The sequence below is a fragment of the Triturus cristatus genome, chromosome 5_1, assembly GCF_964204655.1.
Source record: "Triturus cristatus chromosome 5_1, aTriCri1.1, whole genome shotgun sequence".
Classification (NCBI taxonomy): Eukaryota; Metazoa; Chordata; class Amphibia; order Caudata; family Salamandridae; genus Triturus; species Triturus cristatus.
The window spans coordinates 7,551,934-7,680,084 of NC_140587.1; the positions used below are offsets into that span (position 1 = coordinate 7,551,934).

General features: G+C 49.6%; 1 protein-coding gene across 3 annotated transcripts; it reads left to right on the top strand.

Moving 5' to 3' along the window:
* The first annotated feature begins 56,454 nt into the window (after nucleotides 1–56,454).
* LOC146829939 (uncharacterized) lies at nucleotides 56,455–115,014 on the top strand. Of its 3 annotated transcripts, none has more exons than XM_085604199.1 (4): nucleotides 56,455–56,664; nucleotides 68,838–68,908; nucleotides 111,068–111,092; nucleotides 113,552–115,014. In XM_085604199.1, the coding sequence occupies exons 2-4, from the start codon at nucleotides 68,851–68,853 to the stop codon at nucleotides 114,543–114,545; spliced, it is 1,077 nt and encodes a 358-aa protein (XP_085460325.1). In that variant the 5' UTR covers nucleotides 56,455–56,664; nucleotides 68,838–68,850; the 3' UTR covers nucleotides 114,546–115,014. The 3 variants fall into 3 exon arrangements, with proteins under 3 accessions (XP_085460325.1, XP_085460324.1, XP_085460326.1); XM_085604198.1 differs by lacking the exon at nucleotides 56,455–56,664 and adding an exon at nucleotides 56,913–57,103; XM_085604200.1 differs by lacking the exon at nucleotides 56,455–56,664 and adding an exon at nucleotides 58,682–58,739.
* Nucleotides 115,015–128,151: the final 13,137 nt, after the last annotated feature.

Genomic DNA, 128,151 nt, shown 5'->3' on the forward strand with positions numbered 1-128,151 from the left:
AGACCTACATTGACCAGTTGCTCCCAGCACTGAAAGAGGTATTTCTCGAAGCCTGGAAGGCACGAATCCTGCCTGCCTCGATGAGAGAAGCACTAATCACATCATTATTAAAACCAGGTAAACCCGCAGACCGCTGTGAGTCCTACAGGCCTCTCTCTCTTATAAACATTGATGCAAAATTACTTGCGAAATTAATAGCGAACCGCCTTAGCCTCCTGATGGATGAATTGGTCCTCCCGGACCAAGCGGGGTTTATTCCCGGAAGGGCGACATCACACAACCTCAGGACACTGTTTTCCATCTTTCAAGCGGTAGATCCTAAGCTCGCGCTGGGAGCTGTATTTCTGGGTGCCTCTAAGGCGTTTGATTCGGTGAAGCGGGACTATCTGTTCACTATTTTACAAAATACGGGGCTCCCTGCAAGCTTTTTATTCTGGATCAGACTCCTTTACACTTCACCAACGGCCAAAGTCTTGATCAATGGACACACGTCACCCCCTATCCCTCTCTCTCGCGGCACTCGCCAGAGCTGTCCGCTCTCCCCTATCCTCTTCGCCTTGGTAATGGAACCACTAGCAGCCAAAATTAGGCAGCACTATAGCCACGTAGGCCTACATTGTCTCCTTCATCTATTCTAATTTCTCTTCAAGCGGATGATGTCACCCTCTACATCAAAGACCCCCACCAGAATCTGAGCCCACTATTGCGCAAATTTGTTAAATTTGGCGGTCAATCAGGTATTCATATCAACTGGTCGAAATCACATATTTTCCCGCTGACCGGCTCTGCCACTCCTTTCGAGCTTGACTTTCCTATTGTGTGGTGTGATGAAGATGTTAGCTATTTGGGGATCCGCATAACAGCGGACCGAGACGAGCTGATGCGACTCAATTATGGGTGAGCAATGGAACATGTCACAGGCTGCATCAATCGTTGGATCACACTCCCCCTAACCATGGCTGGTTCTTATATGCCTTATCAAAATGGTTATACTTCCCAAATTCTTATACTTATTCTTCAAAATTTCCTATGACCCCGGAAGGCATTTTTGTGCTACCCTCCGATCAGAGCTGATCAGATTAATGTGGGGCGGAAAGCAGCCGCGTATCCAGTGGGACACGCTTGTGCGGCCTTATGCGCACGGTGGCTTTGACGTGCCTAACTTTGAATTATATTACATAAGCGTTCAGGCACACTTCGCTCTTTCTGGTTTAACGCACCCCGCTATACTTCACACATTGACACTGAACAGTGGCTTGCAGATCCAAACCCACTGGATGGTATCCTTCTCTCTAGAGTTGTACTCCGTGATCGATGCCCCACTTCTGTAGACTGCACGATCAGGGCCTGGTCCCGCATCTTGGCTCGCACGCCTGAGTCCTCCCTCTATTCTCCTCTTCTACCACTCACCTACCATCCGGAGGTGTCGTTGCTACAAGAAGGTATTTTTAAGAAAGATGCGGGTGCACAAAACATTCGCTGCTGGGGAGACCTGTGTGTAGGTGGCAAGTTCCGCACTCTCCAACAACTATGTCATGACCCTCCCACCTTCTACCTTGGAAAACTTTTTATATGCCTGCCTTCATCACGGCATCCAAGCGAGTCACTCCACATACCCTTCTGAGCCAGCAACACTTGCTCCACTGCATCAGACCTTGCGCGCATCCTCTGCCTCGCAGTTAGCATCCACACTCTATCAAACGTTATATACGGACGATGTCTACCCCCCAAGCGCAGTCCGTGCTAAATGGGCAGTGGAACTCGGTCAAGACCTCACTGACGAGCAGTGGTTGTTCTGCTGCAAACAGATGGAACATGTCTCCTTCAATAGCAGATTTCGCATTAATCATTATCGATTCCTGCACCGCAGCTATTACACTCTGTCAGTCAGGCTCCACAATATTGGTTTACGGGACACACACAGATGCAATAAATGCAAAGCAGAACATGCAGATTTCCTACACCTTGCTTGGGGTTGTCCTGAGGTACTTACCTATTGGCGACAGGTCTTCACGGCCCTCGACTCTATGACGTCTGCACCTATCTCCCGGTCACCGCTCATAACTCTCCTTGGGTGCAATGAACATATCCCTGTCAAACATCGGAAGTTTGTCTCCTTTTGCCTTATGCTAGCTAAGCAGTGAGTGGCCTGCAGATGGGGCCGGGGCCAGGCACCTAAATTTAAGGACTGGTTGGGAGACCTGATTCTCTGGCTGTACCAACGCTGTACATATGCTGAATTACTCCCTCACTCCTCACGTCCCCGCGACATCTGGGGCCTGCTACAGACAAACCTGCTAGAAAACCCACTTCATGCTATGGACGGGTCCTGAGACCTGCTCACACTGCCCCCAGACCTATTCACATTTGTGCACACTCTGACCCTTGCTTGTGCCGGCCTCGTTGGCTACGCACTCTCTTCCCCAACCCCCCCCAGGTAACTTGTGCTCGATCCCCCCTGACATCCCGCATATACTGGCACTTGTCCTGGTGACTTTATGAACTGCTTCCTTCCTCTTCCATATGCCTCCTTACTGGCCTCTGGCAATGTGTATCTGTTTCCATTGATTGCTGTCACTTGTTCCTCTTATTCCTGGTGTCTTTTGATTTGTGATATTGTATTACTATCCGTGATATGGCTGCATATCTGCTGCACCTGCTGAGACCTTGATTGTATGTCATTGTTGAACATGTCAATATTTGGAAGTGGGAGTTGAGGTTCTGGGGGTACACTCAGGGATCCCCCAGGGTCAAGGATGCACTCTTGTTACACCCTCAGGGCACTAGGGCGGGTGCAGAGTGCTGAGGCCCAATGTTATCCAATGGGGGATAGGGGGAGTCCGGTTGGTGGCTGCTGACGAGCAGGCCACAAGGTTGTGAAGCAAAGCTCCTGGACTTTAGCTCAGGGCAAATGGGGGTTCAAAATAGCACCAAAGGTGCACCCTCAGCGGCACTAGGGCAGCCGGGTGCAGGGTGTTGGTTTGTGGTCGGGTGCCCTGTTACTTTCAATGGGGAGTCTCCGGTTTGAAAACAGACTAAAGGCTCGGGGACGAAGGTCTTCTGGGTGCGACCACTCCTTGGAGAGGTAAGTTGTGATGCTGGGGGTTTGATTGGACACCATTGCTTGGGACATCCACAGCTGTGGGGCGTCGGGTGTAGGGGTGTCTTTTAGGGTTGGATATTCTTACCAGCTCCTGTTCGCGGTTGGGGGGACCTTCTGGATTGAGGCAGCAAGCGTCGGCTGGAGGCTTGAGGGAAGTCAGGGATCACAGTATCTTGGGTCAGGATCGCCGCAGAGACCTCCTCGTGGTGTTGGGCTACTCGAACTCAGGCCATGGGCGTCGGGTGCAGAGTGGTGCAGACTCGCGGATTTCACCAGAGCTGGAGTCTGTGGGTGAACAAATCCGGTGTTCAAGGGAGACAAAGTCTTTTCCTTGGAAGGCAGGGCAGGTCCTTAGGTTTCTTGAGGTTGCTGGCTGCAGGACACACCGGAGTTTCACTTCTGCAGGTTCGAGGTGGGGAGAGGCCGGTAGGGCTGGGGCCAAGTCAGTGGGCGCCGTCCTCTTCTTAGATTCGGCATGGCTGTTCGGTCCTTTTCTTCTTCTTGGGGTTTCTTGTCTGAGAAGGCAAGGTTCAGAGGTGCCCCTAAATACTAGATTTAGGGGCGTTTACAGGTAAGTAAAAGGTTGAGACAAATGGGTCCCTTCCTTGGGGTGGGTACACCACTAATATGCCACCCTATAGTGGGAGGGGGGCATATGCCTCACGCTGGTTGGCTGGTCTCCCCATCTGCAAGATGGCGGGGACTGAGAGTTGTGCTTCACCTCGCCTTCCCCACCTGATGTGTGGGGTAGGTAAAGGTGGGCACACCCCTCTTCCTCACTTGTTTTTCCCAACGATTATCCTGCCCAAAGTGGGGGTCAGAACCGGTGGGCGCCAGTTCCTGAAAGCAGCAACAGGCCTGGGGAAGCTCACAAAGGCGGCAAGCCTTTAACGTTTCCACTTTGTAGACCCTGCCCATCCTGGTGTAGGAGGTTTGGCACCTTGTCCCAGGATGTGCATTGTTTCAGACCCCGATTGCCGGGGGTCCTGAAACATATCTGGTGGTGGCAGCTGGCGAGCAGCCACCCAGCATGGACACTAGTGATAAGTCGTTTTTCAGGGGGCATCTCTAAGATGCCCTGTGTGTGCATTTTTCATTAAATCCCACACTGGCATCAGTGTGGTTTTAATGTGCTGAGAAGTTTGATACCAAACTTCAGTCTTAAGTGTAGCCATTATGGTGCAGTGGAGTTTGTAATGACAACCTCCCAGCACCATATACTCTTAATGGCAGCACTGCACTTACAATGTCTAAGAAGTGGCTTAGACACTGTGGGGGTACAGGGCTCATGCACCTGTACCCTCACCACTGGTATAGTGCACCCAGCTAGAGGGGTGGCTGATCTATGCAGGGCAGTGGGTTGTAGGCATGGCACACAGGGATGTGTGCCATGTCGACCATAACAGGCAGCCTGCAAAGGCAGTGTGTGAGTGTAAAGATACAGGGCCTCTAAGAGTGGCACATTAAGTGTTGCTGCCCTTAGAGGGCTTTCCTGGTCAGAGTGCCCTGGGTACCTGTGGTACCATTTACCAGGGACTGACCTACATTGTGGTCTACAATGCAGTTTTGGGGAAAGAACATAGGCCCTGGGTACCTGAATGGCAGGAGCCCAGGGCACACTCAGTCAAAGTACATCAGCAGTTCAGCAACAAGTGGGGGCAACCATGCAGAAAGATGGCACTTTCTCAAACTACTGTCTGTCAGTGTGACTGCATCCACGGAATGTGTGTTGAGGCCCCTCACCTCCTTCACAGGTTCTACTGTCTCTGTCATTGTGACTGTATCCATGGAATGTGTTGCGGTCCTCACCCCCTTCTGTTGGGTTCTACTTTCTCTGTCATTGTGACTGTATCCATGGAATGTGTGTTGCGGTCCTCACCCCCTTCTGTCGTGTTCTACTGTCTCTTGTCATTGTGACTGTATCCATGGAATGTGTTGTGGTCCCTCACCCCCTTCTGTCGGGTTCTACTGTCTGTCAGTATGGCTGTATCCATGGAATGTGTGTTGAGGTCCCACACGTTCTGTCGGGTTCTACTGTCTCCATCACTGAGACTGCATCCATGGAATGTGTGCCGAGGTCCCTCACCTCCTTCTGTCCAGCTCTACTGCCTATGTGACTGCAGCCGTGGAATGTGTGTTGATGTCCCTCCCCCTTCTGTTGGGTTCTACTGCCTATGTGACTGCAGCCGTGGAATGTGTGTTGATGTCCCTCCCCCCTTCTGTTGGGTTCTACTGTCTCTGTGACTGCAGCCATGGAATGTGTGTTGATGTCCCTCCCCCTTCTGTCGGGTTCTACTGCCTCTGTCACTGTGCGGTGCTTACCACACAGTGGTATCTACACAGGAGCACCTCACGGCTATCACACCATGACAGTGCTCTGCCACGTTCTAAAAGAGGAGGTTGCACCTAGCGCACTCTACTGCTTTCCAACCAGTGGAAGGTAAAACAAGTGCAGTCCATCACTGAGAGACATTCCCCTTGAGATGAACCTGCCAATGTCAGGTCCATGACCTGCAATATCCTATGTCACTTAACACACCCAACTGTCCAATGCAGAGTCAATGGAGATGAAGGCAGAACATCCCTTACTTTCAGGGGTTGGCCTGCCTGACATCAAGTGAGGGGGTTGGAGGGACGAACTTCACCTGAAGAGATTCTCTCCCAAATGTTAAGGCAATGGAACGGGAGGCAGCACCCATTGACATGTCAACTTGCCGGTATTAGGTCAATGGAATGTGAGGCAGAAGTATGATAGGTGAATGGAAGAGGCTGCCACACACCACTTGGAGATGTTAAACATGACTTACGTCTGATGAAAGGAGCCAGCTGGTAGCGGAAGACTCTGACCTTCATGTTTCTGTACATCACCAATCTGGGGCAGTACCTCCTGGGCATCACCCTCCTATGTACTGAGGGCCTTAGCATGATGTTATCTCTCTGAACCAGGAAGTAGGACTCCTGGTTACCCCTGAGGGACACTGGATTATACAACCTGGTACTATTATTGCATCACCGGATGATGGTCTCTGGTTGTCATAATCCACCTCAGTGGGTCATCGCTGCTCAGCTGCAGGCCCCTTAGGGCGACACTGAATATGTTGCAGACTGGGCTAGTTTATGGATCACTTCCTGTGTACAAGAGGAGGCAGCGCTGGGCTAGTTTATGGATCACTTCCTGTGTACAAGAGGAGGCAGCGCTGGGCTAGTTTATGGATCACTTTCTGTGTACAAGAGGAGGCAGTGCTGGGCTAGTTTATGGATCACTTCCTGTGTACAAGAGGAGGGCAGTGCTGGGCTAGTTTATGGATCACTTCCTGTGTACAAGAGGAGGCAGTGCTGGGCTAGTTTATGGATCACTTCCTGTGTACAAGAGGAGGCAGCGCTGGGCTAGTTTATGGATCACTTCCTGTGTACAAGAGGAGGCAGCGCTGGGCTAGTTTATGGATCACTTCCTGTGTACAAGAGGAGGCAGTGCTGGGCTAGTTTATGGATCACTTCCTGTGTACAAGAGGAGGCAGCGCTGGGCTAGTTTATGGATCACTTCCTGTGTACAAGAGGAGGCAGCGCTGGGCTAGTTTATGGATCACTTCCTGTGTACAAGAGGAGGCAGCGCTGGGCTAGTTTATAATAATAATAAAGGGGTTTGTAGAGCGCATGGTGACGCCTACCGGCGTATCCCCGCGCTGAGGAATAGAGTCAGAGATCAGAGGAGGGGAAGAGCCTAAAGGGCAAATAGGTGTGTTTTTAGAAGTTTCCTGAAGGTGGCTTCATTTTTTGCTAACCTAATATTGATGGGAAGGGTGTTCCATTTGGCTGCTGCCAGGGAACGAAAAGACCGACCTCCCATTCTGGATTTTTTTATACGGGGGATCATGAGGAGGCCCTTTCCCATCGAGCGAAGTGCTCTGTTAGGCTCGTATGGGACAGCTAGGTCAGACAAGTAGGACGGTGCACTGTGAGAGATAATTCTAAAGCATAAAAGAAGGGCTTTAAAAATAATTCTCTTCCTGATGGGAAGCCAATGAAGGGTTGCCAAGGTGGATTTAGAAGCAACTCTTCTGGGTAATCTCAGTACTAACCGTGCTGCCGAGTTTTGTAGTACCTGCAGTCTCCTGATGTTCTTTTCCGAAGTACCAAGAAGAAGTACATTGCCATAGTCCATGCGAGAGGTTACTAGGGCCTGAGTCAAGGTACGCCTGGCCTCCAAAGGGAGAAGGTCCAGGGTACGGTTGAGAGTTTTCATGACCCCAAAGCACTTCCCTACAATTTTATTTACATGGCTGTCAAAGGAGAGTTTGGTATCCACCCAGACACCTAAATTCTTTGCTTCTCTGCCGGGAGTAGGCAGAGGCCCCAGACAGGATGGCCACCACTCCTTGGTCCAGCTAGTGTCCTTGCCTCCAATTATCAACACCTCAGTCTTCGAGCCGTTAAGTTTGAGGCAGCGTTGGGTCATCCAATCTGCAAGATTGCTCATGCAGGTTTTAAAATTTTCAGCAGCCAAGGAGGGAACTTGGGACAGGGAGATCAGCAGTTGAGTATCGTCGGCGTAAGAGACTAGCTCCACGCCGTACGATTGGACCACCCCTGCCAGTGGGGCCATATACAGGTTGAACAGGGTGGGACTCAGGGCAGAGCCCTGAGGTACCCCCTGTTCTAACGCTATGCTGTCCGAGAGAAAATTGCCTCTCTGAACCTGAAAGCTCCGGTTGGTTAGGAAAGCTTTCAGCCAGCCCAGTGCCTTCCCGGTGACCCCAGCTTTGTTTAGACACTGTAGCAAGATGAAGTGTGCTACAGTGTCAAACGCAGCACTGAGGTCCAGCATAATGAGTGCCATGGTCTTACCCTCATCTGCGCCTTCCCGTAAAGTTTCAGTCGCTCTCAGGAGCGCTGTCTCTGTTGAATAGCCTGATCTAAAACCAGACTGAGAGCTGTGTAAAGCATTTTGGGATTCGAGATAGGACATGAGTTGAATATTTGCTATTTTCTCTGCGACTTTGGCTAGGTAAGGTAGCAGAGATATAGGTCTTAAATTGTCTAGGGTATCCTGACTCACATTGGGCTTTTTCTTTATTGGAAGTACGATTGCTTTTTTCCAGTCTTCAGGCAGACAGGCTGTAGAAAAGGAGATTTGTAGCACGTGCCTAAGGTGGGGCTCCAAAACAGCCAGACTAGCAGCTATTATTTTGGGAGGAGCCGGATCCCGAGGGGAACCAGATTTAATACTTTGGCAGATTTTTACAAAGATTTCCAGGGAAGGGACCGTGAAATTACGCAGGCATAAATCTGTGGGAGCGGCATCATCACTCTCAGCAAAGTCATGTCCTGGTTTTATGTTGCCCGAAAAGTTGGCATAGATGTCAGTGATCTTGCCGGAAAAATACTTAGCAATCTTATTGCAAGTGTCAACTGAATCATTAAGGGAAGTATTGTTAGAGGCGGTTGCAGAGATTTCTTTAAAGATCTTAAAAAGCTCCTTCGAGGAATTCTCTGCTTCTATAATGCGAATGTTATAGTGGGATGCTTTGGAGGCTCGGATCATTCTATAATAGTTTTTTTGCGCTTCTTTGTAAAGGGTTTTAGTTTTTGGGCAAAAATTGATACGCCATGTCCGCTCAAGTTTTTTACAAGCGGATTTGGCTAGACGTAGTTCGTGAGTGAACCACGGATTAGCTTTATTGGCTCTCTTGATGTTAGTCAGCATACGAATCGGGGCAGTGCTGTCTAAAGCAGTTGTGATGCATTTTTGTAGCTGACTATAAGCTGTTTCACAATCAAACCCTCCAGGAGGTCCAGCGTTATCAAATTTCTTAATAAAAGAGTCAAGGGAGAAATTTTTCCATTTTCTACATTGATAACGATAAACAGTATCAGAGCTGAGTTCGGTAGCAGGGATCTGTATTTGCATCGGAATCACGAAATGGTCAGACCAAGGTATCGGTAGAGGGGCCAGAGGGAGTACTCCAGTCCAGTTCCCAAAAATGGGGTCCAGCAAATGTCCTAATTGGTGAGTTGGGTCCTGGTTTTTAAGCTCTAGCTGTAAAGAGAGCAGATCAGACTTAATGTCAGCTGCCTCATTGTCAAGGGGGTTGTCAAAGTGGACATTCATGTCTCCCAACACTAGCAGTCTGGATTTTCTCAGTGCTAGGTGAGTTGTAGCCTCCATAAGGCTAGATGTAAAGTCATAGAGTCTTCCTGGGGGTCGGTATATAAGGATACCCGAGAGGGAATATTTCGGCCCTATTAAGATGGTGAAGGAGCCTGCTTCACTATGATCTATCGAAAGAGGAGATAGGGAGCATTCTAAAGGTGCCCTAGTTGCTATAGCGATACCCCCACCTCTACCATCCTTCCTATCAAGTCTGGAGAGGGAGTATCCCGGTGGCAAGGCCTCAATTATGACAGGGTCAGAATGCTCATCTAACCAGGTCTCAGTGAGAAACAAGATATTGAGTTCTTCATCCTCAAGGAGATGATAGATTTGATTACAATGCTTCCTAAGGGATCTGCAATTCAATAATGCCGCTTTTAGCAGCCCTTTCGTGTTAGAGGTGGTGAGGCAATTATTATCAGGAGTGAAGGGACATATGTTGCAACCATGTAGCGATATGGCCTCCATAGAGTGTTTGCAGGGGAGTGCAGTATTAGGGCATAGATCCAGCAATACCTGTCTATCATACCGCCTCTCTTGGGACTTGAAGGTGACAGGGTCCGAAGCCCCGCGCCCCGTCCGGCCGCGGACGGGCGCAGACGGGCTTGCCTTAGGCGCGCCGTCGGCGCACAAACGGCGCTCCCGCTGCGCTCTTCCGCTGCGCTTACGTGGGACGCACATTTATGGAAAGAGGATATGGGCGTGGCCTAGCGAGTGGGCGTGGCCTCGCGTTACCAGCGATGGCGTCCGATGTTTACCCTTTCTACAGCGCTAGGATCCGCTGTTAGTAGGTGCCTACTGGCGGGAAATGTCTACAACTAGCTCAGGTAGGTGCAGAGAATTAAAATACAAATAATCACAGTTTCACACAAAGTATTTTTTAAAAAACGAGCAAATTACACCTCCGGCTTCCGCCTCAGAGGTCTATCTATTCCAGTGTGTCGCGCTCTCCAATCAGCGCTTTCATAGGGTAGGAGGGGGCGTGGCCTAGCGAGTGGGCGTGGCCTCGCGTTACCAGCGATGGCGTCCGATGTTTACCCTTTCTACAGCGCTAGGATCCGCTGTTAGTAGGTGCCTACTGGCGGGAAATGTCTACAACTAGCTCAGGTAGGTGCAGAGAATTAAAATACAAATAATCACAGTTTCACACAAAGTATTTTTTTAAAAACGAGCAAATTACACCTCCGGCTTCCGCCTCAGAGGTCTATCTATTCCAGTGTGTCGCGCTCTCCAATCAGCGCTTTCATAGGGTAGGAGGGGGCGTGGCCTAGCGAGTGGGCGTGGCCTCGCGTTACCAGCGATGGCGTCCGATGTTTACCCTTTCTACAGCGCTAGGATCCGCTGTTAGTAGGTGCCTACGGGCGGGAAATGTCTACAACTAGCTCAGGTAGGTGCAGAGAATTAAAATACAAATAATCACAGTTTCACACAAAGTATTTTTTAAAAAACGAGCAAATTACACCTCCGGCTTCCGCCTCAGAGGTCTATCTATTCCAGTGTGTCGCGCTCTCCAATCAGCGCTTTCATAGGGTAGGAGGGGGCGTGGCCTAGCGAGTGGGCGTGGCCTCGCGTTACCAGCGATGGCGTCCGATGTTTACCCTTTCTACAGCGCTAGGATCCGCTGTTAGTAGGTGCCTACTGGCGGGAAATGTCTACAACTAGCTCAGGTAGGTGCAGAGAATTAAAATACAAATAATCACAGTTTCACACAAAGTATTTTTTAAAAAACGAGCAAATTACACCTCCGGCTTCCGCCTCAGAGGTCTATCTATTCCAGTGTGTCGCGCTCTCCAATCAGCGCTTTCATAGGGTAGGAGGGGGCGTGGCCTAGCGAGTGGGCGTGGCCTCGCGTTACCAGCGATGGCGTCCGATGTTTACCCTTTCTACAGCGCTAGGATCCGCTGTTAGTAGGTGCCTGTGGTAAATAAATTCTTTACCGGACTGAATTTCATACTGGATCTTTAAACAAAATAGCTCAGAATAATAAGAGGCAGAAGCAGGAAATTGCTTTTATAGAACATACATTACAATGAAACGAATGTAGAAGGCGTAACAATTGATAAGAGGAATGACACAGTAAATACGTAATCGAAACTAGGCGTAATAAGGAGTGAAAAGAAACATGATTGGCTATGATTATCATACATAGGTGGATCTATAAGATAATATTTGGCATAGATGCGCGCGCAGCAGCATGACGTGTAATTGACGTGCAACTAGGGGGTGAAGGGGACTTGACATTTAGCTCTACATGTGGAGACGAAAAGTCTGGGGGGTCAAGTCAACCTAATCCCAAATCATATCTAACATCCTATGTTTAAAGAACTATGTTATCCACAAGGAAGAACTCTCGGACAGAATCTATTCTATACTGACTGGGTGTGCGTGCACAAGCGCCTAAGTGTCTATATGAGATGCGAGAGGCAGAAAACTTTCCATGGCAACTGGGCTATGAATTACTTGTATGGGGACAGAGAGGCAAAGCCCTTTGCTCGAGAGCTAAAGGAAATGTTTACCTAAATCACTAGACAGGAATGCATCGGCTGAAAAGCAAAGTAGATAATTCGAAGGTGAAATACAGCTTCTTGGCAGGCAGGCGAAACTGGCCGAGGCAGGCACCGTTAGCTGCACAGGAAATAGGACAAAGTTCATGGATACAGATGCGAGCTCAAGCTGACGCTTGTCAGAGACAGAGAGCAGAAAAAGACTTTAGGGACAGAATCGGGCCTACTTCGTCTGAACTGTAAAAATGGAGTAACTTAGCCATATAAAGTCGGTGGCCTTTCATACTTAAGAATCAAATATCCAGCCTATGAATGGCGGATCTGACAGAGGACATGTTGACGGTGGACGCACATGTGTTTGCGTCTTCGAAACTGGAACTGGAGGGAACATACATGTACTTGTAACATGCATATAGAACCGTTGGGGTCCAAGATAGGGGACATAACTGGTCAGGAAAATCCACATTTCCACATTCCCTCCTTGTCCCCTACTTGCCCGTCAAGAAACATCAATCTTCATTAATCCATCGATTTGCTCATGGAGCATCATTACTTCTTCTTTCTTCTTCCGGGATCTTGAGCGAAAACCTTGATGTGGAATACACGATGTGGCACACAAACCACAAATCGCTGGTCCACATTGCAGGCATAAGCAGCAACTGAAGAGTATAAGAAGGCCAATACCTAGGAAGGATAGAACTCTCCATCCCCAGGCTGATATCACACTCCAAAACCACCCGGACCAAGTCCAAGTGCCTGGATTCTCGTGTATCTGGCTCACAATCTTATGAAGGCGTGTTATAGCTTTATATACAGATGGCGAATTTTCTGGTATGAATACGCAGCAGCTTGATCCGATGACCCTACAAGCTCCGCCCCTATCGGCCAAGATGACGTCAAGGACAAGCCGATTTTGAAGAACAACAATTCTCATCACTGATTGTTCCTCTGTCAGATTGCCTAGGGCGGCTATAGTCTCATTCACTACGGCTTCAAGAGTCTTAGTTAATCTACGTATCAGCTTACTATTGGAAATTGTACCTATATATGGAAAAATACCTTTATTGAAATCTACATACTTGTCCCATGCTGTCTCAGTATAATCGACAACTGGGAGATCTCTTCGCTCTCTATTGTGTACTAAATGAACATTTCGATAATAATCAGGAGGAGCTAGGAAAACAGGTGGCAAAAGGAATGCTATGTAACAGGTACCATCCCAGTCTGGTGGTAGACCCATATAGGCAGTCTGACCACATATGAAGTAGGAGTGGCGTGAAGCTCTAAATGAAGATTTGCCTTCATCACTAAATTCTACTGTAATGGTGCATTTGCTATGGCCCATATGTATGGAACCAACTTTTCGTATACATAATTCACCTTTAACTGGAAATACTGACATGGTGGGTAAAATTAGCTCAACTTCGGATTCGACATTCAGAATCATGAGATTAGGTGTAAAATTACCTAATCTGTATACTTCGTTTTCTAGATCCGTTCCTGTCCTACTGGGGTGACCCTCCTTGTCAGGGTGACAGACTTTGTATAACACTATATTCAGATTTCCCCATATCCAATGGTGTTGATAAACTGCTGTGTCTGAATCTATGGAAATCAATAAACTAAACCATGCTCCACAGGTGCCATTATGTGTGAACGGATGTGGAAAGAAAGGCAGAACTCCTTTGTTGTTCTGATAGGGAGGGAGTCGGCCACACACCCAACAATTAGTGGCATTACTAGTCTGATGGGAATGATGTAACATACTAATGAAAGTATTATTACGCAGCGCAAGTCTATAGGACAACTCATGTGGGGGTAGGTCACTAAAAGAATGTTCATCAGTTATATTGAAAGCACGTTTAGAAACAGGATAATACATATGCAACAATATACTTGCAGTAATTATTATAAAACTCAAGAAAAACAAAATTAATAAAGTCACAATACAGTGGCTACGCAATAATTTACGGTAAGCGTGTCGTTTCAATATGGCTCTGGATTGTTCATGATTCAGACCTAAGGGATACATGTCGGAGACAGATTCAACCGCTTCACCTTGGAGAGGACTTAAACAATCAAATCGTCCGACAGCTTGGTTCCGGATCTGAGTTTCAGTTTATATAGTTCGGTGCTACTGGCCTCAGCCAAAGGTAGCTTTGAGTCAATGGGGGAAGACACACGGGGAGGACTGTTTCTGTCCGAGGGAAGTCCATGAAATTTCTTGATGTGGCTGGAATGGACCCAGCCTTTCCTGCCCTCGATCTTCACAGCTGTCCTTGTCGTCAGCAGGACCAACTTAGGAGTCTTCCACCTGGGCTCCAACTGAGTCTTCCGGTCGAAATTCCTGACAAGGACGAAATCGCCGGGGATTACGTCATGGGGTTTCACCTCAGTGTTGTCAGGAAAAGCTGCGACTACCTGTGAACGACAAGATTGTAGTGCAGACATCAAGGAAGCCAGGTAATCTGTCAGCATATTACAGTCAACATCAGTTATTTTACGGGGTATAGGCGTCCCCCACATATTCGGTGGTCTGCCAAAGATCACCTCATAAGGGGATAGCCCTGTTCGAGAGTGTGCTACCATTCTCATGTAAAACAGTGCAACTGGTAAGGCTACTATCCAGTCAACACCTTTTTCCTGACATATTTTAGACAATCTGATTTTCAAAAGTTGATTATGTCGTTCCACAAGGCCTGCTGCCTCGGGGTGTCGGACACAGTGAAATTTCCACTGATATCCTAGCAAGAGTGAAACATGTTTCATTAATTCGGATGAGAAAGGCTGGCCGTTATCTGAATATACAACACGTGGTAAACCGTACCGTGGGAAGAATTCTCGAACTAGCTGCTTGGCAGTAGTCGGGGCAGTGTAATCTGATACTGGGTATGCTTCAGTCCACCGGGAAAGAGCACAGACAACTACGAGAACATATTTGAATCCTCGACATCGTTCCATCTGGATATAATCCATCTGGAGGACTTCAAAAGGATGGTCAGGAGGCTGAAATCCACCCTGCTCTACGGGAACACTCTTTCCTGGATTAAACTGACAACATATCATACAGGTACGAACTTTTTGTTTAGCTGCTGCTCGTAAATGTTTGTTGAACCAAATGTGCTGAATGCTGTCTAACATAGCTTTTTCTCCTAAATGTGCTGGACTGTGAATTGTAGCTATAACTGCTTGGACCATGGAATCAGGAAGAAACCACACAGATTTCTCCTTCGTCATCCATCCTTGATCTGTCTGGATCCCTCCTAGTTCAGTCCACTTCTTTATTTCTTCTGCTGTGGCATGTGTCTGTATGTCAATTACGTCAAGTGCGGGATCCTTAATCGTCATACACTGTGTTGGTGTCAGAACTATTGGCTTTGTCGTGTCGGATGTATGAGTCTGAGCAGTCTGTTTAGCTGTTCTGTCAGCTAAATCATTGCCTTGAGAAATGATATCAGTCACCTTCGTGTGTGCTTTACATTTCATAATCGATATTGCAGTCGGTAAATGAATTGCATCTAACAAAGCATGAATGAGGGACCCGTGCTGAATATGGGTTCCATGAGAAGTTAAATAACCCCTCTCTCGCCAAAGCACCCCGAAGTCATGTACAACTCCAAATGCATAACGTGAATCAGTATATATGTTGACTTTCTTGTCTGTGGCTTGAATACAGGCTTGTGTTAGAGCAATAAGCTCCGCTGCTTGGGCTGACAAAGTATCTATACAGTTTGTTTCAATAACTTCAGTGTCTGTTGTGACTGCATACGCGGCAACTAAATTCCCTGTACTTGTTCTCATACATGAACCGTCTACATACAACGTCAGGTCTGGATCTAACAATGGAACGTCTGTTAAGTCTTGTCTGGGTTTCGTCTTTATCTCAATAACTTCAACACAATCATGAGCTAGTGGGTCTGTTCCAATTACGGGTAAAAGTGTAGCAGGATTCAATGTATTACAACGTCTGATTTCTATGTGTGGCTGAAACAATGTCAGTTCATAACCAGTAAGTCTTGCTATGGTCAAGTGTTGTGTTTGCGTTCGATTCACAAGAACCTCTACTGCATGTGGTACTTGTACTGTCAATGGATGTCCTAACACTGTAGAAGCCATCTTTCTTGTATGATACCAAATGCTGTAAGCTTCTAGGCCCTGCTAAGTTGACATGAAAAGCAGTGCACAAAATGCCCGTACTTTACCATTCGCTTCAGAGACACAGCTTTTGTAACACAAGGTTCGATCAAGAATAATACGTGACAGGGAGAGATGCTCATGTAGACACAGACGTTTCAGCATAGCACATTTTGTAATATGTCTGGTCCTTTCTATTATGTTGCAACTATTAACTGGAAAAGCACCAGACCTATATCTTACATTACAGTGGAAAGTCCCAGAAGCAGACCTCGGTCACGCAGTCTGCAACAGTACTTTTCGGACCTTAAATGGTATATAACTATCTAGGCCCTTGCAAATTGGTCAAATGAACTATGCTTAATTTGTGCTACGTATGTGATGATGCCGTATCCTTTGTGGTTTTGGCTTATAAAAGCTATCACCAATGTCACATCTTTGGGCACTCAGTATCTAGGCTGGTACCCCCGTGCTGCACGTTATTCTGTTGTTGGTTTCTCCAATAAACGCTCTTGTTTCACCCTTGACTGAGAACTGTTTGTGTGGATTCATCTCTTGCATTTATTTCAGATTCCACACACTATGGCATCGCTTTGTCTGATTGCTAAAGCTGTTGCTGCTACTGATTTCAGACACGCAGGCAAAGCCTGAGCTACGGGATCTAATGTACTGGAGAAATAAGCACATGGCTTACATGATCCTGCTTGTTCCTGAGTGAGTACTGACAAAGCAGTGCCTGCACGTTCTGTAACAAAAAGTGTAAAATGTTTGCTGTAACATGGTGTCGCTAAAACAGGTACTTGACATAGAGCTTTCTTTAAGCTTTCAAAAGCTAGTGTGTGTTCCTGAGTCCAAGGGAGGACAGTCGATGTGGCTGCCTCCTGTGTTGTCAACTGAATGAGTGGTTTTGCTAGGAATGCATATTGAGGGATCCACTGCCTACAGTACGAAGTGAGGCCTATGAAAGCCCGCACCTCCTTTTGTGTCCTGGGTATTGGCATGTTCGCAATTAACTGAATACGATCAGGTGTAAGCTGCCTTCCCTCCTTGGACAGCGAGTGACCAAGATAAATAACTCGCTGGGCACAGAATTGCAGCTTAGAAGGAGATACCTTGTGCCCCTTGTCGGCTAGAAAATGTAAAACTGTCAGTGAAGCTTTTTCACATTCGGGTTCGCTTCGTGCGGTGATCAGCAGGTCATCGACGTATTGAAGCAGTGCAGTGTTAACTGGCATGTGTATACTGTCAAGTTCTCGTTTCAGGGCTTGGCTATAGATGCTGGGACTTTCTGTAAATCCTTGAGGAGCGCGTGTGAATTTAAAGCTTCGTCCATTCAAACTAAAACCGAACAGATATTGGCTTTCCGGATCTATTGGGACACTAAAAAAGGCATTCTTGAGATCAATTACAGTAAAGAATGTGGCTTGAGAATCAATAGCTGTCAACAATGATGAGATATCGGGCACCACCGGAAATTGTGGCACAATGCACTTGTTTAATTCGCGCAAATCAATAACTAATCGATATACTGGCGGGGCCATAGGATCAGTTCGTTTAAGAATCGGAATGATCGGTGAATTACATACATTGGAGTCTGTTTCCACAACCACTCCTTGGGCAACAAGCTCATCAATGATTTTCAGTAAAGCCGCTACAGCATCTTGTGGTAACTTGTATTGTCGCATTCGTGGCAATACCACTCCTGCCTTTAATGTAACTCGATATGGTGTAATGTTCATACAACCAACATCAGTAGGGCCTTGTGCCCATAGATGCGCTGGTAAAGTCTGTAGTCGGGGATCCATGTCTCTGGATACATAATGACCTTTAAAATCACGTAAAAACAATCTTACTCCTTCCGGAGAACAACAGATAATAGCCCCTAGGGCTTTCAATGTCTTTATTCCTAACAAGTTTTCTGGGCATGATTTGGTAAGCAATAAATCAGTAGTTCGTGTCAAGGGACCAATCGTAAGCGGAAGTGGCTGTGATACTTCATTAACAATAGGCTTTCCTGAAAAACCAAGGGAAACATTTTGAGAGCCTGAGAGGGGTGCCCCTGGAACTTCACTACGTTTTATGGTTGTTCGACTTGCCCCTGTATCGAGTAAAAATTTTCTGTCTTGACCTAATAATTCACTATGTACATAAGGTCCTTCTTGATCTACTGGAATCTCAATAAGGGGTAAGTCGACTTCCCTCCCTAGGCTGGTTCATGCGTAACGTTGGTACTCAGGGTATTCATACTGTGCGGTCTGATACATTTGTCGTGTTGTTGTTTGTGTGGCAGCAACAGGCAACGGTGGTGCAGCTGGCACAAATTGTATGGGCTGTTGTGAAACTGGCATAGCCTGTTGCTGAGCTGGCATGGACTGTTGCTGAACTGGCATGGACTGCCCATGCTGCATAGCTCCTTGTTCATTCTGATCCTGTCTGACTAATCGTGGTCTTTCTTTTGCAATACCTATGGCTATATTACGTTTCAGGACTTGACAATCGTGTACATAATGGCCTGGTTGTTTACAGTAATTGCAGGTTCTTTTTACTGGAACTGCAGAATCTCCAGAATGTGTCACACCCTTTTTGTGACCATCCGCTGGTACTGTCTGGGAAACTAGCATTTTCATTTTAGTATCCTTCATGCGTCTTTGCTCGTGTTCTTGTTCATCCCTAATTCTATTGTGATGATACTGTAACATTTGTAGCATTTGTGACGGAGTGTTACTTTGCCAGGTACTCTCGAATTTCAATATTCTATTCTTCACTGGAGGCAATGCATTTTCCACCAATTTTGTCACAAATAAATGTGGATATGAGTCACTACTTGCTTTTATACCACTGTTTATACCAAAACATTTTTCAAATCGAGCATAATAATCACTTGTGTCTTCATCTTGCTTTTGTTTACAGGCTGAGATTGCACCCCAATCTTCCTTTTTCGTAGTCAACAAACGTGGCAGTACCTGTACTAGTAAACCTGGTAACAGTTTAACTTTATCCCCGAGCCCTGAACCTGCAGTTCGGGCCCTTTCTTCTGCTTCTAATGCTGTCCAGTCTATCTTTTGGTCTCCCACTTCCCACTCTTTTTCTTTCAGCTTTTCATAAATGCCAGCAGGCAAGAGCACCTTTAATATCGTCATAATGTCAGGATAGGTATACTCTCCCATCAGTAGCATATCTTTAATTTCTCGGTGGAAACCCGCTGGGTCTTTGTCATGACTGGGTACTACTTTCTTCATTTCTAACAATTCGATTTTTGTTATGGGTGTGTAAACAAATACACGATGAAACTCATTGTCCTCGCCTTTTATTGGGTGCACTTCTCGTAAGGGATTTTGTTTATCCATGTAGTACGGTGTTCCTTCTTGGTTGGGGATCGAGAAAGGATCTGGACTTACAAAAAGAACGTACTGTTTACGTGACATTAGTATTTCTTTAATTAGCTTGTTACTAGAACCTCTCCATCTATTCGCAAGTAGTTCGGTTAATATATCAGGTAAGGGACCAGGATCAGCACGTTGGCTCTTATATAATATAAGAAGTTGCTGAATCATATAGATCCCAGCTAAACGTTGTTCATCTGGACTGAAGTTCAAAAACGTGTGTGCGACTGTCACATCACCATATTTTCCGGGACTGTCCATCCAATGAACAGCTGACCTTGCTAATTCTTGTTCGTCCATAGAATCGAGGAGGTGGTAACCGCTTCGTTCTCGAAGTATTTGATCTGCGGCTTGAAACAAACGTTCGGGAGACTTCATATTTATTATAGGTGTCGGATAGGTTCTGCTATTGTTTGGACATACAGAATGTATCGGATCAGAAAAACATCTGGTATTAGTACAGGACCTTCCTTTGCCTACATAGGCTATGGTGTCTGACTGTCTCACTGAATCTCCTGATTCCGACGCTTCATCTTCCTCGAACTCGTCTGTTTCCAATCTTTCTTCATGTATGCGTTCTACTTCTTTCCTAATTTTTCGGCACATGGCTACTATACTTCCTTGTTTATCGTGTTTTCCCTCTGATATATTCTGGCTCCATTTAATAAGAGTTTGCATTACTTCTGGGTCTACCCCCGGTCGGTCTTGATTTCTGATCACACAATTTACAAGAAAACGTAATAATTCTCCCTGTATCTCCACTTTCTGATATTCCATAGCTCTATTAATGCATTCAGGATCTTTCCCTGTTTGGACAAAATGATATATGCTATCCAAATGCATAGCCATTCCTGGTAACTTTCCTAGAAACAATGCAGCTCGTCTAACACGTAATGATGCTAGAACCATTTTGTCCTCTTTACCGGGCACCGCATCATATCTACAATCTATCATAAGATCCTTAAGCATACGGGTATTTATAAGTTTGGGCGTACGTGGGTGTACTGATTCTTGGAAAGAAAATTTACTCACGCGGGGTGGCGTGAAATGAAGGCTAGTAGCACCTCCAGTAGCCCCCTCTAAGGTGCCAGACGTGAAAGGATTCGTTGAACGTGCTACAGCCACTACAGGTGTAGACACGGCTGTAGAGTCGATTGCGGGGACAGACGCGGAAGCAGATGTGCTTGCCGAAGCTTGTGTCGTGACTTGTGTCGCAGCTTGCTGTGGCACAGAGACAGATACCTGATCTTGACGTTGAACCCCCCCAGCAGACGGTCTATGTGGTGCGGGGTTAGCATATTCGGGAACTGCGTCATCTAAATATGAGGAAAGAAAAATATCTTCTGCGGTTCTGGGATGTCCTTTAGGATGTACCTTTATTGGAAACAATGGGTGTGGCAAGTCTTTTGGTATGGCCGCAGTGGCTTTAGGCAATCCTTCGGCCAGAAGGGGATACATTCCTTTTATAAGGGCATTTCTTTGTCTCTCTGTTTGTTCTGCTTGTACTCGTGTACCTTCTTCAATCAACTGCTTCTCTCGAACCTTATTTGCACTTTCTTTACTTCCACTCTTCCTGTCTTAGTGCTTTTTCGGTGCGCCTATGCGATTCTTTACGCCATAATTCAACAGCGTCTTTCTGTGACTGTCTAGCTTTCCTCTTCCACAACTCTTCTTCTACTTTCATGATACATTCTGCGTCCCAGGTCCCAGCTACGGGCCATCTCTGACTTTCTGGTAACTCTTTGGTGTAGTCCACCCATAGATCAAGGAATAATATGGCATCTAAGCCATGCTTGTGATACATGAAGTGCCCTGGAGTGTCCCTAGAAGGAATAGGAACTGCCTCTTCAAGCACCCCTTTCCTAGTAGTGATCTGTCTCAATTTCGAAAAGAGCGGCATATTGACAACTGATCTGGTACTTAATCCCGAACACAGCTGATCTGATACTTAATCTTGAACACACTTAGTACGAAAAACACAATAATGAACAATGCACAATGGACAATCATTCATACCACAATATGCAGGACATTTTAACACGTTAGAAATTAAACACTAAACATTTTGACCCTTAAAATTGACCAACAATGATGATAGTCTGCATAACTAATCACCAAGCAGAATTCTTGACAATAACTAGATACTTCGGAATACTTGATATACGGCTAAACCGTACATATACACTGCTAAACAGTGCAGACCGGATTTGTGTACCCAAATCCGTCTTGATCGGCACAACCTATGTGCGCGTCAACACGCCTCCCCGGCGATGGTACTCACCGAGTAGCTCAAAACGAAAGGCCTCGGAGAATGGACTGGACTCGATTATGGACATCGGACCCTCTGGACATCGGGACTTCGAAAACCTGGTGGGCCTCTGTATACCTCGGATCTTGCTCTCTCAGCTAGGCTCTGGTCGGGATACTTCGCGCTTCTCACCGCCTCGTCTGGGTTGATCGCAGCCTCAGTCGCCCCCGCTTGACCGGAGGGAGCTACAGGAAATCCTGCTGGTACGCGTTATGGTCCGTCCAGCTGTGGCAGGAGACCGGGCCTGCAACGCAGCGCCGGCGCGTGAGATGAGAAAGTGTCCCTGTTCGGGCGCCATTATGTGGTAAATAAATTCTTTACCGGACTGAATTTCATACTGGATCTTTAAACAAAATAGCTCAGAATAATAAGAGGCAGAATCCGTGGTATAAGAGGTTTCTGAATGGGCTTTATTCCAAAATGGCCGACTCGAGTGGCGGCCTTCAGGTTCCGTCACCCAGAAGGCTCAGGAAGTGAAGTACGATACTTTATTGACAGGAAATTGCTTTTATAGAACATACATTACAATGAAACGAATGTAGAAGGCGTAACAATTGATAAGAGGAATGACACAGTAAATACGTAATCGAAACTAGGCGTAATAAGGAGTGAAAAGAAACATGATTGGCTATGATTATCATACATAGGTGGATCTATAAGATAATATTTGGCATAGATGCGCGCGCAGCAGCATGACGTGTAATTGACGTGCAACTAGGGGGTGAAGGGGACTTGACATTTAGCTCTACATGTGGAGACGAAAAGTCTGGGGGGTCAAGTCAACCTAATCCCAAATCATATCTAACATCCTATGTTTAAAGAACTATGTTATCCACAAGGAAGAACTCTCGGACAGAATCTATTCTATACTGACTGGGTGTGCGTGCACAAGCGCCTAAGTGTCTATATGAGATGCGAGAGGCAGAAAACTTTCCATGGCAACTGGGCTATGAATTACTTGTATGGGGACAGAGAGGCAAAGCCCTTTGCTCGAGAGCTAAAGGAAATGTTTACCTAAATCACTAGACAGGAATGCATCGGCTGAAAAGCAAAGTAGATAATTCGAAGGTGAAATACAGCTTCTTGGCAGGCAGGCGAAACTGGCCGAGGCAGGCACCGTTAGCTGCACAGGAAATAGGACAAAGTTCATGGATACAGATGCGAGCTCAAGCTGACGCTTGTCAGAGACAGAGAGCAGAAAAAGACTTTAGGGACAGAATCGGGCCTACTTCGTCTGAACTGTAAAAATGGAGTAACTTAGCCATATAAAGTCGGTGGCCTTTCATACTTAAGAATCAAATATCCAGCCTATGAATGGCGGATCTGACAGAGGACATGTTGACGGTGGACGCACATGTGTTTGCGTCTTCGAAACTGGAACTGGAGGGAACATACATGTACTTGTAACATGCATATAGAACCGTTGGGGTCCAAGATAGGGGACATAACTGGTCAGGAAAATCCACATTTCCACATGCCTACTGGCGGGAAATGTCTACAACTAGCTCAGGTAGGTGCAGAGAATTAAAATACAAATAATCACAGTTTCACACAAAGTATTTTTTAAAAAACTAGCAAATTACACCTCCGGCTTCCGCCTCAGAGGTCTATCTATTCCAGGATCACTTCCTGTGTACAAGAGGAGGCAGCGCTGGGCTAGTTTATGGATCACTTCCTGTGTACAAGAGGAGGCAGTGCTGGGCTAGTTTATGGATCACTTCCTGTGTACAAGAGGAGGCAGTGCTGGGCTAGTTTATGGATCACTTCCTGTGTACAAGAGGAGGCAGCGCTGGGCTAGTTTATGGATCACTTCCTGTGTACAAGAGGAGGCAGTGCTGGGCTAGTTTATGGATCACTTCCTGTGTACAAGAGGAGGCAGCGCTGGGCTAGTTTATGGATCACTTCCTGTGTACAAGAGGAGGCAGTGCTGGGCTAGTTTATGGATCACTTCCTGTGTACAAGAGGAGGCAGCGCTGGGCTAGTTTATGGATCACTTCCTGTGTACAAGAGGAGGCAGCGCTGGGCTAGTTTATGGATCACTTCCTGTGTACAAGAGGAGGCAGCGCTGGGCTAGTTTATGGATCACTTCCTGTGTACAAGAGGAGGCAGCGCTGGGCTAGTTTATGGATCACTTCCTGTGTACAAGAGGAGGCAGTGCTGGGCTAGTTTATGGATCACTTCCTGTGTACAAGAGGAGGCAGTGCTGGGCTAGTTTATGGATCACTTCCTGTGTACAAGAGGAGGCAGCGCTGGGCTAGTTTATGGATCACTTCCTGTGTACAAGAGGAGGCAGTGCTGGGCTAGTTTATGGATCACTTCCTGTGTACAAGAGGAGGCAGTGTTGGGCTAGTTTATGGATCACTTCCTGTGTACAAGAGGAGGCAGTGCTGGGCTAGTTTATGGATCACTTCCTGTGTACAAGAGGAGGCAGTGCTGGGCTAGTTTATGGATCACTTCCTGTGTACAAGAGGAGGCAGCGCTGGGCTAGTTTATGGATCACTTCCTGTGTACAAGAGGAGGCAGCGCTGGGCTAGTTTATGGATCACTTCCTGTGTACAAGAGGAGGCAGCGCTGGGCTAGTTTATGGATCACTTCCTGTGTACAAGAGGAGGCAGTGCTGGGCTAGTTTATGGATCACTTCCTGTGTACAAGAGGAGGCAGCGCTGGGCTAGTTTATGGATCACTTCCTGTGTACAAGAGGAGGCAGCGCTGGGCTAGTTTATGGATCACTTCCTGTGTACAAGAGGAGGCAGTGTTGGGCTAGTTTATGGATCACTTCCTGTGTACAAGAGGAGGCAGTGCTGGGCTAGTTTATCAAGTTTCAAGTTTATTTATTATGATTTGGGACTCTGAAGAATTCCACTTAAAGTGAAAAAGATACATTCAAAAATCAACATAACACTCCATTAAAAGAGGAATTGTCTAAATATATACGGTACTAAATTCATCATATCATATAAATACAGAGTAAGAGCATGTACACAGAAACCATTCCAGGAACCTTTCGAGTGCCAAGAAGATTGATCCATAACAAATCAGGCTACCACCATTGAATACTTAATGGACTTTTACAAATATTTCAATCTAATACTACAATGGAAACTTTCAGAATTAAGAACATATTGTTACAAAGCGGGGATTTGTCAATTCAGAATACAGTACGAAATACCCAGCAGCATAATGAATATTTAAGAATATTTAAAAACTTTGCAGAAAAACAGAGTAATAGAATTCAGGGGGAAATACGCAATAACTAGCAGTGTAAGAAAAACATAAAAATTAAAAAGTTCATAGTAAAAACGAAGATATACAATTTCAGCATACAATACTCAATAACTATCAGCAAAAAGTGTAGAAAAAGTGCAAGTGATCGGAAACAAGCATAATGAACCAATACTGTTCTAGAATATATTTTAAACATTTTTTTAAAAGCAAAAAAATTTCAAACAAACTAATTCAGATGGAGGTGCCAGCAGACAGTTACGGGCCACTTCTGCTGTGGCGATATTGCACTTTAGAAAACAATTCCTTAGGTATCTGTGACGTAAATATTGTAATGTGGGGCAAACGAATAGGACATGATTTAAGCTTTGTACACAGGAGTTACATAAGTGACTGAGTCTTCCCTGTCTGGCGATGCCCTCCCAAGCTCCTGTTACGATTCTTAAAGGAGTAGATTCAGCCTTAAGAACAGAATAACTCTACGTACTCCATGTTAAAGATTCCATAAAACATAAGGTAGCTTTTTTTGTAGATACTACTCCCCACAATACAGTCATTATTACTATTCCCTGCGCACAATAGAATATCTCTTTTGAGAGATACCCCATAGATTGCTTTTTAAATTCTGATTTTCAAAGCACGGTTACAAAGCCCCGCCACACTATCCATCTCTAGGCCGAACAGTTTTTGATGATTCCTAAAAAGAGCGCTTTTTTCTTTCATGCTGACAAAGATTTCCTCACATAGTGCTTCCCGCAGGGCGTTCTCAGAGCTGTTTGCTAACGCGTTGCACCATCTTCAGCTGGCAGCCATAGAAAGCACATAAGTGGAGAGTAAACCAAGTTCTAGCCGATTACAGATTTGACGCCATCCCTCTGCTTTCTCAAATTTATCCCACTCTTGTGCATCTGCTGTTTCACAGGCATAGCTCAGCGCTGGTGGTATCTTTATTTTATAAACTGATAAAATATGTGCGAAGTGTCTTTTCCCACAGTGTGTATAAAATCGATTAATTGCGAAGGCCTGTGAACTTGCCTTGCCTTTACATTGAGCCATCGGATTGTGGAATGTTTCCGTGGGTGCAACAATGGACAAACAATGGAGGTAAAAAGTTCTGCCCCTGCTTCGCGATCCTGTTTGATTATGGCTATTGGTAGATCGTCTGCGCCCATCGCACTGGAGTATCTTGCCCCTTTTATATAACCCTCTATTTCAGTGCACGAAGGTGTTCCTTATTCGCTCCCCACGGACGGGGCAGACCCAACATCGCGATTCCATCCAACTGTTGACTTTAAAGCATACCGCTGTGAAATATACACGGACCGTTCTACATCTGAAATCACAACGGGCTTTGCCTTCTCTCTACCATCGCAAAACTTTGGTATCAGCGCCCGATGTTTCCTAGTGGGAGTCTTCAACCCTTCTGCGTTCCGATACCTTTTTTCTTATCCCTACCTGTTTTAGTCTATTGATTTCCCTTTGCCTTGGTATTGAGGACAGCCTAAATTGTTCTCTGATTAGGGCATTCATTTCCTGATTTAGGTTTTTTGATTTCCCATGATTTGGCCACTGGCGATGCAGAACTGGCGACTTGCTTTTTACTTCAGCATGATCTAATTGCAGCCAGGATTCTCTCAAACCTGTCAATAGGGGTTTCTTGGGTGCAAATAAAGGCCAAATTTTCAAAATCTCTCGTAAAACTTGGAAGCAAATTATTTTACCAAAAAGTGCGCCCATTACTGCGATTATATGAAACCTCTTCATTCCAATAATTCCAGAGTTCAGGCGTCACACTTTCCATGTCAACATTAACAGACAAAATTCTATGATCACTCATGCTTGTTGGAAGTACCTTAAATTGTGTACATACACGAAAATATTGGTAAGATACCACCATGTAATCAAGTAATGAGCAACCATATTGGCCCCGGTGAGTATAAGAAGCGGGGTGATCCTCCGGGGATCTGCCATTTAACATTCTCAAATTATGCAAAAGTAACAGGCCTCGTTTATCTGATCTTAAATGTTCGGGCCGTAAAGAATCTGGAATGGACCGTACTTCCTCCCATTCAGGGTTTGAAAAAGACATGACTGCACCGTTGGATAATTTGGCATTAAAATCACCCACCATCATAATCCGCGAGCATTCTTCAGTGCTTCGATCCTTTGCGCATAAGTACAGATTGAATCAACCAGTGAGTTGGATACCCTCCCTGGGGGAATGAACACGTTCACCAGGAAAAGAAAAGATTTATCTTCGCCCGTCCTCAACTTCACTCCCATAGCACAAGTTGAGGGATGAATGTAAATCACTGGATCCCATCTCACGGTACAGCTAGGTAGAACAGCTAGACCACTGCCAGCACGCCCTTTTACAGAAGATTGTGCTGCACAACAGTATACAAAGAAGTTCTCGAAGTGAAAATCCCCACGGTTCCAGATTACCTGGAGGCAAATTATTTTAGGATCATATTCTAAGAACAATGTAGGCTTACAATAGGTTTTTCCAACCCCCGCTAGATTCCAGGATAGAATTCTTCCCAATTGGCTACCTCCGCAACAAGGGCCATTTTGTAGTTTCTTTGGAGCCATTCAGGGTACCGGCGACCCAGCTCCACCGGGCCATCTCATCCTCCCTAATGGGACTACTGGGCCTTTCAACTTGGGGACCTATAATATTAATTTCTCTCATTCCTAGGCTTCTCCCTACTGATATTTTAATGTCTTTAGGATTTATAGGGTTTCTATCGCCCATAGGACTAGGGGACCTGCTGCCTGGCACCCGATGGGTCTCCCCTGAAGATTCACATGGGACAAGCCAAGGATTCGCACAAGGGAGTATGTCTATTCCTCTTTTCCTAAAGGAATCTACCACGGCCAGTACTAGCACTGAAACTACCCCTGACGTAAATGTGACTCTAGTGTTTGGTGGGTCACTCCTCAGGTCTAAATAAACCAACTCGAGGTCTTTGCTTGTTACCAGTCGCAAGTCCTCTATTTCTGATAACAACTGAAAAGGGTGCTTCTATTCAGCAACATTGAGTCCGTATCGAACAGGGAAACAAAAAGCAAGGTTTTGTTCGCTTGCCTGATACCTGGTCCTGAGTGCCGTATGTGCCTCTCACCCATTGGCCCAAAGACCAATTCCCTCTCTGACCTAACCCTATTACTACTACAAACTGTCATTAAGTCCCCCTCCCCTGGCCAGGATCAAACCGTACTGGGAGAGGATCCCGACCGAGAGGAGGAGGAGGGGCACCTCCGCTAACCAAACCCTGTTCTAACACAGAGACATATGTAAATGTAAATTGATACTTGTATAGCGCACTACTCACCCGCAAGGGTCTCAAGGCGCTTGTACGAATACCGCTGTGGAACCCATCCTGGCTTTCCCTGTGAGGCGTCCACTCCTGGGCACCCCCAAGGTGGAGGCCAGGCATCCTTAGCGTTGTGAGGGCCGTTGTGGAGATTAAGCAAGCTATTGCCCAGAGTTGCAGAGTGGGACTCCATGATTGGAATGGCACCGAGGCGAGAATTATCAGGTCCGTGGAATTTTTGAGCCCAAGACCCGCCGAGGCGAGGAATTGAACCCTGGTCCTGGGCTAGGTCTCTGCATCAGGGTCTGCCGCTCTAATCATTGAGCCACACTTCTCCATATGCATTGGTCAGTACGGTTCCCGGTGTGGGCTCTACTGGTTCCTTGATGAGCCAAAAGGGTGTTGCAGGGGAAACTCTGAAGCTGACCTTGGGAGACGCTCTTTCTTCCTGATCCTCTCGGCTCCGTGGCTTATTCGACACGGGGTCCAAGGAGGTCGGCTGATTACCATTAACTAGCGCTGCCTTATCACCAACATTCAATGTAGATTGCCTCAAGGGCCCTGCGACCTCTCTACGAGATGGAAATGCAGTACTGTTGGTCTCCTCAATTACGGCAGGGGACCGCAGTTTATGAATTCATTCCTGTGTACATCAGGAGGCAGCGCCGGGTAATTTATGGATTACTTCCGTTGCACAACAGGAGGCAGTGCTGAGCTGGTTTCCGTCTCTCTCTGTCTGTCTCTAGCTGTGTTTTTCGCACTCTCTCTGTCTCTCGCTCTGCGTCTCTCTTTCTTTCTCTCTCTCTCTCTCCTTCTCTCTCTCTCTTTTTCTCTCTCCTTCTCTTTCTCTCTCTGTCTTTTTCTGTCTCTCTCTCTCTCTGTGTCTCTGAAAATGAATGAAAATGAAATGAAAATGAAAATGAAAAAATATTTATAAAGCGAATAGCTACCCTGAGGCATCACAGCGCTGATGTCGGACGCGGATAGAGAGGGCAAATGATTAAATGGAATTATGAGAAAACCAAGTTTTGAGGAGTTTCCAGAAGGGCATCAGGTTGGGCTCCCCCCGTATGTGGGGAGGGAGAGCGTTCCCCTGTAACAAAATCGTCCGAAACCGGCCCTGTCAAACTGCTCCGCCGTGCCCCCAACCCCCCGGGAGGCTGGCCGAGCACTTTGCCAGGGCCAGTTTTGGTTCCCAGTCCGGCCCTGGAAGGAAGCATAGAGTGTAAAGAGTTGCCAGTTACCTTTACTCTGAGACGGTGGAGAAACTGGGGGGCATAAGACCTTGTAGTTGAAGCAGCACGGACAGGGGGTGTGGCTCCTGTCCCCGGCGGACGGGTGCCGATGGGCTTGCCTTTGGCGAGCCTTCTGCGCGCCAGCAGCACGCACGCTGTGCGCCGTGGCTGGCATGTGCTGAAATAGGTTGAGCAGCTGAACCGCTAGCCGTGTGACTCCGCCCCACCGCCTCCTGCCCAGAAGTGAGAGGACTTGTTGCCATGCACTCCCTCCCCCCAATCGTGCAAGCCCGTGGTGGACCAGGGAGCAGAGAGGTTTGTGTTGCGGGTTAAAGGAGCACCGGGTCAAGGAACAAAGTGCTAGTGCTGAGCAGTATTTCGTCTGAAGTTCTAAAAAAGAATTGTTTTTAAAAGAGTTCACAGTTAAGAGAAAGTAAAAACACTTAAAAATTGCCTTTCTGCGATCGAGCATCCGCTATCTCTCTCTGTCTCTCTCTTTCGCTCTCTTCTCTCTCTCTCTCCCGCTCTTTCTTCTCTCTCTCTCTCTCTCTGTCTCTCTCTTTCTCTTTTCTCTCTCTGTCTCTCTGTCTGTCTCTCTCGCTCTCTTCATCTCTCTCTTCTCTCTGTCTCTCTCTTTCTCTTTTCTCTCCCTCTCTCTCTCTTGCTCTCTTTCTCTTTCCTCTCTCTGTCTCTCTGTCTGACTCTCTCTTTCTTTCTCTCTCTCGTCTCTCCCTCTCTCTCACTCTCTGTCTCTGTGTGTGTGTTTCTCACACTCTCTTTCCTTCTCTCTCCCTCTCTCTCTCTGTTTCTCCCTCTCTCTTTCCTTCTCTCTCCCTCTCTGTCGCTTTCTTTCTCTCTCTCGTCTCTCTCTCTTCTCTCTCTCTGTCTCTCTCTGTCTTTCTCTTTCTCTCTCTTCTCTCTCTTCTCTCTCTCTGTCTCTCTATCGGTCTCTCTATTTTTCTCTCTCTCTCTCTCTCTGTCTCTGTGTATGTGTTTCTCACACTCTCTTTCTTTCTCTCTTCCTCTCGCTCTCTCTCTTCTCTCTCTCTCTCTCTGTCTTTCTCTTTCTCTCTCTTCTCTCTCTCTGTCTCTCTGTCTGTCTCTCTCTTTCTCTCTCTCTCTCTCTGTGTTTCTCACACTCTCTTTCTTTCTCTCTCCCTCTCTCTCTCTGTTTCTCTCTCTCTCTGTCTTTCTCTCTCTCTTCTCTTTCTTCTCTCTCTCTCGGTCTCTCTGTCTGTCTCTCTCTTTCTTTCTCTCTCTCTCGTCGTCTCTCTCTCTCTCTCTCTCTCTCTCTCTCTGTTTTTCCCTTTCTCTTTCCTTCTCCCTCCCTCTCTGCCTCTCTCTTTCTCTCTCTCTCTTCTCTCTCTCTCGTCTCTCTCTCTTCTCTCTCTCTCTCTGTGTATGTGATTCTCACACTCTCTTTCTTTCTCTCTCCCTCTCGCTCTCTCTCTCGCTCTCTCTCTCTCTGTTCTCTCTCTGTGTCTTGCTATTTCTCTCTCTTCTCTCTCTCTGTCTCTCTCTGTCTGTCTCTCTCTTTCTCTCTCTCTCTCTCTCTTTGTCTCTGTGTGTGTGTTTCTCACACTCTCTTTCTTTCTCTCTCCCTCTCTGTCTATCTCTCTTCTCTTCCTTCTCTCGCTCTCGGTCTCTCTGTCTCTCTCATTCTCTCTCGTCTCTCTCTCGTCTCTCTCTGTTTCTCCCTCTCTCTTTCCTTCTCTCTCCCTCTCTGCCTCTCTCTTTCTCTGTCTCTCTTTTTTCGCTCTCTCGTCTCTCTCTCTTCTCTCTCTCTGTCTTTCTCTTTCTCTCTCTTCTCTCTCTCTGTCTCTCTATGTCTCTCTCTTTCTTTCTCGTCTCTCCCTCTCTCTGTCTCTGTGTATGTGTTTCTCACACTCTCTTTCTTTCTCTCTCCCTCTCTCTGTTTCTCACATCTCTCCGTCTCTCCTCACCCAGGTCATTTCCAGGAAAGTGAAACTGGCGGACTCTACAGAGGGGAATCCCCGGGGGCGGGACCCAGGCTCGCAGGGGCCAATGGCAGGGGAGATTCCCCCCCCCCCCCCCCCCTGGGGACCCGACCCTGCCGCTCTCCCAGCCCTGAGCACAGACGGGGCCGAGTTCGTGCACTTCGGAGGCAGCAGGTACGGGCTGGGCCCCCGGGGGCTCCAAGCATTGGTAGTGGTGGGGGCCATGCAGCTGGGAGGGCACGTGAGGGGGGGGGATGGGGGACGATGCAGCAGGTAATGCACTGAGGGGAGTCTGCACACAGGGCACACTTCGGGTGCGGTTTTTATTGGGGGGGGGGGAGGGGTTCCTTTTGGTGTAAAGTGGGGGTGCCAGATGACGTCAGGTCACAGCAGCTTCATCCCCGCCCTTTCCTTTTCCAAACTGTTGGTTTGAGTTGCGTTTCTCCCATCGCTAAAGCAATGCCAGCATACAACTCCCAGAATGCACTGTTCTGATGAATGACACGAGCACTGGCGTAACGAAACTCGAGGGGGCCTCCCTGCAAGGCACGTGGAGGGGCCCCCTCTGGGCTCAGTCTGGAGCTCTGCAGCTAGAGTGCTGTGCTGAGGGGGCCCTGTAGTGATGGGACCTAAGGCCTGGAATTAAGGTCAAGCCACACATGTTGTCAGGCCGTGGCCAGTGTAATCCCTGGTCACGCCCAGCGCTCTGGGCTATTTATTACCATAACCGGCACGCCGTCCGTGGGGACGTCGGGCGTAGCCACTATGTACACGCTCAGGGGGAGTTTGGCCCAACACCAACTGGTCCAGTCCAGCTTGAGGCAACACTACATTCCTCCTTTACTCGGAGATGCAAAAACCAAACAACCCCGCTTATAGCGGCATAACATCCTAACAGTATTTGTGAGTCTCATGAACAAACAACAGAACAGTCTTACTTGGTCTTGGCGGAGGCGCAGCCTACTCTCACTTCAGCGGTTGACAGCGGGCCACAAAGTCTCGGTATTTCTGGGACGGCTGCGGGCATGGGCGTAGATAGTACTTGCTCTGGCTGCGCCTGTCCGATGGGGTTTGAAACATGTCCTCGGAACCATCTGCCTCGGCCGTGTCTGGGCGGCTATGTGTCCCTTGTGGCACCTTCGCTCCGTGGGCTTGCGGGGTCGAGCCATTCCCTGTATTCTCTGTCGTGCGTGGACCCTCATCCTCTGTAGGTTCCCGAGGGCCTGGGGATGATGCTGGGCGGTGGTCTCCTGGCTCCGGGAGATCTTCTTCGACTTCCTGTGGGACCTTCTTAAAAAAACCATACGTTTCTAGTGACCTCTTCCCCGTCCCTGACTGCCATGATCAGGGTACCGTTGACGTTTGTGACAGTCCAAGGGTCTAGCTCGAATAGTAGGCGGAACTTCCCACCCGGGTGGCGGTCTTTCACTAGTACCCTGTCACCAACTTGGATCGGGCTGTCAGCGGCTCTCCTCTTCCGAGACGCTTCACGATTGGTCTTTGTTCTGTTTTCCATGGATCGGTTGGGCGGGTTCGGTGACGACTCCCATGTGGGGTGGTGCGAGATAGTGTCCTTGATTGCTCTGCGAATACAGAGGCGGCTAGGAGGAACCCCTGTGTTGCAGTGGGGCATCAGCCTGTATTCGCGCAGGAATTGGTAGAGGGCTAGTTCCAGGCCTTGGCCATCCGCTAGTGCGATCTGAATGGTCTTGTTTAGAGTCCTCATTAGCCTCTCGACTTCCCCGTTAGCTTGCGGCCACCTCGGGGTTATGCGTCGGTGCTTGATGCGGTGGGACTGTAGGTACTCGGCCAGCTCAGCACCGTTGAAAGGTGGACCATTGTCCGTGCGCAGTTCGCCAAGGAGGCCATGGGTGGCAATTATTTTCTCCAACTTGGGGATTACCTCGGTTGTGGCAGTTGAGGGCAGGATCTCTACCTCGGGGTACCGCGAGAAGTCATCCACCACCACTAGCACGTATTTTCCCACAGGTAGACTGCCGAAGTCTGCACTGGCTCGCACCCATGGCGACGTTGGGCCTTCCTCAGTGATCACTGGTGCCGGAGGGTTGGGGAGGCTGGTCGCCAAACACACAGGACATCGCTGGATTGTGTTTTCTACTGCCTTATTGAGGCCTGGGAACCAGAGCTTGCTCCTTAGGCGTTTTTTTGACTTGACGATGCCTTGGTGCGCGCCATGCGCCAGGAGTGCGGCCTGTTGGGTGAGACTGCTAGGTAGCACCAGGCGGGGGCCTCTCAGGAGGCATCCTTCCGGAGACACGGACAGTTCGTTCCTGACTTGGTGGAACGCCTTCAGTGTTGCTTGGGCCTCAGGCGTGCGAAAAGACGACGGGCTTTGGAGTGGCTTCCAGTTTCCCGACGTGACGGCTTTGATGGCGATCTGCAGACAGTCGTCGTCTTTGGTTGCTCGCGCCACTTCCTCCAGTGATATCGGTAGAGGTCTTGATCTTTCCACGATCATCCTGACGTATTCTTCCGTGGCCGCGGCTTCCGTGGCTTCCGAGTCGGTAGCCGGGCGGGCGTATCTGGATAGGAAGTCGGCTGGATTTCGGGCGCCTGGTCGATACTCTACGGTGAACTGGAATTCCTGGAGTTGGAGCACCCACTTTTCAATCCGGGGAGGAGGACGTGACGAGGAGCCTTGGAACAGCGGGACGAGGGGTTTGTGATCCGTGATTACCACAAAAGGGGGTCCATACAGATAAATGTGAAAGTGCCGGCACCCCCACAGGATGGCGATGGCCTCCCTTTCAATCTGCGAGTATCGCTGCTCCGTCGGTGTGAGGGTTCTGCTTGCATACGCGACGGGGGCCCATTCTCCGCACGTTTGTTGTTGTGCTAGCACGGCTCCTAGGCCTGTTGGGCTGGCGTCTACCACGAGTTGTGACTCGTTCCGGGGATCGAAGTAGGCTAGGATCGTGTCAGCTGAGATTGGCGCCTTGGTTTTCTGGAATGACTCCTGCTGTTCCGGACCCCACTCCCAGGTGGCAGAGGCTTTTGTAAGGTCGCGGAGGGGGCCAGTGAGGTCGGGCAGGTCCTTGATAAACCTCCCGCAGTAGGTGACCATCCCAAGAAAACTGCGAACAGCCGTCACCGACGTAGGCGCGGGGGCTGCGTAGATGTCTTTGACTTTTTCCGGATCCGGGCCTATTCCTTGGTCAGAGAATCTGTAGCCAAAAAAACTAATGTCCTTACATAGGAAATCACATTTTTCCCTGTGGAGGGTCAGTCCTCGCTCTTGAAGCCGGGTAAACACTGCCCGGAGGCGTCGGATGTGTTCGTCCAGGGTCGGGGCGTGGACTAAAATGTCGTCACTGACATTCAAGACGCCGTCCAGCCCTTGCAGGACGTTCTGAATAATGTTTTGAAACACCTCCGCCGCACTCGATATCCCAAAATTTAGCCGGGTGTACCGCCAGAGGCCGGCGTATGTGGAGAAGGTGGTAATTGGGCGGGAGTCCGGGTGTAGGGGAATTTGGTGATACCCCGATCTTAGGTCCATTTTCGAGAACCATTTTGAGCCAGACAACTCTCCGACTATGTCGTCTATGGTCGGTGTCAGGTGGCGCTCGCGCTTGATGGCGAGGTTGGGGATGCGCATGTCAACGCAAATCTGCACTGCGTACGGCTGCTTTGGCTTCTTGGCTACCACGATGGGTGACACCCATGGAGTGGGCCCGCTTACCCTTTCGATAATTCCAGCCCGCTCGAGTATCCGTAGTTCCGCTTCGACCTTGGGTCGTAGATGGAACGCAATGCGTCGGTGCCGGAGGGCCACTGGGGCGACTGACTTGTCTATGTGGAGGTGAATGGCGGGTCCCTTCAGACATCCGATTCCTTCAAATAGTGGCACGTGTTCCAGTACTAGATAGTCCAAGTTGCGGGTTTGGACTGTGAGTGCAAAGTGGATCAGCCCGAGTTCTTGGGCCGTTCGGCAGCCAAGCAGGAACCCGGACCCTTCTTGCGACACGTAGGGGCCGATTCACAGAACTAACTTAAGACAAAATCCTAAACTTACTACTTTTGGTATTCACAGAAGTTAGGATTTTGTCTTAAGTTTGTCTTAAGACAAACTTAAGACACACTTAAGACAAACTTAAGACAGACTTAAGACAGACTTAAGACAAACTTAAGACAGACTTAAGACAGACTTAAGACAGACTTAAGACAAACTTAAGACAAAATCCTAACTTAAGTCTGTCTTAAGTCTGTCTTAAGTTTGTCTTAAGTCTGTCTTAAGTTTGTCTTAAGTCAGTCTTAAGTTTGTCTTAAGTCTGTCTTAAGTCTGTCTTAAGTCTGTCTTAAGTTTGTCTTAAGACAAACTTAAGACAAAATCCTAACTTCTGTGAATACCAAAAGTAGTAAGTTTAGGATTTTGTCTTAAGTTAGTTCTGTGAATCGGGCCCGTAGATTTTGGTTTGCAGCCGAATGGCGTCATGGGACAGATCCGTCCTGAACATCCCGCACAGGCGTAGTGGGCGACTGGTGCCATAGGCGTATACTTGCACCCTCGTTGGGTTGAGTGTCGGTGCGTTCTTCAGTGTCTGGTATACTCTGGCAGCCATCAGGTTGATTGACGCGCCGGTGTCGATCAAGGCCGCTATGGCTTGGTCTTGTACATTGACTGTGCACATGGGTTCTGCGGACGGTGTAGCTGCAAGGGTGTTGAGCACCCGCACGACATGGACAGAGGCCACGTCCGCTTCATCGTCGTCCATGTCACTGCTGGTAGAGGTGCTGGGTAGCGGTTCCAGCTGTCTTACCCTTCCGGGTGGGCCACTCTGCTTTTTCCTTGGCATCGACAGGCACACGCTTGCAAAGTGATTGGCCTTGCCGCATGTGCTGCAGATCTTGCCTTGTGCCGGGCATGCTCATCTGTGGGGCATCGCTCCTCCACACCATGCGCAGGCGCGGCCGGGGGAGGGCTGAGCCGGTCTCGGATTTCTTCGCCGGGGTTGCTTCGTGCGGTTGTCGGTGGCCTCGGTCTTGAGGGCGTACACCGACTCTGTCTTGATTGCGACCGCTGGCTTTGGCTCCATGTGCGCGGCTCTGGCCTTGGACAGTTCCTTCGAATGCTCCAGTGTGAGGATGTCACGCATAGGCATGTTGTCCGCCTCCAACACCCTCTTGCGTAGTTTCGAGGACGCGCAGCCCTGGATGAATTGAGCGCGAATCTCGTCGTCCGCATCAGGGAGGGTGCACGTGCTGGCCAGCTTCTTCAACCTTGCGTAGAAGACGTCCACCGATTCATCTGGGAGCTGGTGGGCCTGGTGGAGCAGGAACCGTTCATAGTCAGCGCTAGCGAACGGTTCAAAGTATGCCGTGATAGCGTCGCGCAATGTGTCGTATGTCCTGGGTGGGCCACCCTCAGCTACGTCCTTCGAGATGTCGTGGATCGCCTCACCTCCTAGGTGTAGCAGCATGGCACGCCTCCGCTCAGCCGCGACGTCTGCCGCGACGAAGTAGTTCTCCAGCCGTTCCACCCACTTCTTCCAAGGGGCGGCTTGCGACGGGGGAGTGCCGGTGACTGCGAACGGTCGCGGGTACCCAGTGCAGTGCTGATGACCAGGGGCGCCTGGGAGATCAAGAAGGGCGACCTGGGGCCTCCAAATGTCGAATCGGCACCTCACGCGAGATGCGTGAGAAACGGCAGGCTTGGGTCCCGCGTTGCACGCGAGATGCGTGAGAAACGGCAGACTTGGGTCACGTGAAGCGTGAGGAACAGCAAGCTTGTCCCGGTGCTCCGCTTGTGCCGGCTCCGCACACACGGCAGGCATCCAGGCCGGTATAAAGCAGGCGCCGGGGCTGAGTGGGCACGGCCCGACAGAGGAGGCAGCCAGGGAGGCCGGGCAGGGTGCCTACGGTTTCGAGGCAGCAGGGTCCACACGCGCCGGAGCAGTGCCGGAGAGGGGGGCACACAGCCTCACCGATGACGAAGGCAGCAGGGCTGCAGTGTCTGCGTCGATCCGCTCCTTGGGCAAGAGCGTGAGAGGAGGGAATCAGTGCACGCAATGGGGGTGGCGAGACCACCTCGTCGCCAATGTAGTGACGGGACCTAAGGCCTGGAAATAAGGTCACGCCACACGTGTTGTCAGGTAGTGGCCTGTGTAATCCCTGGTCACGCCCAGTGCTCTGGGTTATTTATTACCATAACCGGCACGCCGTCCGTGGGGACGTCGGGTGTAGCCACTATGTACATGCTCAGGGGGGAGTTTGGCCCAACACCACCTGGGACCCTCGTAACAGTGGTCCAGTCCAGCTTGAGGCAACACTACAGGCCACTGGACACGAGGCGTCGCGTGAACCATCTGTGCCCCGCCTGCCCCCTCTATATGCAATGCACTCTTGAGAGCAGGCTGTGAAATACTGCAGGTACTAGAGGGAACAGGTACTGCACTAGGAAATTGGAGGCAGCAGGCACTGCACTGGGGTACTGGAGGCAGCGGGTACTGCTCTGGGGCAGCAGGTCGGGACTGGGGTACTGGAGGCAGCAGGCACTGCACTGGGGTACTGGAGGCAGCGGGTACTACACTGGGGTACTGGAGGCAGCAGATACTGCACTAGGGTACTATAGGCAACAGGTACTGCACTGGGGTACTAGAGGCAGCAGGCACTGCACTGGGGTACTGGAGGCAGCAGGCACTGCACTGTCGAACTGGAGGCAGCAGGCGCTGCACTGGGGTACTGGAGGCAACGGGTACTGCACTAGGGTACTGGAGGCAGCAGGCGCTGCACTGGGGTACTGGAGTCAATGGGCACTTCACTGGGGTACTGGAGGCAGTAGGTACTGCATTGGGGTACTGGAGTCAGCGGCTACTGCACTGGGGTACTCGAGGCAATGGTTACTTCACTGGGGTAATGGAGGCAGCGGGTACTGCACTGGGGTACTGGAGGCAACAGGTATTGCACTGGGGTACTAAAGGCAGCGGGTACTGCTCTGGGGTACTAGAGGCAACGGGTACTGCATTGGGGTACTGGAGGCAGCGGGTACTGCTCTGGGGTCCCAGAGGCAGCGGGTACTGCACTGGGGTATTGGAGACACTCTGGTACTGGAGGCAGCAGGTACGGGACTGGGGTACTGGAGGCAGCAGGCAATGCACTGTCGAACTGGAGGCAGCAGGCGCTGCACTGGGGTACTGGAGGCAACAGGTATTGCACTGGGGTACTAAAGGCAGCGGGTACTGCACTGGGGTACTAGAGGCAACGGGTACTTCACTGTGGTACTGTAGGCAGTGGGTACTCCATTGGAGTACTGGAGGCAGCGGGTACTGCTCTGGGGTACTGGAGGCAGTGGGTACTGCACTGGGGTATTGGAGGCAATGGGTACTTCACTGGGGTACTGGAGGCAGCAGGTACTGCACTGGGGTATTGGAGCAGGCACTGCACTGGGCTACTAGAGGCATCAGGCACTGCACTGGGGTACTGGAGGCAGCAGGTATGAGACTGGGGTACTCGGGCAGCAGGTACGGGACTGGGGTACTGGAGGCAGCAGGCACTGCACTGGGATACTGGAGGCAGGGGGTACTGCACTGGAGTACTGGAGGCTGCAGATACTGCACTGGGCTGCTGGAGGCAGAAGTTACTGCTCTGGGGTCCTGGAGGCAGTGGGTACTGGTCTGGGATATTGGAGGCAGCGGGTACTGCACTGGGGTACTGGAGGCAACGGGTACTTCACTGGGATACTGGAGGCAACAGGTACTACACTGGGGTACTGGAGGCAGCAGATACTGCACTAAGGTACTATAGGCAGCAGGGACTGCACTGGAGTACTGGAGGCGACAGGTATTGCACTGGGGTACTAAAGGCAGCCGGTACTGCACTGGGGTACTGGAGGCAGCAGGAACTGCTCTGGGGTACTAGAGGCAACTGATACTGCACTCGGGTACTGGAGGCAGCAGGTATTGCACTGGGGTACTGTAGGCAGCGGGTACTGCACTAGGGTACTGGAGGCAGCAAGTACTGCTCTGGGATACTGGAGGCAGCAGGTATTGCACTAGGGTACTGAAGGCGGCAGGTACTACACTGGGGTACTCGAGGCAGCGGGTACTGCACTGGGGTACTGGAGGCAGATACTGCACTGGGGTACTGGAGGCAGCAGGTCTTGCACTGGGGTACTGAAGGCAACGGGTACTGCACTGGGGTATTGGAGGCAGCAGATACTGCACTAGGGTATTAGAGGCAGCGGGAACGGGATGTGGGTACTGGAGCCAACGGGTACTTCACTGGGATACTGGAGGCAGAGGGTACTGCACTGGGGTACTGGAGGCAGCGGGTACTGCTCTGGGGTACTGGAGGCAGCAGGTACGGGACTGGGGTACTCGGGCAGCAGGTACGGGACTGGGGTACTGGAGTCAGCAGGCACTGCACTGGGGTACTGGAGGCAGCAGGCACTGCACTGTCGAACTGGAGGCAGCAGGCGCTGCACTGGGGTACTGGAGGCAACGGGTACTGCACTAGGGTACTGGAGGCAGCAGGCGCTGCACTGGGGTACTGGAGTCAACGGGCACTTCACTGGGGTACTGGAGGCAGTGGGTACTGCATTGGGGTACTGGAGTCAGCGGGTACTGCACTGGGGTACTCGAGGCAATGGTTACTTCACTGGGGTAATGGAGGCAGCGGGTACTGCACTGGGGTACTGGAGCAGGCACTGCACTGGGGTACTGGAGGCAGCAGGCACGGTACTGGGGCAGCAGGTACAGGACTGCGGTACTGGAGGCAGCAGGCACTGCACTGCAGTACTGGAGGCAGCAGGTACTGCACAGGGGTATTGGAGGCAGCAGGTACTGCACTGCAGTACTGGAGGCAGCAGGTACCTCACTGGGGTATTGGAGGCAGCAGGAACTTCACTGGGGTAGTGGAGGCAGCAGGTACTTCGAGGTAGTGGAGGCACCAGGTACTGTACTAGGGTACTGGGGGCAGCAGGTACTGCACCTGGGTACTGGAGGCAGCAGGTATTGCACTGGGGTACTGGAGGTAGCGGGTACTGCACTAGGGTACTGGAGGCAACGGGTACTGCACTGGGGTACTAGAGGCAGCAGATACTGCACTAGGGTATTAGAGGCAGCGGGAACGGGATGCGGGTACTGGAGGCAACGGGTACTTCACTGGGATACTGGAGGCAGAGGGTACTGCACTGGGGTACTGGAGGCAGCGGGTACTGCTCTGGGGTACTGGAGGCACTCGGGTACTAGAGGCAGCAGGTACGGGACTGGGGTACTGGGGCAGCAGGTACGGGACTGGGGTATTGGAGCCAGTAGGCACTGCACTGGGGTACTGGAGGCAGCAGGCACTGCACTGTCGAACTGGAGGCAGCAGGCGCTGCACTGGGGTACTGGAGGCAACAGGCACTTCACTGGGGTACTGGAGGCAGCGGGTACTGCATTGGGGTACTGGAGGCAGCGGGTACTGCACTGGGGTACTGGAGGCAATGGGTACTTCACTGGGGTAATGGAGGCAGGAGGTACTGCACTGGGGTACAGGATCAGGCACTGCACTGGGGTACTGGAGGCAGCAGGCACTGTACTGGGGCAGCAGGTACAGGACTGCGGTACTGGAGGCAGCAGGCACTGCACTGCAGTACTGGAGGCAGCAGGCACTGCACTGGGGTATTGGGGGCTGCAGGTACTGCACTGCAGTACTGGAGGCAGCAGGTACCTCACTGGGGTATTGGAGGCAGCAGGAACTTCACTGGGGTAGTGGAGGCAGCAGGTACTTCGAGGTAGTGGAGGCACCAGGTACTGTACTGGGGTACTTGGGGCAGCAGGTACTGTATTGGGGTACTGGAGGCAACGGGTACTGCACTGGAATACTGGAGGCAACAGATACTGCACTAGACTACTGGAGGCAGAAGGTACTGCTCTGGGGTCCTGGAGGCAGCGGGTACTTCACTGGGGTACTGGAGGCAACAGGTACTACACTGGGGTACTGGAGGTAGCAGATACTGCACTAAGGTACTATAGGCAGCAGGTACTGTGCTGGAGTAATGGAGGCAACATGTATTGCACTGGGGTACTAAAGGCAGCGGGTACTGCACTGGGGTACTGGAGGCAGCAGGAACTGCTCTGGGGTACTAGAGGCAGCGGGTACTGCACTAGGGTACTGGAGACAGCAGGTATTGCACTGGGGTACTGGAGGCAGCGGGTACTGCACTAGGGTACTGGAGGCAGCAGGTATTGCACTGGGGTACTGAAGGCAGCAAGTACTGCTCTGGGATACTGGAGGCAGCAGGTATTGCACTAGGGTACTGGAGGCGGCAGGTATTACACTGGGGTACTTGAGGCAGTGGATACTGCACTGGGGTACTGGAGGCAGATACTGCACTGGGGTACTGGAGGCAGCAGGTCTTGCACTGGGGTACTGAAGGCAACGGGTACTGCACTGGGTTACTGGAGGCAGCGGGTACTGCACTGGGGTACTAGAGGCAGCAGATACTGCACTAGGGTATTAGAAGCAGCGGGAACGGGATGCGGGTACTGGAGGCAACGGGTACTTCACTAGGATACTGGAGGCAGAGGGTACTGCACTGGGGTACTGGAGGCAGCGGGTACTGCTCTGGGGAACTGGAGGCACTCGGGTACTGGAGGCAGCAGGTACGGGACTGGGGTACTGGGGCAGCAGGTACGGGACTGGGGTACTGGAGCCAGTAGGCACTGCACTGGGGTACTGGAGGCAGCGGGTACTGCATTGGGGTACTGGAGGCAGCGGGTACTGCACTGGGGTACTGGAGGCAAGGGGTACTTCACTGGGGTAATGGAGGCAGGAGGTACTGCACTGGGGTACAGGATCAGGCACTGCACTGGGGTACTGGAGGCAGCAGGCACTGTACTGGGGCAGCAGGTACAGGACTGCGGTACTGGAGGCAGCAGGCACTGCACTGCAGTACTGGAGGCAGCAGGCACTGCACTGGGGTATTGGGGGCAGCAGGTACTGCACTGCAGTACTGGAGGCAGCAGGTACCTCACTGGGGTATTGGAGGCAGCAGGAACTTCACTGGGGTAGTGGAGGCACCAGGTACTGTACTGGGGTACTGGGGTCAGCAGGTACTGCACTGGGGTACTTGGGGCAGCAGGTACTGTATTGGGGTACTGGAGGCAACGGGTACTGCACTGGAATACTGGAGGCAGCAGATACTGCACTGGACTACTGGAGGCAGCGGGTACTGCACTGGGGTACTGGAGGCAACGGGTACTTCACTGGGGTACTGGAGGCAACAGGTACTACACTGGGGTACTAGAGGTAGCAGATACTGCACTAAGGTACTATAGGCAGCAGGTACTGCACTGGAGTAATGGAGGCAACATGTATTGCACTGGGGTACTAAAGGCAGCGGGTACTGCACTGGGGTACTGGAGGCAGCAGGAACTGCTCTGGGGTACTAGAGGCAACGGGTACTGCACTAGGGTACTGGAGACAGCAGGTATTGCACTGGGGTACTGGAGGCAGCGGGTACTGCACTAGGGTACTGGAGGCAGCGGGTATTGCACTGGGGTACTGAAGGCAGCAAGTACTGCTCTGGGGTACTGGAGGCAGCAGGTCTTGCTCTGGGGTACTGGAGGCATTACCTGTGAGAAGGTGGCCTGATATATGCTGTCCACTAGTTCTGGTGGGCACCTTGTATAAGTCCAAACAACCCCTTAAGGTGAATGGTTAAAGACAACCTTTATTGAAAGCTATCCTAGTGGTAGCTATGGAGAGCAGCCTTCAGGCTAAGTCTTGAAGGAATGTAAAGCAGCTTGTTTTACCAGTCTATAATCTCTTGAATGACCAAATGAAAGGACAACCACACCAGGTATATATTTAAAATATATGTATTTAGGTTAACACACACCCCTCTAGTCTGTTTATGAGACTGGAGTTCGAAGTACTTAAGTTACAAGTGATTAAGCATCAGTAAAAGCACAAATACACGTTTGGGCCCTAGGGGCGTACCAAACCATATACCAAAAAAGTGGTATAAGAACCACGACTGAACTAGACTCGAGGCCTAGAGCCTGTAGAATCACTGGGACCTCAAGGAACCACCCAAGGTAGTGACGCGGGGGACCGACGGGGACTGTATGCAGTGTGAGAACACAACCGCGGGTTCCCGTTATCTTCTATGGGCAATGTCGCGGTTGGAAATTTAAAGATTAGGGACACTTCTAATCAAGTCAGGACCAAATCCCTTTGGACTTAAGAAGTTCTAGGGCTAGCACCCACGGGAGCACCGGAGTACTCGAGTTACTTCACCCAAGGAAGCCGGGTGCATAGATGACTTTTGGTGTCGGGTCGCGTCGTCGATTTCAATGGAAGCCTGCAAAGAACTGCTGCTGCTGTGAAGAGGAGAAGTGTCCGAAGAGATTCAAGCCTGGATCTGGGATGAAAGGAACCTAAAAGCAGAGGAGACAGAGTCTGGGTCACTTGCCAGTGACCTAGGGCAGGATGGACCAATGCCCACAGATGTCGGGTGCTTCAGGTGAGTTGATGGGTGTCTTGACTCTTCAGCCACGAGGTCCAGGGGGTGTTGACGAAGACCATGAGCCTGATTCAAGCTGTCCCACGAAGTCTGTCGAGTGCTGCGGTGTCGGCGACCAGAATGGACCCAACAAGCCTTGGCAATGGCAAGACACTGGAATTTAGAGAAAGGACTGCGGTGCAGACCAGCAAGGTCTGAGGGACTCACCCAGCGAGGGTAGGTCAGGGCACATCTGGAGCATCTAGGAAAGCCCAAGCAGAAAAGGAGTTGCCTTCATGGGGACCTGCTAGCCAACGGGCTAGTGATCACTAAGGAGCCTCAAGCGGTTGCACTTGAAACTGACCCACGGGTCACTCGTGGAGTGGAGGCCAGCAATCTTCGGTGCAGGAGGTGCTTAAGGCTGGGGCTACTCGGAGCCCAAAGCACAACTTCGAGGAGGACCAGGAAGATGCTGTTGCTGCAAAAGATCACGGTGTCCAGGGGTCACAGTAACACGTCACCCACGATAGCCACGGGCCTCAGCTTTGCTGTGGACTCTGGGTAGCCTTGGGGACGTCTGGAAATCCACCTCTGGTGATGCAAAGACTTTGGTGTCCGGCGGGAGCTTCAGCGATGCAGACCGGTCAGTTGCTTCTTTGGTGCCTGCCAAGCAGGGGAGTCACTCCTTGACCCAAAGGGAGATTTCTTCAGTCTTCTAGTTAAAGTAGAACGTCGAAGGTCCAGGATATATGTTGCAGAGTTTCATCCAGGGTAATCCAATGTCCTAGGGACTGGATTCCTATACTTATAGTAAGTTTAGGGGATGGACTAACTCTAAGGCCCCACCTATGGGTGGGTTTGGAAAGAGGGGTGGTTACACCCATTTCCTTTGTCCAGTTTCACACCAGAGCAGGAGCAGGTAGCCCCTGCAACCGGTTTGAACTGGACTATGCACAGGGTCACCAAGTGTGCCCCCAGTGCAGGACTTCAAAGCACCAGAGAGTGCTCCTGCCCAGCCCCAATGGTGGTGACACCTCCCCTCGACAGGAAACCTATTGTCCAGGCCTCCCCTGCCGGAGTTTCGCTCAGCTGCAGGAGGCCAGACCCGTGACTGTGGCAGAGGCATCCATTTTGTGATACCAGGGCTCAGGAAAGTTCTACCGGGTTTAGCCAGTATGAACATGTCTCTCCCTCTAGAAGGGTGTGTTGCAGGGATTCTGCTCATGCACAGAACTATGCACAGGAAACCAGGACCTCAGTGAATTGTGGTGTACAAAAACCTCACCTTAGTACCCAGAACCCCAATCCGACTAGCATCAGTGTCTCTTAAGAATACTTTCCATTTTAGCCCAAAAAGGTACTGTATCAGTTACTTCCACATCCGCCATCCCCAACAATGGTGATGGATGTGACCTTAAATCAGTTGGTTGGGGTTTGGGGTGTGAGGCAAAAGCCTTCGGTGGAGCTGGGGCTAGGGATTGGCCAGCCTTGGTATTGATGATCTTCCCAGCGGCTTTCTTTTGGTTACCCCTACAGTTTTTTTTCAGGGTGGTGGCTGGTTGTTGCTTGCCGGAAGCCGCATTTAGGTTGCTGGTTGAGCGAGTTTTTACACCTAGCAAGGGTTCTGAAATGGAGACCCCATTACCCATATTAGCATTATCAACATTATCGTCCGGTATTTCAATGAAAGACGTAGGGCATATCATTGACTCGTTGGTTTGTTCTTCCAACACGGGCGATACTGGGCTCGAAGAATCCAACCTTACAGGCTGACCACAGGGAGGTGATTTTGAATTGACCATACTCCCCAAAGAAGACCTCTTGTCGCAGAGAATGTCTAATGAAAGTCTTTTCTCCGTTAGTTCGATGTCCTTAGCAAGGGCTGTCTGCACTCTCACCAAGAAATTGTCCAATGTTCCCATTAGGGCACCCCCAGTCGATTGCAGGATAGGACCATCCCTTTTCTGCGTTTTATCCATTTTTGTCATCCGGTCACCACGTTTTAAAACAAAGTCTCTCTGAGTTACAAAGGAGCTGTAATAAGCTTGCACTTACCAGGCTCCCAGAGTTACAAGCAGCAGGTGTTGGAGAGGGGTCCCGTTCCGTTCTCTGGCGTTCTCGGACGGGCTCAGACGGGCCCGCCCTTGGCCCGGGCTTCGCCCGGCGCGCGCCCGCGCGCGTCCCGCGAAGCGGGGCCGTGAGGAGTGTTATAGCGTCAGGGCGGGAGGGCGGGAGTACGGGAAGAGGACACAGCTGTGTTCAGGCACGGGGCTGCTGGTCCTCGCAGTCCCGCTTTACACTCACTTCCTCAGGTGACAGCCTCCAGTAAGGATTTCAGGCGACTCCTCCGCTGCTCTGCCTTGGATAGACCCCTCCGTTTAAAAGCTCATCATTAAAATCAATGTCCAACTCCTTCCACGAACGGCACCCGCGAAGCGGGGGCCGTGAGGAGTGTTATAGCGTCAGGGCGGGAGGGCGGGAGTACGGGAAGAGGACACAGCTGTGTTCAGGCACGGGGCTGCTGGTCCTCGCAGTCCCGCTTTACACTCACTTCCTCAGGTGACAGCCTCCAGTAAGGATTTCAGGCGACTCCTCCGCTGCTCTGCCTTGGATAGACCCCTCCATTTAAAAGCTCATCATTAAAATCAGTGTCCAACTCCTTCCACGAACGGCACCCGCGAAGCGGGGGCCGTGAGGAGTGTTATAGCGTCAGGGCGGGAGGGCGGGAGTACGGGAAGAGGACACAGCTGTGTTCAGGCACGGGGCTGCTGGTCCTCGCAGTCCCGCTTTACACTCACTTCCTCAGGTGACAGCCTCCAGTAAGGATTTCAGGCGACTCCTCCGCTGCTCTGCCTTGGATAGACCCCTCCGTTTAAAAGCTCATCATTAAAATCAATGTCCAACTCCTTCCACGAACGGCACCCGCGAAGCGGGGGCCGTGAGGAGTGTTATAGCGTCAGGGCGGGAGGGCGGGAGTACGGGAAGAGGACACAGCTGTGTTCAGGCACGGGGCTGCTGGTCCTCGCAGTCCCGCTTTACACTCACTTCCTCAGGTGACAGCCTCCAGCAAGGATTTCAGGCGACTCCTCCGCTGCTCTGCCTTGGATAGACCCCTCCGTTTAAAAGCTCATCATTAAAATCAATGTCCAACTCCTTCCACGAACGGCACCCGCGAAGCGGGGGCTGTGAGGAGTGTTATAGCGTCAGGGCGGGAGGGCGGGAGTACGGGAAGAGGACACAGCTGTGTTCAGGCACGGGGCTGCTGGTCCTCGCAGTCCCGCTTTACACTCACTTCCTCAGGTGACAGCCTCCAGTAAGGATTTCAGGCGACTCCTCCGCTGCTCTGCCTTGGATAGACCCCTCCGTTTAAAAGCTCATCATTAAAATCAATGTCCAACTCCTTCCACGAACATTCGTTCTTCGTATCCTCTCGAAGCTACCAATGATTAGACAACCCAGAACAAGCGACTTAGAGTACTCTCAGGAATGGTGGGAATCAGAAACACCTTTTCGTTGTTATTCTCATATCAGTCCACAATAAGAGTAATCAGAGACACGGTAAAGTTTAAAATGTTTATTTTTAACTACGTGCCCTAAGATGCAGTACTTTTGCTAACATAAGCAGACAAATGATTAAAAATAAAACCATCAGCATTGTTACAATACCATAGAAAACTAAGGTAGAAATCATATTACAAATGATAGTGGAATACAACCACCCTCCCTTTGCTAGTAAGCTAGTATTATTAGACTAATAGAAGGTCTCTAGGTCTGAATGGGGAACCCCATACCGTAAAGATCAGCTTAGGTGAATCACATCACAGGATCAGCTCTGCTCTGTGTCTGGAAAAGGTTTTCTTTAAGTGTCTGAATCATGCATGTAAATGCAATATTAAAGGCACCCGAGTTTCAGATATTTGCAGCTGTGTGCGTGTTAAGGTTAGAGCGTGGGCCAATCAACATGAATTCAAAAGCATACATTGTTTGTTGGCCCTGACTGTTTCTGCACACAGTGTTCAGACCAAGGTCGCGGTGCACGTGTAGGGATGTGAACAACAGACCGTTCTCATGCGAAAGAAAAGCAAGCAAGCATTTTTAATATAATAACAGCTACCTGCAGTGTCGTGTGCAAAAGCAGTAAACGTGGAAAATGTAAATCTAAGATGCTTATGCTAACATAGCAATGTGTGTGTACCTGGAACTCCGTCTCCACTACAGGTGGAAAGCTACCCCCGCCGCCAGAATTGGCGGGGGGGTAGTATTCCAAAGCGGTTGACACCAAACACAACATGTTTTGATGCAGCCATTCCAAAGTTAGCATTTACCGCGAGGTTATAACGCACTTTAGAGTATGTGGTATGGCTGTATCACAGAACAGCCATAAGGAAGTATTTCCGAAAGCTGCAGAGGGGCTCAGCTCATGCTTGGGCACCCTCTCACATAAATCCAAGCACTCTGCCTTCAGGATTGTCAAGGCCTGCCATAGGAGTGGCTTATAGGTTTATATGTGTCTGTATATATGTGTGGATATAGGTAGCCTATACCACTGTAAGGGGTGCAAGCACACCCTTACCCAGACTGCAGTAGCAGTCCTGCGGTGCCATTTTGGAGTGCTTCCCAGGGGTGGCATAATACATGCTTTAGCCCCTGGTAGGCCTCTGAGGTACCTATGCCCTAGGTACTTGGTATACCATATACTAGGGGCTTATAAGGCACTACAGAATCCAATTAGATATGTACCTAATGTACATGGAAACCATTTTAGAGAGGAAGCAGCTAGGCTGGGGTCCCGATTAGCAGGGCCACAGCCAGACTAAGGTCGAAAAACAGTGAAACACCAGCAAAAAGTGGGGGTACCCATGTGAAGCAGATCCCACTCTCCTACAGTGGGTACTGCACTGGGGTACTGGAGGCAGCAGGTACTGCTCTGGGGTACTGGAGGCATCAGGGAGGCCACTGGGGTACTGGAGGCAGCAGGCGCTGCACTGGGGTACTGGAGGAACGGGTACTTCACTGGGGTACTGGAGACAGCAGGGGTTGTACTGGGGTACTGGAGGCAACGGATAGTACACTGGGATACTGGAGGCAGCAGGCACTGCACTGGGATACTGGAGGCAGCAGGCACTGCACTGGGATGCTGGAGGCAGCAGGTACGGGAGGCAGCAGGTACGGGACTGGGGTACGGGAGGCAGTAGGTATGGGACTGGGGTACTGGAGCCAGCAGGCACTGCACTGGGGTACTGGAGGCAGCAGGCACTGCACTGGGGTACTGGAACCAGCAGGTACTGCACTGGGGTAGTGGAGGCAGCAGGCACTGCACTGGGGTACTGGAGGCAGCAGGCACTGCACTGGGGCACTGGAGGCAGCAGGCACTGCACTGGGGTACTGGAGGCAGCAGGTAACAAAATCGTCCGAAACCGGCCCTGTCAAACTGCTCCGCCGTGCCCCCAACCCCCCGGGAGGCTGGCCGAGCACTTTGCCAGGGCCAGTTTTGGGTCCCAGTCCGGCCCTGGAAGGAAGCAGAGAGTGTAAAGAGTTGCCAGTTACCTTTACTCTGAGATGGTGGAGAAACTGGGGGGCATAAGACCTTGTAGTTGAAGGAGCACGGACAGGGGGTGTGGCTCCTGTCCCCGGCGGACGGGTGCAGATGGGCTTGCCTTTGGCGAGCCTTCTGCGCGCCAGCAGCACGCACGCTGTGCACCGTGGCTGGCATGTGCTGAAATAGGTTGAGCAGCTGAACCGCTAACCGTGTGACTCCGCCCCACCGCCTCCTGCCCAGAAGTGAGAGGACTTGTTGCCATGCACTCCCTCCACGCAATCGTGCAAGCCCGTGGTGGACCAGGGAGCAGAGAGGTTTGTGTTGCGGGTTAAAGGAGCACCGGGTCAAGGAACAAAGTGCTAGTGCTGAGTGTGAGGGCCTCGGCCTCGGAGTGAGGTCCCGCTGCGGAGCGCGGTATGAGGGATGCAATAACTGACACGCACACCGGTGCTATGCTGGTGTGGACCGGAAGTGCCGTGCCACTTCGGTCCGTTTATTTAAAGCCTTCTGGCCACGCCTGGCCAGAAAGTGATACATGGTGCAACGTGCTTCCGGGGCTCAACCTGCGACCCTCGGAGCACTAGAGCGCTACATCCCTTCCCAACTTGGAGTTTTCAAACAATTATGATGATCAGTTTATTCACATGCAAAATCTGCTAGTCTGTGATTTGGCCGAGGGTTGGACCGGAGATTATACTGTCCCTTGCCTCTCGGAGGGACCGCATCTCGAGACGGTCCTGGTGACGGCAGGGGTGGGCGTTCTGTAGCATCTGGGGGCAGGCACGAGGTGTTGTTTGTGGCTGCACCCTCTCTTTCACCCTCCCCTGCTGGTGTGCCTTCACTTGAACCCGGCCCGCTTGGAGTGGGTATCGGCTTGAACCATGACACGTTGCGAGTCACTTCTTCCCCTGCTCGGCTGACGGTGATGGCTGTTCCCGTGGTCTCTTTGATGACCCAGGGTTCCGGTTCGAACGGAGTTTTGAACTTTCCTCCTGGTCTCCTTGTTCGGATTAGCACAGCCTCTCCAGGATTCAGGGTTCTTGTTTGGGCCCTCCTCCTGTGGCTGGCCTTCTCATTGGTCCTCCTTCTCCTTTCTTGGGTGTCGGCTGGCGAGTATGGTGCAGGAGCCCAATTGTCCGCCATGGGTAGTAGATCTTTCCGCGGCCCGGCCATCATCAATGCCCACGGTGACTGCATGGTGGTGCTGTGCGGGGTGCTGCGATATTCCCTTAAGAACCCTTGCAGTGCTTCCTCTGGGTCACTTCCTTCCGCGGATGATATCCGCAGAATTTTGTTTATTGTCCTCATGAATCGCTCGACCTCCCCGTTCGCTTGTGGCCATTGCGGGGTGATTCGGCGGTGTGTGATGCCAAGGTCGGTCATGAACTCTTTGAACTCGCTCCCTTGGAATGGGGGTCCGTTGTCCGTCTTGATGACTCGTGGGATGCCGAACAGGGCAAAGGTCTTGCTGAGGATGGGGCGAATGTTCGCGAAGCTGGTTGATGCGGCTGTTTCAACAACGGGGTACTTGGTGTAACTGTCCATCAGTACAACGGTGACTCTCCCATCCGGGAAGCTGCTAAAGTCTAGGCTCACCCAGGCCCATGGTGATGGGGCGTGGTCCTCCGTGATAATTGGGGCAGGGACTTCAGGGCTGCTGGTTATTTGGCATGCCCGGCATTCCCGCACGCAGACCTCGATACTCTCCTCCATATTGGGGAACCATATCTTCTCTCGCATCCTCGCCTTCATTCGGCGGGTGCCTTGGTGGCCTTCGTGGGCTAGCGCAGTTGCTTTGTCTTGCAGCGCTTTGGGGATTACTACGCGAGTTCCTCTCAGTAAAAGGCCATTGTCAGCGCGGCTGAGGTCATTGCGAATCCTCCAGAATTGTTGCAGGCGCGTCCGGTCTGCTTCGTCCCATCCGTGGGTGTCCTTCAGGAAGTTCGCCCACGTTCCAGATCGTAGTGCTTCCTTCACTCTCCGGACAGCTGTGTCCCCGTCATAGTGGGAGACGATGACGTCAGCCGTCAGTGCACGGGGACACGCTCCGGTAGCCAGCATGTTGATGAACTCTTCAGTCTGGGCTTCCGGTTCTGTGTCGTGGGATTCTTCCGCGGAGGGGTGTCGGGACAGGAAGTCCGCTGGGTTCCTCGCCCCCGGGCGGTATACTAGGTCCATTTGATATTGTTGCACTTGGATCGCCCAGCGTTCAATCCTTGGTGGGGGGTGTGGTGCTGTGCCACGGAATAGGGGAATCAACGGTTGGTGGTCCGTCACCATTCTGAACGGGTGACCCGCTATGTACAGGTGAAAATGGGCACACGCCCACTTTACGGCCAGTGCTTCCCTCTCAATTTGTGAGTACCGTGACTCCGTCGCTGTCAGGGCTTTGCTTGCAAACGCCAGCGGCGCCCACACTCCTGGTTCAGATTCTTGCGACAGAAGGGCTCCGAGACCTACTGGGCTGGCATCAACGAGTATTTCGGTGGGTCTCGCAGTATCGAAGTATGCCCTCGTAGTGCTGTCAAGAAGTGCCTCTTTGATCTGATGAAAAGCTCCGTCTTCTGTCGCCGTCCATTGCCATGGGCTGTCTTTCTTCGTCAGACTTCTCAGAGGCTCCGCTATTGTGGCAAGGTTGGGTATGAACCTGGCACAGTACTGCGCCATGCCCAAGAAACTTCTTACTTCGGATGCAGTTGTCGGAGCTGGGGCAGTCTTTATGGCGTGTGATTTGCGGGGATCTACTTTAACCCCGTCAGAGCCAAACACGTAGCCAAAGAACTCTATCGATCTCCTGAAGAACTGGCATTTGTCCTTGTGTAGCGTGACGCCATACTGCGCCAATCTCAGCAGGGTGGCTTTCAGCCTGCGGTGGTGTTCCTCGCTTGTTTGTGCGTGAATCAGGATGTCATCACTGACATTCAGTACTCCGTCAAGGCCTGTCAGGAGTTCCTTGATTGTATTCTGGAAAATTTCAGCGGCGGATGAAATACCAAAGTTCAGTCGCTTGTACCGCCTCAGCCCCAGGTGCGTCGAGAATGTGGTGATGTATCGGCTTTCCTCCGCGAGCCGGAGCTGATGATATCCAGCGTTGAGGTCGAGCTTTGAGAACCATTGGGCCCCGTTCAGGTCTGTCAGGATGTCATCAACTGTCGGGGTGAGGTGTCTTTCCCGTCGAATGGCTTTGTTGGGGGCCCTCATATCAATGCAGATGCGGATTTTGCCTGGTTGGCGCGGCTTTTCCGCTATCACCATTGGGGATACCCACGGCGTCGGCCCCGAAACCTTCTCAATCACCCCTTGCTCTTCAAGTTGGTTGAGTTCTTTCTCCACGGCTGCACGCAGGTGGTACGGTATCCTTCTGTGCCGCAGCGCTACGGGCTGGACGGCGGGATCGATGTGCAATTTGATCGGCGGTCGCTTGATGGTGCCGAGGCCTTTGAATAGTGTGGGGAACATTTCTGTAATGTCCTCTGCTTGGAGTGCTTTGACGGCATTGGCAAATGCGATGAGGCTGAGGTCTTCCGCGGTGTTGCTGCTCACGAGCAGGTCTGCTTCCTGGTCCACTACGTGGAACGTCGTCGTGACTTCACTGTTGTCCGCCCTTACTTGGACTGTCATCTTCCCCCGTAGCGGGAGGGGCTCTTGGCTGCCGTATGTAAGTATTCGCGCCTTTGAGGGGACTAGCTTGGGTCTTGGTTTCAGTGCTTTGTAGTGTTGGATCCCCATGACATTCACGGTGGCTCCCGTGTCAATGACGCCCGTCGCCGGGGAGCCGTCGATGTGTATGTGGCATTTAGGCTGAGGTCTCCGCCTTTTCTTTAGTTCACTTACGAACGACACGTAGTAGCATTCTTCCTCGTCCTCGGTGGACGTTCCGTCGAACTGGGACTGCCGCAGCGTGCTGTGCGACCGAGGTGGCGGTGCATCGTCCAGCGACAGCTGTCTCACCGCCCTCGTGACTTGTTTCCTCCCTGATGTCCCTTTTCCTCGGGAGCTACCCCTGCATACGCTGGCGAAGTGATTGGGTATGCCGCATGCTGAGCACGTCTTGCCACGTGCTGGGCAGCCATCTTGGCTGTGTGCGTCTCGGCCACAGTAACCGCATGGCGTTCGGCGTGGTGGCCGCGTCGACCATCCGCCTCTGTTTCCCCGACCGGTGTGTCGGACTGCATCCACTCTTTCTGTCTTTACCACGGTTCCTGCTTCCGCCCGCATGTTCAGGGCTGCTTCCATCGCCGTTGCGCGTGCCTCCGATAACTCGTGGGATCGGGCCAGGACCAATATTTCCTCCAGTGTGATGCGCGGTTGTCTTAGAATGAGTGTTCTTAGTGGTTTGTTGCGGCAGCCTTGGATCAGCTGTGCGGTTACTTCCTTCTTCTCATCATCCTCCGTGCACGTGCTTATGAGATCCCTCAACCGGGCATGGAACGCGTCCATGGTCTCACCTTCTCTTTGCTTAGATTGGCGAAATTTGAATCGCTCGTAGTGTGGGTTCAGCTGGGGGTCGAAATGGGCATTCAGCGCGTTGACCGCCCCGTCGTAATCGTCGTCATCTCCCGTGTCCGAGAGGTGCTTGAATAGTTTGTACAGCTCGGTGCCCCCGAAGTGTAGCAACAGGGATCTCTTAACCTCGTTGTCTTTTTCCCTGGTGGCAGTGAAGTAGTTATTGAGCTGCCCTAGCCATATGGCCCACCGTGGAGCCGCTGTCCCAGGGTCTATCAGTTCGCTGAAGGGGGGCAGGGCTTGGATCTGCGAGTGGACTGATGGTGCTGGCTGCGGTGCTCCGGGATTTGCTGCTGGCGCCTGTGATGCTGCTCGCTGAGCTGGCGCCTGTGATGTCCCTTGTTGAGCTTGGCCGGTCCCTCCCGACGCGCCTCCTGAATTGGTGTCCATTCTGTTGCTGGGAGTTAGCTTGGTGTGTTTCGTCCGGGCGTGTCGGCGTTGCTCGTGTTCGTTCGTTCGGCCGCTTCGTTGGACCTGTAGCGCTCGCTAGGCCTCGTGCTTTCTCGTGTGACGACGCCTCTCGCTCTCTCTCTCTGCGCATGCGCGCACCTCTGGGCCTGCTGCGTGGTTGTCGGTGCCTCACGCAGCTCTGTGGTCACGCTGCTTACCGGTGCATCGCTATCACGGGGGCATCCGGGTCATCTGGTGCTCGAGCTGGTCATTCTGTCCGCTGGGGCCGTTTGACTTGCGAGCATCCCACCCTCGTCGCCAGTGTGAGGGCCTCGGCCTCGGAGTGAGGTCCCGCTGCGGAGCGCGGTATGAGGGATGCAATAACTGACACGCACACCGGTGCTATGCTGGTGTGGACCGGAAGTGCCGTGCCACTTCGGTCCGTTTATTTAAAGCCTTCTGGCCACGCCTGGCCAGAAAGTGATACATGGTGCAACGTGCTTCCGGGGCTCAACCTGCGACCCTCGGAGCACTAGAGCGCTACACTGAGCAGTATTTCGTCTGAAGTTCTAAAAAAGAATTGTTTTTAAAAGAGTTCACAGTTAAGAGAAAGTAAAAACACTTAAAAATTGCCTTTCTGCGATCGAGCATCCGCTATCTCTCTCTGTCTCTCTCTTTCACTCTCTTCTCTCTCTCTCCCGCTCTTTCTTCTCTCTCTCTCTCTCTGTCTCTCTCTTATTCTTTTCTCTCTCTGTCTCTCTGTCTGTCTCTTTCGCTCTCTTCATCTCTCTCTTCTCTCTGTCTCTCTCTTTCACTTTTCTCTCTCTCTCTCTTGCTCTCTTTCTCTTTTCTCTCTCTGTCTGTCTCTCTCTTTCTTTCTCTCTCTCTCATCTCTCCCTCTCTCTCTTTCTCTGTGTATGTGTTTCTCTCTCTCTGTTTCTCACACTCTTTCTTTCTCTCTCTCTCTCTTTCTCTCATCTCTCTCCTCTCTCTCTGTCGCTCTTTCTCTTTTCTCTATGTCTGTCTCTTTCTTTCTCTCTCTTGTCTATCCCTCTCTCTCACTCCCTGTCTCTGTTTTTCTCACAATCTCTTTCCTTCTCTCTCCCTCTCTCTCTCTGTTTCTCCCTCTCTCTTTCCTTCTCTCTCCCTCTCTGTCTCTCTCTTTCTCTCTCTCTCGTCTCTCTCTCTCTTCTCTCTCTCTGTCTTTCTCTTCTCTCTCTCCTCTCTCTTCTCTCTCTCTGTCTCTCTATGTCTCTGTGTCTGTCTCTCTCTTTTTCTCTCTATCTCTGTGTATGTGTTTCTCACACTCTCTTTCTTTCTCTCTTCTTCTCGCTCTCTCTCTCTCTCCTCTCTCTCTCTGTCTTTCTCTTTCTCTCTCTTCTCTCTCTCTGTCTCTCTCTGTCTGTCTCTCTTTTTCTCTCTCTCTCCGTGTTTCCCACACTCTCTTTCTTTCTCTCTCCCTCTCTCTCTCTGTCTCTCGCTCTGTCTTTCTCTCTCTCTCTTCTCTTTCTTCTCTCTCTCGGTCTCTCTCTCGGTCTCTCTGTCTGTCTCTCTCTCTCATCTCTCTCTCTCGTCTCTCTCTCTCGTCTCTCTCTCTCTCTCTGTTTCTCCCTCTCTCTTTCCTTCTCCCTCTCTCTCAGCCTCTCTTTCTCTCTCTCTCTTTTTTTCTCTCTCTCGTCTCTCTCTCTTCTCTCTCTCTCTCTCTCTGAATGTGTTTCTCACACTCTCTCTTTCTTTCTCTCTCCCTCTCCCTCTTGCTCTCTCTCTCTCTGTTCTCTCTCTCTGTCTTTCTATTTCTCTCTCTTATCTCTCTCTGTCTGTCTCTCTCTTTCTCTCTCTCTTTGTCTCTGTGTGTGTGTTTCTCACACTCTTTCTTTCTCTCTCCCTCTCGCTCTCTGTCTCTCTCTCTCTCTCTGTCTCTCTCTCTCTGTCTCTCTCTCTCTCTCCTCTTTCTTCTCTCTCTCGGTCTCTCTGTCTCTCTCGTTCTTTCTCTCTCTCTCTCGTCTCTCTCTCGTCTCTCTCTGTTTCTCCCTCTCTTTTTCCTTCTCTCTCCCTCTCTGCCTCTCTCTTTCTCTGTCTCTTTTTTCTCTCTCTCGTCTCTCTGTCTTTGCCTCTCTTCTCTCTCTCTGTCTCTCTATGTCTCTCTGTCTCTCTCTTTCTTTCTCGTCTCTCCCTCTCTCTCTGTCTCTGTGTATGTGTTTCTCACACTCTCTTTCTTTCTCTCTCCCTCTCTCTGTTTCTCACATCTCTCAGTCTCTCCTCACCCCGGTCATTTCCAGGAAAGTGAAACTGGCGGACTCTGCAGAGGGGAATCCCCGGGGGCGGGACCCAGGCTCGCAGGGGCCAATGGCAGGGGAGATCCCCCCCCCCCCTCGTGACGTCTCTCCCCTGGGGACCCGACCCTGCCGCTCCCCCAGCCCTGAGCACAGACGGGGCCGAGTTCGTGCACTTCGGAGGCAGCAGGTACGGGCTGGGGGCCCCGGGGGCTCCAAGCATTGGTAGTGGTGGGGGCCATGCAGCTGGGAGGGCACGTGAGGGGGGGGGGGCGATGCAGCAGGTAATGCACTGAGGGGAGTCTGCACACAGTGCACACTTCGGGTGCGGTTTTTGTTGGGGGGGGGGAGGGGTTCCTTGTGGTGTAAAGTGGGGGTGCCAGATGACGTCAGGTCACAGCAGCTTCATCCCCGCCCTTTTCTTTTCCAAACTGTTGCTTTGAGTTGCGTTTCTCCCATCGCTAAAGCAATGCCAGCATACAACTCCCAGAATGCACTGTTCTGATGAATGAAAGTACAGGACACGAGCACTGGCGTAAAGGAACTCGAGGGGGCCTCCCTGCAAGGCACGTGGGCTCACTGGGGTACTGGAGGCAGCAGGCACTGCACTGTCGAAATGGAGGCAGCAGGTACTGCATTGGGGTACTGGAGGCAGCGGGTACTGCACTTGGGTACTGGAGGCAGCAGGTACTGCATTGGGGTACTGGAGGCAGCGGGTACTGCACTGGGGTAATGGAGGCAATGGGTACTTCACTGGGGTAATGGAGGCAGCAGGTAGTGGAGGCAAAAAAGTAAAAACACTTAAAAATTGCCTTACTGCGATCGAGCATCCGCTCACTCTCTCTGTCTCTCTGTCTCTCTCTTTTCTCTCTCTGTCTCTCTGTCTGTCTCTTTCGCTCTCTTCATCTCTCTCTTCTCTCTGTCTCTCTCTTTCTCTTTCCTCTCTCTCTCTTGCTCTCTTTCTCTTTTCTCTCTCTGTCTGTCTCTCTCTTTCTTTCTCTCGCGTCTCTCCCTCTCTCTCTTTCTCTGTGTGTGTTTCTCACACTCTTTCTTTCTCTCTCTGTTTCTCACACTCTTTCTTTCTCTCTCTCTCATCTCTCTCTGTCGCTCTCTTTCTCTTTTCTCTCTGTCTGTCTCTTTCTTTCTCTCTTCTCTATCCCTCTCTCTCTGTCTCTGTTTCTCACACTCTCTTTCCTTCTCTCTCCCTCTCTCTCTCTCTGTTTCTCCCTCTCTTTCCTTCTCTCTCCCTTTCCTTCTCTCTCCCTTTCTCTCTCCCTTTCTCTCTCTCTCTTCTCTCTCTCTGTCTTTCTCTTTCTCCTCTCTCTCCTCTCTCTATGTCTCTGTGTCTGTCTCTCTCTTTTTCTCTCTATCTCTGTGTATGTGTTTCTCACACTCTCTTTCATTCTCTCTCCCTCTCGCTGTCTGTCTCTCTCTCTCTCTCTCTCTCTCTCTCTCTCTCTCTCTCTCTTCTCTTTCTTCTCTCTCTCGGTCTCTCTGTCTCTCTCGTTCTTTCTCTCTCGTCTCTCTCTGTTTCTCCCTCTCTCTTTCCTTCTCTCTCCCTCTCTGCCTCTCTCTTTCTCTGTCTCTTTTTTCTCTCTCTCGTCTCTCTGTCTTTTTCTCTCTGTCTCTATATGTCTCCCTGTCTCTCTCTTTCTTTCTCGTCTCTCCCTCTGTCTCTGTCTCTGTGTATGTGTTTCTCACACTCTCTTTCATTCTCTCTCCCTCTCGCTGTCTGTCTCTCTCTCTCTCTCTCTCTCTCTCTCTCTCTCTCTCTCTCTCTTCTCTTTCTTCTCTCTCTCGGTCTCTCTGTCTCTCTCGTTCTTTCTCTCTCGTCTCTCTCTGTTTCTCCCTCTCTCTTTCCTTCTCTCTCCCTCTCTGCCTCTCTCTTTCTCTGTCTCTTTTTTCTCTCTCTCGTCTCTCTGTCTTTTTCTCTCTGTCTCTATATGTCTCCCTGTCTCTCTCTTTCTTTCTCGTCTCTCCCTCTGTCTCTGTCTCTGTGTATGTGTTTCTCACACTCTCTTTCTCTCTCCTCTCCCTCTCTCTGTTTCTCACATCTCTCAGTCTCTCCTCACCCAGGTCATTTCCAGGAAAGTGAAACTGGCGGACTCTGCAGAGGGGAATCCCCGGGGGCGGGACCCAGGCTCGCAGGGGCCAATGGCAGGGGAGATCCCCCCTCGTGACGTCCCTCCCCTGGGGACCCGACCCTGCCGCTCCCCCAGCCCTGAGCACAGACGGGGCCGAGTTCGTGCACTTCGGAGGCAGCAGGCACGGGCTGGGCCCCCGGGGATTCCAAGCATTGGTAGTGGTGGGGGCCATATAGCTGGGAGGGCACGTGAGGGGGGGGGGACGATGCAGCAGGTAATGCACTGAGGGGAGTCTGCACACAGTGCACACTTCGGGTGCGGTTTTTATTGGGGGGGGGGGGGTTCCTTGTGGTGTAAAGTGGGGGTGCCAGATGACGTCAGGTCACAGCAGCTTCATCCCCGCCCTTTTCGTTTCCAAACTGTTGCTTTGAGTTGCGTTTCTCCCATCGCTAAAGCAATCCCAGCATACAACTCCCAGAATGCACTGTTCTAATGAATGAAAGTACAGGACACGAGCACTGGTGTAAAGGAACTCGAGGGGGCCTCCCTGCAAGGCACGTGGGCTCACTGGGGTACTGGAGGCAACAGGCACTGCACTGTCGAACTGGAGGAAGCAGGCGCTGCACTGGGGTATTGGAGGCAACGGGTACTGCACTAGGGTACTGGAGGCGGCAGGCGCTGCACTGGGGTACCGGAGTCAACCGGCACTTCACTGGGGTACTGGAGGCAGCGGGTACTGCATTGGGGTACTGGAGGCAGCGGGTACTGCACTGGGGTACTGGAGGCAATGGGTACTTCACTGGGGTAATGGAGGCAGCAGGTACTGCACTGGGGTACTGGAGCAGGCACTGCACTGGGGTACTGGAGGCAGCAGGCACGGTACTGGGGCAGCAGGCACAGGACTGCTGTACTGGAGGCAGCAGGCACTGCACTGCAGTACTGGAGGCAGCAGGTACTGCACTGGGGTATTGGGGGCAGCAGGTACTGCACTGCAGTACTGGAGGCAGCAGGTACCTCACTGGGGTATTGGAGGCAGCAGGAACTTCACTGGGGTAGTGGAGGCACCAGGTACTTCGAGGTAGTGGAGGCACCAGGTACTGTACTGGGGTACTAGGGGCAGCAGGTACTGCACCTGGGTACTGGGGGCAGCAGGTACTGTATTGGGGTACTGGAGGCAACGGGTACTGCACTGGACTACTAGAGGCAGCAAATACTGCACTGGACTACTGGAGGCAGCAGATACTGCACTGGACTACTGGAGGCAGAAGGTACTGCACTGGGGTCCTGGAGGCAGCGGGTACTGCACTGGGGTACTGGAAGCAACGGGTACTTCACTGGGGTACTGGAGGCAACGGGTACTACACTGGGGTACTGGAGGTAGCAGATACTGCACTAAGGTACTATAGGCAGCAGGTACTGTACTGGAGTACTGGAGGCAACAGGTATTGCACTGGGGTACTAAAGGCAGCGGGTACTGCACTGGGGTACTGGAGGCAACAGGAACTGCTCTGGGGTACTAGAGGTAACGGGTACTTCACTAGGGTACTGGAGACAGCAGGTATTGCACTGGGGTACTGTAGGCAGCGGGTACTGCACTAGGGTACTGGAGGCAGCAGGTATTGCACTGGGGTACTGAAGGCAGCGGGTATTGCACTAGGGTACTGGAGGCAGCGGGTATTGCACTGGGGTACTGGAGGCAGCAAGTACTGCTCTGGGATACTGGAGGCAGCAGGTATTACACTGGGGTACTTGAGGCAGCGGGTACTGCACTGGGGTACTGGAGGCAGATACTGCACTGGGGTACTGGAGGCAGCAGGTCTTGCACGGGGGTACTGAAGGCAACGGGTACTGCACTGGGGTACTGGATGCAGCAGATACTGCACTAGGGTATTAGAGGCAGCGGGAACGGGATATGGGTACTGGAGGCAACGGGTACTTCACTGGGATACTGGAGGCAGAGGGCACTGCACTGGGGTACTGGAGGCAGTGGGTACCGCTCTGGGGTACTGGAGGCAGCAGGTATGGGACTGGGGTACTGGGGCAGCAGGTACGGGACTGGGGTACTGGAGGCAGCAGGCGCTGCACTGGGGTACTGGAGGCAACGGGTACTGCACCAGGGTACTGGAGGCGGCAGGCACTGCACTGGGGTACTGGAGTTAACAGGCACTTCACTGGGGTACTGGAGGCAGCGGGTACTGCATTGGGGTACTGGAGGCAGCGGGTACTGCACTGGGGTACTGGAGGCAATGGGTACTTCACTGGGGTAATGGAGGCAGGAGGTACTGCACTGGGGTACTGGAGCAGGCACTGCACTGGGGTACTGGAGGCAGCAGGCACGGTACTGGGGCAGCAGGTACAGGACTGGGGTAATGGAGGCAGCAGGCACTGCACTGCAGTACTGGAGGCAGCAGGCACGGCACTGGGGTATTGGGGACAGCAGGTACTGCACTGCAGTACTGGAGGCAGCAGGTACCTCACTTGGGTATTGGAGTCAGCAGGAACTTCACTGGGGTAGTGGAGGCAGCAGGTACTTCGAGGTAGTGGAGGCACCAGGTACTGTACTGGGGTACTGGGGGCAGCAGGTACTGCACCGGGGTACTGGGGGCAGCAGGTACTTTATTGGGGTACTGGAGGCAACGGGTACTGCACTGGACTACTGGAGGCAGCAGATACTGCACTGGACTACTGGAGGCAGAAGGTACTGCTCTGGGGTTCTGGAGGCAGCGGGTACTGCACTGGGGTACTGGAGGCAACGGGTACTTCACTGGGGTACTGGAGGCAACAGGTACTACACTGGGGTACTGGAGGTAGCAGATATTGCACTAAGGTACTATAGGCAGCAGGTACTGCACTGGAGTACTGGAGGCAACAGGTATTGCACTGGGGTACTAAAGGCAACGGGTACTGCACTGGGGTACTGGAGGCAGCGGGTACTGCACTGGGGTACTGGAGGCAGCAGATACTGCACTAGGGTATTAGAGGCAGCGGTAACAGGATGTGGGTACTGGAGGCAACGGGTACTTCACTGGGATACTGGAGGCAGAGGGTACTGCACTGGGGTACTGGAGGCAGCGGGTACTGCTCTGGGGTACTGGAGGCACTCGGGTACTGGAGGCAGCAGGCGCTGCACTGGGGTACTGGAGGCAACGGCTACTGCACTAGGGTAATGGAGGCGGCAGGCACTGCACTGGGGTACTGGAGTCAACAGGCACTTCATTGGGCTACTGGAGGCAGCGGGTACTGCATTGGGGTACTGGAGGCAGCGGGTTCTGCATTGGGGTACTGGAGGCAGCGGGTACTGCACTGGGGTTCTGGAGGCAATGTGTACTTCACTGGGGTAATGGGGGCAGGAGGTACTGCACTGGGGTACTGGAGCAGGCACTGCACTGGGGTACTGGAGGCAGCAGGCACGGTACTGGAGTCAGCAGGCACTGCAGTACTGGAGGCTGCAGGCACTGCACTGCAGTACTGGAGGCAGCAGGCACTGCACTGGGGTATTGGGGGCAGCAGGTACTGCACTACTGGAGGCAGCAGGTACCTCTCTGGGGTATTGGAGGCAGCAGGAACTTCACTGGGGTAGTCGAGGCAGCAGGTACTTCGAGGTAGTGGAGGCACCAGGTACTGTACTAGGGTACTGGGGGCAGCAGGTACTGCACCTGGGTACTGGGGGCAGCAGGTACTGTATTGGGGTACTGGAGGCAACTGGTACTGCACTGGACTACTGGAGGCAGCAGATACTGCACTGGACTACTGGAGGCAGAAGGTACTGCCCTGGGGTCCTGGAGGCAGCGGGTACTTCACTGGGGTACTGGAGGCAACGGGTACTTCACTGGGGTACTGGATGCAACAGGTACTACACTGGGGTACTGGAGGTAGCAGATACTGCACTAAGGTACTATAGGCAGCAGGTACTGCACTGGAGTACCGGAGGCAACAGGTATTGCACTGGGGTACTAAAGGCAGCGGGTACTGCACTGGGGTACTGGAGGCAGAAGGAACTGCTCTGGGGTACTAAAGGCAACGGGTACTGCACTAGGGTACTGCAAACAGCAGGTATTACACTGGGGTACTGGAGGCAGCGGGTACTGCACTAGGGTACTGGAGGCAGCGGGTACTGCACTGGGGTACTGGAGGCAGCGGGTACTGCTCTGGGGTACTGGAGGCAGCAGGTATTACACTGGGGTACTGGAGGCAGCAGGTACTGCACTAGGGTACTGGAGGCAGCGGGTATTGCACTGGGGTACTGAAGGCATTACCTGTGAGAAGGTGGCCTGATATATGCTGTCCACTAGTTCTAGTGGGCACCTTGTATAAGTCCAAACAACCCCTTATGGTGAATTGGTTAAAGACAACCTTTATTGAAAGCTATCCTAGTGGTAGCTATGGAGAGCAGCCTTCAGGCTAAGTCTTGAAGGAATGTAAAGCAGCTTGTTTGACCAGTCTATAATCTCTTGAATGATCAAATGAAAAGACAACCACACCAGGTATATATTTAAAATATATGTATGTAGGTTAACACACACCCCTCTAGTCTGTTTATGAGACTGGAGGTCGAAGTACTTAAGTTACAAGTGTTTAAGCATCAGTAAAAGCACAAATACACGTTTGGGCCCCAGGGGCGTACCAAACCATATACCAAAAAAGTGGTATAAGAACCACGACCGAGCTAGACACGAGGCCTAGAGCCTGTAGAATCACTGGGACCTCAAGGAACCACCCACGGTAGTGACACAGGGGACCCACGGGGACTGTATGCAGTGTGAGAACACAACCGCTTGTTCCTCTTATCTTCTATGGGCAATGTCGCGGTTGGAAATTTAAAGATTAGGGACACTTCTAATCAAGTCAGGACCAAATCCCTTTGGACTCGAGAAGTTCTAGGGCTAGCACCCACGGGAGCACCGGAGTACTCGAGTTACCTCACCCAAGGAACCCGGGTGCATAGATGTCTTTTGGTGTCGGGTCGCGTAGTTGATTGCAATGGAAGCCTGCAAAGAAGCGCTGCTGCCGTGAAGAGGAGAAGTGTCCGAAGAGATCCAAGCCTGGATCTAGGATGGAAGGAACCTGAAAGCAGAGGGGACAGAGTCTGGGTCACTTGCCAGTGACCGAGGGCAGGATGGACCAATGCCCACAGATGTCGGGTGCTTCAGGTAAGTTGATGGGTGTCTTGACTCTTCAGCCACGAGGTCCAGGAGGCGTCGACGAAGACCATGAGCTGGATTCAAGCTGTCCCATGAAGTCTGTAAAGTGCTGCGGTGTCGGCGACTAGAATGGACCCAACAAGCCTTGGCAACGGCAAGACACTGGAATTTAGAGAAAGGACTGCGGTGCAGACCAGCAAGGACTGAGGGACTCACCCAGCGAGGGAAGGTCAGGGCACATCTGGAGCATCTAGGAAAGCCCAAGCAGAAAAGGAGTTGCCTTCGTGGGGACCTGCTAGCCAACGGGCTAGTGATCACTAAGGAGCCTCAAGCGGTTGCACTTGAAACTGACCCACGGGTCACTCGTGGAGTGGAGGCCAGCAATCTTCGGTGCAGGAGGTGCTCAAGGCTGGGGCTACTAGGAGCCCAAAGCACAACTTCGAGGAGGACCAGGAAGATGCTGTTGCTGCAAAAGATCACGGTGTCCAGGGGTCACGGTTCCACGTCACCCACGATAGCCACGGGCCTCAGCTTTGCTGTGGACTCTGGGTAGCCTCGGGGAAGTCTGGAAATCCACCTCTGGTGATGCAAAGACTTTGGTGTCCGGCGGGAGCTTCAGCGATGCAGACCGGTCAGTTGCTTCTTTGGTGCCTGCCAAGCAGGGGAGTCACTCCTTGACCCTAAGGGAGATTTCTTCAGTCTTCTAGTTAAAGTAGAACGTCGAAGGTCCAGGATATATGTTGCAGAGTTTCGTCCAGGGTAATCCAATGTCCTAGGGACTGGATTCCTATACTTATAGTAAGTTTAGGGGATGGACTAACTCTAAGGCCCCACCTATGGGTGGGTTTGGAAAGAGGGGTGGTTACACCCATTTCCTTTGTCCAGTTTCGCACCAGAGCAGGAGCAGGTAGCCCCTGCAACCGGTTTGAACTGGACTATCCACAGGGACACCAAGTGTGCCCCCAGTGCAGGACTTCAAAGCACCAGAGAGTGCTCCTGCCCAGCCCCAATGGTGGTGACACCTCCCCTCGACAGGAAACCTATTGTCCAGGCCTCCCCTGATGTAGTTTCGCTCAGCTGCAGGAGGCCAAACCCGTGTCTGTGGCAGAGGCATCCATTTTGTGATGCCAGGGTTCAGGAAAGTTCTACCGGGTTTAGCCAGTGTGAACATGTCTCTCCCTCTAGAAGGGTGTGTTGCAGGGATTCTGCTCATGCACAGAACTATGCGCAGGAAACCAGGACCTCAGTGAATTGCGGTGTACCAAAACCTCACCTCAGTACCCAGAACCCCTATCCGACCAGCATCAGTGTCTCATTCGTTCTTCGTATCCTCTCGAAGCTACCAATGATTAGACAACCCAGAACAAGCGACTTAGAGTACTCTCAGGAATGGTGGGAATCAGAAACACCTTTTCGTTGTTATTCTCATATCAGTCCACAATAAGAGTAATCAGAGACACGGTAAAGTTTAAAATGTTTATTTTTAACTACGTGCCCTAAGATGCAGTACTTTTGCTAACATAAGCAGACAAATGATTACAAATAAAACCATCAGCGTTGTTACAATACCATAGAAAACTAAGGTAGAAATCATATTACAAATGATAGTGGAATACAACCACCCGCCCTTCGCTAGTGAGCTAGTATTATTAGACTAATAGAAGGTCTCTAGGTTTGAATGGGGAACCCCATACCGTAAAGATCAGCTTAGGTGAATCGCATCACAGGATCAGCTCTGCTTTGTGTCTGGAAAAGGTTTTCTTTAAGTGTCTGAATCATGCATGCAAAATGCTACATTAAAGGCAATCGAGTTTCAGATATTTGCAGCTGTGTGCGTGTTATGGTTAGAGCGTGGGCCGATCAAAAGCATACATTGTTTGTTGGCCCTGACTGTTTCTGCACACAATGTTCAGACCAAGGTCGCGGTGCACGTGTAGGGATGTGAACAACAGACCGTTCTCATGCGAAAGAAAAGCAAGCAAGCATTTTTCATATAAAAACAGCTACCTGCAGTGTCGTGTGCGAAAGCAGCAAAAGTGGCAAGATGGCGTTTTAAATCTAAGATGCTTATGCTAACATAGCAATGTGTGTGTACCTGGAACTCCGTCTCCACACTACAGGTCGAATGCTACCCCCCCCCCCCGCCAGAATTGGCGGGGGGGTGGTATTCCAAAGCGGTTGACACCAAACACAACATGTTTTGATGCAGCCATTCCAAAGTTAGCATTTACCGCGAGGTTATAATGCACTTTATGTGGTATGGCTGTATCACAGAACAGCCATAAGGAAGTATTTCCGAAAGCTGCAGAGGGGCTCTGCTCATGCAGGGGCACCCTCTCACATAAAACTAAGCACTCTGCCTTCAGGATTGTCAAGGCCTGCCATAGGAGTGGCTTATATGTTTATATGTGTCTGTATATATGTGTGGATATAGGTAGCCTATACCACTGTAAGGGGTGCAAGCACACCCTTACCCAGGCTGCAGTAGCAGTCCTGCGGTGCCATTTCGGAGTGCTTCTCAAGGGTGGCATAATACATGCTTTAGCCCCTGGTAGGCCTCTGAGGTACCTATGCCCTAGGTGCTTGGTATACCATATACTATGGGCTTATAAGGCACTCCAGAATCCAATTAGATATGTACCTAATGTACATGGAAACCATTTTAGAGAGGAAGCAGCTAGGCTGTGGACCTGATTAGCAGGGCCACTGCCAGACTAAAGTCGAAAAACAGTGAAACGCCAGCAAAAAGTGGGGGTACCCATGTGAAGCAGATCCCACTCTCCTACAGTGGGTACTGCACTGGGGTACTGGAGGCAGCAGGTACTGCTCTGGGGTACTGGAGGCATCAGGGAGGCCACTGGGGTACTGGAGGCAGCAGGCGCTGCACTGGGGTACTGGAGGAACGGGTATTTCACTGGGGTACTGGAGGCAGCAGGCGCTGCACTGGAGTACTGGAGGCAACGGGTACTTCACTGGGGTACTGGAGACAGCAGGGGCTGTACTGGGGTACTGAAGGCAACAGGTACTGCACTGGGGTACTGGCGGCAACGGGTACATTACTGGGGTACTGGAGGCAGCAGGGGCTGCACTGGGGTACGGGAGGCAGCAGGCACTGCACTGGGGTACGGGAGGCAGCAGGTACGGGACTGGGGTACGGGAGGCAGCAGGTACGGGACTGGGGTACGGGAGGCAGCAGGCACTGCACTGGGGTACTGGAGGCAGCAGGTACTGCACTGGGGTACTGGAGGCAGCAGGTACTGTACTGGGGTACTGGAGGCAGCAGGCACTGCACTGGGGTACTGGAGGCAGCAGGCACTGCACTGGGGTACTGGAGGCAGCAGGCACTGCACTGGGGTACTGGAGGCAGCAGGCACTGCACTGGGGTACTGGAGGCAGCAGGCACTGCTCTGGGTTAGTGGAGGCAGCAGGTACGGGACTGGGGTATTGGAGGCAGCAGGGACATTACTGGGGTAGTGGAGGCAGCAGGGACTGCACAGGGGTATTGGAGGCAGCAGGTACTGCATCAGGGTAGTGGAGGCAATGGAATCCTCTATCTGCAAATAAGTCTTGACCCTGCTACAACCTGAGGTGGCCGGGTGTGAAAAGTAACAATAGACTGGGATGCGGCCCAAGTAATTACCAGTGGCAGAGATTAATCCAAGCATTCATCCATCACTTGTTGTATACTTTATTGTTCCACCCTAAGTGGGACGGGTCCGCCAAGACGTGGGTCGCGTGCTCACGAGGGCGACACCGGTCCTGCGTTGCTTGTGTTCCGGTTCTGGGAGGACCTGGCCTGGCAGATGGGGAGGGGGGGGTGTCTAAACTGAGGTGGCATGGTCGGCAAAAAACAACAGATTTAGAGTTGGCCCGATTGATTACCGGTGGTGGAGATTAATTTAAGCATTCATCCATCACTTTTAGAATACTTTAGTGCATCAGGGAGGGGGTTGGGGTTGTGAAAAGATGGAGTGTGGGCAGGGTGTGCTTATGAACAGGAAAAGGTGCAGAGAGCACGGAGGCCAAAAAAATAATAAAAGTTAGGACAGCCTTTAATTCAAGAGCAGACAGCTGAGATAGGCACCAAAGCCATCCGATCAGGATCAGTGGGCTGAGATAGGCACCAAAGCTATCCAATCAGGATCGGATGGCTGAGATAGGCACCAAAGCCATCCGATCAGGATCAGAGGGCTGAGATGGGCACCAAAGCCATCCACTCGGTATCAGAGGGCTGAGATACACACCAAAGCCATCCAATCAGGATCAGAGGGCTGAGATGGGCACCAAAACCATCCATTCAGGATCAGAGGGCTCAGAGGGCTGAGATGGGCACCAAAGTCATCCAATCAGGATCAGAGGGCTGACCCAGAGCCCACTTTAAGTATATGTTATGAGGTGGAAACATTAGGTTAGCCTTAAAGAAAGCTAAACCTGTGCATAGCTGAGACCTAAACAGCATAAGTCTGTATTAACATGAGAGAAAGAAATGCAATTAAAAATGTACATGACCACGAAAACTACAAGCCTCTAACAGCTTGTGGGACAGAAATACAATCCCTAATTGAGTATAGCACTTTAGAGACACTAAGAGGTTTATTAAACTATTCAGTCGTTATAGTTTAAATGGAGGCTGTTGTGAGAACATTGAAGTGGCTGCATACATAAAATGGAGAACGCAACGAAAACAGTACCTTTTCTTGCATGTTCCCAAGCCCTAGCCATACACTCTTCATGCAGTCAGGGAGAATCGGGGGCTCAGCCATGACAAACTACACAGATTACACAGGGAGGGTCAGTACACAGGCTCCTTACAGCGGTGCAGGTAGCATGGGCTCCGTTCCGCAACTATACGTTGCCCCCAACCAACCATTAGCCCCGTCGTGTCTGGGTCAGTGTCAAATGACGGCCATGTTAGGTGAACTTCTTATCAGCCAAAAGAGCCCAGCGCTCTGCCCATGAGCATTATCTGTGTGTGTACTGATGCGCTGCCTGCTGTGTCCACCACAAATATGTGTCCCCTGCTGTCCGAGACTCTTGAAGGTAACGAGCGCCTCGGTACCTATATGTAGCCGGCAGGAATAGCTCACCTTGAGGCACATCCTCAATTCCCATCTCTCTCCCTTGGTCTCTTCCTCCAGATCATTTCCAACCATGGAGCTATCACTGCTGGTGCTGGTGCTGGTCTTGGTCTCCGGGGGTGTTTCTGAAGGTAAGTTCTACGCCAGGGTACAGAGTACTTCATGCAGCACCCAACTGTGGAGAGAGCCTCTGCCGTCTCACCAGGTCCATGGGACCGTCTGCAGGTCTTAGATCCTCTGGGATCTCACTACATCCATGGTTGTGACTGTAGGTCTGGGTGCCTCTGGGTACTCACTGGGTCCATGGTACTCTCTGCATGTCTTAGAGCCTCTGCCGTCTCACCAGGTCCATGGGACCGTCTGCAGGTCTTAGAGCCTCTGAGATCTCACTGGGTCCATGGTACTCTCTGCAGGTCTTAGAGCCGCTGAGATCTCACTGGGTCCATGGTACTCTCTGCAGGTCTTAGAGCCTCTGGGAGCTGACTATATCCATGGTACCGTCTTTAGGTCTTAGAGCCGCTGAGATCTCACTGGGTCCATGGTACTCTCTGCAGGTCTTAGAGCCTCTGAGATCTCACTGGGTCCATGGTACCATCTGCAGATCCTAGAGCCTCTGAGATCTCACTGGGTCCATGGTACTCTCTGCAGGTCTTATAGCCTCTGAGATCTCACTGGGTCCAAGGTACCATCTGCTGGTGCTTCTTGGATCTTACTAGATCTATGGTATGGTCTGGAGGTCTTAGAGCCTCTGGGATCTCACTGGGTCCATGGTACCGTCTTCAGGTCTTAGAGCCGCTGAGATCTCACTGGGTGCATGGTACTGTCTGCAGGTCTTAGAGACGCTGAGATCTCACTGGGTCCATGGTACTCTCTGCAGGTCTTAGAGACGCTGAGATCTCACTGGGTCCATGGTACTCTCTGCAGGTCTTAGAGCCTCTGAGATCTCACTGGGTCCATGGTACTCTCTGCAGGTCTTAGAGCCGCTGAGATCTCACTGGGTCCATGGTACTCTCTGCAGGTCTTAGAGCCTCTGGGAGCTGACTATATCCATGGTACCGTCTTTAGGTCTTAGAGCCGCTGAGATCTCACTGGGTCCATGGTACTCTCTGCAGGTCTTAGAGCCTCTGAGATCTCACTGGGTCCATGGTACCATCTGCAGATCCTAGAGCCTCTGAGATCTCACTGGGTCCATGGTACTCTCTGCAGGTCTTATAGCCTCTGAGATCTCACTGGGTCCAAGGTACCATCTGCTGGTGCTTCTTGGATCTTACTAGATCTATGGTATGGTCTGGAGGTCTTAGAGCCTCTGGGATCTCACTGGGTCCATGGTACCGTCTTCAGGTCTTAGAGCCGCTGAGATCTCACTGGGTGCATGGTACTGTCTGCAGGTCTTAGAGACGCTGAGATCTCACTGGGTCCATGGTACTCTCTGCAGGTCTTAGAGACGCTGAGATCTCACTGGGTCCATGGTACTCTCTGCAGGTCTTAGAGCCTCTGAGATCTCACTGGGTCCATGGTACTCTCTGCAGGTCTTAGAGCCGCTGAGATCTCACTGGGTCCATGGTACTCTCTGCAGGTCTTAGAGCCTCTGGGAGCTGACTATATCCATGGTACCGTCTTTAGGTCTTAGAGCCGCTGAGAAATCACTGGGTCCATGGTACTCTCTGCAGGTCTTGGAGCCTCTGAGATCTCACTGGGTCCATGGTACCATCTGCAGATCCTAGAGCCTCTGGGATCTCACTGGGCCCAAGGTACCATCTGCTGGTCTGAGTGCTTCTTGGATCTTACTAGACCTATGGTATGGTCTGGAGGTCTTGGAGTTTCTGGGATCTCATTAGATCCACTGTCGCATCTGCAGATGTTAGAGCCTCTGGAATCTCACTGGGTCCATGGTACCATCTGCAGGTCTAAGAGCCTCTGAGATCTCACTGGGTCTATGGTACTGTCTGCAGGTATTAGTCTCCTGGATCTCACTACATCCATGGTTTTGACTGCAGGTCTGGGTGCTTCTGGGATCTCACTGGGTCCATTGTATGGTGTGGAGGTCTTAGACCCTCTGGGATCTCACTGGGTCCATTGTATGGTCTGGAAGTCTTAGACCCTCTGGGATCTCACTGGGTCTATGGTCTGAGAGCCTCTGGGATGTTACTAGATCCATGGTACTGTGTGCAGGTCTTAAAGCCTCTGGGATCTTGCTTGGTCCATAGTCGCATCCCACAGCCCTAATGTTGAGGCGCTCGCATCACGGTAATGCTTGAAAAACTACAAGTGGCGCAAACCCCAGCAGCCGCCTTGCCTGCACTGCTCCTGCGGCGCTCCTGGCTGCCCCTCTGTTACAGTCTTTACAGAGGGTACCAGTTAGAGGATTGTATTCAAGATCTGGTGAATGACTCACAAAGCCCTCATGGGGACGAGCCCCCGATACTTTTACCCTTTACAGTCCTGAAAAGTTTATTTTCCTTCTCGGGGAGGAGAAAGGCTGCTCGTAATCCTTCGGATTAGAAAGTCTTGCTCAGGGGCAGAGTGTTTTCCTATCTAGCCCCTCTCTACTGGAATACCCTCCCAGTTTATTTACCTTTCTGTGAGGATCCTCTCGAACTCAGGAACTCGCTTAAAACTGAATTGTTTGAGGGATAGTTTTGCGGCGACTGCAGCGTGATGCCGGAAGGCTTCTTGCGCCGAGATACCCGCCAGGGGGGGATTTGTGCGCTATAGCAATGATTGTAACATAACACAACAGCTGCCACCACCCGCACCCATCCCCATCTCCAGCGGCTCGTCTCCTATCATAGTTTTCCTATCTTTCTCCTGTTCAAACTTTCCTGATGTAATCTCCTTACACACCTCTACGCGACCTTTGCTCCATGCCATCAACCCGAAGTTAATCTTTTCCTAAGTTTATTTCCCCTACACACCTTAAAGTATGGCTTTTCATTGCTTGCACGAGTTCCCTTTCTGTAGTTAAAAATTAACTTCTCGACATTTTCCTTCCAGTGACCTTGTTCATGTGAGCCAGCCTGCTCCACTCCTTGAGAATGCTGGACTGAGGGTGGCAGAAAGCACAGTCATGTTTAGTGTCATTCCACTTCTGTCACAAATGTTTATAACTGTGTCACGTTATCAGCTGCTCTAAAAATGTCGACATGCCAAAACTCCATGCCACTCGCCCACACCACGTCAGGTCACTGTGAAAGGATGTCTGTCAGTACCATCAAATACTGTGCATCTCACGGGACCCATGTTTTCCATCGCCATCTCATCTCAATGTTTCTTTCGTTGGGTTGGATACAGCGCCATCTCATCTCAATGTTTCTTTCGTTGGGTTGGATACAGCGCCATCTCATCTCCATGTTTCTTTCGTTGGGTTGGATACAGCGCCATCTCATCTCCGTGTTTCTTTTGTTGGGTTGGATACAGCGCCATCTCATCTCCATGTTTCTTTAGTTGGGTTGGATACAGCGCCATCTCATCTCCGTGTTTCTTTTGTTGGGTTGGATACAGCGCCATCTCATCTCCGTGTTTCTTATGTTGGGTTGGATACAGCGCCATCTCATCTCCGTGTTTCTTTTGTTGGGTTGGATACAGCGCCATCTCATCTCCATGTTTCTTTAGTTGGGTTGGATACAGCGCCATCTCATCTCCGTGTTTCTTTTGTTGGGTTGGATACAGCGCCATCTCATCTCCGTGTTTCTTATGTTGGGTTAGATACAGCGCCATCTCATCTCCGTGTTTCTTACGTTGGGTTGGATACAGCGCCATCTCATCTCCATGTTTCTTTCGTTGGGTTGGATACAGCGCCATCTCATCTCCATGTTTCTTTCGTTGGGTTGGATACAGCGGTGGTGGAACTCGGGGCCTCAGGACTTCTATCACAGCTTCCACACTTACAGACTACTCTCTCCATGTTCTGGTCCAAACCAAGCCACAAAAATCCAGGTGTAACTCTCCTGTGACCATGCCCAAACTTCCCTCCTGTGCCAGGTTGATCAGAGAAAGTGAAACACATAAAAGGTGATAGGAGGCTGCGTTCAGTAAATCTAACCCCTACCAATCGCCCGGGGTAGCATGCCAACCCATCAGTCTTTCGTCCACCATGCCACCTCATCTTTGACCCAGCCATATGCAAGCGATCCTTGGCCAGCTCCTCATGGGAACAGTCCATTCTTAACTGTCAGGCCAGGTCCTCCGCAAACTGGAACACAAGCAACCCAGAGCTCGCTTCCTCTAGTGATGGGCCCATCAGCCGGGCACATGGTGTATGTCTGGGTCCAAACTGAGGTAGCATGGTGAGCAGAAGAACGATGTCTGGCCCACTAGGACTCCGTTTGGTACTCTTTACTCCATTCATACATGTCTCTCTTTGTTGGCTTTCTTTGCCCATGACTATCGGGGCCTACCGCTCCACAGCACTCTTACACAATCTCTCCAACTCTTTCTTAACTTAATCAGCCATTTCTCAGGGTAGCTACCTCACCCTCAAACTTACCCCTTTAGGCATCGGCACGCATTGACGAAGACCTCAGGATAAGCCGATTGAACATTCCCACTAAAATTATGCAGTTCAGTTCTTGTCTCCTTCCGTCCCAACTGCGGCACAAACTCTTCGCAAATGTCAGCTTGCTTCATTTCTTAAATTACACTTCTGCAGCATTTCATGAACTGCGTCTCTCTTTTGTACGCATTATATAACATGCGTGTGTAAAGTGCATGTTCATCCATGGGTACCTTGGTGCTGATTAACAGATGTTTATTGTTACCCAATTCAGTGGTTCTCATCTTATTGACCTCAGATGATAAAAGGCTGAGAAGGCCCCCTGGGATTTGAACCTGTGACCATGAGCTTGAATACAGCCCCCTTCAGTGGTTGCATTAGTCCACTAAGCAACCAGATTGGGCAGACCCAGCCCATTACTGCTCACCTTTGTGACAGGACAAGACTTCTTCTTTGCCATATGTCCCAGATCAACACACCGGAAACACAACCCTTTAAATGTACCTTCACGTCTCCCTTTCTCACAAAAGCTTTGTCTCCCAGGAGCAACTACACACACTTCCTGTGAGCTTTTAGTAGCAACTATTCCATTCCCTCCTTGAAGTCTTTTTCCTTTCTTAAACTCTCCCAAACACACCTTATCACGAGGTCTGTCCCCCTGGAAGCTAAGAGCACTGTAGATGGCATGAGTTACCAGTGCTTTAAGCAGCTGTGCCTGTCACTGATTATCACAGGAAAGAAAATGGCCTGGCTTCCAGCACACCATCAAGACATGATGTCCCACAGTTCAACTTGTGAGATAGGAAGAAAGTAGTATATTAAAGGGGTGTGCCTGTCACCACTGCTTACACAAGTGCATGCTTTGAAGGTGTGCCTGTCACCCCAGCTCACATGAGCACAGGCTAAGAAGTGTGCCTGTCACCATGACTCACACGAGCACAGGCTAAGAGGTGTGCCTGTCACCACTGCTCAGACAAGCACAGGCTAAGAGGTGTGCTTGTCACCACTGCTCAGACAAGCACAGGCTAAGAGGTGTGCTTGTCACCACAGCTCAGACAAGCACAGGCTAAGAGGTGTGCCTGTCATCACTGCTCAGACAAGCACAGGCTAAGAGGTGTGCTTGTCACCACAGCTCAGACAAGCACAGGCTAAGAGGTGTGCTTGTCACCACAGCTCAGACAAGCACAGGCTAAGAGGTGTGCCTGTCACCACTGCTCAGACAAGCACAGGCTAAGAGGTGTGCCTGTCATCACTGCTCAGACAAGCACAGGCTAAGAGGTGTGCTTGTCACCACTGCTCAGACAAGCACAGGCTAAGAGGTGTGCTTGTCACCACAGCTCAGACAAGCACAGGCTAAGAGGTGTGCCTGTCATCACTGCTCAGACAAGCACAGGCTAAGAGGTGTGCTTGTCACCACACTCACACGAGCACAGGCTTGGAGGTATGCCTGTCACTCTGCCTCACACGAGCACAGGCTAAGAGGTTTGTCAGTCACCAAGGCTCACACAAGCACAGGCTAAAAGGGGTGCCTGTCACAACAGCTCGCACAGGCTTTGAGGTGTGCCTTTCACCACTGCTCACACGAGCACAGGGTAAGAAGTTGTCTGTCACCAAGGCTCACACAAGCACAGGCTAAGAGGTGTGCCTGTCACCACAGCTCACACAGGCTTTGAGGTGTGCCTTTCACCACTGCTCACACGAGCACAGGCTAAAAGGTGTGCCTGTCACCACAGCTCACACAGGCTTTGAGGTGTGCCTTTCACCACTGCTCACACAAGCACAGGCTAAAAGGTGTGCCAGTCACCACGGCTCAGACAGGCTTTGAGGTGTGCCTTTCACCACTGCTCACACAAGCACAGGCTAAAAGGTGTGCCAGTCACCACGGCTCAGACAGTCACAGGCTTTTGTGAACTCAGGCTGTGCTGCTCATGGTCTCGCTTTCCATGGAGGTGACACTCTCAAACACTGGGAGTGTCAGGCGTAATTTCTGGAGTAACTATTTACTTAGAAATGTGTTCCATATACTCCGGTGAATTTTACTAAACCCCCTATTGTATGTGCTATGTGAAGTTCCAGGGCACGGAAAATGTGATTTGTTCTTGAACTGTTAGTTGTAGTATTTGAAGCTCTCACGAAAGGAGGCGGAGTCTGGCCACCGACTGAAATGGCCGCCTCTGTGTAGAGCTCCTCCCTCCGGAGGGGAGAATTCTTCAATTCAGCTCTCAACAGGTGTCCTTGGAGCCAGAATGAAAGCAACATGAATGGGACAACAGTGTGGTAACTTCCTTCAGCTGAACAAATCATTCTGTCAGGAAACAGTCGGCTGCTCAAGAGATAAGTGACTTTCCTTGCTTTTAAACACAGAGGCAACTTCAGTGGAATTTAATTACTCTTGAACTTTGGTTGACCTCTTCACACTGGCAGAGGGGAAGGGCAGGTGTTTTCCTGTCAGGGGAGTGGAGCGTGTGGAGGGAAAATTAGAGCACCATTTCTGTAGCTAAGAGTCTGTGAAAAACAACTCTTTCTGTCAGGAAACAGCTCGATTCTAAAGATTTAAAAGAAATTCCCTTTCTTGAAGTGGAAAGACTGCTGTCTGTTTTTGAATCGTCTTCGAATTGTAGTTGTATTTCTCACAGACACAGGAGAAGCATAGACTGTTACATAACATGGGAATTCCTGTCAGCAGAGTGTGTAGAGGGAATTTGGCAGGAAGGGGGAAAGCTGTGTGGCATTTATGACAGCAACCTCTGTTTGACAACATGCAGCCATAATTTTTAGAATTCCAGAATTCTGTGAAAAAAGGACTCTGTCAGGAAACAGTCTGATTCTAAAGAGAAATTCCCTTTCTTGAAGTGGTAAGGCTGCTGCCTGTTTTTGAATTGTTTTTGAATTGCTCACATGACACAGGAGAAGCATATACGTACTTTCAACTCTGAGAATCCCAGAAGCTGTGTGACATCTCTTACGCCGACGACACGCAACTCCTCTTCACATGCGGGAAAGACCAGGAGTTTGATGGAGGGAGAATTCGGGACTGTCTTACATTGGTCTTTGACTGGTTCCAACGGAACAGTCTAAGGGCCAACTCGAGCAAGTCCGAGGTTCTGTTTTTTGGTTGCGGTGTCGATCCGGAGTGGCAGCATTGGTGGCCGTCCGACATGAGCCCTCCTGCACAGTCTTCCTTGGTGGCTAAAAACCTGGGTGTCAAGCTGGACAACCAGCTATCGCTGCGAACACACATTCTGGGTCTGGCTGGCACCTGTTATGGAATTTTGAAAATGCTCCGTAAATTCCTGCCCCTGCTGTCTGAGGAGCACAGGCGTATTACTGTGCAGGCTCTTGTCGGTTCGAGGCTTGATTATGCTAATGCCCTCTTCCTTGGCCTCCCTGATTACCTAGTTCAGCGCCTACAGGTGGTACAGAACTCTGCCGCCCGGGCTATCTTTGGCCTGCGTAGACGAGCCCGAGCTTCCGGGCTGCTTCAGGCGCTACATTGGCTGCCTGTCCGGAAGCGGATCCAGTTTAAATCCCTGACTCTGATGCACAAAGCCCTGTTTGGATCAGGGGCTGGATACCTGCGGCGGAGACTAGCCTTCTATCGACCAGTCCGCTCCTTGCGCTCGGAATCCCTTTACAAAGCGGTGGTCCCTCGGGTGAGGAAGGCCCGCACGGGAGGGCGCTCTTTCAGCTGCAAAGCCCCACAGCTGTGGAACTCGCTTCCTCTTTCGCTGCGCAGCACTGTCAATTTGTTCCAGTTCAGGAAGAGCCTGAAGACCTGGCTTTTTAATCTTTAGGCTGTTCTTATTGCTTCAGTTTCAGTTCTTTTTCTCATTCTTTTGCTGTGTTGGGTTATTTTTATTCTGAGATGCAGGTGGAAAGCGCCGGGACACTCTTTTCGAGTAGCCGTGCGCTATAAAAGAACGCTGTAACATAACATAACATAACATTTCTGATTGCCCGGTAATTGTTTTTCAGCAACCCCTGTTTTAAAGACATGCAGTCATAATTTGTTAGAATCCCAAAAAGTCTGTGAAAAATGACTCATTCTGTCAGGAAACACAACCTGTTTCTGAAGAGTTAAGTGGGATTCCCTTTCTTGATGTGGAAAGGCTGCTGTGTGTTTTTGCGTTACTCTTGTACTGCTCACAGGGCGCAGGGGAAGCATATGAGAACTTTCAAACCTAAGGTATTTCTCTTCATTTGACAGCTCAGCCTCTGCTACATATTTAAGAAGACAAGGAAAGTCCTACCAGCAAAGGGTGCAGAGCGAACGTAGATAAACAGGGGAAACTAGAGTGGCATTTCTCATTGACTGTTTTTCAGCACCCCTTGTTTGAAAATATGCAGCCATAATTTTTGAGAATCCCAGAAGTCTGTCCATATCCAAATATGTATTTGTGCTTATAGTGTTACTACCCAACTGCTTTGTGAGGCGACTGGATAGCATATTGGTTACCAGGCAGCACTTATTTCTTGTTTTCTCTTACATTGGAGTATAACAGTACGGCCAGTGGAAAACCTAATAGAAAGCCTTTGTTTACACAGGTAGTAGGGAACACTCTGCCTTCGGGCACTTCTACTACTGTCCCACAAGATACTGCTTCTATGGACCTTATTTTAAAAGAGATCTCTGCTGTGGGACAATGTTTGGGATCTATCAATGTCAAAATCTCAGATCTCGCGACAGAAATGAAGTCTATGAAGATGGACCTAAACTCTTTTCATACCAAAGTGGAAACTCTAGATAAACGAACCACCCTTTTGGAAGAAAGATTAGATAATGCAGAGTGCTGGGGTCCAGATATCTGGCATTTAAAACAAAAAGTAATAGATTTGGAAGATAGGGCCCGAAGAAATAATGTTCGCTTTTATGGAATTCCAGAAAAAATGGAAATAAATAATGATGTGAGGAGCTTGCTACTAACCTTGATACCGCGGCTACTGAACATATCTTTTGAGCATCCCATCGAGTTGCAGAGAGCTCACAGGATTCGGTCAAGAACTTCAACTTCAACCCTTGAATCTAGACCCAGACCAATAATTGCGTGTCTCCTGCGTCATGAACAGGTCCGTCAAATACTAACAGCTGCTCGTAAACATGGATCTTATGACTTAGAAGGCCATAAAGTATTTATTGCTGCAGACTTTTCCACTGAAACCAATGCCAAACGAAAAGCGTTCCTGCAACTTAGGCCAAGACTTCGGAAATGGGATATTAAATATGGTCTTTTAGAACCTGCTACAATGTGGATCACAATGGATGGGAAATCAAGACATTACACAGAGCCTGAAGATCTGGTACGCTTCCTGGACAGTCTAGAGGACCAACACATGGACTTAACACCGCCACCCCTGACCGAAACAACTATGAACAGTCAACTTCAATTACAGAATGATCCTCAAACCCACCGTACTGGTAGATTACACGTCCGTACCTTTAAGAAACAGTCTGACAGAGATAAAGTGGTCCACTGTGTAGAAGTACTCGCACAGGAAAATACCACAGACAAATCGAGATCACCTCTGAAGTCATCCACGTCTCTTGATAAAGTATCTGATGCTCAACCTTCCACTGTTGCTTCTTCCAGCTAGATGAGTATATATGCATGCTGTGTATTAATATGTTATTACTGTTTTACTCCAGTTATTACCTCTGATGGATATGATTCATTACCTTTTCTCCTACATTGTTGTTCAATACACCATGTATAGCTCATACTGTATTGGTATATACAAATCTCCTAGATGGACTTTATAGCTCCATTGCTTGGTTCTTTTCATAATCTGTTTACCACGTGTGGTTTTCTCCCCTGCGGAGTCTGCATCTCGCATTGAGGTTTAGACCCACTGACGAAAGATACATTGTTTGATCTGTAGTGTTCTTTTCCTTTCTAGAAGGTAGAAAGGTGTACTTACATCAATTGAAGTTTAGTATTAACAATATTTTGTGATCATATTTGCACATATTGGTTTCAGGTTAATCATCACTTTTTTTTTTTTTTTTTTTTTCTCTCTACTTCGCTTCAGTAATTTTCCATTACCATATTCCCACATCATTTATCAACCTTCCTTTCCCGTTTTATCCTCTTTGATACACTCTAACACAATACAAACATACTCTAACATTTCCAATCAGCATCATGACAACTAGTCCTATGCACATTGTGTCTATCAATGTCAATGGCCTTACTAATTACATTAAAAGGAAGAAAATTCTTTCCTATACAGCCTCCAAACATACAGATATTGCTCTCATTCAAGAGACACATCTATCTGGTATAGAATCAGAAAAATTAAAACGAGATTGGGTAGGCCAGATTCTTTACAGCTGCAAACCTCCGTCTCACACGTCAGGAGAGCCTATGTCCCATACTATTACTAGAAAATGTGGTGTAGCCATTCTGATACGGAAAACACTGCAATGTCAGATACTACAGTCCTGGTCAGATGAAGATGGTCAGTTTGTTTTAGCCAAGCTTAAAATCGGTAATACCATATTAGGAGTGGGGTCCATTTATGCCCCTGTTGGAAACAAAGCTCCTTTTTTCCTTCATCTAAACAGAATTCTAACAGAGATGGGAATTTCCAAAATAGCTTTGGGGGGTGATTGGAATCTTGCACCAGATGTGATCTTAGACAGAACGGGCCCTCTAGACACAACACATGGCAGAGATAGAGCGATACTGGGAGACATCCGTGAAGATCATGGGTTGACTGACATTTGGCGTTTATTACATCCTTCAGATAAGGGGTTTACATATCACTCTGCAGTACATGATTCCTATTCTAGAATAGACTATTTCTTTATTTCACATTCTATCATACCACATGTACTTGATTGTGATATTTTAGAAATTGCACTTTCAGACCATGCTCCTATCAGTCTACAGCTTGATTTGGGTCTGAAACGTCCTTGTAGGAAACCATGGCGTTTAAACATATCCCGATACAAACTACCGACAGAAAAATCACAATTACAATCACATTTGACTACTTATATGAAAGACAACAAAGTTTCAGTTTCTTCTCCACAAATTTTATGGGCAGCTGCAAAAGCCACCATTAGGGGGCAAATCATGAGAGATTCTGCCATAGCCAATAAACGTAGAACAGAACAACAGACTATTTTAGAAAATGATATCAAAACCCTGACACATGCTCATTTTACCAATCCAACCGAAGCTTCCAGATGTAGATTGGAAAAGGCTAAAATGGAGCTTAATACACTATATACTTCGAAAGCAGAATATATGTTATATAGACTTAAGGCTCGAAACTACGAACAAGGAGAAAAAGCCGGTCGTTTACTAGCGGCACGATTAAAACAGAGAGAAGCTATGACAGCTATTCCAGCTATTTATAATTCTGAAGGTAAGCTAATAACTGAGACTCAGGAAATAGCTAATACATTTGCAGATTATTATGAGAAGTTATATAGCTCAGAGGTTGATGATGATCACCACAAAGATCAGGAATTTTTTGATAAAATAACACTTCCCCGCCTCAATGAGCAGGATCGGCTTATACTGGCAGGCGAAATAACAAAAGATGAAATTGCCCAAGCAATCTCTAATCTTCCATACAACAAAGCACCGGGAGAAGATGGTTTTCCCGGGGAATTTTACCGTTGGGTAAAACCCGAAGCAATAGACGCCCTTTATGAGGCCTATAAAGAAGCAGAGGAAACTGGTAGCCTCTCCTCTCTCACAAATAAAGCAATCATAACGGTCCTTCCCAAACCTGAGAAAGATCCATTATACTGCAGTAACTATCGTCCAATTTCCCTTCTGAATACAGATTCAAAGATATTAGCCACCATTCTCGCTAAAAGACTCAAACAAGTTATCGCTAAACTCATACATAATTCTCAAGTGGGATTCATGCCAGGCAGAAATTCTCGTAACCATCTACGTACTTTGGCTCACATACTCTGGCTTTCCAAGGATGCTGGAGAAGACAGAGTAGCCTTATCCTTAGATGCCGAGAAGGCCTTTGACCGTATTGAATGGAGCTATATGTTCCGTACACTACATAGGCTGGGGTTAGGCAATGAGTATATCTCTAAGGTCAAATGGTTATATGAGACACCATCCGCACAAGTGAATTGTGGGGGTTTCCTTTCAAAATCTTTTTTAGTGCAAAGAGGTACCCGCCAGGGTTGCCCTTTATCGCCCCTTTTGTTCCTTCTTGCACTTGAACCGCTGGCTGCGGCAATAAGACAGTGTTCACAAATAGCAGGCATTCCAACACCAGCAGGGATCTCAAAAATACTTCTTTATGCAGATGACATATTGCTCACACTTACTGATCTGCCTACTTCACTCCCTAGACTCATGTCTACCATTTCTCACTTCTCGATCATTTCTGGCTACAAAGTCAATTGGAATAAGAGTGAAGCTCTCCATTGTCCAGGGGTACAACGAAAGCAGCTATTTTGGGCTATAATTTTCAATGGAAAGTGGACCGCCTGAAGCATTTAGGTATTTACATCAACACAGGTTTAGAACGTATGATTCAAGATAACTTAGATCCACTTATTGCCAAAACAAGGTCAGAGTATGAAAAATGGTCCCATCTTAACTTGTCTTTTTGGGGTAGAGTACAGGCAGTGAAAATGATTATAGTGCCCCGTTTCACTTATGTTTTAGGTATGTTGCCTTTGACAGTTAAAATATCAATATTGCGAGATATTGACAAAGGTATTAAAACCTTTATTTGGGGATCCCTGAGACCTAGGCTTAAAATCTCAAAATTGATTGCTCACAGGCGATATGGGGGTCTTAGTTTACCGTGTATTGAGCATTACTATACAGCCCTCCATTTATCTCAATTGGTTTATCTTTGGCCCAGACAGGATGATCCCCCACTATGGGTTCTCATTGAAAGACAAACTGTACAGGCAACTTCAGGTTTGCACATGTTTTACACTCATAAATCACCTGCTTTACAAACTTCCAACCCTATTATTCAATCTATGCTTAAGATGTGGATACATGCCCACAAACTCCTTAAGAGTGACCCAAGACTGCATGGAAAGACCCCATATGGCATAACACTGATATTAGAATAGGTAAACGGACTATATCCTGGGATATATGGGATGGAGCAGGTATTCTAACGTTGGATCACTTACTCACTTTAGAAGGTGAGCTTAAACCCTTTGAATTGCTTAAGATAGAATTTCAACTCCCTGCCTCCCAAGAGGGGAAATACTTACAACTAAAACAAGCCCTATTTCGTAGACTAGGAACATTTCCTTGGATAGTTGAGGATTCCCCAGTATTACAATACTTACAAATTTGGGGGAAATTCAAAGGCGCAGTCTCTGGATTATATAATCTCATAGTGCATAAATTACACTCATACCCATTACTTGCACAGCTCCATGTCAAATGGCAAGGGTTAATTACTGTAGCTTATTCCGATGAGGAATGGGAGGATATTATTATGAACATGGATAAGGGTATCAGAGAGGCCAGAATGAAATTTACTCTTTTCAAAATTCTTCATAACTGGTACTGGTCACCACAAAAACTCAAGTCAGCAGGTTTACTACACCGATCTACCTGTTGGAGGTGCCCACAGGAGGACTGCGATATACTACACATTTTATTCCGATGCCCAATTTTGAAGGAATATTGGTCTTCCATAACTGCCTCTCTACACAGAGCTATACAAGTGTCCATTCCTTTAACGGAAAAATTAGTTCTATTACATGATGTTACTGATCTCCCAAATCTCACAAACCATACAAGACGATTGATAGCTATTGCACTCACTGTAGGATAGAATTGTATATTAAGACAGTGGAGAACACCACAATGCCCTACATATGACGAATGGCTTATTGAAATGTATAAAATAGCATCATATGAAAAGCTCATTTATAGATTGCAGGACAATGTTGCAACTTTCATCCAAATTTGGAACCCCTTTCTAGCTAATAAATGTTCTATTTCTGGTAATATTTCAGATTTTTCTTCTAGTTAAGAACTACAATAAGTGAATTACTTCTGTTTTCATTTCCTTATTAATTCATTACCATCATTATTTATATTCATGCTGTTGATGTTATCATTAGGCCTGTTGATGCTGTAGCCACGAACACTGTTATTTGAATTAGGACCTACTGTTCACCTATTTGAAATTGTTGAGTTAGTGGGAATATCTTGACTTGAAATAATATATTTGTATGATATTATCGCTACTATCTTCCAACTATCTATAATACATGGTTTACTACATACTGTATACTATCTTTATCATCTTCTCCCTAGTCCACCTTTCCTATTTCTTCCTTTCCAGGTTTTATGAATACCTCAACTATTGTATCTTTTGATATCTGTATTATCCTTTTTATATTTAAAAATCTGAGAAGGTAACATTTCATAGTAATTTATTGTGTGGGCATAATTTGATGTGTTTATACTCCCTTTTTTATGTATTGTTTATAAACTGACATGTACTTCTCAATAAACATATACCAAAAAAAGAAAGAAGCTCGAGTCACGTGAGTTATTTCCAGAAGAAAGACCACAGCTGCACAAAAACAGAATGACGTCTCACCAGCCAGCTCTCCTGGTCTGTTCCTCCATCCCCCTGCACGTCATTGCATTCTATTCCATGATGTGCGGCCCTTGGTAGCTCAGGGAAGACTTGAGGGAATCTTTACCTTGAAAGAAGTTGTTCAGGATTTTCACTACCGTATTTAAGTCCAATTTCACGCTCACCTCAGGACACTTTGGAAACACATCAAACTACCCTAGGGTTACAGGGCCTCCCGTTGTTAATCATGTGCAGGTCCTGTGTTGGCAAAGGTTGAGGCCTCCCAAGGGCTATCAGGACAGAGACAAGGGCGGCCTAGAGGTACCAAAGCCTTTATCTGCATGAATGCACAAAGAACTGTTGATAGGCAGAATGCAGAACAATGTCATGCATTCACCCCAGTACAGAGATCTGGGCCTAAATCCATCGTTTTTTTGCTCACCATGCCTTTCCAGTTTGAACCCAGCCATATGCAAATCAGTCTTGACCCTGTGCCTCATGGGAACAGTCCAGCCCGAACTGCCAAGCCAGGTCCTCCCTGGACTGGAACCAAGCATCCTAGGATCGGTTTCGGGGTTTCACCCCTCGTCAGCCAGGATAGCTTGATTCCAGTGGCATGGAGAGCCCGGGACTCACGTCTGAGCATACCCGTCCCACTCGGGGTGACAAATGAAAAAACAACAGTTGATGGACAGAATGCAGAACAATGTCATACATTCACCCCAGTACAGAGATCTGGGCCTAAATCCATTGTTTTGTTTTTGCGTAGCACTTTATCTGCATGAAAGCGTTCAACGCACTTGTGCGCAAATCTTTTAGTCTTTGTCCACGCCTGGCCACCAATAATGTCATTTAGTTTTTCTCTTACTTTTAATCATGCATAAGAGTCCTTCATACATATTGTCTAATGGTTTTCCTCTTAAAGTTTGGGGGGTAATCACTCTGATCCCTCTCAAGAAGAGTCCATCCTCTTACCATGACGATTCCTCTTTTATTTCCCAGAGAGCTCTAATATCTGCCCTCACACATCTCTTCCCAGGCCACCCATTCAACAAGTCATCGCTCACTTGACATACATTATTGTCTGGTTCATAACCTTTCAGCCAATGTTCCTTGGTCCCGACATCACTGATTACGAGTCTCGTCACCACCACACTTGTCTTGCCAATGTTTATCATTTAAATATTCCACATGTGAGGGGGCTCTGCTCCGGCCATCTTTACTCCTGGAGCCTGGTTACTTTGTACAGTGGAAGTGTTATCTAACCTCCTTAAGGCCCATCTCGCTAACCTTTGCCTGGCTTTCTCTATTCCAGCTGTGGGGAGTGGTTTGGTGTCAGTACGGATTGAGAATTCCGAGCACCGAACATACGTGGAATTGATCAATTCCCCACAAACACCCTGACGTTTCTCTCTCCATAGTACAGCATTTTTCTCTGCAGGAGAAAGTCAACGTGAAGGGCGCACAATTGTTATTCTTATGAATGTTCCACAACTTGTGAAAGAACTGCGCCCAAGCCACGCCCACAAGTGTCGCTACTTATGATGGTTATAACCGCACCAGGATCAGATCCCTGTAAAAGCATGACAGGGCAAATGTCCTTCTTGAGGCTATGAAAACAATTTAAAAGAATACTGTTTTACTAACACTTTCTAGAATTCTACAGCAATAATTTTGAATGTTTTTGTTTCAAATCTTTAACAAATTGTGCATAAAAATTCTGCTAACCCGAGAAAAGATCTGACAACCCGAGAAAAGATCTGACATCATCTTTAGAAGCAAGAGCGGAAGCTTTCTTGACCGCTTCAACCAATTCTTTCTTTGGTAAAAAACAATTCTCAACAATGTCATGTCCCAAATATGTGAGGGAATGAGGTACAAAATGACAGTTCTGCATCACTGCAGTTAACCCTTTGCTGCTCAACACGGTTCATGCACACGTCTCATGCTACAGTCATATTCTTCCAGATCTCTATCCATGATAAGGATATCTTCTTGAACAACACAACAGACTCAAGACTTTTGGACAGTTGGTACATCAACTGTTAAAACAGAGTCACAGATGATGGCAGCCGAAACAGCATGCGTTTTTATGGAAAACACCAGAAAGGTGTGATAAAAGTAGTCAAATGCTTACTCTTTGGATAAAGAGGCACTTGATGGGCAGCGTAAGTGAGATATAGAGATTCATACTACTTAACACCATCGGTTATTGCTAGCATCTCACTTATCTTAGGAAGAGGGAATTTGTCACTTACAATATTCTGGTTAAAATCTCATAAATCAATGCAAAGTCTCACTCTGCCATTAGAACGTTGTGCTAATACTAAAGGGGCCAACCACTGGGTTGCTTTGATTCCTTCTATTATCCAATTTCTGGCTAGTTTCTCCAACTATTCCTTAACTTAATTTCTGATACAAAATTGTATATTTTTTACTTTGTGGGTAACAGGAGTGGTAATGTCTTTCAACACAATCTTACTCCAAAACCCTTTAATTTACTGACTCTCCCTCAAAATTAGTTTGTGAACTCCTTCTATATTTGTGGTGAAAAACAATCCTGACTGTCTAAAGTCAAAACTTGTTGTGGACTATTGAGAATGAAAGTGATATCAATACTTCTCTGTTCTAGCTACCCCAAACACAACGTCTGTTTTTTTCAGCAACATACAGTTCCCTTCTGCTTTTCTACCTTTAAGTTCAAACTTGACCACACAATACCCGACCATAGTTATCAGTTATCAGTTATCTCCAAAGATATCCTTACATTTTTCATTCCACCTTATCACAATAGCACAAGGAGAACCAGAGTCAGCTAATGTATCAACTTGGATTCAACCCTAATCGATAGGATATACGTATTCATTTATTTGAGAGTTTTATATAGTGATGGCTATACCCTAGGATATCAGAGAAGTTTACAAGACATGATTTGGGACCAGAGCATTAATACAAGGATTCTGGGTTGACATAGGATATTCAGAGGTAAAAAATAATAGATATATTATTAATGAAAGTTTTAGTGCTGAATTTGGTCAGGCGACCATATCGAAGGATCCTGTTTGTGTAGCAAGCTCAGGGGAGTCTGTTGAAGTCCTTGTTCAGCAATAGTGATTTGAAGTTCAGTTTGAAACAAATATAGGAAGGTTTACAGCAGAGGTCTTTAGGAATTGATTTCCAAATCCACGGTGCCTGAGAGAAAGTTTCTGGGATTTTTTTTTCAGTTTGGAAGGGATGAGAAGGAGTGAGTTGGAGCTTTAGGGTCTGATTTCTACCTGGTCTCCATAATTAATTTTGCAAATATTTTGGGTTTGCAGTGTGAAGGACTTTGTGGGTGACACAAGCTGTCTTGAAAATGCACCTTCCTTCTATCAGGAGCCAATTGAGACTCTTGAGAGCAGGTGAGATGTGGTCGAAACGTTTGGTGCCTGTGAGGAGTCTAGCGGCTGCATTGAGTTGTTCTTGCCCCTCCCCGCTCCTGCCCCGCAGCTGCCCAGCTTTCCCCGACACCTACTTAATGGCGGCTGCTTCGGGGACAGGCAAGCAAGACCACTGACTTTTTGTCAGTGAAATTGCTCTGCTGCCCTCGCAGCTCCAACATCAAGTGAGGCCCGCCTGAGCCCCTGCACTCGCGAGGGTTGGTGTTCGAGGCCCTCTTCCACCCGGAGGTTATACCTGCGCCTCATCCCTGGTGGTCCAGTGGACCTCTGACTTCTTTTCTCGCTCTGCTTTTTCTCTCCTTTTCTGCTCCATTCTATATGTTTTCCCCCTCATTTTTATCTATCCATTTCACTCTCTTTCTGTTTCTTTCCTCCACTTTTCCTGGTTTTTTGCCATTTTTTCTCCCCTTTTTTTTCCTGACGCTGCTGCCCCCGCAGCCCCTCCCCCCCCCGGCACAACAAGCGCAAGCCAGTTCCCCTCCCCGCCTCCCAGCTGTCTAGCCCTCCCCGACCCCTACTTAAAGGCGTGCCAAAGGCAAACCCGTCTGCGCCCCTCCGCGACCAGACCGTGACCAGTGCCAGGAACCCTGGACCTTCGCACCGCCAACGCTACGACCTAGCGGCACTCCACACACTCAACCCAGGCCTCAACAACAACTACAAGCCAGCATCACCAGCCGATACCCAAGAACCCTTCAGTTGTCACCGCTGCCCACACACCTAGAGCACCACCAGGAACCAGACATTGCCATCGCCATTCCCCAAGGATAAAAGATCTCCCGGAAGGACCACCCCACCAGCCCGGGAGGAGGCATCGCCATCGTCCACAAATCCACCTTTCGCCTGAGCACACTCCCCGACGAGCCCATAGACCTGATGGAGCACCTTCACTTCAAGATATAGGCCAACCCTACCACCACCCTCCGGAGAACCCTCATCTACCGACCCCCTGAACCCCACGGACCATTCACCAACTCCATCACAGATATCATCTCCCTGCAAGCCATCGCATCCACCAACCACACCCTGCTGGGAAACCTCAACTTCCACCTCGAAAACCAACTAAACCCTAACACCGCATCCCTCCTGGACAACCTCCACAACATTGGACTCCACCAGATTGTGACCGAACCCACGCACTCAGCTGGACACACACTCAACCCCATCTTCACAACAGGAAATTCCATCACTTTCAGCCTCACCACGGAACTCCCATGGACACACCATTGATGCATCCACTTCACCTTCAGAACACCCACCACCCACAGACATAATCACCTGCTCCCACAGAGAAACTGGACCAAAATCACAGACGACCAACTCACCTCCTCACTCGGCAACTCCACCCCAACCACCGCAGAAGATGACAACCCCAACACCGCAGCCTGAACTCTGCACAGATGGATCACCGACAGCGCTAACACCACAGCCCTCCTCAAGAAGAACAACCAACACACACCCCAAAAAAGCCAGATGGTTTACCACCAAAGTTTGAGAGTCCAGGCGCTCCTGCCACCGCCTCGAGAAGGCCTGGAGGAACTCCAAATCCACAGAAACTCACAACCACTTCAAAGTCGCCACCAACACCCACCACCAACTCATCAGAAACACGAAGAAAACAGCAATCGAAGACAGAATCTCCACACACACACACAACTGCAAAGAGCTCTTCCACATCATCAAGGAGTTTGCCCAACCCACTAGTGTGTCGACTGACATTCCTCCCTCACAAGACCTCTGCAACAAACTCAGCACCTTCTTCCACCACAAAATCAAGAACATCTCCAGCAACTTCGACGGAGACAACCAACACACTGAACCCTCGCCAGCCACCCCGACACCTTAGAGCCAACAATTGACAGATGGACAGCCCTCTCCACCGAAGACACACTAAAGACGATGAAGTCAATCCACTCGGGGGCCCCCACGGAGCCCTGCCCCCACCACATCTTCAACAGAGCAGCCGATACCATCGTACCCATGCTTCGCCACACCATCAACCTTTTCCCGGTGAATGCCTCCTTCCCCGGCGACTGGAAACACACCGAGATCAACCCCCTCCTGAAGAAGCCCTTGGCAGACCCCACTGACCTCAAAAACAATAGACCCATCTCCCTGCTCCCGTTCCCAGCGACAGTCATCGAGAAAGCCATCAACAGCCAACTAGCCACCTTCATCGAAGAGCACAAGATCCTCGACCCGTCACAATTTGGCTTCAGGAAAAACCACAGCACAGAAACAGCCCTCTTCGCCACAACAGACGACATCCGCTCCCTACTGCACAAAGGAGAAACAGTAGCCCTCATCCTCCTCGACCTCTCAGGGGCCTTCGACACTGTATCCCACTGCACCCTAATACGCAGTCTCCACGATGCAGGAATCTGGGACAAGGCCCTCAACTGGATCCACTCTTTCCTCTCTGGCAGAACGCAGTGGCTCAGACTCCCCCCTTTCCTTTCAGACCCTAAACCAACCACCTGCAGAGTACTCCCTCAGCCCAACGCTCTTCAACATCTACATGGCTCCGCTAGCCCCCATCGTCAGAACCTACAGACTCAACATTGTTTCATACGCAGACGACACCCAACTCATTCTCTCCCTATCCAACAAACCCAACGCCGCCAAACACAACTTTCAAGAAGGCATGGAAGCTGTCGCCAAATGGATGAAAAGCAGCTGCCTACAACTCAACACCGACAAAACAGAAGTACTCATCATGGGCCCACACCCCGATGGCTGGAACGGCAACTGGTGGCCCCCTGCCCTCGGAAGCCCACACACCCCCCACGGACCACGCACGCAACCTTGGAATCATCCTGGACTCCGAACTCAACATGGACCGCCAGATCAACTCCGTCACATATTCCTGCTTCCACACCCATCGCCTCCTACTTAAGACCTTCAAATGGATCCCCATTTAGCACAGAAAGACCGTCACTCCTGCCCTCCTCACCAGCAGACTTGACTACGGCAACAAACTCTACACCGGAATAAACAAAAACTTCACCCGCAAGCTACAAAACATCCAGAACGCCGCCGCAAGACTGGTCCCCAACCTGCCAAGATACTGCCACTTCTCCCAGCACCTGCACACACTCCACTGCCTCCCCATCGAGACTAGAATCACCTTCAATATCCTCACCCACGCACACAAAGCCCTCCACAACACTGGACCCACATACCTGAACAGTCAACTTAACTTCCAAGCACCCCAAAGAACCCCACGATCAGCCGAGCTCTCCTACGCCTTGTTTCCCCTTGCTAGAAAGACCAGATTGGGAGGCCACTCCTTCTCGTTCCTCGCGATCAGTGCCTGGAACGCCATACCGCTCCCCCTCAGACAGACAACATCACTCCCCATCTTCACGAGAAACTCAAAGCATGGCTCTTTGACAGACCCCCTCCTTGATGGACTGGAACCTGCACCCCCCAACAACCAGCGCCTTGAGACCCTTATGGGTGAGTAGTCGTGCTCTACAAACACATGATTGATTGATTGATTCTTAGAAGCGCAAAGTGGCTTATTGGGGTCCCAGTGATTATGCTGTTGCTCTAGTCAAGTTTCAAGAGTACTAGTGATTGTACTACAGTCTTTAGGTGGGGTAAACAGTTTGATTTTCTTAATGTTTTAGGGTGTAAAGCGCCCCTTCGGCTGAATTGTTGATGTGTTCTTTCATTGACATGTTTTTGTCTATGATGATTCCAAAGGACTTCACGGAGTGCGAGAGTGCGAGAGATCAGTTAAGAGCGCCCATGCTCATGAGGCTTGTCATTAGGGTAAAAGAGTAAAAGCTTACATTTTAGGTAATTGGTGTATCTGTTTTTAGTGTGGTATTCAGATGGCAAAAGTCACTGTGGGCTGATATTTTGTAGAAAAGTTGTGTTTGGTCTTCATATAAGTGATATTTCACACCTGTTTGTTTCAGGATAATTGTGAGGGTTTCCAGGAAGAGGTTAAAAAGGGCCGGGTCCTGGATGGAGCCTTCTGGAACTTCCTGTGGAAGTGGAGTAGGTTGTGAGAGACAACTGCTGATTTTTATTTGGTGAGAGCGATGCTGTAGATAGGGCGCAAACCATCTCAAGACCATGCCAAAGATACCAGTGCGATTCTTGAGTGTCTGAAGTGAAGCTTGGTGGTTAACTATGTCAAATGCCGCGGATAGAAAAAGTAGGCTCAAGAGGTAAGAGTCGCCTTCATCTAAAGTTCTGAGCATGTCATCTGATATATTGAGCCTAGCAGTTTTCGTGCTTTTCTGAACCCTGTTTGGCAGGTGTCATGGAGGTTGAATTTATCGATGTGTTGGTTCAGTTTGATCAAGACACATTTTTCAGTTGCCATTGCCACCAAATGAAGGTTTGTGACAGGTGTAAAGTTGTTGAGGTCATTAAGATCTGCTCCAGATTTTTTGAGAATGGGTGTGACTTGGCCGAGTTGGAGGGAGTCAGGAACACAACCCGACGAGAGAGAAGCATTGATGATTTTGGTCCATAAAGGAGATAATGTGGTTAAGGTTCTCTATAGGGGAAGATGGGAGAGGATCAGTGGTATGGGATGCCATTGTTTTTCGGTGGGGGAAGTCCTTTCTTGATTTTGGTTATTTGTTGGTTCCTCAGGTCTGAGGTAAAGCCTGGAGAGGGAGTTACCATGGAGATGGGTACGTCATCCAAACAGGAGAGCTGATGTGTCTGACTTGCTACGTGGATAAGAGATTGTTAAATTTTCATAATTTTCTTGGAAAATAAGTTCGCTATTTCTTCACGGCGTTCGTTAGTGGCTAATGTTTCCTGATATGAAGTTTGATGTTTAATTATGTTGTAGATATGCCTCAGTCTATTCTTCGCCTGGTCCAGTTGATTGCGAAAGAAAGCAGCCTTTTCTCTAAAGATGTGTTTCTTGCAGGAGAGGCATTCAGATCTGAGGAGAGCAGGGTGTGTTGGTGCAGGGTTCTATCTCCATAATCTTTTAGTCATTCTTAGTTGCCTCCTCTCTGTGTTTAGATCTAGATTTAACCAGTATCTAAACTGGGTCTTTCTGGCTCTCATGAGTTTGAGTGGGGCCACTTGGTCGAGCATGTTTGTCATCGTTGATTTGTAGTGGTAGTTGAGGTCATCTACCGTGTACAGATGAGGATGTAAATGAAGCTGGGCATTGATCTTGGTTTTCAGTGTCGACCGGGGAATCTCTTTGATGTTCCTGTCCCAGTGTGTGTTTATTGGGTGTGTTTTGGTGGGGTGTGGGCTTAACCTTTAGGCTGAAGTGTATGAGATGGTGATCTGACAAGTAGATGGGCGTGATGGATTAAAAAGAGACAAGTTCACTTCTGGTAATTATCGCATCTAGAGCAGCATCTCTGCTGTGGGTCTGTTCTTTGCAGAGTTGCTTGAAGTCATTCGAGTAATTTTAAGTTACAAACTATGTTGTCATCTCTGTCATTCCAGTGAAGATTGAAGTCTCCTAAGAACAGTTAGAGACACACTTCTTTTCAGGTCAAATAGTTCTTCGATGTAAGTTGAGCAATTACCAGGGGGGTGATAGATGGTATGAAATCTGATGTGGGTTGCACCTTTTTTTTATGAGTTCAACTTCTAGGTATTTGAAAGTTCAGTTTTTTGTGGTCTCAAAGGTGTTGAGTTGGATGACATCTTTATGAATGATTGCAGGTCCGCCTCTTGTGCGTCCTGATATGTCCTGTCCAATAATGGAATAGCCAGGTGGTGAGTACGGGGATTTAACAAAAAATATATATTTCCTTAAACAAGAACACAGGTAGCCTTTGGACAGAAAGTGTCCGCCTGTTTTAAAAGGCAACAACTGACGCTACTCTTGGGATATACATTGAAATCATATCAAAAATACCAGATAACGTCTGATATGTAAGGGGTAGCAGTGCACTCTAGGGGAAACAAGTTTGTGTACTTTAATTTAGGCAGTGTTCGTACATGGAATGTGTTGAAAGTCATGCCCTGTTTCCACGAGATTCGTGCAGAATCTGCAGTGTCTTGGGTGCTCCAGAAAACATGTTTTCCACCTTGAATACTTCCCTTGAGCTACCTTGGCAAAGACACTAGAACGTCAACGACAGTTTGGAACTCTGGTCTTCTACGGATGCATTTCCGGGGAGGAGGCAAGATGGCGGGCTGACTCGCCACGGAGTTGCTGCAGCGGGAGGTCTCTGCTAATACCTCTGTTGATATGCGGATCTACATAGAAAACTGAACATCGCTGAAAGATTCAGTGTTCCCTGCACCTACTTGGTCCCAACCTGGCGTTAGATAATATAGCGGACAAGAGGGACGACGTACCTGTAGAAACTGAGGATTGATGCTTCCATTTCCCAGGGCTCTCCTGCGTCTGTTGGAGGCGGCGCGTCTTGCTTTCCCTACGGCGTTTAGGCTATCGCAGGCTCGCATCTTCAGCAGCTCAAGACTCGCGTCTCCTTTTTTCCCGACGCTCTTCTCTCCATTTCCGAAGCTTGCTCACACGGACAAGTATACGCATTGTTGCTTCATGGCCCCCAAATCGATGGCACGAGGCGCTCGCATCAGGCGAAATGTGTCTCACCAAGCTGGGCGAGTACCGGTGCCCATCTCTCGAACAAGCCATGCTTCCTTTACAGACGGGGCCGGAACTAACACAGGCAACGGCAACGACCGAAACCAACCCCCGACGGATGGACATTCGTCTAATACGTCTAACACGGGTAAGCCCCTGATCCGTCCTCCCCTCCTGGCTGCCCCTATTGTCTCTCAGTGTGGTGAAGAGGGGTTAGGATTGTCCCCCATTCTTAACAGTGGCTCCCTGGGGAAAAATACAGATCTAGGGCTCCCCCCTGCTGTTCCTGAGGATACGCTCCTGTCCTCTCTACCTTCTGGCCTGCCTGTGTGCTTTACTGGCGTTTTGCAAGCCATTGAGCCCTCGTGTGTTCTAGCTGGGATCCTTAGTGTGGCTATGACTCCTAGTAGCGTCAAAGAGGGTGCAAATGGAGTCCTCCCTACTTCAAACACTCTGGTGGTCTCACCTCTGATCAACGAACCGCCGGAGCTTCCTTTGTTTACTCCCGCTGCCCCGGGTCGGGGGCTGGGCGGGTCGGAAGAGACTCCCTGCGATCTAGAAAATTCAGACACAAGTCATGACAACGATGCTGAGTCTGATGAGGAATCTGAAATCTCCCTCAACTCTCTGTCAGATTCTGGAAAAAAAACTACACGGAAAAAGGAGAGATCTAAGACCAAAAATAAGCTAAAAAAGGGTAAAACCACAGTTGCTTTTAAAGCCGGCCCTATCACTTTGCCACCACAAGGGAAACCACAAGGGAAGCCCACAGTTGAGAACAGCCCTCTTCGTAAATGGATTCAGGCCAATGGAAATGTCAGGAAGATGGCTCTACGCCTGTCTGGTGTCAGCTCCTTGTTGGGAGACCAAAGAAAAGAAACGTCCCCGACACAATCTCAAGTACATGCGGACTCATTAACAATCTCCTCATCTCCCCCTCTCCCTGCATCCACTGATTCTTGCCCGCCCGCCTCTAATTCACCAAATGGCCTAGGCTTCTCGACTATCGCATCCACTCAGGAGCAAACATCTATCAGCAATGTCTCTACCTCTAAGCAAACTCTGGCTCTCACTCCTCCGGATGTCCCTCTTCCTGTTCACACAAACTTCCCGCCTCCTTCAGACCTCGACTCTGACAGAACTGAAAAACAAAACTTTCCTCTCAACATCATCTTGCAGACTCTGCCTGATCAACATAAGGAAACGCAACTACAGTTTCTTCAACTAAGAGAGGATAATATCAAGATTCAGCATTCTATTCAGGATCTGAATAATAAAGTGGGAGGGGTTGTTCAGGACATAGAATCCTTACAGCAAAGGGTTTCGAACGTGGAAGAAACAACTGCTTGTCACCAGAGTGTGGTTAACAGATACCAGGAACAAATCGGAAAGCTACAGGACAAGATGGAAGACATGGAAAATAGACAAAGACGTCTCAATCTCAGACTATTTGGCATACCCGAAGGGTCTGAAGGGGCCGACCCAAGGGCATATATGGTGTCATTATTCCAGAAAGCCTTCCCGGACCTCTCAGACTGGGATTGGGACTCCCAGCTTCAGAGAGTTCACAGACTTCCTCTCTTTACAGCTAACAAGGCGAGCAAATTTCCTCGCCCCTTTCTGATTAATTTTGGGAATTTTCTCCTTAGACAGGCTGTTTCACTTAAAGCTAGGCCTAATTCCCCCGTTACGATTGATTCTATCACTTTCTTTGTAAGATCTGATCTCAGTAAAAGTACTATGGATAGACGCTGGAGGCTACGTCAGCTTATCGATCCATTTAAGGCTCTGGGTGGTCAGGTTTTTCTGCAGGAACCAGCTCGCTTAAAAGTCATCCATCGTGGGCGGACATACACATTCACAGATGAGAAGGAGGCAGAACAGGCTCTCTCCAAACTAACACCTTAGATATAGACGAGATTCATTTTTTATTTTTCATTACTAAGTCAGGGGAAAAAGTGGTATTTTTTTTTTTTTTTAAGGGATTATCAATACCTGACTTCCAGCGTCAAGCGTTGGCCTAGGATACCATCTACATACCTCAATAGGGAGAATGAGGACAGGGACTGCTCAAAATGCTCAAATTGTTTATCAAGGCTGGTGTCCAATCTAATTGGTTGGCTGGTATGGAGGAAAGGAGAAGGAGGAGAAAGGAAGGGAGCAAATAACGTTTGAGGGATAACGGGAATGGGGAAGGGAAAAGGGAAAAGGGAAAAGGAAGGATAAAGAGAAAAAAAAGGAAAAAAAAAACGGTGGTAGGGGCACTCTCACAATTATACTATATTAATTGTTCTAGACTTATATAAATAAAGATAGATCCACTGTTTGTCTAGCAGGTTGATCACCTCTGCTGCCTCTCTTTTGCGCTGCTGGGTATAAGAGGTTTTCCTCCTCTTTGGGATTGGGGTTCCATGCTGAACCTCCGAGGGTGGTTCTGTCGGGGTGGGTTAGGGGGGGGTAAAAATGTTAAAATGATCAGGTCGGAGGGGAAGGTATTTTGTTATTATAATTTTTTTCTGCAACACTGTACGAAAAATCAAAAATGGGCAAAGGGTCTAAACATGTCGAAATGACGCACAGAATTAGATGTCTGGCTTGGAATGTTGCGGGACTTAATGCTAGGAATAAAAGACGGCTTGTCTCTGAAGAGCTCAATCTTTATAAGCCCCAGATAGCCTTGCTCCCCGAAACACATATCACCTATAAAGACCGTAAACTTCTTGGGCAGCTAGGATACGATGTGATAGTGCGTTCAGAATGCAGTATCCCCACTAGAGGTGTTGCCATTTTAACACAGAAAAGATTAAATATAGCATTAATCAAAACTAAGGTGGATAAAGCCGGCCGTTGGGCCATTGCTCAAATACTTTGGCATGATAATATTTTTACTTTCTGTGTATTTTATGGGTCGAATATTGACGATCCTTTCATTATAGACAGGCTAAATATAGAACTCTTGGATAGCAGCGGAGAACTTATCATAATGGGGGATTTTAACCTCCTTATGGATTATAATATTGACACTACTAGACATCGAGCATTTCAGAGGATGTGGCGTTCCCGAGCCGCTCTTATTGAACTCGGTCGAATTCATAACCTAAAAGATGTCTGGCGAACAATATACCCCTCTATTGCTGGTTTCACATATTATTCTGCACCTCACCAACTCTGCTCAAGAATTGATATGGCTTGGGCCTCAGACAATATCATAAAGAATAGCTTCATGGAGCTTTGTCCAAGAGTAGCTTCGGATCATAATCCAATTATATTAACATTCAGTATGCCACAGACTAATCGGAAACCCAGGACATTTACATTTCCCAGACACTTACTGTCCAATAAGGACTATATCTCACAATTGAAAGCACACTTAGGCGAATTTATTGCAATAAATATAAATTCAGCTTCACCCAGCATAGTTTGGGATACGGTTAAAGCTAGCATACGCGGGTTTACACAGCAGTTCGTTCTAAAGCAGAACTCTCTATATAAACGTGGCTGGGCTGCTATGAGTAACACTATAACTATGCTCGAAAAACAGCTGTCACAGGCTCTGACACAGGGTCTATCAAATGTATCTGATATTTGCCAAAAACTAGCTCGCTCTAAGCTCAACATCAAAACTAGACTCTTAGAGAAAAATATGAATAGTCTACATAAATTTCACTTATCTCAATATGAGAGGGGTGACAAGATTGGTAAAATTTTAGCATACAAAATCGCCGACGATAAATCTAGAACATCTATAAAAGAAATTAAGGGTCCAAATAACATGGTTTATACCCAACCTGAGCAGATTCTCCTGCAATTCGTAGCTTTCTATAGTGCACTATATACCCCAGATGAGCAGCCTGCTCTGAATAAGATTCAAGAATATTTGGATACTAATTTAATTAAGGGTAAACAGACTGGAAACATGGCGCTGCTCTCTGAAAATATCACTGAGCTAGAGATTAGAAAAGCGATAGCTACATTACCCTCAGGCAAAGCCGCTGGAGAGGATACTATCCCATTAGATATTTACAAAATATGCTCTGAGTAAATGATGCCATTATTTACTGATGTGATCAGTAATGTTGGGATCACTGGGAAGGCTCCTAAATCCTGGAACACCACCAGGATTGTTTTTTTTCTAAAAAAGGGTAAACCTGGGGACCAATGTGGGTCATACAGACCCATTTCACTTATCAACATAGACGCTAAAATTTTCGCCAAGGTACTTGCTATTCGATTAGCTCCACTTATCCCTCATCTGGTATCTCCTCATCAACACAGCTTTGTCATGGGAAGAGATACTACTGCCCATATTAATATGGCTATCGCCGCATTCGACGTAGCCAGGTTTGGACCCACCCCACTCGGTATGATTCTCTTGGATGCCGAAAAGGCTTTCGATTGAGTGGGGTGGGAATATCTCTGGTCAACGTTGACTACTATGGGCTTTCACGGTCAATTTCTTAAATGGCTATAGGCTCTTTATGACTACCTCACGGCTAGGCTCTGTTATGCTGGGCTAACTTCTATTAGCTTTTCAATCTTCGCGGCACCCGGCAAGGGTGTCCATTATCACCCTTGTTAATTGCGTTGTCGCTGGAACCCTTTCTTGTCGCCTTACAAGCCAATTCCAATATTACTCCCTTTACACACGGTCAGAAATCGCTAAAAATAACTCACATAAAACACAAGTCATTGTGAATCACAAACCCCCGACTCAGATAGTAGGTACCTGTAGAACTGCCACTTATCTTGGCATTAAAATCTTTTCTGATATTAGCGAGATAATTAAACTTAACTACGAGACTCTCCTTAAAGAAACTGTTACAACTCTAAAAAAGTGGCATAAGGTCCCCCTCAGTATGGTCGGTAGGATCAATTTAATTAAAATGAATATATTACCTAAATTTCTATATTTATTTAGGTCCATACCTCTCCTCGTCAACAATACATATTTCAAACGGCTGGATGGGATCTTTAGCAGCTTTATATGGGGTTACAAGAAGGCTCGTAGGTCAATCAATCTTCTCAAATTACCTTTTAATCAAGGGGGTCTGACCTTTCCTGACTTCAGATTATATTTTCTCTCTGCTTTCCTCAGTCGTCTTCGCTGCTTGCTCATACGTGACAAGCAAGCGCCTTTTTGCTATCAATTTGCTTTAGGCGAGGATTCTAATATGTTTTTAGCCAAAGCTAACGACCCAAATTATTTCAAACGGGTAAAATTCAAGACTATCAGAGACACTGTCAAAATTTGGCAACTTATCCTGGTCAAATGTAATACGTCTCTTTTTCATTCTCAATTATCTTTATGGACCAATCCTGGCCTTCCGGGGATATTTCATGATAGGATATTTTATATGTGGAAAGTCGCTGGAATAGAAACACTCGGGGACCTCTATGGTAACGACTGTCTTCTGGCCTTCGAGACACTAAGAACAATCTATAAACTACCTCTAACTGCACAGTTTAATACACGACTATCTAATACGTAAAATAAAGCTATTAAATATCTTAGATTCAGATATTTGGAACTGTTTCTACTCTAATCAGGTTAGATCACTTATTAGTCTTGGCTATAAAGTTTTAACCTCGCTTAAACCGGACGACTGTGGGAATATTGCGGCAAAATGGAGCTCTCGCTTGGGCTTGAAATTTCTGCTAATCAGATATCATCTTCACTAAGCAGTTTCAACCGTTCGGTCCAGTCTTCAAGTTTGAGATTACAACAATATAAAACGATATTCCAGTTATACTATACTCCAGAAAAAATGTCAAAATGGTCCAGCAATCGCTCCAACAGCGAACGGACAAGGTGTCCCAAATGTGACCTATCAGCTGCCAATCTTGAACATATGATGTTTACGTGTCCTCAACTTACTGAATTTTGGTCTAAAATCAGCCAGGGTATAGCTCAGATTCTGTCACAACCAATCACACTAAGTCTGGCTAATGTACTGCTAGGCATTCCTCTGTTAAATTTTTCATCTGTAGCCTCACAAACTGACCGTATCAATATTCTGATTGGCTGTGCCAGACTGACCATTGCTAGGACATGGATCTCAAGTAACCCACCACACGTGATGGAGTGGTGGCTTCTTGTTAAAGAAATTCATACTATGGAAACTTCTTTAGCTAAGATTAGAGGTCACAAATTTCTCCAAAAAATAGATAGAATCTGGGGCTCCTCAACTTTATGTTAAGATTGATGTACCTAAATTTGTTTGTAATTTGGTCGACTTGGACAATGCTGGCAGGAATACCGATATGTATCTCCATGCCCTTTTTGACTTGTCTGTATGATTTGTCTGATTTGTTTGATTATCTTATACTTTAATCTTTATTATTTTTTGTTGTTCCGATCTCCTGTCCTGATCTCAATAAAAACAATAAAAAAAAAAAAGGAACTCTGGTCTTCAAAGCAGCGAGTAGTGCCTGGAAGTGAGCCAACTCAGCTATGTATCAGAGCTTTTACTGAAGTCTGCAAGTGCAGCGCTGCTACACAAACCTACTCACTGTACACGGCGCTGCGGCGTGGGCACTGTTTCAACCTGTTGAATAACCAAAGTGACATTCATTACAGGACTACCACACAGGCAGCTGTACTGCATAACGAAATTTACCACATCGCGTTTAGTAGACAGGGGAAGCACCAGAAAACAGACGGCGGCCACATGGAAATAATACTACACGAGCATTGATTATTAGCACTGGTACCCGAGGAGGCGCGATGCCTGTTATGCGTGATTTTCCATTTCAGTGCAGTGATGCGGATCACCACACTGAAATGCGTTAGTCTAATGCCAGACGCGTGGTACTTGGCAGGGCAGAATTAGGTGGCGTGGATTTGGACAAGCCGTGCACGCTAAGGCTTTTATGTCATGGGGTATAAAGTGGACGTATGTCTTTTTTTTTTTGTAAAAATAATATGGGCTGTTTCTTTAACTTCTGGTACATTTCTGAACAATTTGTTAAGCTAAATTGTATTGTTGCATTGTGTGCGCACAGAGCGAAGAACGAGTGTCTGGCAGACATGCAAAAAATCATCCTACGTCTCAGTATTAACTTCCACACTTCTAGGCAGTAATTGCAATCCGAGAAGGAGTTATCTGTTTGATTTACAACGACAGTTAGAAAAACACGTAAGTGCTTTGTGAGCCTGTATAAGTAGCAAAGGTTTTAAAGGGACTTGCTTTTGCACAAGGTATTGCTTTTCCCAGTTCACGGAAAGGATAAAAAACATCTCCAGATAATAATAGGGTTGACAGGATGGTGCGATAGCAGAATATTCAATTCAATTAAAAAAATCTTTATTTCGGCCATTATGGCCATAACATAAAAAAAAGTATTACAGCACAATTTGCAAACATGATTCTTGCAAAGATAAAGTGCGCGTGCATTGCAACATTAAGAGAAAGAGGAGTTCTAAATATAAAAAAGAGCTAATTCGGAATTAATCTTTTTAAAACATTTAAAAAGGTACTTAAAAAGTGTTAATACATTTTGTTTACGTTGAGAAACTAAAATGATTCAATAGACCCAGTTTTTAAAATATACGACCGTACACACCTCATAGAAAATAAATAATGAGTAACGGAGTACACTATGGGCAGACTAGTATCATATTTTAGGATCCTATAGGCCTCCGCGGAATACTTTGTCCCAAGATTCCGGCACACCTGTTTTAACCATCGGTGTCTAGCCTTCTTGTATGCCGGGCAGACAAATAAAACATGTTGGTCCGTCTCCGGTTTATCTGCACAGAATGGACAGCCCTGGATCAAAATATTTCCCCATTTACTTGTAAACACGCGCAACGGTAGTACGCCCTGCCTAAATTGCAGGGACAGTTTTTTTGCAAGGGGGGGGGCTGTATGACATCCAGAACAGATTCCAGCTTGTATTGGTCTTTTACCTCTGAAGATAGGGTCAGTGCGCCTGTGTCGGAAATGGTCTTTATCTGATTAAGTTTAAATTCTCTAAAGATCTTTGACCAGGCCTTCTTGGGAGTTGTCATTCTGGTTTCTTCAGCGTTAGCCCATAGGTCTCTCATCCTCATAGCAGCCAAGGTGTTTTTGATATAGGAAAGCCAGGGGATTTTTAGAGAAGAGGCGTTAGGGCAACTTCCTCCGCAATTGGGTTGACCCCAAGGTGTGAGAAGGTGGCCTGATATATGCTGTCCACTAGTTATAGTGGGCACCGTGTATCAGTCCAAACAACCCCTTATTGGTTATAGGTTGAAGACAACCTTTATGAGACTAGAGGTCAAAACACATAAGTTACACTTCAATAATCACCCACCCAGCTCCAATACACTAAACCCGGTCTGGGAGGTGGTTACACCTCCTGTGACAGGGTGCCTATTGTTGGGCCTCCTCCACTGCGAGTTTCGGTCATCAGCAGGAGGGCAGCCCAGTGTCTGTGACTGGTGGCATCCATTTTGTGATGCCAGGGCTCTTCAGGATTCTACCGTGTTTCCACAGTGGGTACATGTCGTCCCCTCTAGAAGGGTGGGATCATACTCCTACAACAGTTACTGGTGTGGGGTATGATTCCAAGGTGTTTGACACCAAACACAACATGTTTCCATGCAGCCAGTCCAAAGTTAGCATTTACCATTTGGTTATAATACACTTAAGAGTATATGGTCAGGCTGCACTACAAACCGCATCAGAGAAGAGTCTCCGAACGCTGCAGAGGGGCTCTGCTCATGCAGGGGCACACTCTCACATAAGAACCAAGCACTCTGCCATTCGGATTGATAAGGCCTGCCATAGGAGTGACTTATAGGTTTATATGTGTGTATATATATATATAGTGATATAGGTAACCTATATCACAGTAAGGGGTGCATGCACCACCTTACCCAGGCTGCAGTAACAGACCTGTTGTGTCATTTTGGGTGGCTTTGCAGGGGTGGCATAATACATGCTTCAGCCCCTGGTAGGCCTCTGGGGTACCTATGCCCTGGGTACATAGTATACCATATACTAGGGACTTATAAGGGCATTCCAGATCCAATCTGAACTGTACCTAAAGTACATGCAAACCATTTTAGAGAGGAAGCAGCTAGGCTGTGGACCTAAATAGCATTGTCCCAGCCAGACTAAAGTAAAAAAACAGTGAAACACCAGCAAAAAGTGGGGGTACCCATGTGAAGCAGATCCTACTCTCCTACACGAGGTCCATACGGAGTGGCATTAATGGTGTACTTTTGGGGAGACCTAGAAGCTGCCTAATAAAAGACTAATTTTTAGATAAATTATCACATGCTCGATGGCCCCATATAAGGCCGCTCCCCTACCCCGGGCCTTATATAATAATAGCAGAATATTGATACGTGTGGATCTGGTGAGGACCGCGGGCAGCAAGTGCTTGATACGCTATTTGCATACGAAAGTACTATATATTTGTTTCGTAATCCTCCATTAGTTATTATTAAGGAAGGGGGAAGAGAAGCGTTCACCGACAGCATTCGGTTAGTCTTACGGAGACAAAGAATGCTGTGGTCTGTGGTAGATGCCGCCCAGAAGTCATAGGTATATGTATCAGGAGCTGCCATTGAAAGGAAGTGGAAATGCGCTTCAGATGTTGCCGGTATTGATGGCTACTGTGCGGTTGCAGACTTCGCTGGGCTGACAGTGGGTGGGGAAATGCTATGTTGTCACTGTAGGTTTAATTACATGAATCGCGCATTCTCTCTGGTGGTTGTCCTTGGCGTACTTGCTGACTGGTGCTACACATGGGATCAGGTTTGCCTTTGACAGGAGGTATGGTTTAGTGGGGTACATAGTGTAAATTAATGTTGGTGTGAGCAAACAAAAATCTGACCCTTTGTACATTTAATATTATTGTGTGCATCATGCAGAGGATGAAAAGTAGCAGGAACGGCTTTGATGCCGTAGAGGCTAGCACTGTTTTGGGGTGGTCAGTTGAAGAGATTGTTTAACATGTTTTAACCTACCACAGTGGCATTTGGGAGGGCAGCAGCTGAAAGGCTCTGTCTTTACTGGTAGGCAGCGGTTAGATGGGGACCGGCCTTTAGTCTTTCTGTCGGTGATGGACGGGGGAGCAGTGGCATCCGAGGGGTGTGAGAGTAGAGTGTAACGGATGCATTAGTAGCAGGCACGACAGCAGCGGTCTGTGTTTGGAGGTGGTTAACTGAGCGGGCTTCGTGTGAAGGTGGGTCATCAAGTACGAGGATGTTTGGTGGGCCGGCTGGAGGCAGTGTTATGTAACTGATGTATGTAAATCTCCCAATCAAAGGGCGGATGTGACCAATGGAGATACCAGAATCCTTTTTTTATGGCCGGGGCGAGCCCCTGCAGTATGGCGGATCGCTCGCCTGAGAGCTCTTGTCTGGCGCGGAGAATGAGGGGCCTCCTCCATGTACTTTGCAGGGGGGGCCTTCAAGTTTCGTTATGCCACTGACTACAAGGACATGAAATATGTTCAACAGCAATGAAAGTTTGCATTTAACAGCAGCTGCAACCACGCTGTTCGAGTAATGACTTTGTGCCCATGAAACTCTGCTGAAACTATCCCAGAACCTGGGTGCTGACCATTGGGAAATGTGATGGTGGTTTTCAGAGGACACAGGGTGTTTATTTTATAGAATTTAACTTCTTTAGGGTTGGATTTCGGTTATTAGGTACCTGGACCAATCAAACGTTGGCCTCTGAGAAACAAAATTACACTTCTTTCTATTTACTCCTAGAGAGGAGAGTGGTGCAGTCACACCCAGCCAGCTACATCACTTCAGGCTTCCTGGCTCAGGACAAAAGAGCGTGCACTGAGGCTTTCATGGACCTCAGCCGTGATCGCAGGCCCTGCTGCAGCCTTACCTTCGTGCACTGAGCCTTTCATGGACCTGAGCCCTGATCACGGGCCCTGCTGCAGCCTTTACCTGCGTGCACTGAGGCTTTCATGGACCTGAGCCGTGATCACAGGCCCTGCTGCAGCCTTTACCTGCGTGCACTGAGGCTTTCATGGACCTGAGCCGTGATCACAGGCCCTGCTGCAGCCTTTACCTGCGTGCACTGAGCCTTTCATGGACCTGAGCCATGATCACGGGCCCTGCTCCTGCCTTTACCTTCGTGCACTGAGCCTTTCATGGACCTGAGCCCTGATCACGGGCCCTGCTGCAGCCTTTACCTGCGTGCACCCAGCCTTTCATGGACCTGAGCCGTGTTGACGGGCCCTGCTCCTGCCTTTACCTTCGTGCACTGAGCCTTTCATGGACCTGAGCCCTGATCACGGGCCCTGCTGCAGCCTTTACCTGCGTGCACTGAGGCTTTCATGGACCTGAGCCGTGATCACAGGCCCTGCTGCAGCCTTTACCTGCGTGCACTGAGCCTTTCATGGACCTGAGCCATGATCACGGGCCCTGCTCCTGCCTTTACCTTCGTGCACTGAGCCTTTCATGGACCTGAGCCCTGATCACGGGCCCTGCTGCAGCCTTTACCTGCGTGCACCCAGCCTTTCATGGACCTGAGCCGTGTTGACGGGCCCTGCTCCTGCCTTTACCTTCGTGCACTGAGCCTTTCATGGACCTGAGCCCTGATCACGGGCCCTGCCGCTGCCTTTACCTGCGTGCACGGAGCCTTTCATGGACCTGAGCCGTGTTGACGGGCCCTGCTGCTGCCTTTACCTGCGTGCACTGAGCCTTTCATGGTCCTGAGCCGTGAGCACGGGCCCTGCTGCTGCCTTAACCTGTGTGCACTGAGCCTTTCATGGACCTGAGCTGTGATCTCGGGCCCTGCTGCAGCCTTACCTGCATGCACTGAGCCTTTCATGGATCTGAGCCATGATCACGGGCCCTGCTGCTGCCTTTACCTGCGTGCACTGAGCCTTTCATGGACCTGAGCCGTGATCACGGGCCCTGCTGCTGCCTTTACCTTCGTGCACTGAGCCTTTCATGGACCTGAGCCGAGATCACGGGCCCTGAAGCAGCCGTACCTGCGTGCACTGAGCCTTTCATTGACCTGAGCCGTGATCACGGGCCCTGCTGCAGCCTTTACCTGCGTGCACTGAGCCTTTCATGGACCTGAGCCGTGAGCACGGGCCCTGCTGCAGCCTTTACCTGCGTGCACTGAGCCTTTCATGGATCTGAGCCATGATCACGGGCCCTGCTGCAGCCTTACCTGCGTGCACTGAGCCTTTCATGGACCTGAGCCGAGATCACGGGCCCTGAAGCAGCCGTACCTGCGTGCACTGAGCCTTTCATTGACCTGAGCCGTGATCACGGGCCCTGCTGCAGCCTTTACCTGCGTGCACTGAGCCTTTCATGGACCTGAGCCGTGAGCACGGGCCCTGCTGCTGCCTTTACCTGTGTGCACTGAGCCTTTCATGGATCTGAGCCATGATCACGGGCCCTGCTGCTGCCTTTACCTGCGTGCACTGAGCCTTTCATGGACCTGAGCCGAGATCACGGGCCCTGAAGCAGCCGTACCTGCGTGCACTGAGCCTTTCATTGACCTGAGCCGAGATCACGGGCCCTGAAGCAGCCTTTACCTGCGTGCACTGAGCCTTTCATGGACCTGAGCCATGATCACGGGCCCTACTCCTGCCTTTACCTGCGTGCACTGAGCCTTTCATTGACCTGAGCCGTGATCACGGGCCCTGCTGCTGCCTTTACCTGCGTGCACTGAGCCTTTCATGGACCTGAGCCGTGATCACAGGCCCTGCTCCAGCCTTTACCTGCGTGCACTGAGCCTTTCATGGACCTGAGCCGCGATCACGGGCCCTGCAGCCGTTACCTGCCTACACTGAGCCTTTCATGGACCTGAGCCAAGATCACGGGCCCTGCAGCCGTTACCTGCCTACACTGAGCCTTTCATGGACCTGAGCCGTGATCACGGGCCCTGCCGCTGCCTTTACCTGCGTGCACTGAGCCTTTCATGGACCTGAGCCCTGATCACGGGCCCTGCCGCTGCCTTTACCTGCGTGCACGGAGCCTTTCATGGACTTGAGCCGAGATCACGGGCCCTGCTGCAGCCTTTACCTGCGTGCACTGAGCCTTTCATGGACCTGAGCCCTGATCTCGGGCCCTGCTGCTGCCTTTACCTGCGTGCACTGAGGCTTTCATGGACCTGAGCCGTGATCACAGGCCCTGAAGCAGCCGTACCTGCGTGCACTGAGCCTTTCATGGACCTGAGCCATGATCACGGGCCCTGCCGCTGCCTTTACCTGCGTGCACGGAGCCTTTCATGGACCTGAGCCCTGATCACGGGCCCTGCTGCTGCCTTTACCTGTGTGCACTGAGCCTTTCATGGACCTGAGCCCTGATCACGGGCCCTGCTGCTGCCTTTACCTGCGTGCACTGAGCGTTTCATGGACCTGAACCGTGAGCACAGGCCCTGCAGCAGTCTTACCTGTGTGCACTGAGCCTTTCATGGACCTGAGCCGTGAGCACAGGCCCTGCAGCAGTCTTATCTGTGTGCACTGAGCCTTTCATGGACCTGAGCCAAGATCACGGGCCCTGCAGCCGTACCTGCGTGCACGGAGCCTTTCATGGAGCTGAGCCGAGATCACAGGCCCTGCAGCCGTTACCTGCGTGCACTGAGCCTTTCATGGACCTCAGCCGTGATCACGGGCCCTGCCGCTGCCTTTACCTGCGTGCACGGAGCCTTTCATGGACTTGAGCCGAGATCACAGGCCCTGCTGCAGCCTTTACCTGCGTGCACTGAGCCTTTCATGGACCTGAGCCGTGATCACAGGCCCTGCTGCAGCCGTTACCTGCCTACACTGAGCCTTTCATGGACCTGAGCCCTGATCACGGGCCCTGCTGCTGCCTTTACCTGCGTGCACTGAGCCTTTCATGGACCTGAGCCAAGATCACGGGCCCTGAAGCAGCCGTACCTGCGTGCACTGAGGCTTTCATGGACCTGAGCCGTGATCACAGGCCCTGCTGCAGCCTTTACCTGCGTGCACTGAGCCTTTCATGGACCTGAGCCAAGATCACGGGCCCTGCAGCCGTACCTGCGTGCACTGAGCGTTTCATGGACCTGAGCCGTGATCACAGGCCCTGCTGCTGCCTTTACCTGCGTGCACTGAGCCTTTCATGGACCTGAGCCTTGATCTCGGGCCCTGCTGCTGCCTTTACCTGCGTGCACGGAGGCTTTCAAGGACCTGAGCCGTGATCACGGGCCCTGCTGCTGCCTTTGCCTGCGTGCACTGAGCCTTTCATGGACTTGACCCGTGAACACAGGCCCTGCTGCAACCTTGCCTGTGTGCACTGAGCCTATCATAGACCTGAGCCGAGATCACGGGCCCTGCAGCCTTTAACTGCGTGCACTGAGCTGTTCATGGACCTGAGCCGCGATCACGGGCCCTGCTGCTGCTTTTACCTGCGTCCACTGAGCCTTTCATGGTCCTGAGCCGTGAACACAGGCCCTGCTGGTGCCTTAACCTGCGTGCACTGAGCCTTTCATGGCCCTGAGCCATGATTACGGGCCCTGCTGCAGCCTTTACCTGCGTGCACTGAGCCTTTCATGGACCTGAGCCAAGATCACGGGCCCTGCAGCCGTACCTGCGTGCACTGAGCCTTTCATGGCCCTGAGCCATGATTACGGGCCCTGCTGCTGCCTTTATCTGCGTGCACTGAGCTTTTCATGGCCCTGAGCCATGATTACGGGCCCTGCTGCTGCCTTTACCTGCGTGCACTGAGCCTTTCATGGACCTGAGCCGTGATCACTGTGAGAAGTTGGCCTGGTATATGATGTCCTGTAGTTATAGTTACAAAGACAAACATAATAAAAGAGCTGCCATGAATCTGACCAGGCACATGCAGTTCATATGAGAGGGGGCAGGGCTGTGTTGAGAGCTGTCAGGATATGCATGCATGTCTGACGCAGGCAAAAGATAAAAAAAAAAGCAGCTTCAAAAGAGGATGGAAACAGTCATTGGGCTTCAGGAAACTGATAAAAGCAAACACATGAGGAAGAACAGGAAATAGCATGCTACATCCAATGGAAATGGAGGAAAAGTAAGTGAAAAGCACAGGCACCAATGAAAAGCAGCGAGGAAGAATGTGAACCCTTTTTAATATTTATATTAACAATAGATTTTCCAAGCACAGCACATGCGCAGTGCCGGTGAAACTAAAAACACCATGTCCAGTCATGTAATCTATTTTTACAGGCTTTACATATGCAACCAGCTATTATCTAAAGAACAATCTTTTTAAAGCACTACATTTGCACGCTTAGTATGTATTCTATCTTTTTGCACATTTTTGCGGGTCAGTGTTTCGAATACTTTGGTGACCCAACGTGCTTTCGTGAAAGGCGCATTTTACAGAAAACAGATTAAGAATTGAATTAAGAAACGTCCATTGGCCACTCTGATTCAAACACCAGTTGTGCACTGCCGGGGGTGCTTTGAGTCGCATGCATCTGTGTTACCGTCTCCGTAGGCACTGGATTGAGTCTACTAAGACAGTGGGCCCCGCCCCCGAGCTTGACGCAGCACCTGATGACTTGATGGGGCCAACACATCCTAGGGTCATGATGGACACTCCCCTCTCCTTCAAACCCCATGTCAAGGCCTTGGCAGCCGCCTGTTTCCGTCTGGTAATTGTGCACATGGACACGCACAAGGGGATTGTCCACACACTTATCACCTCCAGGCTGGACTATGCCAACATTCTCTACCTAGGTGGCCCGCAGAACCTGCTGTCCCGGCTGCAGCGGGTACAAAAGGCTGCAGCAAGGTTTATTCTGAATATCCCAAACCTGCTCAGACCAGGGCTCAAAGAACTTCACTGGCTACCAGTCAAGTCGAGGCTAAAGTCCAAAACCCTTATGAGAACTCATAGAGCCCTCCACAAAAGGGCTCCCGTATACATCCGAGACATGCTCAAACACTACTCTCCGGGCGTCCTGTGCATCCCCAGAGATCGCAGTCCCAGAGCTGAGGGTAGACCCTTGTCCATTCTGCCTCCAGGACTCCGGAAAGCTCATACCCCTCCCCTCCCCAGGTCCATCTCTTTAAGAAAAGCCTGTTTAAGGCGCAGTTGAAAACAGCACTGTTCTGGGAAATGTAACCCTCCCCTCGTACCTGTCTCTCGCAAGCGCCAGCGCGCTTCTTCTGAAGCGACAGTTGCAGTCTGTAAATATCTCTCATTCATTCAGTCATTCATTCATTCACAGCTCACTCTATGAGAGGAAGGCACTGCAGTCACTTTCGTCAGAGCTCCAGGGGCAGTAACAGACCAGTGTCTCCTCAGGTCAAGGCCCTGACTGGGCGGGAGCGTGGTGTCAGGCTGCTGGTCTTGAGCCGCCTGTGTGCCGGGGCTGCATGCTGTTCCTCCCATCTCCAGGTGTGACCCTCTGCAGACTGAGGTTAGCTTTTTAAAGCGGTCTTTGTGTTCCCGCCCGGCTGCATGGCGGCGGAAATTAGACGTCATCGGCACAATCCTGACATTTTCTAGCCTTCGGTCACCTTAGAGAGCTGCAGGAGACGGGAGTGAATTAGGGAACGGACGCAATATGTGTATGGCCACTGTAACTCGAATGACTGTCGAAGCTCGTAGTTGCGTGACAAAACATTTTATTGTGGAAATGAGGAAACATCAACACATTTGCGTTACCTTGACCCCCGATGAGTGGCACTTGGCAAGTCTGTTACTGCACTCTCGTTCCATGAAGACTGATAAACACAACACCAGCGCACTCCAGCCTATGTGAGGGAGCTTGACAGAATATCTCATCTGTGCACCACAGGACGTATTCAAGACGTGTGTGTGTGTGTGTGTGTGTGTGTGTGTGGTCGTGGTTGTGTGTGTGGTTGTGGTTGTGTGTGTGGTTGTGTGTGTGTGTGTTTATGGGTATGTGAGAGATTGCTCAGGGCAGGTACTGGTTCTGTGCATAAGATTCTGCTCATGTGTGCCTCCATGCATGTGTGCACATGAGCTCAGAGCAGGGTCTGAACTCTGCGTGCGTGTGTGTGTGGTGTGTGTGTGTGTGTGTGTGGGTGTGTGCGTGTGTGTGTGCGTGTGTGTGTGGCTGTCTGTCCAGCAGGATAAGGTCTGCGCCTAGAGTGTGTGTGTGTCCCTGTCCAGCAGGATAAGGTCTGCGCCTAAAGTCCAGGATCCCTCAGAATGCATTCTGGGCTTGGGGAGTAAGCTGTCTGGCCATAGTAATATGTATGTGTGAGAAATTGCTCAGGTCAGGGCCTAGTTCTGTGCATTAGCTTCTGGTTGTGTGTGTCGATGTAAGATGGTACCTCAGGCCACCTCCTAACCTTTTTATCTTTTCTTCCACAGGTGACCAACTGCAGTTGGAAGACAGGTAACGCATTATGGTCATCCATGCCTATATATTAAACAAAACAACCTAGGTGGGAATTCACAGTGCAAGTTCCCTGTTATCAAATATATTAATTGTAGAGCAGAGTGTCCGGCTACAGGCAGAGAAGTGAGTGTGAGGCTGAAGCCAAGATGGGGCAGAGAAGTGAGTGTGAGGCTGAAGCCAAGATGGGACAGAGAAGTGAGTGTGAGGCATGAGCAGAGAACTGATTGTGGGGACAGGACCCACGATGGAACAGAGAAGTGAGACTGAGGCAGGAGCCACAATGGGGCAGAAGTGTGAGGCAAGAGCCAAGATGGGACAGATAAGGGAGTGTGAGGCAGGTGCAGAGAAATGAGTGTGGGTCAGGAGCCATGATGGAACAGAGAAGTGAGTTTGATGCAAGAGCCAAGATGGGACAGAGAAGTGAGTGTGAGGCAAAAGCCATGATGGAACAGAGAAGTGAGTGTGAGGCAGCAGCAGAGAAGTGAGTGTGAGGCAGGAGCAGAGACGTGAGACTGAGGAAGGAGACACGCACTGAAACAGAGAATTGAGTGTGAGGCAAGAGCCAAGATGGAACAGAGAAGTGAAACTGAGGCAGGAGCCATGATGGGACAGAGAAGTGAGTGTGAGGCAGGAGCTAAGCACTGAAACATAGAAGTGAGTGTGGGGACAGAAGCCACGTTGGAACAGAGAAGTGAGACTGAGGCAGGAGCCAGATGAGGAAGAGAAGTGAGTGTGAGGCAAGAGCCATGATGGTACAGAGAAGTGAGTGTGAGGCAAGAGTCAAGATGGGGCAGAGAGGTGAGTGTGAGGCAGGAGCAGAGAAGAAAAGAGATTGTGGGGCAGGAGCCGCGATGGAACAGAGAAGTGAGTGTCAGGCAGGAGCACAGAAGTGAGACTGAGGCAGGAGCCACGCACTGAAACAGAGAAGTGGGTGTGAGACAAGAGCCAAGATGGAACAGAGAGGTGAGACTGAGGCAGGAGACACGCACTGAAACCGAGAAATGAGTGTGAGGCAAGAGCCAAGATGGAACAGAGAAGTGAGACTGAGGCAGGAGACACGAGCCAAGATGGAACAGAGAGGTGAGACTGAGGCAGGAGACACGCACCGAAACAGAGAAGTGAGTGTGAGGCAAGAGCCACGATGGGATATAGAAGTGAGTGTGAGGCAAGAGCCACATTGGGGCAGAGAAGTGAGTGGGAGGCAAGAGCCAAGATGGGAAAGAGAAGTGAGCGTGAGGCAAGAGCCAAGGTGGAACAGAGAAGTGAGTGTGAGGCAAGACCCAAGATGGGGCAGAGAAGTGAGTGTGAGGCAAAAGCCACAATGGGAAAGAGAAGTGAGACTGAGGCAAGAGCCACGATGGAACAGAGAAATGAGTGTGAGGCAAGAGTCACAATGGAACAGAGAAGTGAGTGTGAGGCAAGAGCCACGATGGGGCAGAGAAGTGAGTGTGAGGCAAGAGCCACGATGGGGCAGAGAAGTGAGTGTGAGGCAAGAGGCACGATGGGAGAGAGAAGTGAGTGTGAGGCAAGAGCCACATTGGGGCAGAGAAGTGAGTGGGAGGCAAGAGCCACGATGGGGCAGAGAAGTGAGTGTGAGGCAAGAGCCAAGATGGGGCAGAGAAGTGAGTGTGAGGCAAGAGGCACGATGGGAGAGAGAAGTGAGTGTGAGGCAAGAGCCACGATGGGAGAGAGAACTGAGTGTGAGGCAAGAGCCACGATGGGAGAGAGAACTGAGTGTGAGGCAAGAGCCACGATGGGAGAGAGAAGTGAGTGTGAGGCAAGAACCACGATGGAAGAGAGAAGTGAGTGTGAGGCAAGAGCCACAATGGGGCAGAGAAGTGAGTGTGAGGCAAGAGCCACGATGGGAGAGAGAAGTGAGTGTGAGGCAAGAGCCACAATGGGGTAGAGAAGTTAGTGTGAGGCAAGATCCACGATGGGACCACGATGGGATAGAGAAGTGAATGTGAGGCAAGAGCCATGATGGAACAGAGAAGTGAGTGTGAGGACAGGAGCCACGTTGGAACAGAGAAGTGAGACTGAGGCAGGAGCCACGCACTGAAACAGAGAAGTGAGTGTGGGTTCAGGAGCCACGATGGAACAGAGAAGTGAGTGTGGGGGCAAGAGCCAAGTGGGTGTAGAGAAATGAGTGTTTGGAAATAAACCAAGACAGGTCATTTCCCCCCATAGTTGCAACAAGAAGGGGAAGGGCGAGGCTCATTGACTAGCATGGCTCTAAACTCAGAGGTTGTGTGGTTGTCACAGGTCAACTACTTTTCATACACGGGAGGTTAGTACTGCACATCTGGTTAATGGGGTGCATGCACAGATGGTTGTAGGGATAGCACCCCTTCAGGATTGTCCATCAGTAGTACAAGGAATGACTCCTTGTATCCAAAGGTGTTGCATATTTCTTATACTGCATTAACAATAACATGTTTCTGTTAAACATTTTGTAGGTTGTATAAAAAACTGGAAACATTTTCTGAGAACCTAGAAGATTTCAATGAGGCCGTGTTCAGGAATAGAGAATCCTTGGAGAGACATGCAGCCTCTCTCCGCTTGGTTGCTGATGAAATGGACAAAGTCCATAAAGACGTTACAGAGGACGTGGTCTTCTGGTCCGGGGTATCCGTAGGTGGTGACGTCATCCATGCTGGTGGAATTATTTTGGATTACATGGGCAAAGCATCACCAATGGTCTCTGTTATTGGAATAGGAATATCCTACATTGGGGGTTACCTTAGAGAGTCTGCATGTTCCGGTGAGCAGGAACATCAGATGAAGAATCAGATATTTGCTGACAAGACATTTAAAGAATGTGAGGAGGACCTGCAAGAGATATCCACCCTCATTCGTGAACTTAAGGGGAAAGCTCAGGATCTGGCCGAGGAAGAGGGTCTCTCCGGGACAAAGTTTCAGAAAATGATCATGCAAATAAAAATAAGGCTGTCTTACCTTCAATCAGCTAGGATTGAAAAGAAGTACTCTCACTTAACATCAAATCTGTTCAACTTTATGCTGACTTTGGCCACAAGTTCTGGGCAGATATTAGCAGTCAAAGACGCATTCCACAAATCAACACATGTTGGTGTTTCCCAAAAATCTGAGGCGATATCATCAGTTCATCAACAATCTATCGGTGAAAAACCCCGAGGTGGATCTGCAGAACCTCTACCCAGAGAGACAGTCACCTTGCATGATGGAGCCTCAAAAGAAGTAGATGCAGTACCAAGGAAGAAGGGAAAGGCCGAGTACGTCGCCAAGGCTGTCGCAGCAGCAGCCTCGCTCTACCAAGATGGCAAAGAGCTCTACAAAGGGATCCTCCACCTCAACGAAGGAGCCCGGTCAGAACTGGCAAAGAACCTCCGGGAAGTGGCCGACTACCTCGAGAAGGTCATTCTGAGACTTGGTCGCATTCTCCCTAAAGAGGAGCAGGGCTTCAGGATTTAATGTGTGCACTAGAGAGACTCATGGGGGAGAACTTAGGTCCAGGGGATACTGAGGACTACTGCTTAATGCTGATGACTGGAATGTAGTGCTGCACGCTACAAATGGGACCTCAAGGCTCAGAATGATCATTAAACATGGACATCTGAATGCTGTCGAACATGGCAGGTTCAGTAAGAGATCAATGAATTGAGGGCGTTGGAAGGAAATGGATGGCTGTTTGGAGATAGTGTCTTCTTGTCTCCCATCAAGCATTGGTCCAAGAGTCGCTGAAGGAGGAAGCTGGGGCACCTTCTGCTATACAGAGAGTGCCAGTGCACCTACTTAAAGGTGTGCTGATGCACAAACTGGGACAGTGCACCCTAGTGTAATATAGTCTCTAGCGGCCAAGAAAGGCATCGGATGTGCCACCGATTGTTAATAAAGATGCACTTGTTGATAAAATATGTAAATAAATACATATTGTTCTAAATCATCTTATTGTTTTTGGGAGAAAAGGAACTCTACTTATTTACTATCAAATTTCCTGTGCAAGTGAAGTCTGTCTTCTATTTCTATTAGTTTTTTTCCACGATCACCCTTCCCCTTTTTGTATGGGGTTGCATGTTCTCCTTGTGCGGGGAGTGAGTACTCGCCAATGGACCTGCGTAATCTTTACATGGAATGAATTTGTAAGGATGGAAGGTGTTTGTGTACAGGTAAGGCGTGCTGACAGCAGATGAAGTACTCTCATGGCAGAAGAAGGCTGTTTGAAAATCTGTGGCTTCGAAAGAGTGGAGTGACTTGTCTTTACCTTTCTGTCTAATATAGTTAAGAATAATCCCATGAGCTCCAGTAGGGGTTTCCAGTCTCCCTCTACTAAAGGGAAGACTTCCAGTAGGGGCAGGACCAGCCAGACACACCCCCTCATTTGTAGTTGCCACAGCGCTACTTTATTATTGTGGTAGCCTTGCTCATATCTTGCGTGGGCTGTTTATTCGCTACTCTGGTGTGCCAAAGGCAAGCCCATCTGCACTGGTTCATGTCAAGAGCCCCAAACCTTTGGTCCATAAGAGCTGCAACCTTTGTGTAAGGCTGTTTGCCTTTGTAAATATTTGATCTTAGAAATAAGTATGAATGGGTTTGTAACAAATAGGACTTCTGTCTCCAGGGTGAGTCAACACTACTTCCAGTAGCCAGAAGGAGCAGAGGCAACACTTCCTTTTTGGGTATTAGATCATCTTTTTAAGTTATGAACACATGCTTGCAGCTCTTGAGAGGCACAAGTATTGCTCATAAAACAGTACATTTCTCATCTTGTTTCCTGATCCAAGAGTCGAAAGAAGAGAAAACACTTTCCCCAGCCCCCCTAAATCCCATAACAATCACTTAAAATGATGGATGAACTAATGTCATCACATCCTTAGTTCCAGATACTTGGATTCTATTGGCCCTTTCCACCATTTCGTTCCCTTGTGGGTTGTAAAGGGCAACCAATAGATGTTTGATAACATGGCAACTGACAAGCATTTGCATTGCACTAGACTTCAAATGCACACCATTATTAGTGACCATCATTTGGGGAAAACCTTCTCTTCTGAACAGTGAAGATAGAAAATCAGTGACAGCCACGGTGTTGAGCTCCTTCATGAACTTGCGTTCCACCCATTTAGGAAGAATAGTCCACAACCACCAAAGTGTATCTCGTGGTCGCCGGCAAATCTTCCATGGGGCCCATGAAGTCCATGCCCAGCTTTACCATGGACAATTAGGAAACTCAACTGGGCATGAGGGGGTTTATAAACTCGCAAGACTGTCCGTGCCAGGTCACAGTAAAAAACATACTATTTTCTTTGTGCCCGTCATACCCACATGACACAGATGTGTCATTCTCATCAACCAAGCTCTACGGTTAACCGGGATCATCACAAGACTTCTACACAGCACCAACTCGCCCTCTATGGACACCTTCTTGATCTTTTGAGAGGCTTGAAATCATTACTCGCATGTCTTTCATGGGGCCAATCCCCAATGATGAATTTCTTCAGCATTGGGTGGCAACTGTCAAACATGGCACATTCTCCCCTTTCCCAGAAGGATTCTGCTTATCCAGCCAGCCTCAATTTCTTCTCCCATCCACCTTCCCAACAACACATGGGACGTCCTCATTTCTGGACCCACCATCACTTCTGCTGACCGGACATCTGAACAGGAAATCTGCCCTCGAGTTCTTTACTTCAGGAATGTGTTTGAGATGGAAGTTGAATTTATACATCCTAGCAAGAAGCCTTTCTAATCCAAGACTAGTCTTGTTTAATGTCTTTTCAGACAACAGGTATACTAGAGGTTTCCATCCCCCACAAATAGTTCACAAAAGGCCTTGTTGCCCACACATGCCAGTGCCTCCCTTTTAATAGTGCTATAGCTGTGCTCCGCCGAGGACAGGCACCTCAAGGTGAATGTCAACAGTACTTTCTTTCCCACATAGCATCTGGGAAAGAACAGCACCCAACCCAACTCCACTGGCACAATGGAGATCACATCCAGGGAAGACATGGCTTGGCAGTTCGGGCTGGACTGTTCCCATGAGGCACAGGGTCAGACTGATTTGCATATGGCCATGTCTGAACTGGGGTGGCAGAGTGGGCAAAACAACGGTGATGGATTAAACCCAGATCAGTTGACTGGGTGTGAGTGCTTGCAATGTTCAACACTCCGTCCATCATCCCCTTTGGTTTTACAATGGAGATCACATCATCTCTGAATGGGTAAAGTGGAGTGGCCTCCACAATTAATTTCTTTAAAGCTACTAATGCTTCTTGCTCCTCAGCTCCTCACTCATAGATTTCCCCTTTGTGTGAATATTTCCTGAGCGGTCCTGTTTGAAAAGCAAAGTTTCCTATGAACCTGGAGTGGTACTTGCAAACGCCCAGAAATGATCTTAGTTGGTCCTTATCTGCAGACTCAGGACTACATTTGATCATGTCTACCAAATTTATTTTTGGTTTGATGGCCGCCCCAGAGCAAACATGCTCCAGATACTCGACCTCTGGTTCCCTGAAACAATATTTTTCCTCCTTCACAGTGAACCCTTGGACTCTAGACATGCCCAGTACCTCACCCAGAACCCTCAAGTGTTCCTCTTCACTTTCAGTAAATACCAGGATATCATCACATCATGCCAACAGTTGCTTACACTTCCCAAAAAGCCAAAACGTTAACTTTTGGAAGACTCATGCAGCTGAAGCTAGACCGAATGGTAACCACATCAATTTATAGGTACTAAAGGGGGTATTGAACGCAATTTAGTATCTGGAGTACATGTTTAATTCAACCTAGTGGCAAGCTGCCATCAGATCTATGGTGGAGAAAACCTTGGCACCACCCAGTTATCCCAACATCTCCTGAATCTTGGGTAAGGGGAGACAATACACTAAGATATTTTGATTAAGTGACCTGAGGTCAACAGAGTCCCCATTCTTCTTTTTTTCCACGGCCGGCAGTGGTGGATATTCACTGGGAGAAATCAACAGGTTCTGTAGCTTTTATCTGAACACAGGCTAGCTAAGCGATCGTCCAACTGACTCCTTACACTCAGAGGAACATTTCTAACCTTGTGTACAACCGGTACAGTATTTTCATACAGCAAAATGTCAAGTTTAAAGCCCTTGACTAAGCCTCGACAGTCTCCCAACAGTCCTTTATGTGCCTCCAACAATTTGGAGCCAGGTAACAAAGGCATGACCGGCTCGACTACAGAAATGGGAAGTCCATGACCGGCCTCAAAAACATGCCAGATGCACTGTGCTCTTTCCACCTCAAAATGTTGTACTCTTTCTTTGCGACATACATTTTTGTGAAGATGACCCTATCTTGAAAAGAAAGTGTTTCAACAAAGTAGCCCAATAAATCAATCCTGTGCACCCCAAAGCTTACGGCATATGTCCGTAGACAAAAGTGGAACTAACTCCCTCTTCGACCAATGTGAGTCCTCAGTGAGGATGGTGATTGGTGACCCAGAGTCCGCAGTAACTCCAGTTTTGACTTTGCCAATGTCACAAACAGGGTTTCTGCCCTGGATGATCTTGGACTCCTCTCCACCATTTTGATGGACAGAATAACTCTGCTGCCCGACTCCTCCTCCGCTGAGTCGATGTGGCTCCCAGAGACTTTCTCGTCCTTGATGAATGCTGGCTTCTGCACAGCCTTGCGCATCCCTAAAAAGGCCCCATTTGTTTACATTTTAAACAAGTTTTACCAACAGTAGGACAACCTTTGGCATTAGCCTAGTGAGTGCTGGAGCCACATCTGAGGCATTCATTAGAGCTTCTAACTGTCTTCCCTCCTTTCCTGTTGTCCTTTATTGCACTGTAGGTTAACTTGGGGTTTGCACTTCTTGCATTTACCTGCTCAGTCACAACCTGCTCCCTGCCTTTAAGCAGCTGTTTGGAAGCCTAAGTTGACCCTTTGATCTCCCTGTCTATTTCTAATGTTTCATTAGGTTGTGGTTTCTTTTAAAAGCGCTTTTGACCACAAGTTGGTTCCTAAAATAGTTGTCTAACTTACCATCGAACTTTGCACGTTGAAGACAGAATTCTAAATTCTGCAAGAAATGCCTCAATGGACCTAAATTGGGACTGTCTCCTCGTGAAACACGTATGCGCTCTAGAACCATGCGGATGTTGTCCCTGAAACGATTCTTGAGTCTATCGATCGCTTCAGCGCATGCATCCCACTCTGGTATACGACTGAGGGACTGGCAACGCGCTCCATGGCGGGACAGCTCAGGTGGAATCACTTGATCCAAATTGATTGGTTGCACAAGGGCACCTCCTTCTGATCATAAGCATTGGTCAGAAATGAATCAAATGTGTCCCCCCTTCCTGGGAGCGGCATCCCCCCACATTCCCACCTCCTTAAGGTTCATTTTTACCACTTTCTGGATTTCTTGTGCGAAATCATGACTCTTGAACCATAGTGGTGTTGTTTCTGTGTCTTCCCTTTCTCATCTTCATTCACAGGTACACAACATTGTGGCATTCCCTTGAATGGTCATGATGTGCTCATACACTTCCGATGCGTTTCGGGCTGTGCCCTTCTTCAGGGGTTACACTATCCTGGGGAATGGTAAAACAACCAATAAACAAATGATACTCTGAGAAGGAGAGCATAACAAATGCAACTACACCCACATCACTTCACATTTATATTCTTTAAACGGTCAAGGTACTCGCTGTGAAGTTTCAACGTTTATGTGAACCGTCGCAAAGTCCTATGGCCCAGCTGTGGCTCTTTATAGGTACTGTGTTTACAGAGTCAAAACAAGGACGTGCTTCAGGAACCATAAACAGCGATCCGACCTGGGGCCCTATTACAGACGGAGCCCCTGGGGCGCAACAGGTGTAAGCGCCCGCTTTGCGTGCCCCCGGGCACTTAGGTATTATAGAAGGGGGCGCAGACTCATGTGCGTCATCTTCTATAATGATAGTGCTAGCGCACTTAAAGTGCCAGCGCTAGCAACAGAGGGTGTTCCCTCATTTGCATAGGGCACGTCCCTATGCAAGTGAGGGAACTCCTTTGACTCTGCACCCGCGCCATATTACAGATGTGGGCACAGAGTCAAAGAAGCCCTCAGGAGGCGCACTGACAGTGCGCCCTTTGAAAAGTGGCACACTGTCAGTGCGCCTCCTGAGAGCAGCCCTCTGCAGGCGGTAAAAGGGGTTCCCATGGACCCCCAGACATCCCCTTGTAGACGAGTGCAGTCAGACTGCACCCGCCTGCAAGGGGATCTCTAAACCCTTTTGAAAGGTGAGGCGGGCGCAAACAGTGATAATGTGTAATAAGGTGTACGGAGGGATTCAAACTCCATGATGGTTTGGGATGTGCAATCTCTCATCAACCAACCAACTGATCAGAATCAAAACTGTGGTGATTCATGCGGAAATATGTGCAGTAGATAGTAAGGCAGTGGGAAACCGTCTTTGAGGGCACGCAGCAGGGCCCTGTGGGTGCGAGGCTGCAGAACGGCAGCTTAGGGGGCGCCGATGGTGCCCCCTGTTGATGCCCGCACCTGGTGGCAGGCAACTTCCCTTAAGCAGGCACAGGACCCCTGTGTCATCCTCATTTACCCCTACTCAAGGGAAAAGGATGGTGGGCCAAAGAGAGACCTTAGGGTTGTGTACCTACTCCCGCCCACAGCACTTCAAGGGGGCACCAGGAAGTGCTCCCCATGTGTAATTTACCTCTCTCCGCCCTGACCCCATAACCGCCACCACTAAACCCTATCAGCTGACAGTTTCCACCTGCAGGTGGTATTTTGCCGCATTTATTAATTAAAAAAGGGCACTTGTGCTAGAATACAGCTACGTGGTGATCTATATTGAATATATGTAGCGGTTAATTCCAAAGGGTTACACCCATGAGTCCGACCAAGAGTGATGGAAACTGAAGCCTTGCACAACTTGACGACAAAACTAGATACTGAAGAGCTGCTGTAGGAGAGTAGGATCTGCTTCACATGGGTACCCCCAATTTTTGCTGGTGTTTCACTGTTTTTCGACCTTAGTCTGGCTGTGGCCCCGCTAATCGGGACCCCAGCCTAGCTGCTTCCTCTCTAAAATGGTTTCCATGTAATTAGGTACATATCTAATTGGATTCTGGAGTGCCTTATAAGCCCCTAGTATATGGTATACTATGTACCTAGGGCATAGGTACCTCAAAGGCCCACCAGGGGCTGCAGCATGTATTATGCCACCCCTGGGAAGCACTCCAAAATGGCACCACAGGTCTGCTACTGCAGCCTGGGTAAGGGTGTGCTTGCACCCCTTACTGTGGTATAGGCTACCTATATCCACATATATATACAGACACATATAAACCTGTAAGTCACTCCTATGGCAGGCCTTAACAATCCTGAAGGCAGAGTGCTTGGTTTTGTGTGAGAGGGTGCCCAAGCATGAGCTGAGCCCCTCTGCAGCTTTCGGAAATCCTACCTTATGGCTGTTCTGTGATACAGCCATACCATAAACTCTTAAGTGCATTATAACCACGCAGTAAATGCTAACTTTGGAATGGCTGCATCAAAACATGTCGTGTTTGGTGTCAAACGCTTTGGAATACTACCCCCCCGCCAGTTCTGGTGGCGGGGGCAGCATTTCACCCTTCTAGAGGGAGAGACATGTTCACACTGGTCAAACCCGGTAGAACTTTCCTGAGCCTTGGCATCACAAAATGGATGCCTCTGCCACAGACACGGGTCTGGCCTCCTGCTGCTGACCGAAACTCCGGCAGGGGAGGCCTGGACAATAGGTTTCCTGTCGAAGGGAGGTGTAGCCGCCTCCCCAGACAGGCTGATGTGTATTGGGGCTGGGCGGGAGCACTCTCTGGTGCTTTGAAGTCCTGCACTGGGGGCACACTTGGTGTCCCTGTGCATAGTCCAGTTCAAACCGGTTGCAGTGGCTACCTGCCCCTGCTCTGGCACGAAACTGGACAAAGCAAATGGGTGTAACCACCCCTCTTTCCAAGCCCACCCATAGGTGGGGCCTTAGAGTTAGTCCATCCCCTAAACTTACTATAAGTATAGGAATCCAGTCCCTAGGACTTTAGATTACCCTGGATGAAACTCTGCAACATATATCCTGGACCTTTGATGTTCTACTTTAACTAGAAGACTGAAGAAATCTCCCTTGGGGTCAAGGAGTGACTCCCCTGCTTGGCAGGCACCAAAGAGGCAACTGACCAGTCTGCATCGCTGAAGCTCCTGCCAGACGCCTAAGTCTTTGTATCACCAGAGGTGGATTTTCAGACTTCCCCGAAGCTACCCTGAGTCCACAGCAAAGGTGAGGCCCATGGCTATCGTGGGTGACGTGGAACCGTGACCCTTGGACACCGTGATCTTTTGCAGCAACAGCATCTTCCTGGTCCTCCTCGAAGTTGTGCTTTGGGTTCCAAGCAGCCCCAGCCTTGAGCACCTCCTGCACCGAAGATTGCTGGCCTCCACTCCACGAGTGACCTGCGTACCAGTTTCAAGTGCGACCGCTCGAGGCTCCTTCGCGATCACTAGCCCGTTGGCTAGCAGGTCCCCACGAAGGCAACTCCTTTTCTAATTGGGCTTTTCTGGTTGCTCCAGATGTGCCCTGACTTAACCTCGCTGGGTGAGTCCCTCAGACCTTGCTGGTCTGCACCGCAGTCCTTTTTCTGAATTCCAGTGACTTGCCGTTGCCAAGGCTTTTTGGGTCCAATCTGGTCGCCGACCCCGCAGCACTCGACAGACTTTGTGGGAAAACTCGAATCCAGCTCGTGGACTTCGTCGACGCCTCCTGGACCTCGTGGCTGAAGAGTCAAGACACCCATCAACTCACCTGAAGCACCCGACATCTGTGGGCATTGGTCCATCCTGCCCTTGGTCACTGGCAAGTGACCCAGACTCTGTCCCCTCTGCTTTCAGGTTCCTTCCATCCCAGATCCAGGCTTGGATCTCTCCAGACACTTCTCCTCTTCACAGCAGCAGCAGTTCTTTGCAGGCTTCCATTGCAATCGACGACGCGACCCGACACCAAAAGACACCTATGCACCCGGCTTCCCTGGGTGAGGTAACATGAGTACTCTGGTGCTCCCGTGGGTGCTAGACCTAGAACTTCTTAAGTCCAAAGGGTTTGGTCCTGACTCGATTAGAAGTGTCCCTAATCTGTAAATTTCCAACCGCGACATTTCCCATAGAAGATAACGGGAACCCGCGGTTGTGTTCACACACTGCATACAGTCCCCTTGGGTCCCCTGTGTCACTACCTTGGGTGGTTCCTTGGGGTCCCAGCGATTCTACAGGCTCTAGGCCTCGTGTCTAGTTCACTTGTGGTTCTTATACCACTTTTTTGGTATATGGTTTGGTACGCCCCTAGGGCCCAAATGTGTGTTTGTGCTATTACTGATGATTGCTCACTTGTAACTTAAGTACTTCGAACTCCAGTCTCATAAAGAGACTAGAGGGGTGTGTGTTAACCTAAATACATATATTTTAAATGTATACTTGGTGTGGTTGTCCTTTCATTTGATCATTCAAGAGATTATAGACAGGTAAAACAAGGTGCTTTACATTCCTTCAATACTTAGCCTGAAGGCTGCTCTCCATAGCTACCACTGGGGTAGCTTTCAATAAAGGCTGTCTTTAATCTATCACCAAAAGGGGTTGTTTGGACTGATACAAGGTGCCCACAAGAACTAGTGGACAGCATATATCAGGCCACCTTCTCACAGCTGTTACTAGAAACAGGACTGCTAAACCTAGCAAGAGAGATCACAGTCTTGGTGTGAGCTGTTGTGTACACACAAAACCCAGTCTAGCTCCTACAAACTAGTTATTGTGATGAGCACTTGGCCTTCCCTTGGCAGCTGGATCCAGATGCAAGTCTTTCCTCAAAGGAATGCTCGGAGTGCCAGCTAGACAACAGAACTAGAGAACCATGCTACACGGGCCCTGGCTGCCGTCCCTCGTATCCGCAAGACCATGGCTGGAGGAAACTACTTCTCCCACGTTGCAGCCAAGACCTGGAACATCCTCGGCAAGTCCCCATCGCTGGCACAATTCAGGAAGGATCTCAAAACCTGGCTCTTCGACTGAACCACTGCGCCTTCGACGGATCAGCAATCCCCTCTCCCAGTGCCTTGAGACCCTTACTTGATCGGTTGATTGATGATTGATTGCTAAAAAGATTTGTATTTAATAAGGAGAATCCCAGGAATTTTTGGGGAATCTGATGCAGAGTTTAAATATGAAGTTAGAACTTAATTGTAAGGTTTATTACAAAGAAATCATAATATCAAACTCCATTGCTCTGCAGAGGTGTAGTCAGTGATTTTTAAATAGGAGCAAAATGGCAAGATATTATTATGTCAAACTTTGATTTCCTAAAATGCAACTCCAAAGAATCATTTAATAGATATAGAGGCATATTTATCATCCAGTTGCATCACCCGTGTGACACGCAGTGGAGCACAAGGGCGACTCAACTACTAAGTAAGATTTATCGAGCCAGGCAGGACACCTTGTGTGGCCATGTGTGGCTTGATGCTCTAAAGTAACACAATGCAAATTGCTGTGCCTCGTTACTCTGCCCCATGGAGGCGTTCCATGGCTGGGGTGTGGGCGTTCCATGTGTGGAGCGTGGGGGTTCCCACGCATCCCCCCCATGGATTTTGGCTCATTCCCAGATTTATTATTACTGGTAGTTCTGGGAATGACTAAAAATGCCTCACCTCTCCAAGTCGGGAGTATCGAGGAGAAATATCTTTATTTCTCCTAATTTTTCCCTTTTCTGCATTCTGCAGCATATATAGAAAAAGGAAAATTTCTCAGGGGAACAATCATGTCTGCAACATAGGCACCCAGCACCAAGGCACACGGGTGCCTGCGATGGTGTTAGGCAGCAGTTTGTGCACCAGCACAAGAAAAGGACAGGAATGTGATGAACAATGTTGAATACCGTGCAGTCCCGCTCTTTCCCTTTCAAGCAGCGCAGCAGAGTGATATGGGTCAAAAATATCCTGTCCCTCAAAATGTAAATGTAAAAAACCAGCAATGACCTCTGGGGCTGCTGTTGAGGCACGTAAGAGGGCCACAGCTCATGGAATGGTGACGGCGGGCAGCACAACTAACCAGTGGGTAACTTTGAGGCAAGAAACTGACCATAGGTGAGCCTGGCGACCTCCCTGCGCTCACTCTGCGATCTTGGGTGAGTTGCTGATGGATTCCCCTTGAGAGGGCTGGCGTAGAGCGTATCTCCACCCTGCGCTCACTCTGCCAGGTTGGGAGAGTTGCTGATGGATTCCCCTTGAGAGGGCTTGCCCAGAGCGTATCTCCACCCTGCGCTCACTCTGCGATGTTGGGAGAGTTGCTGATGGATTCCCCTTGAGAGGGCTGGCCCAGAGCGTATCTCCACCCTGCGCTCACTCTGCGAGGTTGGGAGAGTTGCTGATGGATTCCCCTTGAGAGGGCTTGCCCAGAGCGTATCTCCACCCTGCGCTCACTCTGCGATGTTGGGAGAGTTGCTGATGGATTCCCCTTGAGAAGGCTGGCGTAGAGCGTATCTCCACCCTGCGCTCACTCTGCGAGGTTGGGAGAGTTGCTGATGGATTCCCCTTGAGAGGTGCTTGCCCAGAGCGTATCTCCACCCTGCGCTCACTCTGCGATGTTGGGAGAGTTGCTGATGGATTCCCCTTGAGAGGGCTGGCCCAGAGCGTATCTCCACCCTGCGCTCACTCTGCGATGTTGGGAGAGTTGCTGATGGATTCCCCTTGAGAGGGCTGGCGTAGAGCGTATCTCCACCCTGCGCTCACTCTGCGATGTTGGGAGAGTTGCTGATGGATTCCCCTTGAGAGGGTTTGCCCAGAGCGTATCTCCACCCTGCGCTCACTCTGCGATGTTGGGAGAGTTGCTGATGGATTCCCCTTGAGAAGGCTGGCCCAGAGCATATCTTCAACCTGCGCTCACTCTGCGATGTTGGGAGAGTTGCTGATGGATTCCCCTTGAGAAGGCTGGCCCAGAGCGTATCTCCACCCTGCGCTCACTCTGCGATGTTGGGAGATTTGCTGATGGATTCCCCTTGAGAGGGCTGGCCCAGAGCGTATCTCCACCCTGCGCTCACTCTGCGATGTTGGGAGAGTTGCTGATGGATTCCCCTTGAGAGGGTTTGCCCAGAGCGTATCTCCACCCTGCGCTCACTCTGCGATGTTGGGAGAGTTGCCGATGGATTCCCCTTGAGAGGGCTAGCATAGAGCGTATCTCCACCCTCTGCTCACTCTGCGATGTTGGGAGGGTTGCTAATGGATTCCCCTTGAGAGGGCTGGCCCAGAGCGTATCTCCACACTGTGCTCACTCTGCGATGTTGGGAGAGTTGCTGATGGATTCCCCTTGAGAGGGCTAGCATGGAGCGTATCTCCAACCTGCGCTCACTCTGCGATGTTGGGAGAGTTGCTGATGGATTCCCCTTGAGAGGGTTTGCCCAGAGCGTATCTCCACCCTGCGCTCACTCTGCGATGTTGGGAGAGTTGCTGATGGGTTCCCCTTGAGAGGGCTAGCATAGAGCGTATCTCCACCCTGCGCTCACTCTGCGATGTTGGGAGAGTTGCTGATGGATTCCCCTTGAGAGGGCTGGCGTAGAGCGTATCTCCACCCTGCGCTCACTCTGCGATGTTGGGAGAGTTGATGATGGATTCCCCTTGAGAGGGTTTGCCCAGAGCGTATCTCCACCCTGCGCTCACTCTGCGATGTTGAGAGAGTTGCTGATGGAATCCCCTTGAGAGGGCTGGCGTAGAGCGTATCTCCACCCTGCGCTCACTCTGCGATGTTGGGAGAGTTGCTAATGGATTCCCCTTGAGAGGGCTGGCATAGAGCGTATCTCCACCCTGCGCTCACTCTGCGATGTTGGGAGAGATGTTGATGGATTCCCCTTGAGAGGGCTGGCCCAGAGCTTATCTCCACCCTGCGCACACTCTGCGATGTTGGGAGAGTTGCAGATGGATTATCCTTGAGAGGGCTGGCCCAGAGCGTATCTCCACCCTGCGCTCACTCTGCGATGTTGGGAGAGTTGCTGATGGATTCCCCTTGAGAGGGCTGGCCTAGAGCGTATCTCCACCCGGAGATCATTGTGCAGTTGCCTGAGGGCCCATTTGATGACACTAAGGCCTGGCCTATGGGAGTGGATGAGACCTCTCACACCCCCTCACATTCAATCAATCAATCAATCAATCATTTATAGAGCGCGCTACTCACCCGCAAGGGTCTCAAGGCGCTGGCAGGGGGGTGCTGCTGCTACTGCTCGAAGAGCCAGGTCTTGAGTTGCTTCCTGAAGGAGAGATGGTCCTGGGTCAGTCGGAGGTGGGTGGGGAGGGAGTTCCACGTCTTGGCAGCCAGGTAGGAGAAGGATCTTCCTCCGGTGGTGGTTCTGCGGATCCGTGGGATGGTGGCGAGAGCGAGGCTGGTGGATCGGAGCTGTCGGGTGGGTGTGTAGAACGTGAGGCGGCTGTTGAGGTATATGGGGCCCATGTCGTGGCGAGCCTTGTGAGCGTGGGTGAGGAGCCTGAACGTGATCCTTTTGCTGACGGGGAGCCAGTGCAGGTCTCTCAGGTGGGCAGAGATGTGGCTGTGTCGAGGGATGTCCAGGACGAGTCGTGCAGAAGCGTTCTGTATGCGCTGGAGTCTTTTCTGTAGTTTGGCTGTGGTTCCATCGTAGAGGGCGTTCCCGTAGTCCAGTCAGCTGGTGACGAGGGCCTGGGTGACCGTCTTTCTGGTTTCAGTGGGGATCCACCAGAAGATCTTTCGGAGCATGCGCAGGGTGTTGAAACATGATGACGAGACGGCGTTGACTTGCTTGGTCATCGTGAGGGAGGAGTCCAGGATGAAACCCAGGTTTTGTGCGTGGTCAGTGGGCTTCGGGTGGTGCCCAGAGCAGGGGGCCACCAGGAGTCGTCCCAGGCGGAGGGGGATGGTCCGAGGAGGAGGAATTCCGTCTTCTCTGAGTTCAGTTTCAGCCGGCTGAGTTTCATCCATTCCGCGACGTCTATTATTCCGTCCTGGAGGGTGGCTCTGGCGGTGGTGGGGTTGTTGGTAAGGGAGAGAATCAGCTGGGAGTCGTCG

Coding starts and splice junctions, on each gene's coding strand:
- LOC146829939 (XM_085604198.1), top strand. CDS start 56,979: ATGAATGAAAGTACAGGACACGAGCACTGGCGTAAAGGAACTCGAGGG. Junction 57,104..68,837: donor TGTCGAAATGGAGGCAGCAG/GTACTGCATTGG, acceptor CTCTTCCTCCAG/ATCATTTCCAACCATGGAGC. Junction 111,093..113,551: donor CAACTGCAGTTGGAAGACAG/GTAACGCATTAT, acceptor AACATTTTGTAG/GTTGTATAAAAAACTGGAAA.